Source organism: Nelumbo nucifera, chromosome 4 (genome assembly GCF_055504915.1).
Source record: "Nelumbo nucifera cultivar China Antique chromosome 4, China Antique-T2T, whole genome shotgun sequence".
Taxonomy (NCBI): domain Eukaryota; kingdom Viridiplantae; phylum Streptophyta; class Magnoliopsida; order Proteales; family Nelumbonaceae; genus Nelumbo; species Nelumbo nucifera.
The window spans coordinates 6973735-7116629 of record NC_142652.1 but is presented as its reverse complement, the minus strand read 5'-3'; the positions used below and the strand labels follow the sequence as shown (position 1 = coordinate 7116629).

General features: G+C 39.5%; 8 protein-coding genes and 1 pseudogene across 20 annotated transcripts; 4 read left to right on the top strand and 5 right to left on the bottom strand.

Moving 5' to 3' along the window:
* Positions 1–2171, bottom strand: part of LOC148791990 (NF-X1-type zinc finger protein NFXL1 pseudogene) — a 9034-nt pseudogene extending 6863 nt beyond the window's left edge.
* A 19349-nt stretch (positions 2172–21520) lies between these two features.
* On the top strand, positions 21521–41086 carry LOC104591600 (B3 domain-containing protein Os01g0905400-like). 2 transcript variants are annotated; one of them, XM_010250501.3, is made up of 6 exons: positions 21521–21931; positions 35440–36466; positions 36629–36748; positions 36980–37039; positions 37178–37356; positions 40663–41086. In XM_010250501.3, exons 1-6 carry the CDS (start codon positions 21800–21802, stop codon positions 40912–40914), a joined length of 1770 nt encoding a protein of 589 aa, XP_010248803.1. In that variant the 5' UTR covers positions 21521–21799; the 3' UTR covers positions 40915–41086. The 2 variants fall into 2 exon arrangements, with proteins under 2 accessions (XP_010248803.1, XP_010248804.1); XM_010250502.3 differs by having other exon boundaries at positions 37178–37384.
* Positions 41087–43418: 2332 nt separating this feature from the next.
* Positions 43419–44341, top strand: LOC104591601 (histone-lysine N-methyltransferase trithorax-like protein). The gene has a single exon (XM_010250503.3). It carries the CDS (start codon positions 43584–43586, stop codon positions 44178–44180), a length of 597 nt encoding a protein of 198 aa, XP_010248805.1. The 5' UTR covers positions 43419–43583; the 3' UTR covers positions 44181–44341.
* Positions 44342–49275: 4934 nt separating this feature from the next.
* AZG2 (Xanthine/uracil permease family protein) lies at positions 49276–51382 on the bottom strand. The gene is made up of 2 exons (XM_010250504.3): positions 51224–51382; positions 49276–51146 (listed from the first exon to the last, which is right to left on the bottom strand). Exon 2 carries the CDS (start codon positions 51087–51089, stop codon positions 49389–49391), a length of 1701 nt encoding a protein of 566 aa, XP_010248806.1. The 5' UTR covers positions 51090–51146; positions 51224–51382; the 3' UTR covers positions 49276–49388.
* A 15126-nt stretch (positions 51383–66508) lies between these two features.
* LOC104591603 (E3 ubiquitin-protein ligase AIRP2-like) lies at positions 66509–69461 on the top strand. Of its 4 annotated transcripts, none has more exons than XM_010250505.3 (5): positions 66509–66874; positions 67548–67710; positions 68265–68331; positions 68475–68709; positions 68813–69460. In XM_010250505.3, the coding sequence occupies exons 1-5, from the start codon at positions 66792–66794 to the stop codon at positions 69018–69020; spliced, it is 756 nt and encodes a 251-aa protein (XP_010248807.1). In that variant the 5' UTR covers positions 66509–66791; the 3' UTR covers positions 69021–69460. The 4 variants fall into 4 exon arrangements, with proteins under 4 accessions (XP_010248807.1, XP_088760514.1, XP_088760516.1 ...); XM_088904388.1 differs by lacking the exon at positions 66509–66874 and adding an exon at positions 66974–66999 and having other exon boundaries at positions 68813–69461; XM_088904390.1 differs by lacking the exon at positions 66509–66874 and adding an exon at positions 67055–67358.
* A 10029-nt stretch (positions 69462–79490) lies between these two features.
* On the top strand, positions 79491–86101 carry LOC104591604 (two-component response regulator ORR26-like). Of its 3 annotated transcripts, none has more exons than XM_010250506.3 (5): positions 79493–80037; positions 82011–82163; positions 82272–82652; positions 82829–82905; positions 84860–86101. In XM_010250506.3, exons 1-5 carry the CDS (start codon positions 79911–79913, stop codon positions 85901–85903), a joined length of 1782 nt encoding a protein of 593 aa, XP_010248808.1. In that variant the 5' UTR covers positions 79493–79910; the 3' UTR covers positions 85904–86101. The 3 variants fall into 3 exon arrangements, with proteins under 3 accessions (XP_010248810.1, XP_010248808.1, XP_088760498.1); XM_088904372.1 differs by lacking the exon at positions 79493–80037 and adding an exon at positions 80145–80232; XM_010250508.3 differs by lacking the exon at positions 82011–82163 and having other exon boundaries at positions 79491–80037.
* A 545-nt stretch (positions 86102–86646) lies between these two features.
* LOC104591605 (protein WVD2-like 7) lies at positions 86647–92548 on the bottom strand. Of its 5 annotated transcripts, none has more exons than XM_088904373.1 (9): positions 92077–92548; positions 91060–91647; positions 90596–90976; positions 90446–90504; positions 90232–90306; positions 89436–89538; positions 89281–89319; positions 87739–87849; positions 86647–87320 (listed from the first exon to the last, which is right to left on the bottom strand). In XM_088904373.1, exons 1-9 carry the CDS (start codon positions 92146–92148, stop codon positions 87105–87107), a joined length of 1644 nt encoding a protein of 547 aa, XP_088760499.1. In that variant the 5' UTR covers positions 92149–92548; the 3' UTR covers positions 86647–87104. The 5 variants fall into 5 exon arrangements, with proteins under 5 accessions (XP_088760499.1, XP_088760500.1, XP_010248811.1 ...); XM_088904374.1 differs by having other exon boundaries at positions 90596–90967; XM_010250509.3 differs by having other exon boundaries at positions 91063–91647.
* Positions 92549–95431: 2883 nt separating this feature from the next.
* LOC104591606 (Galactose oxidase/kelch repeat superfamily protein) lies at positions 95432–129552 on the bottom strand. Its single transcript, XM_010250513.3, has 20 exons — positions 129362–129552; positions 128937–129023; positions 128734–128802; positions 128508–128640; positions 128355–128401; positions 128140–128226; positions 121591–121652; positions 121300–121342; positions 121114–121194; positions 117847–117963; positions 117016–117121; positions 108005–108068; positions 103595–103637; positions 102956–103204; positions 102706–102867; positions 101413–101538; positions 100846–100998; positions 100031–100117; positions 96202–96270; positions 95432–96063 (listed from the first exon to the last, which is right to left on the bottom strand). Exons 1-20 carry the CDS (start codon positions 129491–129493, stop codon positions 95959–95961), a joined length of 2022 nt encoding a protein of 673 aa, XP_010248815.1. The 5' UTR covers positions 129494–129552; the 3' UTR covers positions 95432–95958.
* A 2376-nt stretch (positions 129553–131928) lies between these two features.
* Positions 131929–140017, bottom strand: LOC104591607 (peptidyl serine alpha-galactosyltransferase-like). 3 transcript variants are annotated; one of them, XM_088886633.1, is made up of 8 exons: positions 139345–140017; positions 137720–137890; positions 137036–137279; positions 136832–136936; positions 135418–135893; positions 133542–133706; positions 133155–133398; positions 131929–133042 (listed from the first exon to the last, which is right to left on the bottom strand). In XM_088886633.1, the coding sequence occupies exons 1-8, from the start codon at positions 139674–139676 to the stop codon at positions 132359–132361; spliced, it is 2421 nt and encodes an 806-aa protein (XP_088742759.1). In that variant the 5' UTR covers positions 139677–140017; the 3' UTR covers positions 131929–132358. The 3 variants fall into 3 exon arrangements, with proteins under 3 accessions (XP_088742759.1, XP_010248816.1, XP_088742760.1); XM_010250514.2 differs by having other exon boundaries at positions 136736–136936; positions 139345–140006; XM_088886634.1 differs by lacking the exon at positions 139345–140017 and adding an exon at positions 138643–139281 and having other exon boundaries at positions 136736–136936.
* Between the last annotated feature and the right edge of the window lie 2878 nt (positions 140018–142895).

Genomic DNA, 142895 nt, shown 5'->3' with positions numbered 1-142895 from the left:
TCAATTGTTCTATAGCATTCAACAGTACGAGAAGACAATCCACAACGGCATTTTTGGTTGACAAGAACCAAACAAGGTGCACAATCCCCAACATGGCAAACATCCTTACAGTTGTGAACTCCACGAGGAAGGAGTTTACCACATGTTTGCGAACAGGTCAGAATAGGGTCCAAACAACTCTGTCTTTCCTTGTGTAACTTTGTTTTACCACAGCAGCAGGTCTTAATCCTCCACGGCATTAACTCACAATCCCCACATGGGCTAGGATGACAAATCTCTCGCATACGTGATTTCCACAGGCAAGCTTCTTTTGGCAATAGGAGTTACATGAAAAAACACCGTCGTTTGCTGATACTTCACCCTTCACAGCCATCTCTCCGCAAAGAACAACTTCCGTGCTTTTCCTGCAGAAGCATGACGCATTGGTGAGAACCTGACAAGGATCACATAGCCCCGTGTGGCTAATCCTTCCGCACCGATGACGCCCACATTCAAGTAGCTTATTGCAGTTTTGTCCGCAAGAAAGAACATTTTTCTTAACGAAGCATCTTGTGGTGATTGTTTTTTTTTTTCCGCAAGCACACAGGCGCGGGCGAGCAAAAGCTTTACAAGGAAGGCATGGACTGTTATGGGCCCGAGCGTAGGATTGCGTCACGGGTCGTTCCACAGCAGGAACCCCTGATCTTCCCTTGCCTTTGGTCTTACGCACTGACCCTATTTTGCCTATCTAGTGGGTGATTTGTCCAAGAGACCACCCGAACTCTCCCTTGGGGTGATTTGTCCAAGAGACCACCCAAACTCTCCTCACTCTTTTCTTGGCTGAAAAACTGAATAATGTTTTATTTCAATTCGTAGCTCCTTAAATAGGAGATTACAGAAGGAAATTCCTAATTAAACTCAAACTCCAATTTGAACTCAAACTCCTAATTACCTATTCCTAATGGTAACTCACTCTTACTTAAGATAAGGATAAAGATAAGATTAGATAAAGATAAGGGATAAGGTAAGGTGGTGGCGAGTTGGCATATTCAGATAAGGATGGGCCCACCCCTATGAGCTGTTGCGTGGGCCCCGCCCTGCTGCTGCTACCGGGTGCATGCGCGCGGCTCATGGTGCCCTGCCGCGCGTGCGGGCACGCGGTGTTGCTGCAGCGCAGTGCGTGCGCGCGACTCATGGTATCGCTGCCTTGCGGCGCCGGCGTGTGCGCGGTGCGTGCTGCCGTGCAGTGCGCACTGCTGCCTGGCGGTGCGTGTCGCACGCCATGGTGCCGCTGCCGTGTGGTGTCGGCGTGTGCGTGCAGCGCCCTGTCGGGCGGTATGTGCCGCGTGCTGCCAGCCTGCTATGCGGCGCTGCCGGGCGGTGCGTGCCGCTAGGCGGCCCGCTGTGTGTGCTGCTGCCTATGGCTGTGCCGCCGTGCGTTGCCGGGTGGTGTGTTCATAACATGGACCCGGGTGGCACTGCAAGACACAAACATGGGGGCAGCGATCGTCGTTCATATCGCTATTGCTTCTTTCTCTAGAGGCTTCCCACACGGCTCTCCGCATGAACGGGGTGTCAAATATAAATCATATGGAAGATCAGGGTGCTTCCCACAAAAGCAAACGTATCGAATCTGTTTAGAGTTGAGGAGCTGTACAGATTGGCAACCAGGGCACCGCCAATTTGAGCCTTGATTCTTCTCCACGGACAAATCAATAGAAGTCGGTGCTCGAGCCCATTTCTTGATACAGTTGAGATGGAAAATGGAGTAACAACAGGAACAGGACCATATTGGAGTGGACCTCCGGAGTCCGGACCATATCGTAACAGATCATGCATTCGACAGTCCCCTTGGTGAGCTTGTCTTGAATTTCCTGCACATGCTGCGGCATATTCAATCCCTTGGGCGCGTGATTCTCCGCTTCCCTCCGCGGATGAGAAGGCCGGGCAACATAGCTTCTCTGAATGAAATCACCTCTATGCCGACTCTCTGGCGGGGCAGAACTATAATTCGAGTCTCCGCCATTGCCATTAGGGTTTGAATTAAAACTCGACGGAGGGTTCACAACGGTAGCAGTAGATGCCCTTGGAACCCACTCTTGGCGAGTAGTACGAGCATGAATTCGGGATCCGTCCCTTCGATCAGTGCGGGGTTGAAAGCTCGTACTCGTAAACGGACTGAAACCCTGGGTTCAACCCCCACAAGTTTCTTGTCGATGTGAATTGAATCAACTGGAATATGAATAAAATCAAATCCAACTCAAACACAGAAAGGGATGCCCAAATATCCCTAGCCTTGATCCCTTCTCGACTGTTCAATACAAACCAATAAAACAAAGAAACTACTCAACGGTTAGATTCAGTTTCGAAACTAAAGAATCCAAAACGAATTGAATTGAAATTATAACATAGAAGAGTTGATGAATTAAATTACCTGAACCTGAGAGAGAGAAAAAAAAAAATCTCTTTGGGTTGGGTCTTTGACAGAGAACAAAAAGAGTATGTGCTTTTAAATGGCATACGAGAGACAACGACGGTGAAGGTTGAAATGTTGAATTCCTTTTTTTTTAATTTATTTATTGTTATTTGTTTTATTGATATTAATATTGATCTTGTATTTATCGTCTGGTTGCTTGGGCAACACAGACGATTTGTTCTTTCTTCGTGGTCTAGTAAGAGCGAGCGTGGCGCTGGCACATCGCGCAACGAACGAAACGTCCAATAGTCAAAGCTGTGGCAAACCGGCAACTGCTTCATAAGGAAGCATACCTCGAGATGGTGGGTGAATGAGCCCAATAGTAATAATACTCGAGCTTGGGCCTAAAATTGAGCTCGTTTGGCTAAACGAGCATGAACCTATTAGTTTGTATGGTTCAACCCATGGTTTTTAAAACGGGACTGGATGGTTGGACCGGGACCGATCATTCCGTTTTACTTCAGAACCATTATTTTGCCAAAAACCATTGATTTGGTTAGCAAATCATTGATTTGGGCATTTGAACCGTTTGACGGTTTGGCCGTTTTTTATTTTTTATTTTTTTGTTAGAATGAGCCATCCATTCAATTTGAACGATTGGACCGTTTGGCACAGGAACTGGACCCTTGATCAGTTCATTGTTTGGTTCGGTTTTAAAAACCTTGGTTCAACCTGCATTAGTTGCATACAAATAATGTGAAGAAATAAGAATCTCCTCAACTAGAGGGGACTTTTTTCTTTTTGTACCAAAGCTTTCACCCATTCAAAATCAAGGGTGATCATGGGCCAGGCCAGGCTTTGCACTTATGATAAGGGCTATAGCTTAGGCTCGGGCTCGGCCCGGGGTTCCGGGCTTGTAACATAAGCCCTAGCCCAGGCCGGATTGGGTCGGGCCTGATTCCGGGTCAATGTCTTTCATATATAAAGCATTACATATTTATAATATTTTATATTAAATGACATAACATGCATATAAATTTTTACTTTATATATTATATAATATAAAATATTACATATAATATAAATTATACATGTCATGTTATAATATTTATATATAAAATATATAATATAATGTAAAATAACATGTATACATTATACACAAAATGTGTAAGTTTAAATATATATGGGTCGGGCCGGGCCGGGCCAGGCTTGAAGTATTAAGCCCAAGCCCAGAATTTCGAGGGCAGGTCGGGCTGAAATGATCACCCCTACTCAAAATGCTTGATCCTATCAATAACATTCATAGGGTTAGGGCTATTGTTTTCAGAAAAAAAAAAGGGCCTATTTGTTTTACAACAATAGAAATCCGGAATAAGAATCACATTTTCATTCTTGGAAGAATGCATTCTCCATGTGAATCAAAAAGACCTTATTTCTTTCTCTCCAAATTATATTTATGGAAAAGTAAATTGTTTATTACTTCATAACTCGCTTTGCCACTCCGTCACTATCTCAACATTGTTTATTTAGATCCAATTTGCGTCTAATCTTATTTATTTGGTGAGACATATAGCTCTATCAAAAGCACAATGTCCTGAGCTGGCACAACTCATGTATTGTATATAGGTTTCAGTTCCCAGGTTGAATGGTTCGATCGTCCAATCTGAATGAATGATCCATTCTATAAAAAACAATCAAAAACTGTTGTTTGGATTGAAGGTTTTACGGTTTGACTATCTAGGATAATAATTTGTTGATCAAATCAATGGTTTTTAACTAAAAGACAATTTTAGAGTGAAACAGAATCGGTCAAGTGACCAATTCCCGATTTTTTCAATCAAATCATCCAATCCAGTCCAATTTTAAAAACATTAACTGTATTCATCCTTCAAAAGTTGGAAATCATCTTTTGGTTGTCACACCACCCCACACCCCCCAACCCCCAAAAAGAAAGTGTTGAATTCTATAGGAACTTTTAACTTCCATTTCCATATCATTAACTTCATAGTAGATGATGATGGATGGTTGATGGTTCTCCTATATTCAGATTTAACAGTGTAGACCCCGTGTTATTGCCCTTTCTGGCCTTCTATAGAAGAGTGTTTTGTGCATTAAAACTTGGGTGTATTGTAAAATGTGTTGAATAGAATCTCACTCAAATAACTATCGCAACCTTGGGACATTCCATGAGTCAACGATTCACCTTTTTGTTTGAAACATTTACACTGCAGGTGTCTGGTTTTAAGTTTTAACACATGAACGCCACCCCGCCCTCATCATGGGAACCCAAAGTTTCTCCATCATAAATACATAATACATAATACCCTCTTCCCCACATTTGTTTCCACCATGTGGAGTAATAACGTCGGGATTTCATATATAATACCTTTGATAGTTTTAGCCCACCAAGCTTCACTGTCAGCCATTGGTCTCTAAATTTGTTTTTTTTTTTTTTAAAGTAAGTTCAGTTTGAAATGAGTATAAATGCAAACATATATGAAATGTAAAACCTTATATTTTATATTATTTTATTTGTATTTATACTGTACATTTGTAAACTGAGCCTTATTCATTTCATACACTCTTCTCAAAGTATGGACAAGATTTCTCTCATTCTTCCATGCCCACGGATTGTATCGTCCATGCCTCCCTATTGCACTATTACTTGCACCACCACTTTAATCATTGTGGCTCCCCCAACTTGTGAAAGTAATTTCAAGGTTTTCATATTTTGTTTTATAAAGGCTCTATAGCAGCCTTCAACTTTCCAATTCCTATCTTTTCTCCTTTATCTTTCAAAGATAGGGGTGGATTCAAGTCGATCCAAGCCGAATAGTATTAGGTTCGAGCTCGGCTCGAGACTATTCTACAAGAATCGAGTTCGAGTTCAAACTCGGTTTTATCCAAAACCTTGAGTTCGAGCTCGGCTTGAGTCAAGATTCATAAGTTCGAGCTCGGTTCGGCTCGACTTGTTTTATATTTTATTATAAAAATATTTAGAAAAAATATTTTATAAAAATAAAAATTATATATAATTTTTTATTTTATATTTAAAAAATTAAGAACTATAATAATTATTATATATATTAAATATCAAATGTATATATATATATATATTCGAGTCGGCTCGCGAGCCTCACGAGCCAAGTTCTAGTAGGCTCAAGCTTGGCTCATTTAACAATCGAGCCACTAAATTGGGCTCGAGCTCGGCTGAAACCGAGCTGAGCTGAGCTTTTCACGAGCCAAACTCGAAAAACTCGTGAAAAACTCAGCTCGTTGCCACTCCTATTCAAAGACAAATGCCTAGATGATGGTGATATAGAAGCTCTGGCCCGTGACTGCCCTTCAACTCCCCTATTACTTTGTAACTAGTTGGAACATGATCATTGTTGTATCAAATTTATAAATCAGAGAGTAAGGACTAAAATATTTATAGAGCGTATTGTATCCGTATTGATGTATCTAGTTACATACAAATACATTGATACAAAGGTCTTTTGCATGATTTAAAGTTTTAGAGATGTGGACATCAATCCATTAATGATTATACAAAGGAGTAAAAAAGAGAAAAAAAGGACATTAGTGACATCGATACATATTGATGCCCATTTTTGGATATTAGGTGCATTGATATTTTTTTAAGAAAATCTCTTAACATTGTATATGTTTGGCATCGATGCTACAGATATAATACCCTTTTCTTAGAAAACGGTACTGCTGATGTGTGGGTTGGAAGCATTATTTTATGGGAAAACGGTGTCTTTTTTTTTTATTTGAAAAAGTTGCTGTCAGGTAGACGTTTCCTAGAGCAACAACAACACCTTCTGTTTGATACCAATGTTGTACCAGTGCTTCATATCTGTTTTCAACACTAGTACCCATTATAAGAAGTCCACGCCACTGTCACATCATGTCCTCGTTAGTAGCAACAAATTCTAATATGAGAAAACGTGAAATTTGGTATTGCTCCAAACCATGCCATCTCAATTTCCAAGGTGTGGCTTGGAGCACCATTTTTTATAGAAAAACGGTTCTAAACATATTGACGCTTCTTGGAACACCATTTTTTTTTCTTGATGTGACGCTGATGTGTCACCATTTTTTGAAGCAACGACATCGATGCCAAATAGATGCATTGTTTGCAAGATAGTTGAGTTGGGGGATAAGGAGATTGAGACTGTGATATTTAGTACTATAGCTACTTAGTAAAATAAACGTTTTGCATGAGATTTGTCTTGAAAAAAGATAACAAGTGTTTATTGTTGTTGTTTGACAATTACATGCATTATACCTTATTAGGTGTCACAAAAGTTGAATAATAAATAAACAGATTGGTGTTGATGAAGCATTAAAAATGGTGTTTCCCCCTAATAATTCGCTTTCACATAAACCAAGATAAACATTATTTAATAAATATTTTACTAAATAGCCTTTTTTGGAATAAATGCCTATGTATCGATGATCTAACACCGGTTTTTCAAGTAAACATTGACAAAACCAAACACGATTAATATGATATTACCATGTGTAAAAATTGCCCTAAATGTTTCACTAATGATAGCTATTTGTTTTTAGGGGCCACCAAAAATGTATAGATAAGTTATGTTAAATAAAGATTTCAAAATTATGTTAAATACATCATATGATTTAATTATTTTTCATTGGTACATGTTTCATAAAGTTTACTTATCATGTATACTTAAGTAAATAAAACACAATTGTCACATACCATTTTATCATTAGCTCGTATGTTTTTTCAAAATGCATTTCATCCATTATTTCACCATAGATTTTGCATATGAAGTATTATATATTTATATTAAATATTATGCATTTAATGACATAGAAAAGCTCGGCTTGTGTCCAGCCCATGATCACCACTAGGATTTAACAACTCGTATAGGATGGTCAATCTCAATTGAGCTAAATCAGGCATTTAGGATCACAATTTATCGCATGGTAAAAAATAAAGAAAAAAAGGGTAAATTGAAGATCAATATGGTTCATGTATTTTGGATTAATCTCACCCTTAATTTCAAAATATGTCAATACAAAACTGTCAATTTAGTCTAAAATCATTAATCGATAATAAACGACATTTGTAAGGACATAAATGGCATTTAGGTGTCATCTAATTCTTTTTATGAACTAAATACACAAAAACTGTCAATTTAGTCACTTCGGAGTGGAGTCTTTGTTAGAATATCAGGAGTGGGGTCTTTGTTAGAATATCAAAGAGAATACTCATTAATACTGCACTGCAGAATTAATGCAGGGATTATACAAAAATCACAAAACAATACAAAACCAGTCATAGACCATATAAATCAAAAGCCCGGCTCGGCTCCAGCCCATGATCACCATGGGATTTAACAACTCGGGTAGGACGGGTCAATCTCAACCAGACCTGACCCAGCTCGACCTGCATAGAGGTGTAAATCGGGCCAAGCTATGCTAGGCCCGGCATAGAGGTCCGTGTCGTGCTGGGCCGGGGGTTTGAGGCTCATGGACCGGCACAACATGGCACGAGCTGTTGTGATGCCCCCCCCCCCCCCCAAAAGGGGCCCAACAGCTAGTTTCAACTTTTTTTTTGGGGGGGGGGGTTACAGAAATACCCCCCAAACAGCTATAAACAACCATATTAGGGGGGTATTTGTATATTTTGCTTATGGTGGGTTGAAAAAATGATATAAATGCCCCCCAACAACTATATAACAACCATTTTAGGGGGTTTTTTGGGTAAAGTTATAAATAACTTTACAATAACCAAAATACCCTCTCTCAACAACTAAATAACAACTAGTTTTTTTGGGTATTTTGGGCAATTGAATTATGTTCAATTCCTATAAATAGCCCTATCATCCACCATTCCCATCACACCAATTCAACAATTCTCTCTCTGATTAGCTGATTGTCTAATTCTGCATTCTCCAATTCTCAAGTCTAAACTTTATTGAAGTTTCAACTTTCAACAAGAATAAGGCTTGTTCAACCAGCTCAAATATCTCAATTTGGGAGGCTTGGGCATTGAAAGGTTTCAACCGTTGAAATCAAGTTGGGATTTTGAACCAACAATCTAGGTAAGTCGAATTAGATTAATTTTTATCTTTTTAGAGTTAAAAAAATGTTGGCTCTTCTGAAAACCAATTCCCCAACATGTTCACCATTAATGATATTCAATCGCATCATGATAGTATTAACACTAATGCGATTGATGTCGATGGAAATGGAACTTTCACCCCCAGTACTGATACTAGGAAAAGGAGGGCCACTAAGTTGAGTAACCTTGTTTGTAAAATTTTCAAAGTAGAGGATATTGAGAGGAAGGGGAAAACGACCGTTTGCAAAAATGTAGGAAGAACTTTAGTTATTGTAGCAAGGGTGGTACGGGTCATTTGAATAGACATCTGCTCACACATAAGCGATAAGAAGATGAAGGGAGAGAAACAACGCAAACACAGATTGGGAGGGGGAGTAATTTTGGTACTTTTAAATATTCACAAGAAAAAATAAGACAAGAACTTGCTTAGTATATTGTACATGAAGAACAACCACTTATATTATCTGAAGATCCAAAGCTAGAAAAATGGTTGCATAGTTCTGTAAACCACAATATAAAAAAGTTTCTAAGAATACTATAATAACTTATTTTTTAAAAATTCTTTATTCATAAAAACAAAATTTAATTTATTTGTTAGCAAATCTTAATTCTAAAGTTGTAATTACTTCGGATGTTTGGACATCCAAATTTAATATTAGCTATATTTGTGTTACCGATCATTTCATTGATGAAAATTGGATTTTGAATAAAATAATTTTAAGTTTTACTAGGCTTGAATTGCCACATATTGGCCCAGCTATTGCTGTTAGTATTTTAAATACTTTGCATGCTTATGGAATAGAAAATAAATTAGTTTTGATAATGCCAACAATAATGATTATGCAATAAATATTTTAAAATCTCAATTAAAACCATGCTTAAATGGTAAATTATTTCATATTAGATGTCCATGTTATATCTTAAATTGATGTATTTAAGATGCCTTTAATATTATTTTTACTCATATTTTAAAAATTAAAAATTGTATTATATATATAAAGAGCTTAGGGGTAAGAAAACAATAATTTAAATATTTATGTAAAAATTATAGTTTAAAATATAAACATTTTATATTAGATGTAAAGTGATGAAGGGAAATTTGGCCCGACCTCGCGATCGCCCGACACGTGGCAAAGACAAGCAGCTCAGGACAGTAGAGCGCCCGAAGCGAACATCGGAAACAAGTTCAAGCTCACTACCGAGCCCGAACTCCAGACCGCTGTACTGAGTAAGAGCTCCCTGTTAAGAGCGAGCTCCCTGTTAAGGGTTCGAGCTCCCTAAGTCCGAGCTCCCTACTAGGAGCCCGAGCTCCCTGTTAAGAGCGAAGCTCCCTGTTAAGGGTCCGAGCTCCCTAAGAACCCGAGCTCCCTAAAAGTCCGAGCTCCCTATTAAGAGCGAGCTCCCTACTGAGAACCCGAGCTCCCTACAAGGAGCACGAGCTATACTGGGCCCCAAGCCTCACAAAGCTGACCCGAGCTGGCCCATGGCAGCTCGGAACACTCCAAACCGAACTCAAGACACCTCGCTCGCCACTCCAACACTTCACTCCCGAAACACCAGGCCGACCAAACGTACCCGACACCAAGGACGTCCGTATCCAAGGGCGGCGCGCCTGACTGATTTGGGATCTGACGCCTGACAGCCGCATTTCAAACGGCTTCCTGCTACCGCCACCTGCAACCGTCGTCACTAGCCGCAGAGACGGCTCCGACAAAAGGAACAGTGGCGGTTCTGCCCGGCCAGAGGAAATGACATCCGAACTGGCAGGAGTTCAGAAGTAATCATGCCCGACCTGACGAAAGCCTGGAAGTGAGTGCGCGAGGTGGTTATAAAAGTCTTCTACCCCCCAGGAACGAGGTATGCTAACTTTCGCGCTATCTGGTTTATCTTGCCTTGGAAGAATTCTAACTTGAGCTTCGGAGCCCTTACACCGGGTTCTCCCCGGAGCTTCTCTTCTCCTTCCGTTTCAGGTCCCTGTTACTCAGTTCAGAGGCAAGATCGTTGACAGCTAAGACTGGCCAGATTGTGCATCATCAATTGGCGCCGTCTGTGGGAAAGCTTCAAAAGGCCTCCCTCCAAAACTTTCATACCCTTTTCTTCTTCTCTGAGGAACTCAATACTCATGGCCTCATCCAGCAACGCCGGACGCGGCACAGAGACAAACACCACTGGGGAACAGCCCCAAGTTCCCGTGGTGTGTGTTGGGCAGTTCACCATCCCCCTATCGGTGGATGGAATCCCCAATCTGACTACGCCACAAGCAGTGGCGCCTGTAAGCCTACCTTCCGCAAACATCCCCTTCCCTCTTCCCATCGAGACTACCTTCACTGAACCAACCGCCGTCCCCCTGGCAGCTAGCCAAAATCGGTTGGATGACTTAATGCAGTGCATGCGGGCAATGCAAGCCCAGATGCAGCAGTTCCAGCAACACCAGCTTCACCAGCACCAAGTGTTGCACAACCTCTCCCAATACCACTATCAACAGCAGTTCCCCCAACTAACACCGAACCAACCACTACTTCCACCTCGCCACCCTGCCCCGAAGCCAGTCAAGGCCTCTCCGCAGGATGGGCGTCTCCACCAAGGGAAGGCCTCTAGGCCCCAGAATCCCCCAAACAGCCAGGCCTCATCCCCAGGCCGGAGAGAAAGAAAAGTCATCCCCACCTCGCGGCTCGCAGGCGGATCAGGAACCTCGCCCGCGAGGTCGGCACCTCGGGTCTCCAAACCGGAGTCCCCACTGGTGGAAAACCAATTCGGCGCACTGGCAGCAACGGACTACCAGCACTCCGGGCCCATCGAGCTCGGCAACACGGAGGCCAGCAGCGCCAGCACAAGGCCCACTCAGCAGCGAAGGCACCGTCGAAGTCGACGAACCGCCACCCGCGTCCTATCCGAGCTCAGAGGCAAAGGCGAGACGAGCGCGGACGAGGTAGGAGTCGCCCCAATTCTCTCAGTTCCTTCCCCCCTCGCCTCAGAACTCCTGGCAGTCCCCTTGCCCAGAGATTTCAAGCTCCCGCCCCTAGACAAGTATGACGGGTCCTTCGACCCCAACGACCACGTGGACGCTTTCCAGTCCCAAATGCACCTCGCTAGAGCCAGCAAATCATGCATGTGCGTGGCCTTCACCACCACCCTCAAGGGGGTAGCCCGCACTTGGTACAGGAACCTGGCCCCCGGATCGATAAAGTGTTGGGCTCAGTTCGTGCAGGTCTTCACTGCACACTTTGTCACCAGCAAACGGTGCCCCAGAGCAGAGGAAAGCATCTTCGGGGTAGTCTAGAGGGAAGGAGAACCCATACGGGGCTACATCAAGCGATTCAATGAGGCATGCTTACAGATACCGCGGTTAGACCCCGCGGTGCAGCTCGCCGCAGCAAAAAGAGGGGTGACGCACAAGGAGTTCAAATGGCACATGGTAGCCAACCAGCCCGCGACCGTGGCCGAGTTCCTCAAGCTCGCAGACAAGTTCATGAGAACGGAAGAGGAAATCAACCAGCGAACCGAGGGCGGAAACGAGAAAAGAAAGAAGGACGGCGAGCCCTCTAGCTCGGCCGACCGAAGAAACCCGGCCCGGGACCCAAAACCGAACCAGTCGTTCCGAGCTCCCCTGCCAGTTCGGACGGACTACACGCCCCTGAACATGAGGCAGACCGAGATCCTAATGACAATCAAGGACGCCCCATACGTGAAATGGCCACCTCGCCTAAAGGGAAATCCGAACGAAAGAAACAAGAATTTGTATTGTAGTTTGCATAGGGACCACGGTCACAATTCCGAGCAGTGCAATAACCTCCGAGACGAGATAGAGGGGCTCATCCGTCGTGGATACTTAAGAAACTTTGTACAGTACAACAATAATAGCAATAAAGCGGATCAGCCGGGCGAACACTTAAAGGACGCCCCCGAGACTAGCAGCAGGCCTGCCGAACCGATGCAGCGACAGCCTCCGGCAGAAAGGCCAGTTCGGGGAACCATCCATGTAATTGTGGGAGGTTCGGTGGTAGCGGGATGCACATCAGCGGCAGCCCGGACCTCAGTTCGCGAAGCGGTCCTCGAGGAGCGGAACCCTCCGAAAAGGCCGAAGACCGAGGAGCCGATCCTCTTCATAGAAGACGATGTGCGGGGAGTTCGGTACCCTCACGACGACGCACTTGTCATTAAACTCAGGATCAACGACTTCGAGGTTAGGCGCGTGCTCGTAAATTCAGGCAGCTCGGCGGACATCCTCTTCAAATCGGCGTTTGATCGGCTACAGCTGCCAAGGAGTGAACTAAAACCTGCAAGCACTCCCCTGGTGGGCTTCAGCGGGGAGGAAGTCAGGCCCCTTGGAAAAATAACGGTGCCCGTGGAAGTCGGCACGTGGCCTTGTGCGGTCAGACTCAACCACGACTTCCTGGTGGTCGCGACCCCCTCCCCATACAATGCCATAATAGGACGGCCAATCACGCATGTCCTGCGGGCGGTGGTCTCCACCTACTATTTGGCCATGAAGTTCCCTACGGACTTCGGTGTGGGGGTAGTGGGGGGCGACCAGCTCAAGTCCCACAAGTGCTACGTTGCCGCCCTAAAGGGCAAGTCCAAGCCGGCCGGCGACCTCGATCTGGAGCGGCCTACTGAGCAAGGCGAAGAACGAGCCTCACCAACAAAAGAAACAGTCGCGATCCCGACCTCACCTACGGACCCAGCTCGCGCACTCCAGATTGGTGCTTCTGTCAAAGAACCCCTACGGACCGAACTGGTAAGTTTTTTACTCCAAAATTTAGATATTTTTGCATGGTCCGCGGCCGATATGCCCGGTATTGACCCTAGTCTTATAACTCACAAACTTAACACTGACCCTTTAGTCAGACCCGTTAGACAAAAGAAACGGAACTTAGCCCCGGAGCGCTGGAAAGCGGTCGACGAGGAAGTCGAAAAGCTCCTCGCGGCAGACTTCATAAGGGAAGTCCATTACCCGAGCTGGGTGGCCAACCCTGTGCTGGTGAAAAGGGCGAACAGCAAGTGGCGCATGTGCGTCGACTACACCGACCTGAACCGAGCTTGCCCGAAAGACTGCTTCCCCCTTCCTAGGATCGACTGCCTAGTGGACGCGACCTCGGGACATGAATTGCTAAGCTTCCTGGATGCCTACTCAGGCTATAACCAAATCCGGATGGACCAATCCGACGAGGAAAAAACCAGCTTCATAACCGAGTTCGGTCTATACTGTTACAAGGTCATGCCTTTCGGGTTAAAAAACGCCGGGGCGACCTTCCAAAGACTTGTAAATAGGCTGTTTCGGCCCCTGATCGGCACAAAGATAGAGTGCTTTGTAGACGACATGGTCGTCAAAACACAGTTTTCACAACAATTAATACAAGACTTAGATTCTGTCTTCCAAATCCTACGTCAGTATAACATAAAATTGAACCCCAACAAATGTGTCTTTGGCGTCACCTCGGGCAAGTTCCTGGGCTACGTTGTCAATCGACGCGGCATCGAGGCCAACCCAGACAAAATAAAAGCCATCCTAGATATGAGACCACCTCGGAAAATAAAAGAAGTCCAAAGGCTAAACGGCCGCATACCCTTCTTCAAAGCAATCAAAGGCAAAGGGTTCGAATGGACCCAAGACTGTCAGCTCGCGTTTGACGAGCTAAAAGGCTACCTCGCCAGTGTGCCAACCTTAGCTCGGCCCGAGGAAGGCGAAGTCTTAGAACTGTACGTCTCGGCTAGCGACGAAGTGGTCAGTTCGGTAGTAGTAAAGGAGGCAGATCGGGTCCAACGACCCATATATTATGTTAGTAAAATCTTGCAGGGAGCAGAGACAAGGTACCCGCAGATAGAAAAGCTAGCGTATGCCTTGGTGGTAGCAGCACGGAAACTCCGCTCGTACTTCCAGGCTCACACCGTCTTCGTCCTGACCGACAAACCTCTGAGACAAGTTTTACTCAAACCCGAGGTTTTCGGCCGACTGACGAAGTGGGCCATCGAACTCAGCGAGTACGATCTCCAGTACAAGCCAAGAACTGCCATCAAGGCCCAAGCCTTGGTAGATTTTATCGCAGAATGCACGTTTAGCCTCGAAGCCCCTGAGCCGGTCGAGCCCGAGATCCCTAGTTTGGGCGAACTCGGAGCTCCCAAGCCAAACTAGTCCGAACCCCGTAAAGTAGCAGCCAGTGTGGCATCCCTCCGGGTTAGACCAAGCGCGAACTGGGATGAGGAGCCCTGGATCCTTCACGTAGATGGCTCCTCGAACCAACAAGGCAGCGGGGTTGGAATAGTGCTACGCGGCCCGAGCGGAACAAAACTGGAATACGCACTACGCTTTGAGTTCGCGGCATCCAACAACGAGGCGGAGTATGAGGCACTGATTGCTGGGCTAAACCTAGCGCACGAGGTCGGAGCAAAGCACATGGTTATCTGCAGTGATTCCCAGCTCGTGGTCAACCAAGTTACAGGCGAGTACGAAGCACGCGAGCTCACTATGATTGCGTACTTGGCAAAAGTAAAGGAAGCTTTGCTCAACTTCCAGTCACACTTCATCAAGCAAATCCCGAGGTCAGAGAACGCTGAGGCCGACGCCCTGTCCCGACTGGCTAGCACGAGCCACAACGCCAGGAGAACCGTGTACGTAGAGGACTTACCTTGGCCCAGCATTCTCGGTGGGGCAGAAGAGGTCGCTCCCGTCAGCGAAGCAGAGCCGAGCTGGATCGACCCACTCGTGAGCTTCCTGTTAGACGGAACCCTCCCCGCCGACCGCAACGCAGCCAAGAGGGTGCAGCGCCAGGCAGCCAAATACGTCATGATAGACGAACGGTTGTACTGACGATCCTACACGCTCCCCTATCTGCGATGCTTGCGCTCAGCCGAAGCCGAGCTGGTACTCCGCGACACCCATGAAGGCTTGTGCGGCGGACACCTGGGGGGCAGAGCCCTCGCCCAAAAGGCACTTCGACAAGGATACTACTGGCCAACGATGAAGACAGAGGCAATCGAGCTCGTTAGAAAATGCGGCAAGTGTCAGAAGCACGCCAGCATCCACCATCAGCCCGCCGCCGACCTCAAATACCTCACCAACCCATGGCCCTTCGCCCAATGGGGGATCGACCTCCTGGGGCCATTCCCACCAGCGACAGGCGGAAGAAAATTCCTAGTGGTGGCAGTAGATTATTTCACAAAGTGGATAGAAGCTGAACCCCTGGCAATAGTTACAGCCCGAAACATACAAAACTTCTTTTGGAAGAACATTGTATGTCGCTTCGGGCTACCTCGGGTACTGATCTCCGACAACGGCAAACAGTTCGAAGATATCAAGTTCCAAGAATGGTGCCGAAGTATGGGAATTAGTTAGAACTTCACATCGATCGCACACCCACAGGCAAATGGCCAAACAGAAGTAATGAATAGAGCCATCCTCCGCGGACTGAAAGCGCGATTGGACCGAGCCAAAGGTTTGTGGGCAGACGAACTACCAAGTGTTCTATGGGCACACCGAACCACGGAAAAAACCGCCACAGGTGAGACCCCCTTTAACCTCACATACGGCACCGAGGCAGTAATCCCGGCGGAAATCGAAGTACCTACGTTGCGACTAGAAGCGTACGACGAACAAACAAACGAGGGCGAGTTACACACCAACCTCGACCTACTGGACGAAGTGAGAGACCTCGCACACATCCGAACTGCGGCCTACCAACAAAAGGTAGCTCGGTATTATAACGCGCGAGTAAAAAAGAGGAACTTCCGCGTCGACGACCTGGTTCTCCGTAAGGTCATGGTGCCCGAACCCGGCGTTGGGAAACTTGGACCGAACTGGGAAGGTCCCTACAGAGTAAAGAAAGCTCTCAGTGAGGGAGCATACGAGCTCGGAACCCTAGAAGGAAAACAAGTACCCCGAGCATGGAACGTTGTCAACTTAAGAAGGTACTACCTATAGGCCACCAAGTACCCCGAAGGCATTTCATGTCAGAAAACGAACTGAATGACCGAAATGGTCAGTTCGGCAAAAAATATAGCTCGATGACAGGACAATCAGTACATGAACAAAAAGCCATTTCATTTCAGAATAGATGTGTACATTCAAAAAAAAAATGTGTACATTTCATTTCACAAGCCAGGGGCCACTTCATCATTATTAGAAGCCACTTCGACAACGCCCGAAGGACCTGCCTCCCCCTCGGAGTCCGATTCGGCATCCGCAGCATTAGCCATCTCTTGAGTGATGCGCGAAGTGGCTATGGCACTGGTATCGAGGTCGGGGTACGTATTCCGGATCATCCACCGACTTAGCTTGAAACCCCTCCTGTAGGAGTCTACCATCAGATCATCGAAATCCGGCGAAGCAATGTAATCGCTGACAGCCTTCTTCTTCGCATCTTCGATGCCTTGAGATAATAACTGAGTCCTCTCCCTGATATCCTCCTGAAGATACTCGACCTGGTGCTCCAGGTCCAGCTTTATTTCCGCCACACGCTTCACCACCACTCCCATGGCCTTGGCATCCCTCTGAGACCTTGCCTGCCTAGACCGCGCAAGGCGAGCAGCAGCCTCAGCAGCACGAGCATTCTCCTCGGCAGTCCGAGTAGCCTCCTCGGCAGCTCGCACCTGCCTCGAGCATTTCTCCACCTGGTTCGCCAAGGCGTGAATGGAAGAGTTCACCTATCAAAGGAAAACGGGATCAAAGAAATGAATAAAAGAATAAAAGCCGAACTCTAAAGAAAGGAGCACTTACCACCATGGCATGAGTAACAGCACGGCAGGCCACTTGGTGTAGAGGGAGCTCGGTCCACGTCGCAACTTCCTCGGGAAACATTGCCTCCTTACTCCGTTGAAGAGCATGAACAGGCGACAACACGCTCCTGAAGTCCCCCGGGGCCTCCGAGCCCGACGGCCCAGCTCGCATATGGGCAGACTCGGAATAGGCAGGAGCCCCCGTGTGTGTGGTTTCGGCATAAGGAGCCCCCGCTGGCTCCTGCATAGGAGGAACCATCTTGGGCTTCTCTGCCGGATAATCCGGCACCTCGGGCTCCGCACCCTGGGATGGCTCGGCGTGAGCTCGCTTAGCCACCCGCTTTCTCCTCTTCATGCCCTGGAACAAGTGCCCACCTCGGGTCCCTCGAGAGTCCATCGTACCTGCGAAAAGGAGTTCGGCATCAGTAAGACACGTAAAAGAAGAGCAAGACAGGATCACTAGGGAAAGAACCTACCCGAACTCAGGCCCGCAACAATAAGCTTGGCCTCCGTCAGATACCATTGACAATCCAGCCCAAGCCGCGCCCATTGCCGGAGGCCCTTTGCTGTCTCCTCATCAAGTGTGATGCCAGAATCAGGAGCGGCCATCCCCCAGCCGGTCTGAAACGGCCACCCCAACGCACTTCGCACCCCGAAATAGTCCCGCTTCCACGCCGGGACCTTATTGGGGAGTCCGTGTAAGAGCTTGAAGCCCGAGCGAGGGGACAGGTAGTATGCCCGCCTACGCCCAGGAAGGGGACCCACTTGCTTTTTCAGCATTAAAATGGAAGAGAAAATCTCCAGATCCAGAGGAAAGTTCTCGTCGCAAAATAAAGAGATCGTTCCCACTAAGTTCCTAATAGAGTTCGGGTGAAGCTGACCAACCGTCACACCGAAGTGGTTTAGGACCTCGACAAGAAGAGGGTGGAAGGGCAGTCGCAGCCCCGCGGCGAGCTGTTCCCGAAAAATCATGATCTCATCAGGACCGTGTTCCCAAGGGAAGCTGCCCGTAGGGATAAAGTAATCGTACTCACTGGGCAAGTCGTAGTAGTCTACGAGGGTTTGAAGTTCCTCAGGCGTCATAGTCGAAGGGCCGAACTGATCTACAACCCGGCCACGACGGGAGGTGGACGCCGACCTACCCGAAGCACCTCGGGCTGTAGGCCCGACCCCTTCCTCAGGACCTACATCGGGCTCACTTGAACTACTGGGGGACGCAAACTGGTTCGTAGAACCTACTTCAGACCCGCTTGAACAGTCTGAACCCTCCAAACTAGACATCGGGCAACGGAACGGGATTCCAAAAGCACTCACCCGGGAAGAAGACTGAAGCAGACCCCGAAAGCTCGAACAAGCAAGGAAACCTGGGACGCGAGCTGAAACTTAGGCACGAGCTCAAGATGTACAACAGTAGCAAGGACGGGGGCCCCCCCCGCGCGCTATTTATATCCACAGCAGCCGGAAAGCGACGGCCCAGATCGAAGCCAATCCAACGGCCCACAACCGCGCTAAGCCACACGTCTTCCAAGACCAATCAGCGCACGTCTTTTCGAAATTGACGGAGCGTCGCGCACGTCTTGTCAGAGGACAGGTGTCGGCACGCGTCTTCCCGAAACTGACGGGGTGTCGGCGCACGTCTCCTCGCAATAAAAGCATCTGTAGCGCAACTCCCGAACAACTGCCGTCACAACTCCCAAACGCGCGCCCTTTTTTGAAAATCAAATTAGAGCAAGCGCGCTCGGCACGGACAAAAACCCTCTTGCTACCTTGCAAACTCCCCACGCCAAGACGGGACCGTTGTCGCAGGGAGTGGGGGGCAATTGATGAAGGGAAATTTGGCCCGACCTCGCGATCGCTCGACACATGGCAAAGACAAGCAGCTCGGGACAGTAGAGCGCCCGAAGCGAACATCGGAAACAAGTTCAAGCTCACTACCGAGCCCGAACTCCAGACCGTTGTACTGAGTCCGAGCTCCCTAAGTAAGAACCCGAGCTCCCTAAGTAAGAACCCGAGCTCCCTACTAGGAGCCCGAGCTCCCTGTTAAGAGCAAAGCTCCCTGTTAAGGGTCCGAGCTCCCTAAGAACCCGAGCTCCCTACAAGGAGCACGAGCTATACTGGGCCCCAAGCCTCACAAAGCTGACCCGAGCTGGCCCATGGCAGCTCGGAACACTCCAAACCGAACTCAAGACACCTCGCTCGCCACTCCAACACTTCACTCCCGAAACACCAGGCCGACCAAACGTACCCGACACCAAGGACGTCCGTATCCAAGGGCGGCGCGCCTGACTGATTTGGGATCTGACGCCTGACAGCCGCATTTCAAACGGCTTCCTACTACCGCCACCTGCAACCGTCGTCACTAGCCGCAGAGACGGCTCCGACAAAAGGAACAGTGGCGGTTCTGCCCGGCTAGAGGAAATGACATCCGAACTGGCAGGAGTTCAGAAGTAATCATGCCCGACCTGACGGAAGCCTGGAAGTGAGTGTGCGAGGTGGTTATAAAAGGCTTCTACCCCCCATGAACGAGGTATGCTAACTTTCGCGCTATCTGGTTTATCTTGCCTTGGAAGAATTCTAACTTGAGCTTCGGAGCCCTTACGCCGGGTTCTCCCCGGAGCTTCTCTTCTCCTTCCGTTTCAGGTCCCTGTTACTCAGTTCAGAGGCAAGATCGTTGACAGCTAAGACCGGCCAGATTGTGCATCATCATAAAGCATTGATGGAATTCTACCTATGCTATGTGAGAAAGTTGTATATTTCATAAGAAAATTCTTTCTGATTTTTACAATTTAAAAATGCCTAATGATATGATATTTGAGGAAGACTGGGAATTTATTATCCAACTAGTTATAATTTACCTTATCAATTAATGGCAAATAGTGACTGCAAAATATAGAAATAATCCACAATTTCAATGTATTGTTAAAATTATGGAAAATAAATTTTAAAAATATTGGGAGAACATTTCTCCCATTTATTGTTTAACTATAATATTAGACCCTAGGATTAGGAAAGATGGTTTAGATATTTTACTTTAATCATATTGTGAAAATATGAATATTGATATAGTAAATAAAAAGGAAGAAATTAATAATTTATTATTTGAAATGTAAATATTCCTACAACTTGTTCATCATCATCTTCCTCTTCTGACCTTGGGCCCAGTAGTATAAGAGAAAAAAATATTTAATAAGTAGAATACAAAAATCTACTAGTTATACAACAAGTTCATTTATTGAACTTAATATTTATTTACAAGCAATTTTTTCTAATTCAGGTGAATGATCAAATAATTTTGATATTTTAGCCTAGTGGAGTGAACATTCAAAAAATTATCCGGTTCTCGCCGCCATGACATGTGGTCTACTAACCCCTCCGGTGTCTATAATTCCTAGGATTTTGTTTTAGTGTGCATCTACCTCAAGGATTGGCTAGATGCAGAAGATATATTACAAGACAAGGGAGGGCATGATACTACACCGGATATTTCACCCGAAGCAGATGATGAAAGTCATGAATTTGACTACTTGTATAGAATTTTTTATTTTTTCAAATTATTGTAATTTTTTTTTAAAATTTGTTTAATTGATTTGATATATATTTTTTAATTTTTAACAATGTAATTTTGTATTTTCAATTTGTTACCATATTGTATTTTTTATATTTTATTAATTTATTTCATTTTCATATTTTCATTCATACAAGTATGCAATGATCCAATCATTGTATTTGTAATTTGTACCATTCAAATTTAAATGAAATAAATTTCCTATTTTTCTTTCAATTTGTTAATACATCATTCTTATTTCAATTTGGTTAAGTGTTTTTTTCATTTATGTGTTAGATAACTTAGATTTCTCATTTCTTAAAATTTTAAATAGTTCCCAATTCCCAAAGTTCAAAGAAAAGATATTTTAGTTTTAAAATTTTATTTAGAAAAGAAATCAAAATTTTCAAAAAAAAAAACTAGTGCAGTCCAGTTTGGCCTAGGCCCAAGGCCCGCCCTGTGGCCCAGCCCAATACAGCCCAAACCCACGGCATGACCTGCAGCCCGGCCTGAACCAGGCCCGCAGCACGGCACAGCCCGCCTTTAGCGCGGGCCACCCACGGGCTGTGCCGTACCGACCCGGCACGGCACACTTTACACATCTATACCTGCATCCAGTATCAGAAATTAAGGATCACGATTCATGAATTTACCGGGGAGAAAAAACAAAGAAAAAAAAAAAACTCACGCGGAGATTTGAAATCGCTCACGTGATAGGACTAAAGTCTAAAGAAGCTAGTATTAGAGTTGGAATAGAGAGAAAACCGGCGGAGAAAATTGTGTACGAGGCTACGAGGGAGAAGTGTCGTACCCTTGTCTGACACTGCAAGGACTCCAACTCGACCAATACAAGAGCACTGCGTCTGAGCGACACCCCTTTCCTTTCCGATCTCTTTACGGGCGGGAAGTGCTCGAATGGGAAAGCCAGACTACCCCCCATTCAATGAGCATACGAACGAGCCGTGAGCATTAAATAAGAAACCCTGAATCACAGCGACTGAGACATGGAAGAGGTCTAGAGAGAGAGAGAGAGAAAGAGGGAGAAGATATGGCTTGTAAGATGGAAACATGCAAGGAATGCATCAAAAAATGCTTGTCGCTTCATGGGAAGAGAGATTCATCACCTCTTGCTACTTCCTTTTTCAAAGTCATGGTTGGCGATAAATTCAAAGAAGTATTGGTATAATAAAACCTTTCTTTTTCCTTCCCCCCTTGACCCCTTCACACACACACACACACAAAGCCTTTATCTTATGGTCTCTCGATTTTACATTCTATTTGTTGATTTCATCTTTTTGATCTTGTTCAAGAATGAGATTGTTGGAACTTTTATGAACTCAAGAGATTTTGTCTTGATTGGTCCACTGCACATGTTTACATAGATTTTTTTTTTCTTTTGTTTCCTAACCCTTTAGTTTAACAGTTTGTATCTGCAGTTCTATCTCTGTAGTTTCTGCGTCGATTTTAAGTATTTTAGTGCCCCACTCCGTAGTGATGTTAATGTTTTCTGTTTTGACGTGAGACCTCTGCCAATCCCTGTATCCTTCTGCGTGCCGTGCGTGTGTGCATGCATGTGTGGTTATATAAAGTTTGACACAAATAATTAATAAAAAGAAAAAAACCCTATATTTGAATCATGCGAAGAATTTCCCTTCTTTTGACACCGAGGCAATGTATGGTTAAAATTCTGCTCCAAAGAATCATCATTTGACGAATAAGTTTCAAGTAAAACATCTTTTTTTTTTTTAAACTAATTTCTCTAGCTATGGATAATCAATTTTTAGAATGATTTGTTGGTCCCAAAAATATTTAATTCAAGCGAATTTCACACATCCAAATTTAAAGATAAATCTTAAAATTACAAAATTAAACAGAATTAATTCTTTGAAAGCATGCCAAACGCATCCTAAATCTTTGATTTGCATAATGCATATGCTCAATTGCATTATACCAGGAAGAACCATAGGAAGCATTGGGAATGAAAAAGACGAAGAAATTTGATGAAAAATAGAATTATAATAATTGATGTGTAAAATCTTATTGTTGAAAAACATAGCTTTAAACTGATAAGAACGTGTACTTTTACCACTGCAAATTTCCTATTTATTTATCTTAAACACTCATTGTGATGCAGACATCGGGACATCTTACATTTCAATGTAGAATTGAACTTAGACATTTAGTTTGAAATGAATTAGCAATAACTAATGCAAGCAATTTAACAAACATATATCCATCCATCAAATAAAGAAAACTGTGAAGGATTATTTGTTTGTAAAAAATGAGAATTATGTCCAGTAATCTTACGTCTTTTAACTATCTTGAGCACTTCTTTGGTCAACTAGGTGAATTTTACTAGTAGACTATTCTAGCTTGTGACCGTTTGAACTGATTATAGGCGGAGTAAAAGATTTCTGTTTTGAAAGTTTAAATAGTTTGATTCACCTTTTATACACTCTCATAAGTTGAAGTAATGAAAATGAAGATGGTATCGCTAAAGTATCTAGCAGAGATATAATAATGCAGATTACCATTATTATACTTCTTTTTTTCCCTTAATTATCATTATTTTACTTTATTTTATTTAATATACTAAACATTCAATTATTAAAGTTAAAAGTATATATTCGTGAATACATTGGATAGCTAAACCACTCTTTTATTTGTTTCTCTTTTTGGTGCATTCTGAATAAACCATAAGAGATGGTCTAATATGTGCAATTTTTACATGGTTATTTATTATTTAAATCATATATTTATAGTTACTAAATATATTCTTGTTAATAAATGAATCATCATAACAATCTTAGAAAGAGATGAGTATATGATTTAATATTTATAATAGATACATCAATACTCAACTATTAACACTTTAAACAGGGTAGCAAGATTAAGCCTTCGTGTCATTTCTAATGACTTGAGCTTGGATAACTCGGTAAACTGAACCTGGGAAAGGAACTGTGAGCTTGGCTTGAGCTTGTCCCTGAGAAAGCCCCTTTCGCCCTTTCGCTTGAACTGTTCTCCTCTTAGATTTTCACCTTTCTCTTTTGCCTGAATCAAAATCATCCGGGAAGTTTAACTCCAGTATATGGACAGAAAGGAACAAGTAAATATTTTAGTGGGGAAACACTTTGGAAGACTGTATAAAGAGAAGATAGAAAGATTGATCTTTTCCTGGTATTCTATTCTAAGGAATTTTCTGGACTCAGATTAGAAACTTAGGTAGTTTTTACTCATGGCATCCTTATTAACCCATCCTTCAATCTAAGCCTTGTACATCCATGTATATGTGGTATCATACCATGTATTCTTTTGTGCATAGGCATCAGCCCTTTCTTTTTTCTATTAATGTAAATATATTATCCTTATTAATAAATGATAATTATAAGCATGCTATATATGATAATATCAATAAATAATCTTTTTTTTTCCACTTATTTCTGTTAGTAATCCACAATAATATCTATATTGCTAAAACATAATTAAGGTATAATAATTCATTTGGACAGTAAATACTAATTAGTTACAGGGGAGAAAGAGAGAATGAATGAAAATTGTGTAAGTATTAAATTGTGACTTAAAAATGGTTTTAATGTTTTTTTTTGATGAATGATAATAAATTTATTAATTCAGAAGCAGATTTAGAGTGAGTTCATAAAATGGTTTTAATGTTCTACACAAGTTTTTCGACATCATCAATAGAGATTAACAGTTCATTATGGGAGGTTAAAAAAACAACAAAGAAATAAATTTGTCTTTATTCTTGTAATTCTTTGCCAAAAGAATATCAACCAAGTAAAAGCAAATAATGTAAATTTTCTATGTAACTGCATTGGTATGCAATTCAGGTTTAGGTTCATAAAAGGTGTCTTCTATCTTCTGGAATGTAGAACATTCAGAATTTTTTCTACTTGACCAAATTCAGAAACACCATATAGTTCATGTCTAGTGAAAAATGTTGTTGGCAAAAATTATAGATTTTTGATGTTTAAGGAATATTAAGAGTGACTATAAGATCTAATTGATTCTATTCTCAAATAATGTTATAAACTATCTCGTCAGTATCGTGGGCCATTGGATAATGATGAGAATTTAACAACGGATATGGCAATAAGCAGAGTGGACTGGTGAAACATGATTCATGTAGCTGACCCCATATTGTTGGGATGAGGCTTGGATGATGATGTTGATGATGATATGATAGCGCAAGTTCATTGATTAGGAATAGGTGTGTTTTGAGAGGTGGACTCTTAGGTTGTGATTAGCTGGCTTCTAGATGGTGCTGTGGATTATGGACCTTCCTTCAGATATTTTATGAGGGAAGCTAAAGCAAAGGCTTGCAAAGTTAACATCTCATTCAGATGGATTTTAATGTTATTTAACTCTGGCTGATGGAGTGGTTGGGAGCTGTCAGTTATGGTATAGGCATTTACTCTTGCACATTGTGTTTTCTGCGCTGCCTCACTGCCTTGGAGCATGAGTTTGTACTCTCTCTTCAGATCTTTTGTAAAGTATTTTTTTTTCTTTTTTTTTTTAGTTAAAAAACTGTCTCATGGGTGGGTAGGAGTCCTTTTTAACTGCACTTATTCATTTTATTTCATTTTTTTGGTTTGGTTAAAATTAAGGAGTCTTTTTTTTTTATGTTTTAGAAGCGCTAGGAGTTAGGAACTATACCTATCTATCAAGCAGAGTTGGCTGGCCAGTGGTTGCTGGGGTTAATGAAATTTATTGTATTGGAGTTTCAGTAGTGAATTGTTGGATGTTCCAACATTCTTTGGGGAAAGATAATGGAACTCAGAACATCATCATTTGTTACACAATACATGTAACCTCACTTCAGTGATCAACCTTCTGGTTCAACTGTTTTGTCTTTACATGACAAAAATAAAATAGTCTGGCAAAATTTGATTAGTCCCATACCTCTTAATTTATATCCTACTTGTTTCTTCACTCATGGCTTTTCCCTATATGTATGTGACAGAAAAGTTGCTTGTGTATAGGCTTGCTAAAGCTTCTTTAATGTGATCTAGTTCCTATGTAATAGGAAGCAGTGCATGTTATGGGCCCGAGCGTAGGATCTTGTCACGGGTCGTTCCGCCGTCAGAGCCTCGGACCTTTCCTTGCCCTTGGCCTTGCGTACAGGCCCTATTTTGACTGTCGTGGGGGGTGATTTGTCCAAGAGATCACCGAACTCTCCTTACTTCCTTTCTTGACTGCAAAATTCGATACTTCATTCAGTAATAGCGTCTCCTTAAATAGGAGATTACAAGAGGAGGTTTCCTTGTTGGATTCGGCTAGACTAGTCCTAACGGACTCAAACTCCTACTCCTAATTAAACTACTTGCTTTTAATGGTACTAAAAATCCTTCTAAGAAAAGGGGATAAGATAAGGACGAATGGGATAAGGGATGAGGGAAACATGCGTTCTCTTGACGTTTTTGGATAAGGGTGGGCCCACCCTATGAGCTGTCGTGTGGGCCCCGCTCTGCTGCTGCTGCGTGCGCGCGCTCGTGGTGATGCCGCCGCGTGGTGCGCGCGGTGTTGTGCGTGGTGCCGCTGCCGCGCGGTGCGTGCGCGTAGTGCCGTGCGCGGCTCATGGTACCGCTGCTGTGCGGCGTGTGCGCGCGGTGCCGTGCGTGGCTCATGGTGCCGCCGCTGCGCGGTGCCTACCGTGCGCGTGTTGTTGCCTCAACTGCTGCCGCGTGGTGTGGGTTCTCATAACATCACTCCCCTCCTGGACTACGAGCTTGTCCTCAAGCTCGAGGTTTGGATAAGCGTTGTGGAGGTCGGTCCAGGGGATCCAAGTTGCCTCTGCTGGGGGAAGGTCCTCCCATTCGACCAAAACCTCGAGGGTGCCTTGCTGGACACGGGACCCGACGAGGGCGCGGGGCTGGAGGATAGGTCTGCCGTCCTGCAAAGGGGGTAGGGGAGGTACATGGTCGGGCGGAGTGCCCACGTAAAGCTTTAAGAGGGATACATGGAAGACGTCGTGGATCCTGCTGTGCTCCGGAAGCTCGAGTTGATAAGCTACCTTTCCTATCTTCCTTAAAACCTTGAAAGGCCCGTAGAATTTGGGGGCCAGCTTAGGGGGCCCTCGGCGCCTGAGGGACAGCTGCCTGTATGGTCGGAGTTTCAGCCAAACGTACTGCCCTGGTTCGAAGGTGACTTCGCGGTGCTGCTGATCATAGGCATTTTTCATACGCGTCTGCGCTTGCTGTAAGCGCAAGGAGACCTCGGCCAGGAGGGCGTCGCGAGCTTGCAGGCTGCGGTCCACTTCTTCCAGCCGCGTTGAGCCCGGTTCGTAGGACAGAAGGCGCGGAGGGTCTCGACCATACACCACTCTGAAGGGGGTCATTCCAAGGGAGGAGTGATAAGATGTATTGTAGCAGTATTCAGCCCATGGGAGGTACTCCACCCAGCGCCGCGGCTGGTCTCCCACAAAGCAGCGTAGGTACATCTCAATTGTCTGGTTCACCACCTCTGTTTGGCCGTCTGACTGTGGATGGTAGGCTGAGGAGAAGGAGAGGGCCGTGCCTTGTAATCTAAAGAGCTCCTTCCAGAATGTGCTTGTGAAGATTGGGTCCCGGTCACTGACGATGGACTCGGGGAGTCCATGTAAGCGGAAAATGTGGGTGAAGAACGTATGGGCGACCGAGACTGCGGTATAGGGATGGGATAACGGGAGGAAGTGAGCATATTTGGAGAACCGGTCTACTACCACGAACAGTACTGACTTCCCTCCGACCTTGGGCAGCCCTTCGATGAAATCCATGGCAATATCGGCCCATATCTGTGTTGGGAGGGAGAGGGGTTGGAGCAGGCCTGCGGGGTGCAGATTCTCCCATTTTTGTTGTTGGCACACCGCACAGTTCTGGATAAAGTCCCGTACCGAGGCTCTCATGGCTTGCCAGTGGAAGTCAGTGTGAATGCGATGCAACGTTTTCTGAATGCCCTCGTGAGTCGATTGGTGTATGCTGGCGATGATGGAGGGGATGAGGGGGCAATCGGCTGGTAGGTATATCCTCTTTTTGTAAAATATCAGCCCATCGTGGAAGGCCCAGTTTGGGTTAGCAGACCCTGACTGTATTTGTTGGACTAGGTCGTTCCATTCGGAAGACTGCGGCAGTGCGTTCCGGATGTCTTCTAGCAGGGTGGCTCTTGGTTGGGAGATTGCATGGAGGACCATACTGTCTTCCTCTCGTCGGGATAAGGCATCTGCTGCGCCGTTCAGGGATCCTGCCTTGTAGTCCACTCGGAAGTCAAACCCCAAAAGTTTGCTGACCCAATGTTGCTGTGGAGAGGTGGTCAGCCGTTGTTCCAGCAAGTACTTGAGGCTATAGTGGTCTGTCTTGACGACGAAGGGTCTGCCCCACAAGTACGGCCTCCAGTGTTGTACTGCCTTGGCCAGGCCAATGAGCTCGCGTTCATAGGCGGGTAGTTTGAGATGACGGTCAGCTAGCTTGCGACTGAAAAAGGCTATCGGGTGCCCTTGTTGTTGAAGGATGGCTCCTATGCCCGTGCCAGAAGCGTCACACTCGACTGTGAACTCAAGGTCGAAGTTCGGTAGCTGGAGGACTGGTGTGGAGGAGAGGGCTTCCCTTAGGCCTACGAAGGCTGCCTCGGCTGTGCTATCCCAGTGGAATGCGTTTTTCCTGAGCAGGTTGGTAAGCGGGGCTGCTAGCAGGCCGTAGTTCTGGACGAACTTTCGGTAATACCCTGTTAGTCCTAGGAACCCGCGGAGGGCCTTGGCGGACTGTGGCCGGGGCCAGTCCTTAATGGCCTGCACCTTGGAGCTGTCTACCGATACACCTTGTCCACTGATTACATGTCCAAGGTAAAGGACTTGGTGTTCCCCAAAGGAGCACTTGGATCTTTTAAGGAAGAGTCGGTGTTGCTTAAGGAGCTCGAGCACGATCCTTAGGTGTTGTATATGTTCCACCCACGACTTGCTATAGACCAAGATGTCGTCGAAGAAGACTAGTACATACTTTCGGAGTTGAGAGTGGAAGACTTCATTCATCAAAGCCTGGAATGTGGAAGGGGCGTTGCAGAGGCCGAATGGCATAACTAGGAACTCGAAGTGGCCATGATGCGTCCTAAAGGCTGTCTTCTCTACATCCGCAGAAGACATCTTGACCTGGAAATAGCCCGATCTGAGGTCTAACTTTGAGAAGAACTGTGCGCCGTGGAGTTCGTCCAATAATTCATCTGCGATGGGGATCGGGAACTTATCCTTGATGGTTCGGCTGTTGAGTTCCCTATAGTCTACACAAAATCTCCAAGTTCCCTCCTTTTTGGGTACCAACAGAACTGGGGAGGAAAAAGGGGAGTGGCTGGGCCGAATGATCCCCTGCTGTAGCATGTCTGCGCATTGCTTCTCTAGCTCATCTTTCTGCCGGTGGGGGTAGCGATAGGGTCGCACCACGACCGGGTCTGACCCTACAATTAGAGGGATCCGGTGGTCGCAGGCTCTAGGAGGGGGGAGGCCCTTGGGTTCTTGGAAAACAACTGAGTAATCGGTGAGAAGTCTCTCCACATCCGTGGCGTGCGAATTCTCCCCCTGGAGTGCATGCAATTGTGTCTTGGTCCTTGTCCTGGTTCCCTGCCAGGTAACTGGTTTGCCATCCAAGTGGAAAGTCATAGTCAGGGCAGCGAAGTCCCACAGAATTGGGCCTAAGGTGATCAGCCATTTGACGCCTAGGACGATGTCAAATTCGTCCAAGGACAGTACAAATAAATCTGCCCGGAAGGATTCTTTTCCCACCTGAATTTCGGTGTTCCTGCAGATACCGGGGCTGTGCACTCTTTCCCCATTTGCCACGGCTACCTGTAGTTGTGGCCTGGCTTCCATGGGCAACTCTAGCTCACGGGCCGCCTGATTGCTGATGAAGTTGTGGGTGCTCCCGGAGTCCACCAGAATGCGCACGGGTCTCCTCGTCACTAGAGCCTTTAGCTGCATTGTCTAGGAGGTTCTGATACCCGTGATGGCGTGGAGCGAGATCTCTGGTTCAGTTGGTGACGGCTCTTCCTCATCCTCTTCCGTCTCGTCTACTAGAAGGCAGAACAGTTTCTTGCATCTATGCCCTGCGGAGTATAGATCATCACAGTTGAAACGTTGTCCCTTCGCGCGCCGTTCTGCCATCTCGGCTCGGGACAGGCGCCTGATGGGGGGTGACACCCTGCTGCTCCCTGTCTGTGATACCGGTCTGGAGGGGTAACCCGGGTGGGTCCTCTGTTCTCTGCTGGGCGCAGGGGTAGACACTCCCGCTGGCCTCGACGGTGCCCAAGTCGTGGCTGGCCGTCCAATGCTAGAGGGTCCCTGAGCGAGCTGCATCTTTCGCTCAAAGGTGCGGGTGAGGTTCATTGCTGTAACCAGATTAGGGGGATGCTGCATCTCAACGTCTACCCTTAGGGGCTCTATCAGCCCTGCTGTGAACATGTCCACTTGCTGATCCGGCCTAATTGTGGCTGCTCTGGCAAGCAGGGTTTGGAACTGGCGTTGGTATTCAGCCACGGTTCCCCCTTGCTTGAGATTGATGAGCTCTCCCAGCGGGTTGCTCGTCATTGGGGGTCCAAACCTAAGGAGGCAATAGGACCTGAACTGCTCCCAGCTGAGCCCTGGTTCTTCTTGCTCCACGCGGTAGAACCAAAGTTGTGCCTCTTCCGTAAGGTGGAAGGCTGCCAGGCTGACCTTGTCTCTGTCATCCGTGCGCTGGCTGCGGAAGAACTGCTCGCAGCGGTACAACCATCCTAATGGGTCTCCGGTGCCGTCGTAAGATGGAAATTCAAGCCGGCTGTATTTGGGAACAACTGCAGCCATCGGTGCTGCGGCTTGATGTTCGTTGGCTGATCCTGTCCCATCCGTGCGGCGACTGCTGGTAGAGGCTAGCCCTTCCGAGTTCTTATCTTTGTTGGAGAGGAACGCTTCTAACAGGCGACGTAGCTTGACCTCTCGGACCTCCATACTGGTTTCAGTGAGCCTATGCTCCAGTTCATGGACTCTGCAAGACAGCGGCTCCTGTTCTCCCATGACGGTTGGCTCTGATACCAAGATGTTATGGGCCCGAGCGTAGGATCTTGTCACGGGTCGTTCCGCCGTCAGAGCCTCAGACCTTTCCTTGCCCTTGGCCTTGCGTACAGGCCCTATTTTGACTGTCGTGGGGGGTGATTTGTCCAAGAGATCACCGAACTCTCCTTCCTTTCTTGACTGCAAAATTCGATACTTCATTCAGTAATAGCGTCTCCTTAAATAGGAGATTACAAGAGGAGGTTTCCTTGTTGGATTCGGCTAGACTAGTCCTAATGGACTCAAACTCCTACTCCTAATTAAACTACTTGCTTTTAATGGTACTAAAAATCCTTCTAAGAAAAGGGGATAAGATAAGGACGAATGGGATGAGGGAAACATGCGTTCTCTTGACGTTTTTGGATAAGGGTGGGCCCACCCTATGAGCTGTCGTGTGGGCCCCGCTCTGCTGCTGCTGCGTGCGCGCGGTGTTGTGCGTGGTGCCGCTGCCGCGCGGTGCGTGCGCGCGGTGCCGTGCGCGGCTCATGGTACCGCTGCTGCGCGGCGTGTGCGCGCGGTGCCGCTGCTGTGCGGTGCGCGCGCGCGGTGCCGTGCGTGGCTCATGGTGCCGCCGCTGCGCGGTGCCTACCGTGCGCGTGTTGCTGCCTCAACTGCTGCCGCGTGGTGTGGGTGCTCATAACAGTGCAACTAGAGTTGGGATGTTTATGTGGAGGACAGGGAGGAGGCAAAAATATTTTAGCAAGTTATTTTGGAGAGTTTAGGAAGCTACATGTTAATGCAAGGGGGAAATTGCATGGAACATTTATGGGGAGAGGGATCCAGATTGAGGAAAAAGGAGTCACATGAGGAAAATAAAAGATGAGGTTGCACCACCTGTTGGCCCAATAACAGCTTATGTGATGTAGGATGCACAGATGATTAATTCCAGGAATTCTTTGTTTTGGATCTTTTTTGGTAATACTTTAAAAACAATACATCAACAAAGTTATTCTTTGCCTATTACAGGATTGTGTCTACAACCATTCACATGAAACAATTACATAGGCTGAACTTAATGATCAAGACAACTTGAGACATGTTTTGGTTATATGAAGTGCATACATACTAGCTGCCCCACAAAAGCACCGACATATGCAACTCATTTGGTGGAGGGCAGTCAAGTCAGCTGAGCTGATCTATCCTTTCTTATCACTTGTACATGTTTTGTGTTTAGATTAAGATGTGAATGATATACTGCCTGTGTGGAAAAGATGCTGGATCTGAAATGTTCCTTTCTTTTTTTTTTTTTGTTTAGATACATTTTAGATTTAGTGATTGAGAAAACCTTGGTAGTTCATCATCATCTAACCCTTGTCCTAACTATATGAGGTTTCACCATTCTGTTCTGTTCAGTGCCTTGTACGTTGTTAAATTATGAATGATTGTGCACAAAAAGGCAATTCAGGATCCATGACCATAAGAGTGGCAAAATTCTTAATGCTGGCTGCCAACCTGACACAACCCTCCTCCTTTATCTGGGCTTGGGACTGGTGGTGTAAGAGAAGCTCACACAGGAAATCTTGGTAGTATATCCTATATTTATTTTTCTTTCTTTATATGGGTCCTAGTTTTTATTAATAAATAAGAGAAGGTATGATGCCAGATACACCCAATCAGCAACTAACTAGGTGGCTGAAACAGGCCTAAGCTAGCTGGAAATAGGCCATAGAGCCCTAGCCTTTTAGTTTGAGATATAGTTTTGGTTTGATAAAATAGGCTGAACAGAATTAAAGAGACCTAAGTAATCAATAAAACAAGTGAAAACATGATTGATAAGTGGGTGAAGATTATCTAAAATAGAGCTTATAGGTTTATTTAGTAAATAGTAAAAGTTTGTTAAAAGTGCAGAAAGTGGTCTAGGGGCTTGAAACAATGTGTAACACTTAAACATTCTTTCATATTTAATTAGTAAATCATTTCCTGTTACTGATAAAAAAGGGGGAACTGCAAAAATTTGGTAATAAAAACTAGCACAAGGAAAAAAGGGAAATGGCTGGATAGAAAGAAGAGAATTTAAGAAATGGAGAAGATGATTCAATAATGAAGAAGAAAGTAAGAACAAAAGCAAACCTGAAATAACAACACAGATTCATCGGACTAGTTACCAACAAACAATGAAATACCTGTAGTAAATTAAAGATAAGCCCTAATGTAGTCAGCGGCATTTGGTTCATTAGGAGTCGGCACCTAGAGATGCAGAAGTCAGAACCAAATCATAAAATTGTAGAGAAACACAATGGATCTTCTATGTTCCACAAAATATTTGGTTTTATACTTTACCTTCTCTCAACAAAATAGGTTTTCTAAAACATAGAAGGAACTAAAATTACTTGCAACTGAAAATCTGTTTAACATATCTTGAAGATTTAAAGTAAATTTTGATGATGCACCCATCATTATTCATCATATACCTAGAATTCAATTAAAGATTGTTTGGGATAATCAAATCCAAATCATGTAGGGCCCACTTGACTTAACTGTTAACTGATTGGGCTTTTTGGAACAGGCTGAACTTTTGGTCCTTGGGCAGTTCAATGATTTATTCAAATTTACTGCTGCAACATTTTAAGCCCGTGGAATTGGGTTGGGCTAGGTTCACATGGATTTGTGAAAATTCAATTGGCAATTGCTGGTCCACTGTGATTGCTAAATGAAGGCCCACAAAGAGAAGCATTAGCTTTCATTTCCCTCTTCATAGACTTTGGCCCCACATCACTTTGTTTTTTTTGCTTGTGTGTGGATGGGCCCCACATTACTTTCACAACTTGAAAAAACACTTCGAATTCTTATTCATTATATCTCTTAAGTGAAGTCTTTTATAAAGCTCTAGGTAGGCTAGGGAGCTTATGCTCAGGCTTTCCTTAACACACTCAATTACTTAATGATGAAGAAATTATGATCTTAACAACCTCTTTAAACCAACTAACAACCACAAATTTGATCAAATTTTACAAAAATTACAAAAAACAATGGAGTGCAATTTTATTATAAATAATAATTATGAGAGTTACCATAAGGCAAAAGTTACTATAAATCATGGTTTTCGAACTGCCGTTACTTGGACAGTCAGATCGTTTGGCCCAGGAACTATCCAGGCAACTGGTTCCATTTTACCCCAAGCCCGGTCCCTAGCCAAAAACCATTGAATGGTCAACGACCCGTTGATCTGGGCAGTCGAATCGTCGACCCGTCCGACCTGTTCAATGGTTTTGGCTGTTTTTTTTTTATTTTAATTATTTTTTATTATTTTTAATTTTTGTTGTCAGAACGGGCTGTCTGTTCGAACCGGACAGTTGAACTGTCAACCCGGAAATCAGTGGCTAGAACGGTTCCGGTTCCGGATCGTTTTTTAAAACATTGCTATAGATTGTAAATTTAATTTTTACCAAGGATGTGGCTGCGGACAGAGGAAGCTGGGATGTGGGGGTACAATACTGAGAAGAATAAATCTTGATGGATTACCAGGAATATGGATATGAGGCTACATTGGGTGAAAAGAACTGCAAATTCTATGGCTGATGCACTAGCCAAACAAGGGGTGGGAAGAAATCAATTGTTCTGGGCACAGCTGTAATTATCATTGTACTTGGAGGGGAGAGATAAGAGAGCTTATCTGTCACAAACAAATCACCTCCATGGTCTTTCTTCAACTAAAATGCCCACATGACATGCATTCACTCAAAACTGTTCCAACCAAAACTTGAAGATGAGCTTGTGATGGCTGATAATTTGGTTGACCATGACTTTATTTGGACAGCTGCAAGTGTTAATCAGCTCAGATTAAGGCCAAGTTTGAGAGTGCTTAAAAATAAGTGCTTGTTCGAATAAGCACTTATTTTGGGCCAGTACCACACCAATAAGCACTTATTTGCGCTTGGGAAATAAGCCTGACCACTAGAATAAGCACTTATTTGAGAAGCCCAAATTTTTGGGCTTATTTTTAAGTGCTCATTTCCTTTCTGGCCCGCCACATCATTTTGAAAATACCTATACTACCCCTGTTTAAAATAAGCACTCCCAAACATAGCCTAAGATGGCATGAACATATTAGTAGTGAATGGGTGAGCTCCCCTAAATTTGCATCAATGCTTATTCATTTATTTATTTTTGATCAGTAACAGAAGAAATTATATATATATATATATATAGCCAACCCCATATAGTTGGGACAAGGCATGGATGATGATGATGAACAGAAGAAATTATATAAATTAGACTGTTTGTGAAGGTACAAATTTTCAGTTCCCATTAAGCCATAGCCCTTCACATTTTAGTCTTACAAACTAGCTCAAAACAAATGATCCCTAGAAACCCCCTGTTTAGAAAGTGTATTGACCAATTCATTTGCTGATCTGCTAATCCATCTGAAAGAAGCCTCTACATCTCTTGCCAGTGCCTTGGTTTCCCTCAGAACCTGCCTGAATTTCCAAATCCCTTGACTGTTACATAAATACTGCTAGTTGTGTCCTTGCTCCTTGGATATATCAAAATGCTTTTAAAGACCTGCCTTGTACTCAATTGTGGTAGATGGTGTACATGCCTTATTTTATTTTAGTTCTGAAGTTCTCTTTTGTTAATGTGCTTCTCTGACAATGCTATTCCTTTTTAAATATCATTTGCAGTTCTTACCTCCTAAATTTGTCCGCGAATTAGCATCCCTGGTTGGCAAGAAAACTTGCCTTGAAGACTCAAATGGAGAACGTTGGAAGGTAAATGTATCAACTGTTGATGGTTCATTAGCTTTTCAGCAAGGATGGGATAAATTTGCATCAGACCATTCTCTGCAAGAGGGATATTTTTTGGTGTTCAGTTACATTATTGGCTCACATTTTGTAGTTAAGATATTTGATAAAAGTACATGTGAAAAGTTAAGTTTCTCTGAGAGAACAAATGTGACTACAAATGGAACTACTGGAAAAAGAAAAAGAGCCAAGTCGAAACACCCCTCTGATGGTTTTCCTACAGAAGCCAGAAAATCTGCCCCTACAAATGGCCCATGCAAAATAATTGACCGGGTTTCAATTAATGAGCAGGGGTCAAGTTCTACAGTTATTTCATCTGATATTGAAATAATTGAATGTGATGCTAAAGACATGGAGAAAGTACCAGTGGCCAATGGCAATAAAAGGCCCCAAGATCTTCCAAAAGTAGACTGTGCAGAAGTACCATACTACATGATTGATAGAAATTCAATAACTGAACAAGGAGAAAGCTTCTCTCTTTTTGACCTCTCTAAATTTGAAATGTTAGGGAGTACATCTGATTGTAAGAAAAGTAACAAAATTTCAGTGAATGTTGAGAAAGAAAAATGTCCCTATGGTGATGAGAGATCAGAAATTCCTCCGGCTCCATTGGAGCAAGGTAGAGTGGACAAAAATCCAGTGGCTGATGAAAGCTCAGAAAGACCTCAAACCTTATTGGAGGAAGGCAGATTTCATAATGATCCAGTTGCTGATACAAACAGAGCGGCTCCTTTTGACGGATCTGGTTTCAAAATGTCTGAGGAAAAATGGAATGCTGAAGATATGCCCAGGGTACCACAGATTACAGAATCCTGTTACCAGAATAGCCCTACGCTGCCTCAGACCACGTGCTTAGTGGACCTTGTGGAAAATGAGAGGGGGAATGAGATTTTGAATAGAGCCATCAGTGAGTATTTTCTTTCTGATGAAGGGAACTGTATTTATCATATTTCAAAATCTAAATGTTTCTTATGGTATATAGAAAGCATCTTTTGCTTCTGTAGTTCCATTATCATCACTATATTCTGTATTTGTTCTCTGAACTGATCATCATGTAGTGTTTCATTAGACCAAGGAGCAGGGAAATGCCCAGAGAGAAAATCTCAAGAGGAACATACTCCCTTTGTTGGAATCAGTAGAAGTATTTGTCCGATTACTTGGACTTCTGATCATTCAGTTACTGTAGCAGGTAGAAAGACATTAAGTTGGTTCTTTCTTTTGGTTCCATTTTCTTTTCTGTGCTTCTTAGTAGAGATACTCACAGTTACCTCTTGGTTTTCTTTTTCTGTGCTTCTTAGCGAAGCTGCTGTCTGTCTTGATGTTATTTTATTGTGTGTTTTGTGGTGGTGGTGGTGGTGGGGGGGGGGGATGAATTAAAAATCACTTCACGTATATAATTAAAGAATCTACTCATTTTCAGGGAAGAAGCTGCCAAGGGTGGTTAAAGAAGAGCATGTGGAAATAACTAAAGAAGTTCATGGTTTGTTGTCTTCCTTTTTTTCTAGTTCTATGTCCTTCTATCAAACCTCCTTCCATGTTTTATTATTTTGTATAAATTTCTTGACATTATCTAATTCACATGACCCTGTCTTCTATGTTGAAAACTTTCTACATTCAGCGGCAAAGGAGCCCAAAGTTATTAAAGAGGAATTTGAAGAGAATGCTTATTCCACTTTAAAAGATCAAGTGAAAGTTTGCAAGATGGTGAAAACAGAAATTGTGGATTCAATTGATCTCCCATCACCCAACCTGGGTGATTTCTGCATTCCAGTGTCAACAGTTACACAATCTTGGCTTGTATGACCCTGTCTTTTTTTTTTTCCGTGTAAGTTAATTATTTCATATCAGTGAATGGGCTATGCTGCTAAATACATGTTTTCCATAAAGTTAAAAAAAAAATCAAATGTATGATTTATGAAGCATTTTTGTTTGGTTTTGCATATCATGAATTTTTAATGTTTTTTTTTGATAAATAATCATGATTTTAAATGTTGTATAGTGATAATCTGGTCATCTTTTAGTTTATCTATTATTTGGTATAGGAAAAGTCTTGTAACTGTGAATGTTATTATGTTACCTTAGGCTCAGGTAAATGCTATTACATCCTGTTACCTTGCTCTCTTTATCTATTCTTATTAATTACTTTTTATTCTCTGTTTTTTGTACATATTCTATTCTGTCCAGCTTATAATATTGCTATTTTGGATCCATTTTGGTCTGCTAACCTTTTTCCTACTTCAAGCCCCTAATTTTCTTCTCTCTATGCTTATTACTTAAGACTTTTTTTTTGATAAATTACTTAAGACCAAATCTTCCTGCATGTTTTACATATTTCTCTGTCCTTATCCAGACCCTTAATATATCCTTTTTCCTGTTAAACCATCCTTCTAAACCTACTAGGTCCAACTTTCATCTCGCTATCATCCCTTAACATCACTAGATTTTGTCTCACATTTTAGGGATCCCACACTAATTTTTCTAGCACAGCCCATGTTGCTAATGTAGTTGCTATCCTGCCTCAACTAGCAGCATTTTGTTTCATTCCTTCCCTTTAAAACCTTGAATTCCTTTTGCACCATCTTTTTCTTTTCATAATTGTGATGGAGGCTCTTGGTAGGATTACCCAGTTCTGTTATGAGAATGAGTTATCTTGGGAGGTTCATGGTATGGGTTGAAGAGGTCAACTTTATTACAGTTTGTGAGACATCCTGCTTTCTTTTGCAAGTATTCCTTGAATAAAGATCTCTCTCTCTCTCTCCTCCTCCTCCTCCTCCTCCTCCTCCTCCCCCCCCCTCCACCACCACCACCAAAGATGCACTCTGAAATACACTTGTGAATTGGGGGCAGGCGCATAGCATTGATTGAAGGTATCCTCAGAATTGTAGTGGTATATTGTTTTTTCTTTGTTTTTATGGGTTCTTTTTTTTATTGTCAACAGATCAGAAACAGTTTGATTGAAAAATAAGATGAGAAAAGAAATTACAGCAGAATACAATGTTATCTTTTTGTGGATCAATAACTAGATCGAGAAGATTTTATTAGAACCTGAGATAAAAACAGTGCAAAAGAGAAACTCCCAGACCAGGAGAGCTGAGAGCCTAAGTCAAGAAGACTTTCTCACCCCCGGCAACAAAGCCCCAATGGGTTAAACACAGAATGGATTTTTCCCAATACAAGTATACAAATCTCCATGTTTAATTCCTTCACTAGCTAAAAAGTCTGCTAAGGATTTGGCTGACGTTTGGACCCATCTGAATGAGTTATGATTAGTCTAGGGTTTAGAAGAGCAACAGGCATGAGAGAGGAAGAAGAAAGAGAGAGAGAGAGAAAAGAATAGAGGTCCAGACCTCACATGGTTTCTTTTATCAAGTGGATGAATAGGATAACATGTAGAATTATAACACTGCCCTTATGTGATTAAGTACAGGCGGATCTATGATAATAAGATAAAATCTCAAGTATCTCAAGAATAAGGTGCCCACTAGAGGCTAACGATCTCGCCTCCTTGTTAACATGGGGAAAAACTAAGGCTGCGCTCATGCTCTAGCCTGGTTAGGTCCAATGTGAACTGAAAATCAACTGAGACCATTAACATGTAACCCTCATGTTCTCTAAAGGCACTCCAACTCCTGAAGGTCCTGGTCCTGGTGGAGTAGATATAAAAATTAAGCTTAACTGGGAGGGGGAGAGGTTGATTAATGCTGAAGTGCAACACTCTTAGGGGTACAACTCAGGCTGGTTGGCTCCAGTTGAAGTCAATCCTAACCAACTCAATGTGTACAAGCCTCAGCACTAACTCAACCAGATCCTCAACCCTAACCCAATACAATCATGAGATTGGCTTGGTCAGGTTGGGTTTCAGTTGGAACCTTACCTACCAAATCTGCAAGATGAGATGTTGATCCAAAAAAAAAAAAATCTGCAAGATGAGATTGGTTAGAGCTCCAATATTTAAATTGAACCTCTAGAAGAATCCCCTAAACAAACCCAAAGGATTCTATTTCTTATTCCATTCTGCTTCAAAAGAGAAAAGACAACAAATATATAGGTAGCAGGGTGCCTTGAGTTACTGTTCACTCATGGGGTTGGCTACATGAATCCTGTTTTGCCATTCCGTTAGGTTGAATGGCATATCAATTGTTAAATTATGGGCACTTGAATCATTTCTTACTACTTCAACACATGTCTCTTTGGTCTACCCCTAGCCCTTCTAGCCCCTTCAACTTGCAATGGATAACTTCTTCTTACAGGTGCTGTTAACGGTCTTCTATGCACATGATCAAATCACCAAACCATCCTAGTTTACTTTTTCTCATTTTATCACATATTGGAGCAATGGAGCTACTCCTCGGTTCCTCCAAATGACTTCATTTATGATCCCATCCTTTCTAGTTTTTCCACATCCATTTCAACATACACATTTTTGCCACTCATTTTTGGGCATGTTGTCTGTTGACTGCTCAAGACTCTGCTCCATACAGCGTAGCTGGCCTTACAACTGTTTTATAGAACTTTCCTTTTAATCTAAATGGTATTCACTTATCACATAAAACTCTGGATGCATCCCTCCGTTTTTCCCATGCTGTTCTAATTCTATGGGCAAAATATTCCTCAATAGTAAGTATATCTTGATTTGCAGTCCTATTAAATTTACATATCATACATTCTGGTTTAGTCAATTCATCTATGATTAGTATAAATTGAATTACATCACTATAATTACTAAATTTCCAATGCACACCCAGTTAAGAGAAAAATCACTATTATTTCTGACATATTAACCTGGTCAGTTTGAAACTTTAAACAAACTCTAACAATGACCTAATTAACAGCTTATAATAGTTGGATTCAATGTTTAAACTGTAAAATGACCAAATTAACCAAATGCCCCAAAATTTAGAAAAAAAACAAGAAAAATATAAAATTCCTAGAATCAACTTTAAGACTATTTTGATGCCCACATCAGGATGCCATTAGTGAAAAATCTTGGAAGTGGAGTGGGCATATCTTGTCTTCTCTAGGTTTCTGTTACTTGGTCATGTTGTAACAGTTGCTGTTATACCAATCCATCAGGTTGTCATTACTTTTGCAATGGTTGTACAGGAATTGCCAAGAGAAACACAGCCACTTGCCTACAGAGTGAGGTCAAGAACAGAAAGGAAGATTATATTTCTTCAAGATTCAGCCATGAGAGTGTGGCCTGTCCTTTACCATGAAAGACCTGGATTTAAAGTGTTGGCAAGTGGATGGGAAGCTTTTGCCGAGGCAAACAACATTCAACAAGGAGATGTCTGCGTTTTTGGTCTTAAAAATGAATCAGAAGGTTTGTATCAAGTACGCGTTGCTAAAAAGTAAGACCAAACTGCAATGACAGGAAGGCTTGTCTTGTCAAATATGTATAAATACAGACAAATTTTTAATATCACAGATTTCTTAAAAGATTGATCAGTTATACTGCAAGGTTTTCCTGGAAACACAGGTTTTGTATCTGACTAGAAAATATATGGCTTGGGCTTTTGAAGTCTAATTAGTAAATTGCTTTCCAAGTACAGATTTATTTATTTTTTAAGTTCCACTGGTATTTGTAGAACGTGGACTAACTATGGGGGTGTTTGAAGGCTAAATCTCTCCTTAACACTTTAAGTCTTAGGCTGCATTTGGCATCCTTATTTTAAGGACTTATCTCCTTTTTACAATTAAAAACTCAGTGTTCACAGGGACATTTTAACAGCAAAAAGGAGATGAGTCCTTAAAATAAGGAATGCCAAATGCAGCTTTAGCAGACTGCCATTTGCTGGGTCAGAAATGAACAGTTGAGTTATCTGCAACCATAGGGTGACATTCTTTGGTTGGTAAAGTAGTCCTGGCTGGATATGGGTATAAAAGTGGGGGTTGATGGTTGGGATATTTGTTTCAAAATATTACGTACTTCACTTGGTTGATGTTTCGCTTTCTTATTCATTCCTTTACATACCTTACAGTATTAGGTCTGGGCCGGAGGACCTGTACTGAAGTCTAGATATATCTTGCTAGAGAGGAAAAACCTACTTTATGCTTAAGTTGTGAGACTGTGTTTGGCATAGCTTATCCTTGTTCATTAACTTGTATAAGAGTAGGAGGTTTTGCAAGTTGAGTTAGATGGGTAATAGGCGGGGGTTGTGGTGGTTAAAATCGGTTCCTGAAACCAGTAAATGGATACTTTCTCAGTAATAAATAAATGCTTTTATTTCTGTCTGATGTGGGCTTCTATTAGGTATCGTACATGAGACTGGATCTGCTCCTCACAGAGCGCCTTACATGCACATCCTACCATACATTGAGAACATCTTCCGTATTTTTCAGTTATTATTCACGGGAGATGTTCTCAATGCATCGTGAATGTGCATGTGAGGCGCCCAAGTGTGAGGAGCAGATCCGATCTCACGATGAGGAGAAGAGCGCCTCACACGCACACGATACATACACTAAAATTTCATGCGAACCCTCCTACAAGTGCTGCTTTAAAGTTGTTTCTCTGAATCGCTTCTTTACCTATTACAACAAAAAGTGCAATCCATATTTATTTGTTTTTGTTTTTGTTTTTTCACTTTTATGTGTCGGTCTATTCCAATAATAGATACTGCCTTATGATATTAATTAACCTTCCAAGTTCCAACATATATACTTCCCTTAATTGCCACTGATACATATCATATACTTTAAATCATGATCTAAAGTATATTAAAAAAAAAGAAAGAAAAACTAATGCCCACTAAATCATGATCTCTGTAACTACTATGCATTTTAAGGAGTATAATATCAAACATTCAAAGTAAATAGTGTTATTTGAAACCAGAAGTTTTAAGAATGCATTTTTGGCAAGCATTAAAGCATTGACACGAAACTATTGGTATTGGTGCCATCAGATACACATTGATGCCCGCCCGACTTTGGGTACCAGATTTATCAATATTTTGATCCTTGATTTCTAGTTTCATTTGAAAAAAAAAGGAAAAGAACATATGCTTTTGTAAGAAAGTTATGCTTTTTTTTTTTTTTATGGGTTCGACTATGATATAAAAAAGATTAAAGATATAATATCTGAAAAACAACTGATCAATAAACTAGAATCATAACATGATAGAGAATTAGATGTTATTTATCAAAATTCATAGGTGGGTTTTGATTGGTCAAAACTCTTCTCATATCATATCTTTCCCACATCATAGATTTTCTCTTTTATAGCCCAAACAATTTATTTGAATACCCCTTATGAAATGGGCTTTTCAAACACTACTAGACCTACCAAGATTATGCGCCATTTGGGAGGACTTCTGCGTTTGGGGTGTGTTATGTTAATCAAGCTGCGGTGGTTGAGCACCAGTATTCCAGAGAAGCTACTCAGAGTTTCATATTTGAGCAGTGGCTGTATGAGGCTCGGCTTGCGAGTAAAATCAATCATATTTGAGCACTACATATGATTGATTTTATCAGGGGTGTGGTTCAAGGGTTGCATCGTTGTAACATGTAAAATACTACCATTTGATATGATGATGTAACCATGTAAGTCTTAGACACACACAGACACATACATAAATCAATCTTACTCGCAAGATTATATTTTAGTGAGATTGCTTGAGAGTTGAGGGACTGATCTGGTATGAGAGAAGTCACAACGAAGTATCTGGCTTCAGACTCCACTTCACAACACAAGGAGTCCTATACCCCATGATCTTTCCATCCAAATTAGTCAGTCTACGCTACGGGCTACGGCCCACAGGGCTAAAGTTGACTATACATTTATAATTATTTATAAATAAAATGAGTCATGACTTTACTCCAATTCCATAGCTCAAGTGACTTGCTCCACACGGACATGAACCAAGAGAAAGAAAAGAAAAACAGAACCTTGCTACCCAAGCTTTCCAACTTAATTTCATTTCAGGAGCTAAAAAACCAGGCAGAGCTATAAAGGGAGGGTGAGAGAAAGGAGGCAAAATCTCAGAATTCTGTAATCCATTAGCCTCCAAGACAAAGGTGGGAAGATGAAGAGGGAGGGTCGACAACATGGGATGGTTAGGAGCTACGCCATCTTGCCATCGCCATGGAACCCAAGACCCAATTCCAGAATTGTCAACAAACTCGGTTCACCTCCGACCGCCGGAATTTACACCAGAGTGTCGTCGAAGCCGACCAATCACTCGAAATTCACAGGAAAATGTGGTCGACCCAAGTGTGAGGAGTGTCATATCCACCCTGCTGGCAAGTCGAAGGACAAGGCTAAGGGGACCCAGAAGCTCAGGTCGTCCGACGTGGTGACGAATCATCGATTGGTTGCTTGGAGAGTCGTGGATAAAGGCCAAGGATTGAATTATGCCGGGCTATCTGCAACGGCAATTCTCAGTCATTTGTCCAGCTGCAATGACCTCTGGGACGATGAAGACGAAGAGTACTATGCCGACGACGCTTATAACGATTCTCATGGGTTAGGGGATAGTGATCCGGTCGAAGCAGTTGAGTCGGGAGAAACTGATGAAGTTGTTGATGATGACGACGATGATTGTATGAGTTTTTGTGATGTCGGATTTGTGTTGGAACAGATTGATGGTGATGAAGGTTGGTGCTTAGTGGCCGAGATGTGAATGTTTGACTGAATCCTTGAATTGTCAATTTCAGTAATAATTGAATAGAGAGGGAGGGGATCTGATTATTTGTTTGATCTCAATCTCTCAATCTCTATGTGTGTATGTGTTTCTTGTTCATTGTTGCAAGTTTCTTCTTCCTGGTATCTCGTTTATTGAAAGACGAAGCGTGATCACCCAGCAAGAAATGCGTCAGCTTTTGTGTTTCCTGTGTACGGAATGATGGAAATACGTGGTCAGAATTACATCATTAGTGAAATATTAATGTCCACTAATCAGTAGTTACGATAGATTGGGTTTCTTCTCTTGCTTCATTATTAGACTATTGGTCGAGTACTTGATTGAGTATCACATACATTTGCACGAGAAAGAGGATTAGAGGATAGAGAAATGGAGTGGGTTTGTGGATTTCACGTTTCAGTTAGGTCAAAGGTTGGGTTGGCATTAGGCTGGGCTCATCCTATTCAAGGACTGAAGCATGGGCTAGCCCCAAAATAAAAAGCCCAAGGATTTGGGCTCAAGTCCAATTTATGTAAAATTTTGGGTTGGATTGATTTGGGCTTGGTTAATTGTCTCGCCTAACTAACACCCCTACTCAGGTAATATGGGGGCATTCCCTTGTCTTAACCCAATTCTAAACTCTTTTGTGGCCTTTTTGTTCAAGTGGTGTCCATGGCCATGGGTCGAGTTAACTAGTAAACCTACCATGATTTGTCCCTTATTGGGTCGATTTAGGTTGAGATTACACTGTAATACCTGAAACGTTTGTTAGTTATACCTAAAACATCAAATTTGATGTATCAACTATAAATGTCAATTATCATACTCAAACCTACAATTTTCTAGTTGAAAAACTCTCATATGTGATGTGACATATGTTTCTCAATTTTTAAATATGGTGGATGGATGGTAAGTTTCTTAGTTTTTAAAATAAATGATTAGGGTTTAAGCCTTTTAACTTAATTTTTCTTTAAAATACGTGCATAATAATGTAATATATATGGTAAATAATCATTAATTAGCATAAATAAAGAGGTGAAATTTTGATAATTAAGTAATTTGTGAAAATAAGAGGTCTTGAGTTCAAATCTTCTAACAACATTTTAAAATTTCACTTAGGCTGAGTTTGGAAACGATGCAAATGGAGTGTAAATCCCGGTTCAGGATAAATTTGCACTCCTGTTCACTTTTGCCTGTGTTTGGCAACATTACATTTATGCATTGACAAATGTCAAAGAACACATTTTTCAATGCATATTTACATTGATAATAAGATGTAAAATTACATCAATAAAAAAGAAGTAAATTTGCATTCAAGTGGGCTTTTGATAAAAAAGGCATATGCTTTATTTGAATTCGTATTTGCACCCATTACAGCTAAAAGTCTGGTAGGAAGGTAAATTTGTTAGTGCAAAACTAACCCAACTTTACAATTTATATGGACTGTTTTACACTCTACATATTTGCATTCACACTTATTTGCATCGTTTTCAAACACAGACTTATGTATGAACCCAAACGGTTTCATAAAATTGTGACCGGTTCACTGTTTTTTCAGTTCAACTGGCCGATTAACCAATTTTCAGCAAGTTTTGAGAAAGTCCGGTTATTAGGATGACTGAACCAGTCAGAACCCTGGGTCATGGCTCAACCGGTTCAATTGGCCTATTCGACCCGACAGTCTAAACACTGATTTACAGGCAAATACTCCATTTTATGTAGGCCAACAGTTACTAGACCAAATTTACACTAATTCCAGTCCAGAGAAACAATTATTACTAATTCCAAAGAGAACAATGAATTATCTTATTGTATAAACTAAAATCCAAGCAGAACATTGGACAATTCGTCAATTTCATATTCACAAAATGCCAACATTAGCCAAAAATGAATGCAGTTACGAATCAATTTCAAATTCGTAAAAACTGCTATTCTTTCCATCAAAAGTTCAAAACAATTGAAACCCCTTAGAAGCGAAGGCTCTAACAAACCAACTCAAAAGCGAAAACATCATATAGGAAAGTCGAATTACGTAGTTGATGAAACACAATCAGAAGCATTGCAGTAATGTGTACATGGGACCGTACTGTCCATAGCTTGGCATGATGGCACATGGGGTGTGTCAGGTATGACACGATTGTGTGGGCTATGCTGGGCTAGGGGTTTCGGGTCAGTTGGCTGGCATGGCCAGTAGACTTACAATGGGTTGAGTGTAGCCCGTTTGAGAAAACTAGCCCGACCCCTCAAACGATTAGTTTCAGCTTTTTTAGGGGGTTTTACATAAATACCCCTCAATCAATAGCTATAAGCTTATTAATAGCTATATAGGGGGAGTATTTATATATTTTGGCTTTTGGAGGAAGAAAAGACAATAATACCCCTCCAATAGCTATATGCCTATTTCATATATAACAACTTGTTCTTTTGAGAATTTGAAGGCATTTGGGTAAAGTGATAAATGACTTTATAATGACCAAAATACCCTTCTTAACAACTAAAAAATGATTAGTTTTTAGGGTATTTTGGGCAATTGAATTATTTTCAATTCTTATAAATAACCCTATCCTCCACCAGTCCACCATTCTCATCACACCAATTCAGCAATTCTCATACTCTCTTAGTTTCTCATCTCATACCAGCATATTGTCATACAGACATATATACTTAGGCACTTAGCAATTTAGGAGGCTTTGAGGCTTCAATTGTTGAAATCAAGTTGAGATAAAACCGGTAATCTGAACATCCGGGTAAGTGTAATTAAATTAAGTTTTATTTTTTTTTAAATTTAAAAAATGGCTGGCTCCTCCTCCCGAATCCAATTCCCCAATAGTAAGTTTGCTAGCTCGATTCAGAAAATATTTAAAATAGAGGATTTTGAGGGGAAGGGAAAAAGAGTTATTTGCCAAAAATGTAGGATTGACTTTAGCTTTAGTGGCAAGGGTGGTACTAGCCACTTGGGCAGACATATGCTCTTCTATGAGAAACAAGAAAAAATACATATACTTTAAATATTTCTTGGATGGTGAGAATAAATTACAAGACAAAGGAGGGCATGACACTATTACACTTGATTAAGTAGATGATTAAAGTCAAGGAGTGGGAGTAATTTTTTCAATTTCATTTAAATTATTTGTTATTTTTTCAACAATGTAACTTTTTTATTTTCAATAAGTAATTTTTTATATTTTAAATGAAATAAAGTTCCTATTTTTTTTTTCAATTTGTTGTCCATTTTGATTTTGGTAAGTTTTTTTTTCATTTCTTTGTTAAATTTTTTATTTTTTCAATTTATTCCCAAAGTCCAAACGAAATTTAAGTATTTTAGTTTTACTTAGTGAAAGAAATTAGTCTAGGCCTTTTTGACCCAGTTTGGCCCAGGCCAAGGCTTAGCCTGTAGCCCAACCCAGCATGGCTCAGGCCCATAGCACAGCCTGCAGCCCACTTGGCCAGGCTCGTGGCCCGACCCGGCATGGACCCACATGGACTTGAGCCATGGGCCATGCCGGGCCGACCCCCAACTTATCCTAAGAGAGAGAAACACGGCCTGACTCGGTCCGCATATCGTACACTTCAACATTCGAGGACGACAGATAAAGGAAAAACAAAGTGCGAAAAGAATATATAATGATTTTATGATACCATGAACTCCACACATCCCTGATCAAAGCGTAACTTGCAATAAAATTGAAAACCCCTAAAACGAAATAATTAAGCAGTCTAATGCTGGAATTACTTAACTGATAAAAATGGGAAATAAAAAATAGAAAACCAAAATAACAAAGATAATGAGTTCAAAGTTTACGGGATTTTACAGTATTGAACTCTAGATTAAATATGAATCTGAAATTAGGAAAATGTTTGGATAGAACATAGAAGGTCAAGGTTTGTAAGAAGGCAGGAAACAGATACCTAGAATACTGGGTGTATCTAAGAAAGATACCTAGAAGAGATAACAAAATAAAGGATTTCCATTAAGATGGCTTAGCTATACGTGTGTGTAAGTTCATTCTAAATTGTACTTTTTCGAATCTCTTTACTTTGGTTATCTAACAAATATATTTTTTGTTTGATGGTGTCATTTAATTTGGAGGAAATTCTCAAATCTGTTTGCTTTCCAGCATAGTAATAAGTTAACTTAAGGATGCTCATAATAATGTAGAGCATATTTCAGGATCGATGTTGCTTAGTGATGCCGTATATCAAAGTTCAGTTTTGAAGCAGCAAAATCATTAATTAATGATTTATTTATTTGGTAATGAAGCAACTTTTGTCACTCAAAGACAAAGACAAAGAGGTTTTTAATTTACGCTCCATCTGCTTCTGTGCTTTTGCTTATAATAACAGTGTCTCCTTTTCAGTTCTGTGTCTTGGGTTTCAGTTCCAACAGGAGGCATTCGATACTCCTGATGCCTGGGAGAAAATATGAGATGAAATTCTATGGGTTGGGGTCTTCATCTATTAATTGATCTGGTTGAAATTCTATGGGTTGCGGTACGAATCTATTAATTGATCTGGTTGAATTGATACGTTGGTAGGTCATTTGTATGGATGTGGTAAATGACAGTACTGCCCATTCTGCAATTACAAAGGTGTTTAAGTCAATAAGTTACCACCCAGGATGCATCATTTGTTGATAAGATAAGCAATTGAATGGACTCACGGGGTGGTCCTCTATGTCCACACACGTATGTCTGGTGATTCCCTTTCCCCCATTTCCCCGATCCGGGGATTTGGGGCATTGGGATGGGAAATTTTCATCCCATTGGATTTCCACTAATATATATATGTGTGGACGTATAAATTTATATATAGATAGATACGTACATACACACATGCATCTATATATTAATATTTTTAAAAATATAATTGAATATATTTGAATATTTTTTCATATAATTATAATTCTTAGTTATTTTATTTTTATTTTTTTAAAATAAATAAAAAATAAAAACAAAATGATTAATATTATAAAAATCACAAAAGAGTGGAAATCCCCGAAGATAGGCTCCCATTCCCCACCCACGCCATTCCTAGTTAGGACTGATGAGAGGAAATAAATGTACCGAATTTTTCACATTGGTGGACGTACTGGACGTGAAGACGAAGCATATGGGCATTATATATATTTTAAAGACTAAAGATACATAGAAATAGTTACAAACTTGAAGTTGAAGGCTTGAAGCTACCGATGGAAAATTAAAAGTTGAGTTACAACAAGTCAGCCGATGAATCAGCAGTAGCAGTTGCATTGACTTGATTTCTAATTCCACCTACAACCTTCCTCATGTTCATCAACCATGTTAAAGAGCTCAAAATAAGATCATATAGGCTAAGAGCCACGTAAAGCCCAACCCCACCGATAACCCCATTGGATATAGAATAGGTGAATGGCATGAGCATCATGGTAACAAATGCAGGAGCACCTTCCTTAACCTTCACCCACTCTATGTCTTTGGCCACCCTCATCATCATCACTCCAACCATGATCAGAGAAGGCCCTATGGCCCATGGTGGAACACTTGCCAAAAGAGGCGTGAAGAACAACGACAAGAAGAAGTAGAACCCCACAACCAGAGCTGTTAATCCTGTCCGACCTCCTTCTCTGATCCCTGCCGATGACTCTATGTATGTCGCAATGGGGGATACTCCCAGCGCCGAACCCACAACCGTAGACCCTGCATCAACCATGTATGCCAAGTACTCTCCTTCAAAACTCCCATTCTCATCTATAAATTCCCCAACTTCAGCCACCGAGTACAATGTCCCCGTCGTGGCCAACACATCCACGTAGAGCAACGTAACCAAGGCTACCCAGACCTCACTTCTGTTGAACCCTCTGAAACTTACAGCCCCAGCAGTGCTCTTGATTTTATGGAACTCCACCACCTGCTTGAAATATTTGTAGTTGGTGTCGCCGAGAGTGGTATTAGGAAAATACGTTACGCTGGTGCCCCTAATCCATGAAACCAACGTCACAAACAGGATGCCATAGATCATGCTGCCCCTGATTTCCTTCATCAGCCCGTAGCACGTTACTAGGAAGCCCACAGCGCCGAGCCAGAACGTGGGGCTTTGCATCTTTCCGTTCTCGCACTCGCCTGTGACTGGGTTCGTGCGGGAGCAAGCCGCGAGGGTCACCAAGGTGGAAGAACTCGGTCCCACAAGGCCAACGCCTTGTTGAGACTGCAGGCCGACGAATGCAATGAAAAGGCCGATGCCCGCCGCACAGGCAAGCCGGACTGGCCGAGGGATGAGACGCGCAAGCCTTGCGCGCAAACCAAATGCAGCTATCGCAAGAAAAACACAGCCCTCCACCAACACTATCGCCAGCGCCGTTTGGTATGAGATGGAACCTGATCCATGATACCCCACCAAGTCGTATGCAAAATAGGCATTAACCCCCATACCTGGAGCCAAGGCGAAGGGTAAGTTGGCTAACAGCCCCATAGCGAAGCAAGCAATCATGGAAGACACAGCGGTGGCCACTATGAGGTCGCTTTTGGTTTTTGACAGGCAGTTGTCATAACCCACATTTGCTTTGAGCTTGCAGTCCGGCCCTAGCTTGTGCTGTGTTGTCGATGTCGATGCATTTGCGTTTGCGAGATGTATGTCAATGGTGCAATCAGAGACGGAGCACGTCCCGCCGGAGTCTCCAAGTATGGTGGCATTAACAGTGATGATGTAGGCCATCGTGAGGAAGGTAGCAGTCCCTGCACGCACTTCCTTTGTAAAGCAGCTCTTCCTAGCCTCCAGCTTGAAATATCTTCCTACCCTGCTCTTAGAAACCGCATCATTTAAACCTCCTTCCAATCTTCTCCATGACTGTCGTAGCCTTGTACAAAGCTCACCACCCATCTCTCTCTGTCTCTGGCCCCTATTTGCAGTTGCAGAGCTGCACCCATGACCCATCTCCCAACCTTTATAGGACCAGCAGTTGGAATCTTCTGATGAGCAATTCCTTTTAGACTACAAATTCAGAAATCAAAATGAGAATAGGACGCGTTAGAAGCACGGGATTTTGATCCAATGCAGGTACCCCTTACCTTAGATCAGGATCCACTTAGACTGGAGCGAGCCGTTTGATATCAATCCAACTGCTGACATCATTGAAAGGAACAACCCAGATAACCAGATTGCAGACTTGTTTTAGCAAGGCCTAAAGGCACAGCTTAGAATAAAAAAGAGGGGGGCCTTGTAATCTGCTCTACTAAGATTTCATATATATATATATATATATATATATTTCTCGTTACTTGCAAGATTCCGTTGGCATTTTAAATGCTAAGTGATATTATAACATCAATCTTGATATGGGAATGTGCATTTTATAATAATATGGGCATTATAGTAACCTGATTAATGCATGCGTAGGCAGGTGAAGTATTCAATGTGATTGAAAGTTCAATGGTTCTTTCTTTGATAATAGGGTCTCAGAGGAAGCGAGACATAAAATATGAGGAAAGAACTGAAATGGGTAATAATTAAAAAGAATGGGGCTACATCCCAGGCATTTACTCGGGGTCGGGGAGAGGTAAGGGATTGGCTTGTTTATTGTATTTTCCCCAGAAAGGATTCAAGTTAACCAGATGGGAGGAATGCAATGTACGAATTAAGAAGGCTCTTCTTTTAAGGGTTTCTTCTTCTTTTTTATTTTTTTTTTCTGCATTTGTTTCTCATCATTTATCCCACTATCCCATGGCTACCTAGGCTAAGAAGAAGGTTTCTGTCACACCACAACACTGAGTATATATTATTTGCAATGTGTTAGCTCAGTAATTTCACTCCCTGAGAGTCTGAGACCCGAGTTGTTTGGGTGGCAGCAGGTTCACTGAAATCGAAATGAACGGGTTTATTAATAACCCACATCCACATCCACATCCACATCCACAGGGAGTAGGGACCACCATCCCTCCATATTGGCTTTGACCACATAAGATAAAAGTGTTGGTGTTGCCAAATGCCAATTCAGAGTTTCACTCAAATAAGCAATCTTTATATTGCTAGTTGCTACATGTTCAATGTTCAAATGAGACTTTGTTTATTTCTGATCGCTAGCTATATCTAGTACTCTGGTTTCCACGTACATCCAGCTCTATATCTATATGGTATTACTTAGTACACAATACAATACAGGAACAGGAGAACTGGAGGGGAGGGTGTGGAGAGTGGAGACAGAACAGAGTGCACGTGAGGTCCACCGACCTTAACAAAGAACCTGTAGGGTGTAGAGGTTTGATGCCCCCATATATGCCTTCCCTACTTAAAGCTTCTTTGTATTCTTCTATTGTTCAGCATCTTGGAGGCTGTAAAACGGGGCTTAAAAGCTTGAAGCTGAAGATCGATATTTCTGCCTTTTTGTGCCATGTCGGCATGTAGCAGCGATTACTGTAACTGCAACTTGCCATGTTTTATGTTTTAAGGGGGGGGGGGGGGGGGGGGGGGGGGGGGGGGGGGGGGGGGAGAGAGAGAGAGAGAGAAGTATAGAAGGTGTGTAGCGAACAAGCGGAGGTCTTTTAGGCGCATTCCCAGAGGACTTGCCCGTCTCACAAATCAATCCTAATCCCCCATTTTGGAGATGCAGGAACTTTTGCTTTATTTATTTATTGATATGGGGGGTTACAATGTACAAAACAGGGTAGACCGTCTCATAAGCCCCCCCAGCCCCAACTCTGATGAGAGTGGAATTTGATCCCATGTCTCCTCTACAACCAGCCATAGACCTTATCAAATGAATCGGTTGGAACCATCGTTTTTTGTTATATAATGTTGATATTTACCTTGCTTCACGTTCAGGTCACAAAAGTTAAATTAGAATATTTTAATAATATAATGTCAATATTTATAAATAATGGTTATCTAAATATGATTAATCATTGAGTTAAGGCATTTCAAGGAAGTGAAATAAAGAAAATTTAAAATCTTAATGTCTTTTTCATTTTTTCATCCTTTAATCAGTACTAGTAAGTATGTACGTGATTTGCATGTAGTGGTTCTAGATGATGATAATGATAGTAATAATGTATGTAAAATTTTCTATAAAATTCATATATATATATATTATATTTTTTGTTTTTATTACTAAGTGAATGCAAATTGCAAAGTTTGAATCCGATCACGTAAATACCTCATATTGGGCTGCAAAGTTTTGGGTATCATTAATAGACTTGCCAGCTTGGCTGGACTTTTCTTTTTGTAATATTTTATCTTCTTAGTGTTTTTTTTTTGTTTATTTATCAAAAAAAATGTAAGATTTAAAGAGAGGGTATTCAATGAAGTGAAAAGTAATAGTTCAAAATATATTTTAAACCTCACAACTAAATAGAGATTAAATTCAAAAAAGGATATTTTAGTCAAAAGGAAGTTTTACAATCTTGTGTATTTTTAATAGTAGTGCAAATATAAAATTATAGATGTGTTCAATTTTTTCTATAATTATTTTTTGTTTCTACATGTGTAAAAATAATTCTGTTATGTACACTTATTTTTTGTTTAATATGATAAATATATGATATTATACATGTGCCCAATGTTTTTTTGTAAAGTTTATGTATTTTTTTTTTCAAATTTATGTTTTTATATTTTATTAATTTTTATTATTTAATTATGACATTAAAGGTTGACACATTTGACCCATAAGTTGAACTATTGATCTCTGCCAAATCAAAAAATAATTTCATTTTGGTTAGTTTTAGATTATGTATTTCATTTTCATCATCATTAAAAATAATTATTGTTTATTACACTTTTTCAATTTGATTAATAAAAACATAATAAATGTGGCTAATTTTTTTATACATTTTTACAATATTTTATATTTATTTATATTTAACAATTTATTATTTGACTATAATTTCATGGATTGACTAATTTGACACTAATGGTTGAATTGCTTAGCCATCACTTGGATGAAGAATGATTTTGTTTTTGAGTAAGTTTTAAAATATATGGGTTTATATTGTTAAAATTATTGGGCATAGTCGCATAGATCTAATTAGTAACATTCATTAGCGAAAAAATAACTTAATTATAGGATTTAATAAGAGAGAATGAGAGTTAATACTTTAAATATAAGACTTAATGAGAGGGGATTAAATGAGATTAAAAGCATTAATTGAAATTACATTTTCAACCTCATAATTAGGGATTGACTAAATACACAATGGGCAGTTTAGTCAAGAAAAGTTTCACACCCTCATTCGTACTTTTTATAATAGTATAGATATAGATTTATACAACAGCATGCTATGTGCCCTTATGCTGGTTAGATTAAGGGTGTTAAAGGACCGGTTTTGGACTGGACCCCATCCAAACCAAAATCAATTTGGATGGATTGGATGGACCAACAAGACATTGAATTGGACCAGTCCAGATTTAATGGTTCAAAGTATTTATTAGATTGGATTGAACCTGCTCCATCCGTAATGAATTTATATTGGATTGGGTTGGATTGAGCCAATATGTGGTCCATGGATAGAAGATAAGAGTATAGGTGTCAGCGGACCAGGTTTGAGTTAAAACCAATCTAAATTAAAACCAATTTGAACAGATTGGATGGTCCAAATTGATCCAAAATATTCATTGGATTGGAATGGATCTGATCCATTTGTAATGGACTCACACTGGACTTGATCGGATTGGACCAAATCCAATCCAATTGATATCCAGGTTGGATTAAGCATGGTGCATGGATCCACCTAAGATTGACCTTTTTTGCCCAGTCTCACATTGCCCGACCTGTCCCATCCCCAAAATTGCTGGGCTTGGGCAGACATTTTGTTTTTCTAGGGCGGGCCCAATCTGGACCTGCATTAAGCCTGCCCATAATAGGGGCTGGGCCTGGTCAAAACAAATCCCAGGCCCGACCCATGATCATCCCTAGATACCTTAGACATATATTGTTTAAATATTTATTAAATTCATATTATGTATATTAGCAAGGTTGGCTTGAATGTTAAAGAGTCACAGGAAGTTATTTCAATTCACATGAATCCAATTCACTGAACATCATCTACAAGATTTGATTTGAATCTAAATATACATGAAACAAATTTGAATTTGGGTAATATCCAATTCAATCCATCCGTTTGCAGCCATATAAGTGAGAGCCACTGATCTTTTAACATCTTCAATGTCCATCAAACTAAGTATCATTAACATTGTCATTTAAATTTTTGACAGAAGTGTTAATATGAACGCTTTTCCTTGTTGTATTCAACATCTTCCCAGCTACTTCTATAACAGCTTTTGGACATCTAACTGATTTTTCCATTCACTATTGTTTAGAAATGAAGTGATGATTATTTGTTTTTGTACTTTTTAGAAACACTTTTCTTTCTTCCCTTTATTTTTACTTTCATTTAGGAGCCAATTGGTAAATGTTTTTAGGAAGATCTTTCGGCAGATAGACAAAAGATGTAATGAGTTTTTGGGGTTTTGTTTTTAAAGATTTAGACCGTTTGGCAAGTATCCCAGTCTACCATGATCTACAGAACTGTTAAATGAAAGATTTTAGGTGCAGAAAGATAAGAAGCTTCATTTGAGCTTTTTAGAATATAGGCCTTTTCAGTTTCCCACCTATCATTGCCAAATGGAGAAATACCAAATTTTGGTCTTTCAAACTTTGAAAAGCCTGAAAGACCACAAAAAGACTTGCCAAATACCCCCTTAGTTAATCATTTATCTAATTGGATTTCCAACTTGATGTAGCGCGATCTGGTCACTCCTAGATGGCACTCACGTGGCTCTTGAGAGGTACCTGAAACGAGGAGGAAGAAGAAGAATCCCCGAGGGGCTTGCTTGGCGGGAACACTCCGACGATTAAGTCAATATTCTGTGTGAGAAGCAAAGGGAAGACGATGGCTAAGAGTGCAAATTGCGCTAGTGGTTCGAAGATACCTTGTTCCTTGAGAATAAGCCCCTTATAACAGAATTCCGTCGCATTAGGCCCTCTGACTTCTGACAGGGCAGGTATAACCGCCACTGTCAGTCTACCACAGCCGTTACAGGCATGGCTGAGGTGGCACGTGCGGGGCCGTCGTCGTAGGGTACGTGCCTGTCAGGTGTAAGACACTTTCTAAAGGTGGCTGCCGCGACGATGTCTGACGGGGGACCTGGTTGCTGTCCCCAGATTTGTCGGGTACGGTGGTCGGGCAGGAGATCTTTCGGCGGTACGCTGAACTACCCTTTTGCGAGTTACCCTATGCCGGGCTATCCCATAGGCGGCGAGCTGCTTGTGGCAAGCTATGTCGAGCTGTCTGGCCCGAAGTGTTTTCACCCCGGGGTGCCTAGAGGTGGGTCAGTGAGCTCCCATGGGGGAACGACCCAAAGTCCATCGGAAGGAGTTCGGGTATCGGGAATGGTCAGGGTACCCCGACCTCGGGGCACCCCGAAGTGCCTTAACCCCGGGGAGGAGATGCAGACCGGGCGACCTCTGGCGAGTAGTTTATCCGCCCAGTTGCCGAGCTCAACTCGATGAGACCCTCTTGACCGGTTTCCCTTTCGCAGGTGAACACCGCCATTCGCGCCTTGACCCTTCAATTAAATCGGCACCTGAGGTGGGCTCTGGAGGCTAAGAAGTCATCTCGCGCAGCCCATACTGAGTTGAGGGCAGCTCGCTGTCAGGTCCACCGCCTGGAGAGTGACGCCTCGGCTCAGAAGAGCTTCATCGAGGTGTTAATGGCAGAGAAGGGGGAGCTGGCCCGAGACAAAGATAAGCTGAGGGCTGAGGTAAACGGGCTCAAGGTCGGTCAAGAGCCCTTAGGGCTTGAGGTGAACAGCCTCAAGGCTGAGCGGGATGTCCTGAAGCTCGAGATGCAAGGCCTCAAGGAGGCAAAGGGGAAGCTGGAGCACGAGGTGGAGTACCTCCAAGAGGATATAAGAGAGAAGGCCGCGATCTTCGAGGGTGCTCTCAAGGAGGCCAAGACTCAGGCTGTCATCAACTATGTCAAATCTTCAAGGTTTGACGACGTGATGACCAAGGCCTACCGCAAGGGCTTCAAGCTCAGTCAGGCTAATTAGGAACCTCTACCCCGACCTGGATACGAGCGCCATCACCACCTCACGGATCACTGACGACATCGTACGTCAGTCAAAAGATGATCTAGATTCTGAAGATGAGGGCGCTGAAGATGAAGCAGAGGATGTTGGCCCAATTACTGCTCCCGAGGAGGTCCCTAACAGGGGCAACGAGCTTCCAAAGTAGTTTGCTCCCTGTATTTGTAAACTTAATCCTCTCCCTTTTTCTTTCTTGTAATCAAGACGTTCTTAATGGAATTTCTGTAATGAATCTTCTACAATGAAGAGATTTTTTCTTTTTGTGAAAAGTTTGCGCAATTTATTTTTGTTGAAATGGTTATCTCACCCCAAGCTGTTGACCTATCGAGTTGAACTTTCGAAGTGGGTGTTCCTTAACGGCCATCATGGCCCCGAACTGTTTAGTAGGGGTAGCCTTGTGTACGCCGGGGTGTGGGACATAGTAGGCCGCATGCCCGACCTGTCTGCACCCGAGGTAGGTTGCCGTCTGTTATCTTCAATGGGTCCAACTCTTTTCATGCCATGGTAGGCTATTTGTTGTGAGGTTCGTGCCTGAGCCGCCTGCACCCCAGGCACTGCAAGTACTTGGTTCATGCTGATGGGGCAACTTAGCTTTGTATGCTGCTGAGGTTTCTTCATTAGCTTGGTGTTTCAGCCCTTAGGCTTGAGGAGTGGCTCGTGGCCCACTCTCGGAGTCTGCCCAAGCCATAGAGGCGACTGGGTCCTGTTGTGCCGAAGTCATATTAGCTCGGTATTCTGGCCCTTAGGTTTTGGGAGTGGCTCATGGCCTACTCAATTCTTACAGGTAGTATTGTCTTAGGTTGACAATATTCCATGCCCGAGGTACTTGTTTCCCTTCGAGGGTCTCGAGCTCGTACGTTCCTTACCCGAGCACTCGCTTCACTCGGTAGGGACCTTCCCAGTTGGACCCGAGCTTTCCGGCGCCGGGCTCAAGTACCATAACTTTATGAAGGACCAGGTCACCAACGCGGAGGTTCCGCCTCTTGACCCTGGCGTAATAGTACTGAGATACTCTCTGCTGGTGGGCTGCGGTCCTGATGTACGTGAGGTCCCTTACCTCGTCAAGTAGATCGAGGTTGGTACGTAGCTCATCTTCGTTTGTCTAATCACTGTATGCTTCTAGTCGCAGCGTAGGTTCTTCGATCTCTACGGGGATCACTGCTTCAGTGCCGTAGGTGAGATTGAAGGGTGTTTCTCCCGTGGCGGTCTTCTTCGTGGTCCAGTATGCCCATAGAACACTGGGTAGTTCATCTGCCCACAATCCTTTAGCTCAGTCCAATCGTGTCTTTAATCCGCGGAGGATGGCTCTGTTCGTGACTTTTGCTTGACCGTTTGCTTGAGGGTATGCGACTGAAGTAAAATTCTATCGGATTCCCATGTCTTAGCACCGGTCTTGGAATTTGATGTCCTCGAACTGCTTGTCGTTGTCGAAAATCAATACTCGAGGTAATCCGAAGTGGCACACGATATTCTTCCAAAAGAAGTTTTGAACATTTCGGGTTGTGATAGTCACGAGGGGTTCGGCTTCTACCCACTTGGTAAAGTAGTCCACTACTACTACTAAGAACTTCTTTCCACCCGTTGCTAGTGGGAATGACCCGAGTAAATCGATGCCCCACTGTGCAAAGGGCCACAAGCTGGTGAGATACTTGAGGTCGGCAGCGGGTTGATGGTGAATATTGGCATGTCTCTGGCATTTGTCACATTTTCTAACGAGCTCAATGGCATCTGTCTTCATTGTTGGCCAATAATACCCTTGTCGAAGTGCCTTTTGGGCGAGGGCCCTGCCCCCCAAGTGTCCGCCGCACAGACCCTCATGAGTGTCGCGGAGTACGAGCTCGGCTTCGGTAAGTCGCAAGCAACGCAGGTATGAGAGCGTGTAGGATCTCCGGTATAGTCATTCGTCTATCATGACATATTTGGCTGCCTGGCGCTGCACCCTTCTGGCTGCATTGCGATCTGCAAGGAGGGTCCCATGTAGCAAGAAGCTCGCGAGCGGGTCAATCCAGCTCGGCTCTGCTTGAACGACGGGAGCGACCTCCTCTGCCCCCCCGAGAATGCTAGGCCGAGGCAGGTCCTCTATGTACACGGTTCTCATGGTGATGTCGTTGGTGCTGGCTAACCTGGACAGGGCGTCGGCCTCAACGTTCTCCGACCTAGGGATTTGTCTGATGAAGTGTGACTGGAAGTTGAGCAGGGCCTCTCTGACTTTGGCTAAGTAGAAGACCATGGTCGGCTTGCGAGCTTCGTACTCGCCAGTACCTAGTTGATCACGAGCTGGGAGTCGCTGTAGATAATGATGTGCTTGGCTTTTACTTCTTTGGCTAAGGCTAGTCTAGCTATCAGCGCCTCGTACTCTGCTTCATTGTTAGATGCCATGAACTCGAAGCGTAGCGCGTACTCCAGTTTCGTGTCACTTGGGCCGTGCAGAACTATTCCGGCTCCGCTGCCCTGTTGGTTCGAAGAGCCATCTACATGAAGGATCCAGGGCTCCTCATCTCAGCTCGCGCTTGGCCTAGCTAGGAGAGATGCCACACTAGTTGCTACCTCACGGGGCTCGGACTGAACCGGCCTGGGAGCTTCAGGCTCACCCGAACTGGGGACCTCGTGCTCAACTGGCCTAGGAACTTCAGAGCTGAATGTGCACTCGGCGATGAAATCTGCTAAGGCTTGAGCCTTAATGGTAGTTTGCGGCTTGTACTGGAGGTCGTACTCGCTGAGCTCAACGACCCACTTCGTCAACCGACCAGAGACCTCGGGCTTAAGTAAGACTTGCCTCAGAGGTTTGTCGGTGATGACGATAACAGTATGGGCTTGGAAGTACGGGCGGAGCTTCCGAGCTACAATTACTAGTGCGTATGCTAGCTTTTCTATCTCCGGGTATCTCGTCTCTACTCCTTGCAATACTTTACTAACATAATAGATGGGTCGTTGGACCCGATCTACTTCCTTTATTAGTACCGAACTGACTACTTCGTCGCTCGCCGAGAAGTACAGTTCCAAAACATCGCCCTCCTCGGGCTAGGTTAAGATTGGTACACTAGCAAGGTATTTTTTGAGCTCGTCAAACGCGAGCTGGCAGTCTTGGGTCCACTCGAACCCTTTGCTCTTAATCGCCTTAAAGAATGGCAGACATCGGTTCGCCGATTTGAACATGAAGTGGCTCAGGGCGGCTATGCGGCCATTCAACCTCTGAACCTCCAACTTCCGGGGTGGTCTCATTTCTAAGATGGCCTTAATCTCAGTAAACCGACCCAATCCGACCCGTAAACAGTCCTACTACGGGGCATGCAGGCATACTTAGTATATAGAGACTTTGAGAGAAATGAAGCAAAATGCGTAAACATTTGGTGGTGGATAAGCACCCTGAGCTTCTAGTTTTAAGCTCCAAAGTATAATGAGTTTCCTAGATGCTATCTAAAAAACCAGGGGTGGGGGTATATAGAGGGGTTTGTGCTCTTAGCTTTTCTGTTTATTGCTTTAATTCGTAGTGAGCTTAGTCCATGTTTGGCTTGGCTTTCAGTGTTCTTGCTCTCCGTTTTTCACTGATACCATTTCTGAATATAGGGCCATTATTTGGTGTAATTAAAATCTCTTACCGGCGAGTGTGAAAAATGTGGGTTTGAGCCGAAGAGTGGCCATTTTGGGAAAAAAAATGAAAATAATGTCAAAAGTTAGGACTGTATCCAATATATCCCCAACACCCATAATAATGAGATCAACATTGGATAATGGCCTTTTTAGCCTTTAAAAAGAATGTGGGCTTCTTGTCTCATATTCTCATTGTACTTTGGTAGATAATCCACAAAGTGTATTTAAGTTTTAAATACTCACCCACTTTATAGGACTTGACCAAAAGTGCACTTATGCATTGTTCTTTCTAGGTAGTATATTGGGCCTGCTTTACTCCCATTCGGAATTGTCTTTTTGCGTTCTTACTTTAGCTATTGTTTAGGGCTGCAACTTGGGTGGGCTAAGGACCAAACCAGACCTGAGCCCAGGCCCAGCCCAAGATCAAGACTAACCTTGTGATCTCAAGCCCAACCCGACATAAAATCAAATATTTTCAGGCTTATGTCGGCATGGACTTGGATTGAGGGGGTTTGTTCATTGTTCCATCTTCATGTTATAATAACTATTGTGACATTTGAAAAACAATTGGATTCGGCTTAAATGGATTAAATTGTTCAACTACTATACATATGAGAGATTAAGGTCATGTTTGGGAGTGCTTAAGTTAAAAATAAGTGTTTAAAAACAAGTATTTGTATTTGGTATTCAACTTTTTCAAGTGTTTATTTTTATATTGGGCATCTGGTAGTCCTTTTTTCTAGTAATAAGCATTTAAATAAGTATTTGTGACTATTTTGTCCTTCACTTTCTTTCACATTTTCAAAATATACCCTTTGAAAGCACTTTTAATAAATTAATTTTATAAAAACACTTTTATAAAAGTATTTTTATGAAAAGCATTTTTACCAAAGTACTTTTGCGAAAGTATTTTTTACGAAAACATTTTTATGAATGTACTTTCACAAAAGTGCTTTTATAAGGGTACTTTCTTAAAAGTAAATTTGTAAAAATGCTTTCATAAAAATACTTTTATAAAAATGCTTTCGTAAAAGTACTTTTATAAAAGTGCTTTCATAAAATTCAACTAGGGATAATTTTATAAGTGGTATTTTAAAATTCAACTAGGGATAATTTTGAAAGAAAAAGATTGAATAAGTGCTTATTGTATAAGCACTTAAAAAAAGCTGAAAATTTAGGTTTAAAAAATAAGCCCTTATTTTTAAAATAAGCACCTATTTTTAAATACTCCCAAACATGGCTTAAGGTTTCATATTCTCTTAAATTAGTATTTTAACACTGTAATTTATATCATATTTTTTTACATATAACTTCAATAAAATAAAACTAAGAATAGATTCAGATCAGGCTCGGGCTAGGCAGCCCATCCCCCTATCCCCCAAGTCTGACCCCACCTTCCACCTGGTGGTAATGGTAACGGGATTTGACCCCAGGTCTCTTGTTACAACGAATCAGAAATCCTACCAACTGAACCACTATATATTGGGTTTGAGAGAGTCATTGTTTGAATATTAAAGGATGGAGAATGAAGTTCCTGATTTGTTTTAAGCTTTTTGAACCATAGAAGTGGAATGCTGAAGGTATTTCAAATTTAAAAATGACTTAAATCAATAAGTCCAAAGGTATTTTTCAAGAGTAAATAATCACCCAAACTGAGTAATGGGCCTCAAATAAAAACAATAAAATCACCCTAATACACGTGCTTCCTCATCCTACTTATAAATTAGATGAGCCGGATAGTTATACCAAGCTGGTGTAAGGAATTATTGGAAGCAAGGTTTTTAAAATCGGACCGTATACAAACCATTCTGGGTTTGGTTCCTGAGTTGGATGGTTCAATTGTCTGGTTTGAATGGAGGGCCTGTTCTGGCAAAAAACAAAAAATGGCCAAAAACCATTCATAGGTTAAACTTTTCAATGATTCGATCGTTCGGGCAACAATTTGCTAATCAAATCAATGGTTTTTGGCCAAATAATAATTTTAGAGTAAAACAGAACCAATCATATGACCGATTTCCAGTTTTTCCGATTCAGTTTTAAAAACATTGATTGAAAGTACATGGGGGAACCGACTAAGGTAGAATGACGTGCAAGAGGATAGAGCAAGGTGCAAATAAGACACAACGGCCATTAAAAGTTTGCAATTCTATGGAGAGACCGAATGACCATCTCAACTACTGATGGCTTTATAACTTGTTGCCCGCCACTAAAAATATGATTGGAAATTGAAGTATAACTAGAAATGGCATCTCCTCTACTTTAGGCTATGTTTGGTTTGAAGGAAAAAGTAGGAAAAGGAAGAAAAACGTAGGAAAACCTTTACAAATCTTATATAGGTTTCTTTATTTTTCCCTTTCTTTCCCTATATTTTCCATCAAACCAAACATAGCCGTAGGGTAGAATAATGAAAAAACATAGTTAGCATATGAAACAATCCCACCGGTTATCACTTTTTCAGAGGGAGGAAATTGGATTTGGAAACTTTCTTTCATAACACAAAAGTTTTGACCAAGAGTAGTAAACCTAAAAAGAAAGTAAAACTTATTGTGAAGAATTTAAAAGGGAGTGCCCAAAAACAGGAGATAGTTTTTCCCAAGAAAAGAAACCAAGGCGACCCGGAAAGGGAATTGCTTTTCCCCCTGCGTGGCAGGATGTTTTGTAGAAAAATAGAAAAATATATAAGACATGCTTATGATATTATATACTCTTATATTAAATAAAAATAAATATCATAAATGAGAGTTATTTATTTTTATTAAATATAAATACAAGAGAAAAACGATAATTAATGTATGACCCATAACCTCTGATTGGGTTAAATTGTTCAACTGACCAGATCATCAAATCATGGATCGAATCAACAATTTTTATTTTTATTTTTTTAACAAATAAATGGTTCAGGAACAAATGGACTCAAAACCTGGCCGTGTGCAAGTCAACCACTTTGCAGATTGAAAACATTGCTCAAAACTAAATTGCTTGAGATTCTTATGCATTATTTGAAAGGGCACGAATTGGAGATAATAAAAAATAATTTAAGTGCTCATAATTTAATGATAATAGATATGATATTTTGAATAAATGGATTAAGATTTTACCTAGTTGTAGCGGAGCTTAGATGTTGATGAATCCAATTAAGCTCTAATTAACATATTGGTGCATATCATATGATACATATCCCATTGAAATGCTGCTTACAGCCAAGGGGTTAGGGTGGGGGTGGGGTTGGGGTTGGGGAGTCCAGATCTCCTGAGAAAACACCTAGGGTGTTGGAACGTGTTTTTGTTGGCAGAAGATCATTGAGGGTGTGTCTATGTTTGAACTTTTTTAAGGGTAGAAAGGAAACTTCATTCAAATCACAAGAGAGAACAGTTACAACATCCAAGACTCAAAGAGAAAACAAAGAACCAGATCAAACACAGCTGAAAACCAAATCAATTAGAAACCTCCCCCATGGCCATCAGCCAACATAGACTCAAACGACCGAAGGGGGCAGACAATGTTTAAACATAAAAATCCCTCTTAACTCCTAGAACATCAGTCTGAAAAAATTAAGAAATAAAACTGTATTACCCTCAAGGCTGCGATTGTTTTCAGTGTAAATATTTTTTGATGTAAAAGTATATCGACAGAGTTCAATACTGATTGATTTAAATGGATGAACTATTGTAGAGAGAAAAGGCATGATTACCGGTGCAAATATTTACATCAATTTTATTGATGTTGTCTTTACATTGATTATTGATGTAAAACTCTACCTCGAGTGGAGTATTCAAAACAAACGTCAACAAATAGGGGTGTCAATGGTATTCGAAAATATGATTTCAAATTCGAGATTTGACACAATCAATTCGGATAATTCTAATATTTAATCAATTGATTTCAGATATCTTATTCATATCGAATAGTTAATCGGATTCAAATTCATATATGACCTGGTTCGTCGAATTCGATCGATTATTTAATTCTTATATATAATATACAAAATATTTAAATATTATATATACTTTATATATAATAATTAAATTATATAAATAAAGTATTTATTAATTACCAAAATAATTAATTGGTCGAATTTGAATCGAATTGAATATTTGAATATTAATTTTCAATATCCCTCAAATATCAAATCGAATTTTTTAATCAGATTCCAATTCGTATATTGCCTGAATCAATTCAAATTCGATCAATTTACACCTCTATCAACAAATATGGACCAGGGATAGAATTTTACACCGGTCTATATTTACACCAAAAACAAATGCAGCCTAAAAAGTGCGTGAAACATCAATTTTTACTTATCATACTTTGAAGTTTTAATCATGATTCAACCAACTGATGATGGGTCAATTGATAAGTTGTGTGGCTAGTTGTAGCGGAGACTTTGGAATCAAATCTGTTGCCCCCAAGGTTGGGGGTTGAAATGGGCATGGGCTGCCACTTGAGGCAAAATAAATAAGTGAAGATGAAGAAGATGAACGGACCATGGCTCTGATAGTCAATTCTATCTGCTGACCATTGACCAGTCTCTGATCTCCGCGTTAGAAAACTTCAGTGATATGAATGAGGGTCAAATGGGAAATCCAGGATACGTTTGCTTACAGTCTTATGATATAACTTTTGAAGAGTCTATTAATGTTAAAGCGTATTACTACAGCAACTAGCGCCATGGCCGGGGGGTCAGTGGGCCCTCAAACTCGTTTATTCATCTCCCTTTCTTGGACTTTTTTTTTTTTATAATAATAACTAGGAAAATTAAGAGCAATACCTTCTTGTTAACCTGTTTGGGACAATCGTCAAGTAGGTGATATACCAATTCAATCATCTATTCCATTTTAGAATCGGTTACTAGACGGATACTCTCGATTTATGCTAATGTAGCAATATACTTATAAATCTCTTCATCTTCTTCATCTTTTTAGCCACCTGGCAATATAAATCTAATAATGCTGATTTCCAATTAGGCAATCTTTTAAACGGCATTGTCTTGGGTAAGTGGCTCAGTTGGTAAGGTCGCCGGGTGGTCGTAGCGGAGACCTTGTGGGATCAAATCCCGCATTCGCATGATGGGGCACCCCATTTCCATGGCACCAAAAAAAAAAAAAATTCAAGCCATATTTCCCCTGTTCATCCGCTGTTCAAGAGTCAAGCAGGCCCCTTCCATGTGCTCAGCTCCCTTTTGAGTTCTGACCTTTTCCTTTTAGAACACTTTGAGACGAAAAATTATCATATATACAGCTTTTAGTGGTTTGGTAGCATTTAGGAAGAAAAATATAAGATAGCGATGTAGACGTTTTTATTTTTTATTTTTTTGATAAGTAAGATGGTGATTGATGTAGACCAGGAGAGAAAATACACGATGACTGATAATTTTGGTGGTTTGGTATATTTAAAAAAGAGGAGAAATGCACGAGGACTGATGAATTAATGGTGCCTTGCTTTTATATCTGATGAACGGGTTGGATATGTCTCTGCAACTGCATGTCAGAACTCAGAAATAGGGTAGGTGGGAAGCCGACTGCTCCTTTATTTTATACTGTAGATTCCTGGAATGGTCCCCGCATATTGGAAATTTGGAATTCAATCCACTGTAGCAATATATATATATATATATATATTTAAGGTGGTTACAGAGATCAATGGAATTTAATATGTTTATCTCTAATGAGGGAAAGATACCAGTAGAGAATAGAGAATACCAGGGAGAGAATAATAAGGACAACTAGACATGGAAGGAAGGAAATATATGTGTGAGAAGGAATGGAAGGAATCCTTTTCCTTGCTTGGACTGGGGAAAGGTCTCAATCCTAAGCAAACGTCTCTCTCTCTCTCTTGTCAGCCTTTTTAAAAGTATCTCTCTGGCCTTCCCGTCCAAAATTCTCATTCCAACAGAACACCCAAAAGCCTTCTTTTGTTCGTTCGCCTTTAGTCTTTCCTTTTCTCTCTTTCTTCCCATAAGGAAAGGAGATGTGGCAGAGGCAACTCGACAAATCTTCTTACAAAGAATCTGTCAAGGCTCTTGAAGCTGATATACAACATGCCAATAGACTGTACGTTCTCATCACTTTCTTTATTTGTTGTTTTACACTTCTCTGTGCAGTTCTCCTTCTTGTCCAGAAACTGAAAAATAGTGTAGACCCCATTTGTCCCCCCTCTCAATTAGAATGCGAAAGAAGTAAGCAGCTAATTTGTTGTGTGGTTTGGTTGAATTTCGTTCTAATTTGGTTCATTTGGGCGTAATACCAAGATGAAATTCCTATTCACCCATTGGCAGATTTCAAATTACGTACCATGTTCACCCATTGGCATCCTTAGTTGAAATTCCTGTTCTAAAAACTCGAGAGATTGAAATAAAAACCCGTTATATTGGGAATCCCAAGACCTCATAGTAGGAAACGTCGTAAAATTAGATTGTATTATAGTTCAATTGCAATCCTTTCCTTCTTTTTCCATGGACTCCTGGCTCCAAAACTCGGGAAAGAAAAAACCCATTTGCATTCTACTATCTCTATCGTGAAGGAACAGCGACTTCTGGTTTTGCCGCTCTTGCAGAATTTTTAGTTGCTCTGTTCGTTTAGTATCTTTTTAGTATTGTTATTTCGTTTGGTATCCATCTAGATGGAGTTAATTCTTTAAATCATCTCAGCTTAATACCAATTGTTTGGGGTCGGAGATGGGATCGACTGAAATTTGAATTTGGCTTTTGGATTGTTGCATTTGCAGGGCCGCTGCTCTTCCAAGAGACTACGGTGGAGGATATTTTCAGATGAGACTGTCTTACAGTCCCTTCGCGCCTTTCTTTCTTCTTCTAATTGAATGGATGGATTTTAGTTGTACAGATACTCTGCCGAGTTATTTAGGTCTTCTCCACATAATTATATACAAGGTCAGTTGGGTTTTCTTCCTGTTAGGTTAGGCTGTGTTTGGCCTGGCTTATTAAAAGAGGTGTTTTTTTTTTCTTCTTTTCTCTAGAATCATCAATGGTTTTGTGGGAACAGGCCCAATATTAAACAATTGGAAATGCATTCTGAGACAAGTAGGGGCTGACCTGTTTCCAGGAAACACCTTTGTGCATTTCTGCTGCTACAAAAGTTGATGCAAAGCTAAGCAAAAGACAACCTTTTGGTTCTTGTCTCATGAAATATTGGAGAAGTCATAGGGTTAATGTTTTGGATTTGGTTAATATTTATCATCTGTTCTTTCAGGCTGTGTTTAGATTCAGGGATTCTGAAAATGAAACAGGATTATGCCCTCACCCAAATTAGTCCACCCAATCCAAACACAAGATTATTATTGAACAGCCAAATTAAGCTGAGTTAACTGCAGTCTTGTCCTCTGGAAATATGAAATCATGAAGTTTATATCATAGGTTCAACTATTGTTTAGTTTCTTTTTATTTGTTGCTGAACAACCAAATTAAGCATTTTTAGGATTGTGCAGGCATATGTAGATGGGATGAAAACCACATCTTCACATGAAAGGAAAGCTAATCTCAGGGAATTCTATGGTTTGTACAGACTTGTGACCCTCCAAAATAAAAAAGAAAATGAAAAAAAAAAAAGATTTTTTGCTGCTTCCCCATATGTCAAATTTCCTGGTTTCTACTTTTTATCTTCTATACCCATAACTCGTTTTTGAAAATGTTTGCAGCTGTTATTTATCCTTCTCTTCGGCAACTAGTAGGTGAGTTATCTGAATTGGAAAATAAGAATGGGAGGAGTCAATTCCCGGAGGTTTTGAGCAGGAAGAGGGTGGAAGGGACGAGGAAGATTTCTGTTGAGGATGCAGAAAGAGAAGATGAATGTGAGATTTGTATGGAACCTTGCACCAGGATGGTGCTGCCCAACTGCGGCCACTCCATGTGTATCAGCTGCTTCCATGACTGGTAACCGCAGAGCCCGAATTTATTGTCCAATCAAACAGAGTTCCCATAACCAAACCTGCACTAAAAAGATTTTCTGTTCTTATTTTGTTCAAATCAATAACAGGAACATGCGATCTCAATCCTGCCCCTTTTGCCGTGGTAGCTTAAAGAGAGTAAATTCAAATGATTTGTGGGTGCTGACCAGTAGCAGTGATGTCATTGACACTGCAACTCTTGCAGAGGAGAACCTGAAACGTTTCTATCTTTATATGAATACCTTGCCTCTTTTGATGCCTGACACCCTTTTTTTCGTATATGATCATATGATTTGATCTGTACAGAAGTCATGATGCTTAGAGTTGAGAAAAATCCGACCACCCTTTGTACATAGTCTGCCATGGTGAAGTCTGATGCTCATCCTTGTTCATCATGGAAAGGAAATCAGAAAACTGTAGAGTGCAACATATTGAAATTGTATATAATTTAACTGACTTGCTGTGGATCAGCAACTTCCTGGATTTAGGGTTGGGTGATTACCGAGGATCAAGATCAAGTAGGCTGGCTTCTGAATTTATGCGAGGATACTTTTTCGTCCATTCTCTGCTTTCTAGAAGACCATGGTGGTAAATATACTTCTCTTGATGTAAGAAAGTGCTTGCCTATATCTTGCCAATATTATGTTGATTGAGATTCTTTGTAGAAACATTTATGGTGTTGTGTACATTGTCTGAAAAAAGTTGTTTCTCCCATAATTTCCATCTTGAGATCATGGTTTTAAAAACCGGACCGGTTGACCTGGGAATCGGTCAGGCAACTGGTTCTGTTTCACCCTAAAACCGTTTTTGAGCAAAAAATCGTTGATTTGATCAGTGGCTCATTGACCCGATTGGTTGAACCATCGATCCATCAATTCAGACAATAGTTTTTTTATCTTTTTTTTTTTTAATTTTAATTATTTATTTTTTAAAATCAAAATGGGCCATTCATTCAAAACAGTCGAATCTTTTAATCTAGGAATCGATAGCCAAAACGGTTCCATGTCCAATCTGATTTTTAGAACCTTGCTTGAGACTGCTCGTTATGGATGAATTCTCTACAATGCTTGGGAGAAGCATTAACATTAAGTAGTAGTAATTGATTAATTGATCAACCTCGACCGTGGATATATAAATTGGGGGAAGGGTTAAGCATGTAGGAGATTTTCTTGGAAAACATAACACAAACACAAAAGATTTTGCTTGGATGATCCATCCGTATAGAGTAAAAAAAAAGAAAAAAAAAACGAAGAGAAAGGAAGCTCCTACCTTTTGCAGGTTCTATACTCCCATTAACTCAAGAAAGTTGTCTTAGAATATCATATTATCAAGAGAAACATTAGAAATAGGCATTGTTAAACCTTTGATTAGAACAATGAAATGGATTATCCCAATTTAGGAAGGAGATGAATTGTGTCCTCATGATTTATAAGGCTAATTACTTAAATATACCTATGGTTTTACTAAACTAGTTAAATATATCATACTTTTCAAAATTTCTTGGCCCCCGTTTAGGTGTGTTTATTGGAAAATTAACTCCTAATAAGTGCTTATGAGTGGTGATAGGTATTTTAAAAATCATATGGTGAGTCAAGACAGGCCAGAAATGCAATAGCATTTCAAAATAAGCTGAAATTTTTTATTTCTTCAAAACGGGTTTATTATTTGAAATAAGCACTTATTGGCTTTTTTTTTCCCAAAACACATAAGTGCTTATTAAGTATGGTCCTGACCTAAAATAGGTGCTTATAAGTAAACATTCACTAAGTTTCCCAACCCAAATGGGGCGAAAGAAAAAGATAAAGATGTATTTGACTATTCATTAAGGACCCGTTTGGTTTGCGGGAATAGGGGTCTGGAATCGGAATGGGTTATTCTGATTTTAACTGTTTGATTGGGCGGAATTGGAATCCCATTCCCATTCCCATTCCTGCTGGAATGATATTCCCTGCTGCTGATTTTAATTACCATTTTCATTCCTGTCTGAACCAAACAGATTATGGGAATGGACCATTCCGATTCTGATTCTGATTCCAATTCCAACTGCAAACTAAACGGACCCTAAATTTTATAAACATGCCCTTTATTGGATAACAAGGGCCTCACTTAGATTTCAGTAAAGGTATAAATCCGGCCGTGTTACCCATGGCCTGGCACGATGGCTCATGGGCCATGTTGCGGCATGACCCATATATATTTATATATAATATATAATATACAATATATTTATTATACTATTTTATTTAATTATTGTATATATAAACAATTGTATACATAAAAAATAATATAAAATATAAAATTTATTTTTTTTTATTTTTTAAATAAATAGCTTTAGCATGGTCCACAGCCCGGCCTAATCTAAAATTTGGCCCACAAACCAGCTCGGCTGTGGCATGGCACGAGCCCGCACAGGCTTGGGAGTGCTTATTTGGGCTGGGACCATAACATGTCCCCCCTCTTCTTTCAAAACATGTCCCCCCTCTTCGTTTAACTGATTTGGTTTCTCCGTGCAAAACCTTTAACTAATTGCTTTCAAAGCATTAGCTCCATTAGCGATTGCCTTCCTTGACAGCTGAAACAGTGAAAACTAAATGAATACAATATTGAACCCAAGGCTGTGTTTGGTTGCAATGTAAATACAAATACGCACACTGCATATTTACCCTCTTTTCAGTTCATGAATGCAAATACTGTTTAGATTTTAAACCGTTTTTGCACTCATCTTGTTTGTTTGAAATTGGTGCTAAGTGTAGGCCCCATCATTAAATGCTCCAACTACCTTTTGCTCCAATGCCTTAACTTTGGTTAAAAAGTCTATTATCAAAAGAATACAAAATTGTATAAAAAAAATAGGTACAGTAATGCTCTATTTTCACAGTACAACAATGTGAGAAAATACATTTTTTATTTTTTACATGTCAAACAAATGCTCACAAATGCGAACCGTAGTATATAAATACCCCGATTTGGCATTTGTATTGCAAACAAACGGAGCTTTGGCTCAATTTGGAAAGAGTACAAATACAAATATGTATAGTGCAAATGCATATAAAATATAAGGATTTACACTCTACACATTTGTATTTGTACTCCATCCAAACTAAGCCTAAGAGATTAAATTGCTAATGAATTTACTAACATGGTGTTTGGAAGCGTGAGCGCTTTTTGGGACCAATTTTCAAGAAAAATGCCCATGCTTCCAAGATCCGTTTTTCACAAAAAAACGCTTCTGCCAAGTAAACAGTGAGCAACACTATGTTGTTTGGTAAGGTGATTTTCATCACTGTTTTTCATGTATGTGCTGACAGGTAAGCACCACATAGGATACACATTAGTCAACCGTTAGGGGAAACAGTTCATCGATGCATGAAACGCCAAATTTAGTGTTTCATGTATTAGTGGGGTCCTGATTTTCAAGGCATGCCCGATTTTTTTAATAATCAGCTGAACTAAACAATGAGATATATGGGCATTTGTTGAAACACCTATGTGGATCTGACGTGGCACCGTTTTTTTGAAAAACGGCCACAGTTCCAAACATCCCCTAAGATTAATAGTTTGGAGTTGGGTATTTGTGGGCAACTTGTTACTGGCATAACAAATGAGCATGCAGGTCTTTCCAACAGCTCCATCTCCATAATGAATTTGAAGCACTCATTCTCTCAACTTACTACAACTAGAACTAAAACAGTCTCCAACAATTTGGAAATTGGAACTTAGAAAGCTTCTTCTCTCTCTATATATTCCAATATAAAAGTTGAAATCATGAGGGAGGAAGAAAGTAGAAGATTGGGTTTGAGAGAATATTGTGTATACTTTATTGGTTTTATTTTAAAATTTTGAATAATAATGAATGGCAAATTAGATATTTCATTATTTCTATCAATGCTTATTGTCATAAAACTTGACATACTTAAAGGTATTTTACAAAGTTATAGTCCATTTTCATAACTAAACGATAGTTTAAGTAATTTATTCAAAAAATTAGAAATTACATAAAAAAGAAGAAAAAGAAGAGGAAGACACAAGAGAGAAAAGAAAAAAAAAGTAGAGAAGATGAGGGGTAAAATTGAAATCATGAAAAAAAAAAACTTAATGGTATAAATAGCCCCAAACGTTTTCTTTAACAGGTGGTTGTGTTATGTGGGGCCATCTTATTATCCAAGGGTATATATAAGTATTTTGGTCAAAGTATATTTAAGTAATTAATCCTTACAATTATCTAATTGGGTCTCTCCGGCTTCAAAATTCTCATATATGCACAGTTCACACTGCCCTTAGGCCCAAACCCAATGCACTGGGAATTCTTACCCATTAAAAGTAAATGAAAAAAAAATAAAATAAAATAATACGACTCCATTCAGAAAAAAGCCTTTGTATTGAAATTTTTACCCCAAAGTATACAAGGCTAGAATAATATTAGATTCTGTTGGTTTTTTGGTAGGTTATTTATACAGGTAAATGCACTTACTCGGGTATGTGTTTCTCAAGAAAGACTTATTGGGTAAGTGCATTTACCCATGCTCTGTTATTTTCCTTATAAATAAGGCAATGATCATTTTAATCATAAAAATCCATTATTAAAAGAGGCATTTTAGTCTCATTCAAGTGTTGGCAATTTTTCCCTCATGTGGGAAAGTTATTTATCCACCTAGGAGATGGGTATCACTTACTCGGGTAAATAGTATCTAAGAAAATAAATTTAGGAGAATGATTATTCAGTCCATCGTCAGAATTTTTAACCCCATTGTACAATTGAGGTAGATGCCAGCTTGAAATTGATGTCAATACACGGGTGGGTATTGATGTTTAGGGTGGGGGTATTTGATATTTTGAATTGTTGTTTGTTTATGATGGAATTTGGAATTCTTAATGGTCCGAATAAACTTTTTCTAATCCTTACATAAATCTGAAAAAAAAAAAACATGGGTTTTTTAGTCAATGAAACTTGGGATGAAATCCTACTTTTAATAGAAACTTGTTATCACATCAGCACCCCACAGGGCGCATCTTAACGTGCATTAGAAATATCTCTCATATTTGTCACTGGGAAATATTCCCGGTACACGACTTGAATGTGCTATGGGGTGCGCTCTATGGGTGCAGATGCGAACTCTTTGCCTTGGATGGGGACCTTGGGATCTTCTAGTTGCACCCTGTTGGCTGAAGTAATCAATCATAAATGAATATGCCAATGTGTACATGGAACCCACTCGTCCAACACTGGCGCTTAATTGTCACTTGTGATTGGTTATACTTCCCATAATATACAGTGGTTTGAGAAACAATCCGGACTTGGGGGTGTTATTGGTTTGGCCATTTAGGGGATGGGCCACCCCCATTGAGGCTACCCACTTAAAAAAAAAAAAAAGTTCTGAAATGACAGTCTCCGTAGTCCACCAAAGGACAAGAAGGGTGTCCACTAGTGAAAAAAAAGATTGATGTGATTAATTGAGGGGAAAAAAGATCAAATTTTGCTCCAATAATGGGACCAATGTCTTGATATATGGTTGGACCACCGGTTGACCTATCAGTCAACCAAAATTCTAGGTGCATTTCACCATTAAACCTCTCATCTTGAACAGTTGAACTGATGAATAGGTTGTAGGTGAGCTGTTTTTATTTATCCAATCATTAATAAAAATGATTCTTATCTAATACTTTTTTTATTTAATATGATTATATTTTCTTGTATTTTTAATTTTATTTATTTTTATAAGTTTACTATTTGATGAATCAATCTGTTTGACTCTAAGGCTATATTTGATTTGAAGAAAAAGGTAAGAAAAGGAAGGGAAAGATATCAAAACTTATACAAGGTTTGTAAATGTTTCCTTCCCTTTTCTTTCATTTCTCTATTTTTTCCTTCAAACTAAACATAACCTAATGGTTGAATCATTTATCCACCACCTAAATAAAAAATGGTAGTTCTATTTTCAAGATTGTTTAGAAAAAACACTATAGGCTCATTCATTTTTCGATAAATAAGGATTAATCAATAGGAAAATTGACCAACTTTCCCTAATTCATTTTTCGATAAGTGGGGTTGATCAATAGTCCCTAATTCATTTTTTGACAAGTGTAGGTCCCATGAAAATTTAACTTTCTCCCAAATAACGTTTTTTGACAATTTACCCCAAAAAAATCTTACTCATCTCTTGAAGTGAATAAGTTAGTTTCCCTCTGGGAAAGCTGCCAAAATTAAAGGGATAAAAAAGCGCATTTAACAAGTTTTTTGAAACACAAAGGTTTAAGAGTAAATATGACAATAGAAAAAAATTTGTGCAAGTAAATTTCAATAGAAAAAAAATATATAAATAAATACATTTACCTGAAAAATATTTACCCAAATAAGTAACTTAACAAAAAACCAACAGACTATTAAAAAATTGATGAAGAACTTTCCTTTTACTACCCTTTTATTTAGATTTTGAGGGCTATCTTATCTTTGTGCTAAGAAGAATGAAGGAAACCTTTTGCCTTTGCAGATTTTCTTGCTCATTCCTCTTCTCTTTCCACAGGATTTATCTTCTCTAAGCTCTAACTACCCCACTTCACAGAAGTTCTTCCTCATCGTCAATATTATACCAATCGGCGTGTTGCTTCTAAATTCTTTTCGTTTTACATAGAAATATTCTCTTCTTTTTCTTCTTCGTCTCTAACCGCTTACTTTACAAGCAACAATTGTTCGTATCTGCCTATTAGATACTCTCCTTTTGTCCACCAGGTTTAACTACTCCCATAAATTTTAATAGCAGGACAATCATCGATTTTAGTTTACCTTTTCACATTAACCAGAAAGCTTTATTACATAATTTGATCACATTGATTCTTCTAAAAATATCTCAAAAGCTTGACATTCAAGGAGTCAACACAATCACCGAAAAAAATGTAGTCAATGTATTCTCAAGGTTTTCTTGATTCAACTTAATAAGATAAATTATGGAGATACCAGGCTCCTCATCACCACCATCCGAGTAATAAAAAATTTGAAAAAACAAAAAGAAATAAACCTTAGATTTATCAGTCACGTGCACATCATGTGCTTTCTTGGGCGTGTTAGAAAATTGTTTATATTTTGTCTATATGATTAGGGGTATTCATAAAAAACCGAACCGAAAAACCCATCAACTGATTAATCGATTGATTCGGTTCGATTTTAATTTGAAACATTACAAAAACTGAAGGAACCAGTTCAATTTTAAATATATGTCCACGGTTCGGTTAAACCCCCTCTAGTACATTTTAACAATTGTTAAATGCATGATTTTTAAAATCAGACCGAACTGGACTGCTGGATCGAAAAAACCAAGAATAAGTCAGGTAATCAGTTCCCTAAAATCGATTTTTGGCAAAAAAAAATAAAACCGTCGATTTGATCAGCGATTTGTTGACCTGGGTGGTCAAACTATCGACCTGAACAACGATTTTTTATCCTTCTTTATTATTTTTTTTAAAGTCAGCCATTCAAACTAAACGATTGGACCATTTGACCCGGGAAGTGGTCCCCAGAACGGTTCCCTATCCGGTCTGGTTTTAAAAACCTTGGTTAAATGTAACCGAAACCATCAAATAGACCAGCCATGCACGAACCAACCAGTAAACCTTCATCCGGTTGAGTATCACAAAATTAAACCAGAAATAAATCATTGATTTTTCCAACGTTTAGCAACAGCTGGCCCAGTTGAGCTTTTCGGTCGGGTTGGACATGACTCATTATGTGGGTCCACCGTCCACATGCTGTCGTCCAGGTTCTAAAGCCTTGAAATGAAGGTAGTTTGTGTTTGTCATCACTTCACTCCACGCCCATTCATTTATAGGAGGGTTTGGGTGAAAGGCCAATATTGTTCCACCATTTAGGACACTGTGTAACAACAGAAAATTAGCAAAAAGCAAAGCCATTCCCACGTGAAGAAGTAGAGGAAGGAGCATAAACAAGAATAATTAACACTCTAATTGAAAGCAACTTTCCACTTTAAATAAAAAGCTGGATGAATTCATCCTCAGAATTTCCCTGTCCCAATCATGCTTCCCTCCCTTTAAGTAAATTATTTCATTTTAATTAACAAAAGAAACGGATAGTGGGCATTTCCTTTTAGGGCCATTCTCATTCGTTGCTCAATCGCTTTAGGAAGAGCTTCCCATTATCATTACCTCTCGCTAAAATCCTGTGCCTTGGCTCATGAGACCTCAGAAAGGCACAAGGACCAAATTATTCTAATGGTTAAGGGATCATGGATCATCACAGTATCACACCCTTTAGTTAATTCGCCTAGAAGATCATTGTTTTGTGGATATCGAATACCTTTTAGCCTGGAGTTAGGTTTAAAATGGGAATGGGATCACTCTGGTCTCTGTATTTGGGGTGTAATCCATTTCAAGTTTTCTATATTTTCCATACTTCTATTGTTGTCTTGTCAACTACTCAACTCCTTGGCCCTTGCCAGCACTCCAGCAGACCGGGTCAGGCCAGTGCCAATCGACCAAGGCCTGAATCTGAGGAGCGTGCGGTCCATGTCCTTCCTGCCCGAACAACAAGCCTTTGCCCTTTGGCCGTAGTGCGCCCCCGCCATGGAATTATCTTCGTTTGACTCCAAATGAAAGTAAGTAGACGTGATGTGCTTCCTTTGAGATTCACATATGAATAGTGTATGAACAGAATCTCACATTTGAAAAGAATGAGAGGTATATAAGAGTGGCCCATAACCCAATATCTCCCCTCGCAACAGCTCTTAAGGGAACGACAGTTCTATAGCCAATTTAATTCATTTGTTGGGTATATTAGTTGAAAAAATCGAATAAGGTAATATTCAAATTCGATTAAATATTTAAATATTTATTTGATTTTATTTTATTTTGACCAATAATTATTTTAGATAATTAATAAATATTTTATTTATTTAAAATATATAAAGTATTTATATAATTTAATTGTTATATATAAATTATATAAAGCATTTAAATATTTTATATATTATATATAAAAATTAAATAATCGATCAAATTCGACTAAATTATGTCAAATTTCAAATTTAAAAATTGGACTTTTAAATACCGTTGCTAACGGATTATTTAAACTCTGGCCGGTTTGTTTTAGAGGCTTTGGCATTGTTCATTTTCTCTAAAAGCTTTCAATTAAAAGCTTTAACGGGATCTCACTCAAGTTATCTTCCACAGTGAAGATTTCCTTTTTTTTTTTCAATCACAAAAAGAACTAGCTAGAAATTGTTAGGTTGTGTCCAGTAGTTTATCAAAAACAAAGTGCGCTCAGATAACCACCTGGTTTTTTTTGCTCACTTTCTTATCAAATCAAACCTTTCAATCGCTCTGCAAGTTTCTAGTTCTTTAAAAAGTGGGAATTTCAGCTTTCAAGTAGACATCAATAATAAATATACGGGTCTCGGTCAGACTGGCCGCCAGCCCAGGTTAGGCTTGTGCTGAAAACCAAACTTAGCTCCCCGTATCAGATTCTGGCCTACCCCAAGATAAAGCCTGGATTTAAAGCCCACCAACCATTTAGCCTGGACTCTTCTACAATTCTATTCGTCCCTACTCTCATGCTAGAAAGAGTCGCCTACTTCTATTTTTATATGGAGCTACTTGGGTCACCCTGGAATGAGTACTTAGTCCTTGCAGGAGATTCTACTTCCACAAGTCTAATACTTAAATCAGACCGCTGTTGTGTTGACAAGCATTTTGATAACCACAAGTCTACAACACCATTGTTTTCTTCTCTTTGCTTTCATCTTAAACACATTTCAGAGTTTGAGATTTCCATGAATTAATTCCTGGAATTTTTTATGCATTAATCTGTTGTCACCATGAGCTAGGCTACACCAGAAAGAACATTTGATGATCCTTCATGAAGAAGACTCGGCTGCTATACAGAAGAGAGACCTAATAAAATGAAGTTGGAAACTTTAATAGATAAACAGGAATCTCCTTATTGCATGCATGCCAAGAAGAAAAAAATTAAAAAAAAGGGAAAGTAAAAGATCTTTCTTGAGCCATTGGACTGCTATTGCCTACAGGAGCTAATATAGTGTAACAACATATCTGAAATAAAATATAAAAGCATAGCTTTCTGATCAAGTACATAGATGCTTTAAATTATGAAAGAATGGGTATCCAACAGCTCATGGTTTCCATGGTTCATACTTCCACTTGAATTATTTTTATAGTTTTTTTGAATAACATTCCCTCCCCCTACAAAGTAGAGAGTACATTCCATTTGTTTTTATAAGAACTTTCAACCATGAAATGCCCATTCCCTCTACACAGTAGCCTCTGGGCATGACTAGAAAAAATCCAAGAGGCTCATTTGATACACACCCTGATTCACTGTTCTTTGAATTATTGTTGTTCATTGCTTGACCCCTACTATAAACATTTTGAGCTAGAAAGTAGGGCAAGGATAAGATAATGAAGCAATCACACTTAACAGTTTGGATTAAAGCCCTTTGATTAAACCTCCCATTAGAGATTTGATCATTATCTAATGCTAAAAATGTCATGAACTGCCTAAGAAAAAAACCACTTGCCTTCAGAGCATATATATCCATATTATGAACAATTTTGCACGATATTTACAGTACAACAACACCAAATCTTAACATAGTTTTGAGTATAATCAATTCAAGGTAGAAATATGTTTAATCATGTTAAAAGGAGGATTGGACCAAAAAGGCAAGAGGGCACTTCTCCATCATTTTGACAAATATTAAAATGTGTGTGTGTGTGTTGGGGAGGGGGGGGGGGGGGTATGTGATAATAATTGTGATGATCTCTGCATTCAAACTTGCTTTCATCCATATTTTTTTAAGATTCTTCTCTCCACTTCCAAAGTTAGCTAAGCACTTGAGAATATTAAAATATTTCAGGAAGAAAGTTAAAAATAAGCAAAATGGAGCCTCAGGGACCGTTAACCAGCCGGCGCCAATATTCGTTATTCCACTTAAAAGTTAGAACTTTCCCACTCTTCCAGACTGCAAACTAATACACAAATGCTCATTTTTTGAACACAACTCCTCTCTCTCTCTCTCTCTCTCTCTCTCTCTTGTCCCTATATCAGACACTGCTAGCGAAAATATAATCCCCTTTTTTCTACCCCCTTCCTTTCTCTGTGACTGTGAGAAAGTACCGAGCTTTGGGATCGATAGACTGATCGGTCTATCACCGCTTCCTCCGATGGAAAATGGTTTTGCTTCTCCTCGAGGTGATGCCTTTCCAGCCGGGCTTCGTGTTCTCGTCGTCGATGATGATCCAACTTGGCTCAAAATTCTCGAAAAGATGCTTAAAAAGTGTTCTTACGAAGGTAATTTACACAAGAAGTATCAGTCCCTGTTTTTTGTATGTTGTATGTTGCCGACCAAAAGTTGTGTAACTTGTCTTCTATTTCTGAGTGATGTCTTTTATTTCTATTCCATAGTTAGGTTCTTTTGTACACTAGATCTGGGAACACGGTACGAGCAAATTATGTGACCTTTTGTTGCTGAAGATTATTTCCAAGGTGGGGTTATCTGATGTTGCTGCCTGTTAGAGTAAAACTTCTAAAAGCATTCATGGCTTAGGATTTCAAGTTCTGTAACTTGTCTCCTCTAGAACGCGATGTCTTTTATTGAACAGAGATGCAACTTGAAATGAATGAACTGTTACAGGATTAAACGTTTAGGCAGCATTCATGTTTGTTTATTTGTGTGTAAGATGGTAATCATTTTGACATCTAGAAAACTTTGTGGAGGATAACAAGAAACGGAAAGTATGCTTAAATTAGTTCCAAGAAAGGATATTAAAAGAATTTTATGGTTGTGGTAAGGAGCATATTAGTCGGGGTAAATCATGCTTAATTCGCTCCAAGGATATGAAATTGTTCTTTCTTGTCTTTGTGCAGTTGTTTTGTTAATTGTCAATGTAATCAGATAAATTTTCGTTCTATTTCAGAGATTCTTGAAAAAACCTAAGATATTTCACTTAATTATTACACGAGCAAGATGTAGCATCATATAGCATAGGACATAAAAGAACTAGCAGAACTTGTGAGCTGTAAATTTCCCATGGTGGAACCTTAGTATTACATAATTTTGTATTACTACTCTAAGTAGGAAACTAGGAATGATTTACCTGACTAGAGCCTGTCAAATTTTAGGAAAAGGTGGAATTTCAAGCCATCTCTAGTGAGTTTCCTTCCCCTTGTTGACACCATTCATATTAACCAGGATTTCTGACTAGGGAGCAGTTTCTGGTTTGAGCTAAGTTTGCCTATAGCTTCTATGGTGGTCTGAATTTGAGAGGCTTGTTAATTACCAGGTGCAAGATTTTTGTCATTTAAGTTGTGAATGATGTAAATGTGATTGTTCCAGTTCTCAAGCATTCATTTGCTAATTCCCTGTTCAGAAAACAGTAAATTTGTTGGGAGTGCAAAGTTACAAGCCTACAAATACTTGAGTCTCATGTTGTAACACAAAGAAGTAGGCAAAGTGTAATTGTGAGGTTGATGCCTAGGATCTAAATGACTGCCAACTCTTATAATGTTCTTGCTGAACAGATGAGCATAACTAAGGAAAGATCAATAAGTGATCAATTCCCTCTGTACTTTCATACATGTATCTAAGTTCCCTTGTCCTTTTCACTTTAACAAAAGAAATTCTAGTAAAATTGCTTGTTAAACTAGTGAATGGAAAAGCATAGTTGAAACCTGACCACAACTCTTAGCTAAAGTCATTATTCATTCTTTTGCAAGCATCATGGTGGCATCACAGAGGGACACTTTAAAGGGTACTTTCGCATAAGTTAATTGGATGAACATTTCGAGGATGAGTGCTACAAGGATTTGGGAGAGTCCAGTTTAAGAGTTTCGTTTTGGAGGCATTAAATAAAAAAAAAAAAAAGTGAAAAAACACCAGTTACTTCTAAGTCATGGGAAGAATCTAGGGTAACTGTTATAAAAATTCTCAACCATTCAGGAATGGAATAAGAATGGGAAATGTATTTTTAAAAATGAATTCTGAGAAGTTGCAACTGTCGCAATTTAATTTTGATGTGGAATGATAAATATCCTGGAAAATATGATGGCAATTGTGTCCTCGATCCAAGTAGGGTGGATTTGCTTTTTTTCCCTCAGGACATGAATATTTCTTAGAGAAATATATCCAATTTATTAGTAGGATACCTTTTTATTTTTCTTTTTTTTTTCAAAATACTTGCATGTTGTGCTCCCTTCCTCACCATCATCACAACAATGTGCTTCTATGACATTTTTGCAATATTTGTTGCTTTTGCCTGCTGCAGTGACCACATGTGGTTTAGCAAGAGATGCACTAGACATGCTTCGTGAAAGAAAAGATAGATTTGACATTGTAATTAATGATGTTAATATGCCTGATATGGATGGTTTCAAGCTTCTTGAACATGTTGGACTCGAGATGGATCTACCTGTTATCAGTCAGTTCTCTTTCTTGCAGGGTGCTTTCTTTTCTTTTCTTTTGACTATATTATCTTATCAAATTAAGCCTTAATTTGTGACTATACATATTCTATGAATCTGTACAGTGATGTCCGTTGATGGGGAAACAAGCAGGGTGATGAAAGGGGTTCAACATGGAGCATGTGATTATCTACTTAAGCCTGTACGCATGAAAGAACTTCGAAATATATGGCAACATGTTTTTAGAAAGAAAATTCATGAGGTGAGAGAAATTGAAAACCATGATGATGTTCAATTAATAAGAGGTGGATCAGAAGAATTTGAAGATGGACAGTTACTAAGTGGAGGCGATTTGACTTCACCAAAGAAAAGGAAAGATACGGAAAATAAAGAGCATGAGGACCAAGAATTCAATGATCCTTCTGCTGTGAAGAAGGCTAGAGTAGTTTGGTCTGTGGATCTTCATCAGAAATTTGTTGATGCCGTAGATCAGATAGGATTTGATAGTAAGTTCTATCAAGGCTTTCTTTCAAAATTATAATTTAATAGAAATGAATGATATGGAGCGGTTTGGTCAATTTCATTTCAGAACTAATGATATTTTGCTTCTGATATGTTTATTACTCCAGCAGTCATCCTACAATGCCTATGCAGATATATGATGTATAGTTTCTTTTGGCAGAAGTTGGACCCAAGAAAATACTAGACTTGATGAAGGTTCCTTGGTTGACCAGAGAAAATGTTGCTAGCCACCTACAGGTATATATTTCTCAATAAATCTTCTCCCAGGAATGGCATTTAAGGTGTCCTGAGCCATGCTTAAATTATGAGCAGTCTGTTAATATAGCTGCCAAGCAATCTTGTGGTTTCAATAATCTTAACCATTGTTTTTTTTTTTTGAAATAGTAGAAATTCTTCTGATTCTCCATTTGGTCTTTTAGATTCTGTTCCATCCTTGCTATTAAAATTTCTGAGCATACTAGAAGAACTTGCTGTCTCGTATTTTTGTGTTCCCTATCTAATAATATAGCTTATAATTGCTTATCCTTTTCTGCAGAAGTTATGAATTTTCCTTTTAGCTTCAAGATTGAAATTTACTGTCTATAAATAAGCTCCCTATGTTTCCATCGACTATGCCTTCATTTAGCCTGATATGGTAAATGTAAGAGTGAGAAGCACATGCTTCCAATAAAAATTAACCTTTCAATGATTTCAACAAGGATATTCCATGCTAAATCCTAAGTATACCTCTATTTTATTCTGTATGACCACGAAATATATTATTATGAACTATACACAAGAGATATATTGTAGAAATATCACTAACTGATTTTAGTTAGGATTCATGGGAAGGGGTTCTCATTTGCTCATAAGCAAATTTGTCAGGTGATATATCAATCATTTGAACTTTGTCTAAAGAATTCTCTTCAGCCTCAGTTTTCCATATCCTTCATGATGGAAACAAGGAGGCTCATCAGTTGGTCAGGACATGGCCTTTCCCTCTCTCACTCCTTCATGTGGACTATAATTCCTTCTTCTTTCTTGCAATCTATCATTGACTCTGATATGTAACCCAGGTTTTCTGTCGAATGATGCTTAGCTTTGTCCTTCAAAAAAGAAGAAAAAAAACCTTTGCCTAAAGATTGTTATATCCTACCAAGCATGAGGTCATTATGTAAAAACCTAACCTAGGAAGCAATAGTTAATAACTGATGATACTTTGGCTTAATCTACGAACTGTTTTTCAGAGAAGTGCTTATAATTTGCTTACAAGCTACATGCTGACAAGAGGGCATGGAGCCCACGCTAAGTTAAAAGATAGATGTAATGGAAACAAAGAACACAACAAAATAAAAATTAAAAAGAAAATCATTCCAGCATGGTAGTATTCTTCCATTTGTTCCAAGGTTCAAAATATTGATACGTCGGTAGTGGCATATCGGGCAGTATCAATAGCTTTTTTATTTTTTTTAGTTTTTTTTTCTAATCTGGTTCAGAGGGGCCGGTTTAAGGTCCACCCTCTGAACCGGTCGAGAACCCAAAACACCTCCCTGTAGGGGCATATTGGGAAGTCCCCGTTATGATACGTATCAGACGATACGGCCCGATACGTATCGATACTTTGAACCTTGATTCGTCCAAACCTATAAGTGTCAACCACGTAGATGGTTCATCATAAGAAAATTGCAATTGCAAGACTGGATAACAAACACTAGTCAACACTCCACATGATATCTTTATGTAGACTGTATGCTATTTTGGTTTCAGAAACCTCGTGGCAATCAATAATGTTTTCTTTTGAGTGATAGTGTCAATAATTAGGGAAAATCTATGGTATGGGAAGAGTTTTGACCAATCAAAACCCACCCATGAATTTTGATAAATAACACCTTATTGGCTACCACGTTTATGATTCCAATTGACTGATCAGAGGATTTTCAGATATCATATCTTTTCCATATCATAATCGGACCCCAATAATTAATAATGGCATCATAGTGATATAGTATAACTATCAGAGGTTGAGCATATTCGTTTTATTTTTGAATCTGGCATAATATATTTATTTTCTTTATTATTCTCATCAGACACAAATATCATAGCTTTATCTAGGAAAAATTGGGAACAAGTAGTGGGAAATTTGCACGCCTAATATCCTAGATTCTTGCATATAAGGGGAAATCTGACTTTGAAAAACATATTTGTTGTGCAGAAATACCGTCTATACTTGAGTAGGTTGCAAAAACAAAACCAACCAAAAAGTTCTTTTTGTGGGACAAAACAGTCAGATTTCACTTCAAAAGATCCTACTGGAAGCTTTGGCATTCAGAACTCGATTATAATGCGCCAAAACAGTGCAGGCAACAGCAGTTTTGGATATTGCGGCAATAAAATTCTTGTCCAAGATGTGGGCTCAGAAATCTATGAAAGTGACTTGAAAGGTGTCATTTCTTTCTTACCAGTCACAGAACCTAAGAAAGCTTTGGCTGCTGATGCTTCTATTCTTCAGAAGTCTAGTAATGGTTCTGGAATAGGCCCAACTCATTCTTTTGGGTCACTGGGGCCAGATGTCAAGTATAACATTCAATCACCAAACTGTTGGAATGGAGAGATTCCAGTGATGCAGTTTGCACAACCAAAACAAGAACAGGACCCGTATCGGGTTCTGGAGGATAGCTATGCACCTCTGCCACCATCGGGTGGTCCACGGGATCAAATCCAAGCTAATGGCCTACAACCAGCTCTATCTATTAATCCCAGAACTTCTGTTACAGAAAACAGTAAAGCCATCACTACTGAAATTGAGCCCTTGTGTACTGAATACGGAAGCAACCATGCTGGAGATATATCTCGAAAGAGACAGAGAATTGACTCGTTTTCTGTTGGAGGTGATACAGATGTAGCAAATGCCCGAGCCTTTGGCTACATGTCCACCAGTAATGGGTCACCACCTATGAAAAATCATAGCTTTGATCAGATTTACATAAATAACTGGGATTCTCCCCAACCAAATATAATTCCAGAAGGTGGATCAATTTTGATATCTCCCCACGAAGACTTGGAAATCCATTCACTTCAAGGATATGGTTACACTGAGAACGTTGGCTTCAACAACACGGAGTTTTTGACCTTTGAACATCCAGTTCCAATTACTGAGCCCTCAAATCACTTGATTGATGGATTGAGGTTTAATTATGATTATCCTTGTGACTCAATGGAGTACCCCTTAATAGACCGAAGCCTGTTCATAGCATGACTCCACTGTAGTGGAGTTTATCCTTAAAGATAAAAGTCACAGAGATCTTCTTCCAGGTTAGTCCGTCTTCAAGCAAAGTGCTTGTACTGGATGTAATAGGATGTGCCAAGGCAATTATTATTGACTGCATTTGGACAGGGATGCCAAAATTTGTACAATAGATGGAAGCAGTATAATCTTTACCTATGGTAAACAACAGATAATTATATCAGATGTGCTGCTTCAACTGCAAGTTTTGAAAGATGAAAGCAATTTTTGTTTTGATGATGTGCTTATTTTCATGCACACACTGACGCAAATGTGCGCCCACACACACAGAGTATAACCAACATAGGCCCGCTGTAGATTCTGTTGAATTTTAGTTTTTTACAGGAGCAATGCTAGTGAATGGCCTCATCATTCATGGAGCCTTTAAATCTCAAATGAGCAAAACATAAATACTGTCTATTTACAAACTCCATGAGGAGCATTTGCCTTTTTGCCAATAAAGGGTTCAGGTTTCCCATGTTAGTTCTAAGTTCTAACATCACAAGGTTGTGGAAGGCTCTCTTAATATATAATTCCTGATGACGAACATATCCTATGCTTTATACCCATTTTTGGTCTGGGCTCGGTGGAGTTGCTTCCCAAATTAAGCAATATTATTATGTCTACAAAGTACAAACTATTAAAATAATGAACCTTTTATCTGATTTCAAGAAAAAAAAAGGTATTCACATTTTGATGCTGACCCATTTCTTCTATATGTACTTGTAAAGCACTCAAAGACATTTTGAGATTGGAATTATTTATAGGTAACAAGCCAAATACATGATATCTCTGAGCTTTCTTTTAGTTCATCTCAAGAACACCATGAGTCTTGACCCAAAAAAAAATTCTAATATAATACATTCCATTAAGAAACAAATAGAAAGGAAGAGCCAAGACAAAACTCACTTCAAATTGATGGAGAAAGCAACTAATATAGATTTTGAATTTCCATTGGTAACCTCCACCATGATAATAATCCACTCTGGCAGCTACTGTATTGAACTTAAATCTCCTAAACAGTAGCTTAACAAATGTTACCATTAGAGATTAACGCTCTTCAATTGTGCTCCTTTTTTATGGATCTCTTCTATGGTGCTTTTCTGCTCACCACAAATCAATAATGCTCTTCTTGTCCCAAATCAATCAATGCATCAAAACTTCCTCTTACTAGTCAATGCTGGATATTTGGAGAAGCATTCTCATGGGTATTCTTCTTAGGTAGTGAACTAACAGAACGAGCTAGGGATCGGGTGCTCTTTCCCTTAAAGTAATTGGTGTTATCATTCTTGACTGGAGGCCTTCGAGGAGGGATAGAACTCATCTCCTGGACTGCATCAGAGTTTGGCTTCCTTCCAAGCTTTGGTGATCGAGGGCGTGTCAACGGAATCTGGAATGCATAGTTGATAGTAACAAAATGACAATTTTTGGATTAGCATGTAAGCAGGTCTAAAAATTAAGATTGCCGTAAGATGTAATATTTTCATTGAGGATCAACTTAAAGCTTTCAAGGAGAAGACATCTATGGACACCCAAAGATGAAGTAAAAAACTACACATGTACACAGATATCAACACGGAGCAAGCATGGCAAAGCACATTTACTTGACAGAGTAAGAACTAAGATGCACAACTTAGACTTAGAGAATGAACTTTGTCAAACCTGATAACTCTCTTCCAAATGGCAACAAAAACACTCAACTGAAATCCTTTCTCAAAGTATCTACTATAGTTGTAGACATACTTAAAAGGCAAGATGATTATTAATTAACAAGGCCAGGTAGTATGTTGTAAGATAGACAGAGATACCTTCTTTATCTGACACTTTGGTAGTTCTGTCTCCCGACGAAAATCTGGCATTGGTTTGGCCTTGAAGCTGAGGCTCTGGTGCAGCTTTCTAAGTTCTGTTTCAGCTTTTTCCTGTAAAAAAAGAACGAAATTAGTTTCTCTGAATTAGGTTGCAGGTATGAATGACATTGATACGTTAAAGAAGAAAGAAAGAAAGATAGATCTAGATAATCATATATGATTCGACCAAGTTACCAAACCATAAAGAAACTTCGGAAAACTCAGATCAGCAAGGCACTTTTAAAACATGTAGGAAGGCTCAGTGACTCAACCAAGTTACCAGAAAGCTGCATTTCATTTATTCCAGCTAAGGCTGCAACTTGGGCTAGGTTGGCCCAAACCCAACCCGAAAAGGTTGGGTCGGGTCGGGTTGATGCTCGGGTTAGGGTTGAAATTCATGAACCCGACTTTACTTCGAGTTGGGTTAGGGTTGCCTTAGGCAACCCGACCCAACTCAAACCCGACTCTATAGTACATGTCATATATAAATATATGTTATATGTAATATATAACATACATTGATTTGTTTAGATGCATGATATTTGTATAGCCCCCACCACATAATATATAAATATATGTTATATGTCATGTATTTCTTTTTAGATAATCACTTCACTCAATCCTAATCAGAAAGACTAAAACCTTAATAACATTATTTTATGTTTTTTGAAAATTTTATCTTCATCTTCTCTCTCTGTTGTTTGCCGCTCATAAAAGATCTATCATAAGTCATAACTCATAATAAACTATAGTCATTTCTAACACTTGTTTTTCTGAATTTTGTACCAAAAGAACAAAAAAAAAAAAACGTCAACAAACAAATACTAATGAAACATAGGGTTAACATATATATGTAATGAAAGTTGAGTTAAGATCTAAAATCGAGAAATTCTATGAAGTTTTAAGGGATGGAAAGAAGGTTGGGTTGGGTTAGGGTTGAAGGAATTTAGTTAGGGTTAGGGTTGGGTTGGTCGGGTTGGGTTAGGGTTGGGGGTTTAGAACATAGGGTTGGGCTAGGGTTGGCCTCAACCCAACCTACCCGGCCCGACTTGCAGCCCTAATTCCAGCTATGATACCCAGACACCATATTTTGGCATAGACACTGATACAGGAAATGGGGATATGACTCTCCATTTCCCAAAATCACAGAAATGAATAATTATGTCATGGTCATGCATCTATATTTAGTTTTTACAGCCCAAGTATCATTTCTGAAAATTTGTCTTATAATGTGTAAAGATTAGTATGTTTTGTTAAAAACACATCATATTACATATTTTAAAAGTGTTAATGCTAAGAGTATATCTAGAAGTTCAAAGGTAGTATCTGGTGTCGTATTGGGTATGAATCACATCCATCACCAGAACTCTAGATAAGTAAAGGTATCCAGGCAAATGTCAAGCAACAAAGTGTAGGCAGCCCCAAGCCAACCATTATCAAAGCTAATATTAAGTCTTGCCAAGCAGAGGGGAAAAAACACTTGGATCTTGTTTGAAGCTGCACCTTTTGTGCCTCATTGGCATTGAATCTCTCCTCCAACTTCTGAGAAACCAAATTATCAGGAAGTAAGAAAGCAAAATTAAACAAATGTATCTAAAACAATTTTATTACATTTAATGCAATAATCAATTAAAAAGAGCTAATGAATTAGGCCTTGCCTCCTTCCTTTTTGCAGCTCTTTCATCACTCCTTAAGGTAAAAGGAGAAGATACAATTGAGGGCCGTCTTATGTTCCCAGAGGCCCTCAAAGATTTTGAATGGCTGCCAAGCAAATAGTTGCCAGAGTAATCAGAAATGTTATTAAGGAAATGCAATATAATCATAGTAATAAGTCATTTTTTTCTACTTTTCTTTTTTGTGTTTTTTTTTCTTCCTTTCATTTGTCTTTTTTTTCTTTTTTTCTTTTTTTCTTTTTTTTTTTTGGGGGGGGGGGGGGGGGGGGGTAGTGGGACCAACCTAGGCATCCTCTTAGGCCACATCCACCTAGTTGGACACTCACAAATCTGATTTTTTGCGATGTATTAGAATATGCACAATAATATGACAAAATCCCAGAGAAGCTCTATAACAGATGGTTATCATCATCTAATTGGACATGGTTTCATTTAGAAAACCTCTTCCGTGCATCCCATCCTGCCACATGAAGGGAAGCAAAGCAAGAGGAGGGGGTTGAGTGCGTGTGTTCGTGTGCACGCTAAAATGCAAACTAAACATTCTTATCTGCAATAAATTATTCATGTTTCCTAGCATGTAAAATAATATTTTTTACTTGAAAATTTATCCTGCAACATCATTATGTCAAGGCATTAACTTTCTATGGAGGTAAAGCAAATGGGGTTTTCATTTTTTTTGGGATTAACGTAGTCCCATGCAGATACGCAGGTCATTTCTGGAGTTATATTACTCTGGCTTAGACAAACAAGAACAATGTGATAGTGTGATAGAAGAACTTACCCAACAGGGAGGGATTCTGTAAGTGCGTTAGCTTTTCTGGCTGTAGAGACAATATGATCTATTGCTCTTTTACTCCTGTAAATATAAACAATCAAGATTAACATTAAAGTAATAAATTTCTTAATCCGTTAATCATGTATTGCAATTGGCATTGGCACAACTTGAGAAACTATCTTTTGGAGGCATACTTACAGAATTGTGTGAAATGTAATACCTTTTATTTTCTAATTCAGAGGTTGTTGAAGAAACTTTTGGTAGCCCATTTGTAGAAGCCTGTGGTTTGAAAAGAAGCTATTAGTGTGCATGACAACTTTTGACTACAAAATATATATAAATGCATTGAAAGTGAGTTTGGAATAAGCACCCTAGTTGGAGTACTTAGAGGAACTGAGCGGTGTTTAGCTGTTTTTGATGAATTTCCTGTCAATCTTGAATTTCCTATCATTTGGGGAACTGGAGAAGACTTTTTAATTTCACCGGCAGGAGATGGGGCCAAATTGATTGACATATGAAGTGATTTTGGAGTTGATCGCTTCTTATCTACCAAGTCTCTTGCAGAGTTCTTACTGTTTGGAGTGGTGCTAATCTCCTTTCTTGAATGCACAGGAGTTATATATTTCAAAGGGGGAGATGGAACCTTAGATGCTTTACTGATAAATGATGATTTTGAGGAAGAAAAACTGGGTTTCTTCTTGGTTTCTGAAGATAATGTCTGCTGACTAACGGTGGAAATCTCCTGGAACATCTAAGAGAAATGAGTTGTTGCAACAAAATCTAGATCATAGTGTTAAGAAAAATAATCACGAAAGGAAAGCGAATAAACACTACTACCTCTACAGGTGACTTGTCCACTTGAATGGTTTTACTAGTCTCTACCTCAGTGATTTCATTGTGGTTGACAGCATCTCCAAGTTTATTTGTTGAACTGACAACCATCTGATTCTCCTCAACAGCCTGGTCTTCTATTACTTTATCTACTAGTTCCTCGTTAGAAGTTTCCAGCTCACCTCTTTCAACAATAGAATTGCATCCATTTGGATCAATGGTGGAATCTTTGTCACTATTGGGACCGTCAACTTCCTGTGGCTCATCATGGGCCATATGGCTATTAGATCTTGCCAGTTCTGTATCCAGAGCCGCAATTTGTTGATTTCCATCCTCAGTATCTGGTTGGGGAATGTTGTTAGCTGTAGCATTTGCCTGCTCAAGCAATGCGGTTTCCTTCTTGGCAGCGATTCTCTTATAACGGGCTTCAAAATACGCCCTCTTCTGAGCTACGGAACCAGGCTTAGAGTATTTCTCCACCTCTTCTAAGTACCGGTTGTGAGAGAACGATGACCATTTCTCCCAATCCAAGGACTCTGACATGAACCTTCCGAACGAGATTGATTCTCCAAGCGCATATATGGGGTTCCCCTGTAAACATAGAACATTTCACTGGTTCACGGAAAAGCATGCATTGCCAGCTGCAAATAAGATCAACCTCGAAAAAAATACATGTACCGAACAAAGTCCCGACGATCATGGTGTTTTGTGGGAAAAGTAAAGAAGCAAGAGACGCTGGTACTATTTATTTAAGCTTTCAAGTTAAAGAGATAATAAAAAATGCAGAGACTAAACATGAGATGACGCACGGAGCACAAATGCAAAGCATACTCATCAATGAAAAATCAAAAACTTCAGTAAATCAAGAAACCACTCAACAGAACCGTGAAAGTTAAACCAAAGAGAAATGGGTCTTTGAAGAAGGTGGTTTGTTATAACGATAACCCACGAGGAACCCATTAACAAAAACTTGAAAATGCAAAAAGAAATGAAATGGGTCTCTTAGCCCCTGGCTGTTACCTGTTTGGCTTCATTGGAAGAGGTGTTAGTCGCGTGAGAGAAGGATTGCATGAGACAAGCTGATTCCCCCATGGTTTAGCAGAATGGAATTCAGAATCTTTGTGTAAACTCTTCTCCTTCTCTTCTTCTTCTTCTTCTTCTTCTTCTTCTTCTCTGCTCTTCCTTGGAAAGTAATGACCCTAAAGAACACTCACTTTAATTTGAATCGCAAGTTATGGGTCCATGTTGTTGCCAGGGTAGACCAGGAAGTGGAAGGATATTCGGACGACTTCGGGAAGAGAGAGAGAGAATGGTGAGAAGTGCAAAAAAAGAAAAGAAAAACCCTCTTGGCTCTTGTGGGGGCGTTCATTGGTCATTGGTGTTAATATCACTGAAATTTGAGAGCACACCTGGTAGGATTGAAAACTGAAAAGCTCTCCATCTCCAATATTTGGTTTCATTCATGCTTGGTTGGTATAGCCGTATAGGTCCCACCATTCCATCCATGCGAATGCGAATGCGAATGCGAATGCGATGAAGTTAACGTCTATCTTTTGCTAGTTTTGCTTTACGCATTCAAAATCGAGGGAGACAGAGACGACAAATGGAGACAGTAGACATCATCTGATCATCTCTCTCTTCTTCGATATAAAATAATAAAATATAGCTGGGGCTGGCTAATTTGAATTCGAAAAGATAACGAAATTACAAGAATAGGTCTTTAAAAAGCATAAGCATGCTCTGATTATGGATTTTTATAACGTTAGTAATAGTAAATAGTAATAGAATGTAAGCTAATCAGACGGACGAAAGAAAGAGAAAAGTAAATCCAGCCAAAATAAGTATAAGGTTAATTTTGTAATTTTATTTTCTTTTGAAAAAACAAAATAACAAAACTGTCCTTTACCTCTTTCCATTTTCCAATGTAGAGATCAACCGAGTCATAATACCAATTGTGACCCATTAAAATGATTTAATTTTTAAATTTAAAACCCTGGTTTCCTCTTTCCACGTGTTCTGCACGTGATACCCATTAGTACCAAGTACCAGGTTCTTAATGGTGAAAAGCAAAACCGAAAAAGGAGGAGAGCTTTGTTTTCATCAAAAGATAAAAGATTCGAGTGTGAAGCGATGAAACCCAACGTTTTAAAAAACGACCCAGAAACGAACCGTTCTGGCCACTGGTTTATGGGTCGATAGTTCGATCATCCGGTTTGAATGGATGGCTCGTTCTGACAGAAAAATTAAAAAAATAAAAAGCAGTCAAAACTGTTGAACGGGTTGACGGTTTAATTGCTTGGGTCAACAGTTTGTTGACTTTTCAACGATTTTTGACCAAATACTAGATTTGGGATAAAATAGAACCGGTTGCTTGGATGGTTTCTGGGCCAAACGGTCTGACCATCTGAATCAACAGCGGTTCCAAAGTGTTGATGAAGCCAAGGTTGGATTCAGTCCTCCCAAAACCGTGCCTCACACCCTCTTCACAGAATCACAGCCACTTGCAATTATGTATGAGGAATATCTCCCTGATTATAGGTTTTTATTTATAGGGAGATATTTGCAATTCACAAATGCAAGTGACCGTAAAAACAGTGTGAATATGGTCCTACATAACTGAGTTTATGTTTAGGAGTGTTTAAAAATAAGTGCTTATTTAAAATAAATATTTATTTAAGGAGAGATTATATCATTAAGCATTTATTGGTATTTGTTAAATAATTCCGAAATAAGTATTTATTTTAAAAATAAAGACATTTTTTAAACTCAAATTTCCAATTGTTTTAGGTGCTTATATAATAAATACTTATTCAAATTTTTCTCCCAAAATTGTCGGAATAAATTTAATTTTTGCCTTCTGTGATGGCCCAACGAGCTTAATTGATGAATCCATTTAGAGATCTGACGGCTCCTTCTTTTTCGTTTTTTTTTTATTTAGATTTGAACTTTTTCCTTGTATAAAAAGGCAACCAAAATTACTTCTGGACTCCGGTTATAAACCGTTGGAACCATCATTATCAAATATTCAAATATGAATGAAACAACAACGATAATGAACCATCATTATCGTTTAGAGAGAGAGAGGGAGAGAAGTGAGAAGGGGCATCTATCGTCTATGTTTGTTGGGATGGAGATGGAGCAGATGGTGGTAGGGATGTGGAAAACTGAACCACCAGTTAGTTGCAACATCAGCGTTAACAGAATGCTGCTGCTCAACAGTTGGACACCGGACAATACAATAATGGACACACACACACCCCTTTTCTTGTTATTTCTCTCTCGTTTGCAGTTGCTGTACGTTTTTCGAGTTTACTACACGTGAATTGCACGTGACTGACAAATTTAATAGACCGAATAGCATTGATACCACCTGTTTTGTGCTAAGAATGTAAACATCCAAACCGGGAATCAAAATATTCTGGGGCCCCCATGCATTGTAATTCATTCCATCCTTCAATCCTTCATCCATCCAAGCCATTTGGGAGGACAGGACTCTCTCATGAAAGGCTCCTGATTTTGCAAGGTGGGCCTGGCACAAAATAGCCGAGAATTTAATGTTTGGTGAAAACTGAAAAATCTAGAAAGCCCAAATGTATTTTCATTGAGCCAAGAAATTGCCTTTCTGATGAAACTGATTTTAGTAGCTTCCTCAAAGCCTCTCAATAAAAGCAGTTCAATCAAAGCTGAAGCGAGGCTTTACACTTTACAGACTGCAATCCGAACTGTAAAGTGTAAATTCCTCTGTTCAAAATAACTTAAACGAACGAACAAAAAAAATAAAACTAAAATTCTGCAATTGCATCTATCTACTTGCGTTGCTTGTCGATTCGCCCACTCCATTCATTCCAGCCTCCACAGCTTGACCCGTTGCGCAGCAACTGGATGGGCAAGTACCACCCGTCGACCGAACATAAAACAGGCATCGTGTGATCACTAAGGCTATGTTTGGATTGCTAGAAAGAGAAAGAGAGAGAGAGAGGAGGAAAAAAAAGAAAGTTGAGGAAAATTTCTTAGGAAATTTCACAAAAATCCTCAACTTTTTTGCTTCTGTTATTTTCTATCAAATCAAACACAGCTTTAGGAAATAAAAAGCTAAGTAAAAGAAAACGATATAATGACTAATCTTAATTTTTCCCCACAATTATCAATTAGAATTGTTGCATCCTACCAAATAACACAACTAATTTATAAATAATAATCCAACAATTAAAATGCTTTTTTTGAGACGTTACCGTCCAGGGCTTATCATCTAGAAGGGTCCCAACCTCCAAACAATCAATTAACTACCAGTTAATGGACTAATCAGACCTGAATAACATACAATAATTTGGTAAAGGGAGGATTCCGTACTCAAAATTCAATCCTACTCGGGGAGTGGTCAGTGTGCCTCAAACACTTTCTCTGCTATCTGTTTTTCATTTGACAAAATAATAATAATAATAACACATTATTATTGTCTGCTATGTACCATACCAGCAACCCTTCAAACGCAGCTCAGCAGTCCGTATGGCGTTGTTCTGTTAAATACAAGCTCAAAGTTTACAGTGAACATACTGCTTTAAGGTTTTGACTAATGAAAAGCTCTGCAAAAAATACTTGTTTTGTCTAGCCATCTAACTCCACAGGGCCAATTCCTGCACCTCATGTGTTGCTAGTGGTTTGATCCTGATACATATTCGTTTTTCATTTAATGCAGCTCTGACTTGCATTGCCTAATAGAAAAATATTGCAATGGATGAAGGTCATGATCAGATATATTGCCAGCCATGATACTCCATGCAACAGACAGTTCATATGATGCCACTTTCTCTTGGAGCCTATGGGAGAAGAATAATGGCACAGTCCCCAATACAATCCCCAACTGTGCAGAACAAGGCTGTGTAAGAGTCCATTCCTTAGGAGCTACCTTTGTCCAGTTTGATGCTTGTTTTTCTTGTTGCCTCTCTTTCTGGAACTAGTCTCCCCTGCTTCTTCTTCAGCCTTCTGTTCTGCCTCTAATATGGACAACTGCAGTTTTGTATATATAAAGAATAATAGCACATTATCAGCCCGAGGGTGGAGGAGGTAAGGAATGAATTCCATTAACATACATGGCATTTCGGCAGAAGCCTTCAGTGCCATTACAAGATTTAAGTGGAGGATCACCTCATCAAGGATCGGTTTGAGCTCCCTGTATCGAGCTTCAGCAAGATCAAATCCATCTTTACGAAGCTCCTAAAATTTCCAACATAATCAAAATCAGTGCCATGGTGTGTGCACAGAAAACAGTTGTTAAAAAGATCCTTTTTTTATGAGAAAAAGTTGCAAAGGTCAAATCCATATGCTGTAACATCTACAATTATCATCTTTTCCTATATACTTAAAACATGATGCCAATGGAAAAGCAAATATTCGATGGCCTTTTCCAGGATGCTTTCCTTGTTCACTTTTGAACAGCAAGGATGTGATTAAATTCTGTTGTATAGTAACAAAATTTGGGAGTTGGTACATGCATCCTTGCTCAATATTAATCCTGTCAAAATACATTAAGTGTTTTGCACCATAAACACAGATTGCACAAAAAAAGAACTTACATGTCTAAATGCACATCAACCCAGTGGCTTATATTCTTACCAAAACATTGACAAATAACAGATGCTCTTCCACTGATACTTTCATTGTTTATGGTTATAGAGCATAATTTGTTAATAGAATTTTTAGTGCATCAATTGAACACTTTTACATATCTAGATGGTCCCAACTGCTCTACTGATTCGTTTTATAGGTCATATCATTTATCCACAGCTGGAGAAACAGCAGTATGATGCCTATATTTAAGAAAAAAGGTGATATACAATGTTGTAATAATTATTGGGGAATTAAACTTATGAACCACACTATGAAACTTTGGAAAGAACAATTGAACAAAGATTACAACTTGAAACGTGTATTAGATAACTAATTTGGCTTTATAACAGGGAAATCAACCATGGAAGTTATATTTCTTTTGAGAAGATTCTTAGAAAACTTCAGAGAGAAGAAGAAAGATCTTCATATGTTGCCTATTGATCTAAAAAAGGCATATGATAGAGTACCTAGAGAGATAATATGGTGGGTCTTAGAAAAGAAAGGTTCAAAATAGATATATAGACCTAATTAAGGATATGTATGAGGGGGCAACAACCAATGTCAAAACAACAGAGAGAGAATTCAGATTTTATAGTTTCTATGGGTCTTCACCAAGGTTCAGCGCTTAACCCTTATCTTTTAGCACTGATCATAGATGAATTGACCAAACATATTCAAGAGAAAGTTCTATGGTGCATGTTTGCAGATGACATTGTTTTAATTGATGGAACTAATTAAGGATTAAATGCAAAAAGTAACCTTATGGATAAATGCCTTATAAACAGGAGGCTTTAAAATAAGTTGGACTAAAGCAGAATATATGACATGTAAATTTAGTAATAATAGGAGTTTGAATCAAGATCAAGGCTAAAAATGTCAATGTCGATGGAAATGTCACTTACCAAAGTATAGGACATATGTCCGAAATGTCAAGGGGAAATATTGTAAAAATTAGAGACATTGTGAAAATATTATGAAATATGTGGAAATATGCAAAGATATTTTGTAAAATGATAAAAGAAGCATGAATACATATTTCTAGACTATTATCTTATTATGAAATATGTGGAAATGCATTTTGATGTTTTTACAAGGTTATCTGATATTTTCTTTTCTTATTTTTAATTCTGATTTATTATAAATTCTAATATATTTATTTCACACTAGTAAATAGAAATACATTTATTCTGATTTTTTAAATATTAAAGTTATAATACATTATGTTTTATTATAAATTTAATAAACTGATTCTCCTTTTTGTAGTATTAAGATTATGATAAATTCTGATTTCTTATAAAACTTAATGAATTTATTATGATTTTTAGTACTAAATTTATAATAAATTATGATTTAGTATAAAATTTATTATGATTTTTTATATTAAATGTAGAATATGATTTATTATAAAATTTAATAAATATTTTAAAACATACTAACTGTTAATATTTTATTACTTGAAAAATATTTTATGTTTTATATTATAAAGTAATTAATTTATTCTTTTGTTTTTATATTTTGTTAATTCTTTTTTATAAATATTTTGTTTGAAATATTAAATAGAAATTATTTTGGTGATCCTCGACATCAATATATGTCGGGCGACATTTGAAACCATGATCAAGATACACTTAGGATTGGAGACCAAGAGATAACTCAATGTGACCATTTCTGGTACCTTAGTTCAATAATTCATAACAACAGAGAGATTGAGGAGAATGTCACCCAAAGAATTAGAGCAGGATGGGCAAAATGGAGGGGTGCATCTAGGCTTTTATGTGATAAGTGAATACCACTTAGGTTAAAAGGAAAATTCTACAAAACAGTTGTAAGGCCAGCTATGTTGTATGGAGCAAAGAGTTGGGTAGTCAAGAAACATGTCGAGAAAATGAATGTGGTAGAAATGCAAATGCTAAGATGGATGAGTGGAAAAAACTAGAAAAGATAGGATTAGAAATGAAGTTATTTGTGGAACCTAGGAGTAGCTCCAATAGGTGATAAGATGCATAGAAGAGCACCAACTACACCAGTTAGAAGCAATGTTTTAAAATGCGGAGGCGTGACGCGAGGCGTTCCACTACCTAGAGGCGTGAGGCATAGTTCATAATGCAAGAGGCATAAGCCTCCTTAAGAAGAGGGGGGTTAGGAGGAGGATGAAGAGTAAGGGGGGATCTCATTTTTTTCTTTCCCCTTATCTTTTCTTCCCTTCCCTTTCCTTTTCTTTTCTTTCCTTTTCTCTTTTTTTCTTCTCTTTCTTTTTCTTTCCTTTCCTTTCCATTTTTTTTCTGTCTTTTTATATAAGATGTGCATGAGGCGCATGAGGCATAGCCGCCTCATGAAAAAAGCGCAAGAAGTGATTTTGTTACATATTGAAGGGGCTAAAAGAGCTCAGGGTAGACCAAAAAGGCCATGGGTAGAAGTAGTAGGAAATGATGCTTTAAATAGAATGGATTGGCAAAACAACATTCATGTAGACCCCATATTGTTGTGAGAAGGCATGGATGATTTATTCACAACAGACAAAATAATATTGTATTATGTCAAAACCAACCTATCCAAAGTTAATGAAGTCATCTATCTCAAGTCATTATCTTTTACTCATTTGTTCTTTCAAGCCTATTTAATGAAATGGAAAACAAAGTACCAAACATAACAAGTCATGGAAACCTTCTTCCACGCCCCCCCCCCAAACCCCAGATTCTCTTCTAAGTTAATTGTTTAATAGTAATAATGCTTTTTGATTTCATACATGATAGGTTAAAAGCATTTCATATATATGTCTCTACTTAAAAAAGAGTTTCCGTTGGTAATGTTTTGAAATAAAATTATTTAAAAGCCGAAGAATCACAAACAATGATTAGTGAAGATTTTACAAGAATTTCTATTAAAGTATTTCATTTGCTTCTCTTCCACAAAAGCTCCACTTTCCCAAAAAATATCCTAATTTTTTTACCTATTTCTTCTGATGATTGACTGAAGCTCTGATCAAAAACATAGACCTTGATCCTATTTCCTGTTCAACAAGTATAGCAGCTCTATTGTTCTAATGAAGAGAGCCTATGATAAGCTTTTTGGGAAATTTTCAAAGGAACAATTTCAATGAAACTTTTCCATTTCTTATTTTTACTATGTTCAACTATGTATTCCCCCCATCCGTAGAATACATTGATTGTACAGAAATGGCCATAATAGAATTTCTGCTATTAGTAATGGTACAAGTAATTAAATAAAATAATCATCTTAATTATCATGTTTATAACTTGATAATGAAAACAATCAATCACTTAATAACTTTATGAATTACAGTACTGAAAATATGAATGAGAAATAAGACAGTGCATTGGAAATATTTCCAAAAGGGAGAACTGACCTTTCCAGTGTGCTGAGTGTGCTCATGTGCAGCCATTTGCCAGTACAAATTTGTTCGTTTATAGAAATCCCTCAAAGATTCTCCAGGCTTGACAAATGTTTCATATAAACAATTAATAGGTGAGGTAAATGGATGAAAATACAATAAGAAATATAGTTCCAAAGCTACATTTACGCAGAATTCGCAAAATGAAGCTAAACAAAAGGAGAAGGATGGGTCCTTTAAACCTTATTTTGTATTTCTTACCATTCTAAATGCCTTCTTTTGACATTCCATAAAACAAAGACTTCAAAGACCACCAATGAAGTAATAAGACAGTATATGAAATGTCTTATTTGGCATGGCTATGCATGACTGGGTTTATATATCTAAAAGAATGCAGTTGCTAACAAGTAACATAAGTACATTTCAGAGTTGTGACATAAGAAATATAGGCCTCGCTTGGCATGTCTTTCCGCGCAGGCGGTCAGCTTTTTAGAAGCCCGGCAGCTCGCTTTTTGGTCTTTCTTGGTTGGGGGAAGATCTTTCCGCCAAAAGACCACACCCCAAAAAGACACGAGAAGCTTGACTTGAGCTTATTTCGGGAAGCTAGAAATGGAACTTCTCGCCTTTTTTCATCTCATCTTCGCACGGAAAGACGCCTCCAACCAAACGATCTTTGGGCTGCCAAGATTGTTATGTAAAAGCTCACTACGCCTTTTGGCTGTCAGATCTTCCGGAAGATCTTTCAAAAAAGATTTGCCAAACAGCACCATAATAAGGCAATTATACACCCAACCAAACACAATTTCCTACAAAGTGGTAAAGAGGAATACCATGGGAGTTCTCTGTGAATCAGAAAGGCCAAGACTAGCCCTGATCTGCTCTATCCTTCCCCGTTTCTCCTTCCTACGCAGATTCTTTTTCTCACCCTTCAAAATAGCAACTGCATCTCCCATTTCAAGTGATTTTGCATCATCTTTTCCAGTCTTTTCAAGCATGACAGGAAAAAAGAACAAAAAAAATAAATTGAGAACTGACACATTAAAGATAAAACTCACTTCAAATAACTAAAATAGATAAACCATGCAGAAATATCTCTAAGTTTGCCTGATGGCGTAATCTTAAAGAGTATGCTTATATGACCAAAGAATAAAGTGTAAAAAGGAAAATTCAAGTCCTAGAGGTGCATCAGAGAAACTGTTGGTGCAAGATTCAAGAAAAGTAAAGGAATAGAAAAAGAGAACAAAAAAATAGCTAAGTCGGCCCCTTTAATCGTTCTTGTATTTAACCCCACATGCAGGAAAGATTTACTCATAATAAGCATAATAAACATGGAACCTATCTAACATACGCAGAGTGCAAAGAGAATCATAAATGTGTATTGGAAGTAAGGGAGGCACCTCCTCTTCATCATCACCATCATCTGTCTCATCACTGTTGCTTCCACAATCACTTTCTTCATCTTCACTTTCATCCTCATCTTCATCTTCATCTTCTGAAAGTTCTAACCACTCAGATTCAGATGCCTGAAACAATAAACAATAAAATCACAAAAATCACCATAAATACCACTACCCTCACTAGGTCAGTTTAACAGCAGCTTGCATTTGTGGCAATGACAGAAAGAGGTAAGTTAAAATGGAAATAATAGATTTACACATGTAGCTCAACTTGTAACCCCTACTTACAAAACCAGATTCATAGCAATAATATTAAATATAAGCTCCAAAAACCAAGAAGGATGAATGAAAAGACCACTAAAAATTTAAAAGCATATCTATAAAAGATACCTTTTTTATCAATAACCAGCCCTTCTATTAATTAATTTAAGGGGGAAAGTACCCGATACAACCCTTAATTTGAGAGAAAAAAGTTTTTATCTCCAATTTCTAGCCATTTATCAATACAATGTTATAAAATTTCCCAAAAAGATTGGTCTCTCCCAGTCTCCCTACCCTTTGTTTTGCAAGTGAACCAGCCCATGCTATTTGCATCTCTTTGAAGCCACTGCACCATCCTTTAAAGCAATTCTATGAACAGAATTGCCTGGAATGTGATGTCAATTTAGAGCTTTGAAAAAGATGTTACAAATCAACCCATCTTTTAAAATTTTCCATTTTAAATATGCAATTGCCTGGAATAGAATGACTGATTCAATATCCTTTAAAGAGATTTACAAGCTTTTCTTGTCAAGGAGTATGCAAAAGTAAATAAAGGAAAAACTAATACCCTTTTTTTCTCAAAAAGAAGTACAATAAAAGCATTGTAACTGTCTTGATCTATCTATTTTTCTTTTTATACTTTAACCACAAGCATTGTAACAATCTTAAATACATTTTAACCCATCCTCCAGTGTTTTCTAGGCAAATACCAGAACAGAGAGCTGAAGGAAATTGAAATATAAAAACAACCTGGGAACACTCAAAGATACTAGAAGAGAAAAAGTCCTTTACCTCCTTGGCCCCAAGGTAGATATCCACAAGATCAGTTGATCACCCATTTAACTTAACTACTACATCACTAGAGCTTGATGCAGGTGAAAGGGTTTCCTAACTGGATGAGGCCATTATCAAGAATCACTTGTGCAAACTATTGGAGATATTATGTTCATTCCAGTCCAACAGTCAAACGCAGATTTGCCTCTGAACAATTTTCAAAAGGAAAAATATAAATACAGAAGAACTGTAACAAACCGGTATGATGCACTTCCACTCATCAAGTTTGCTGAGATTAAGAGTGTAAAGATCATCAAGTGTAACTTCTCGATCTCTAACCTCCATCATGCCCCCATAAAGGTATAATGTATCTTTTCCAACAACCATGCAAGAATTTATACGACCACAAGGCTTCACCACCTAAAAGATGTGATAGATTAAAAAATCAATAATTGAAGAGCAGGGAAATGAATGGCAATGAGATTACTTGGCATCCACTATAACAAACCTCAGGTGGAATGCTTGTTTGTGGATCAGTATCACATGCCAAAGGCTTTGAATTAGATACACTGGTACAACCACCAACAGTAACCTTCCTTGTTATATGATGAGATATTTCATCAATATCATTTTCCATGTCAACTTCTTCTTCATAAGTATCCAAGTTCACATTGCTTCCAATTGTTTCAGGATCCTCCATATCAACCTGACTATTCTCATTGAGACCATTACATTGTTGATCTGAATTTTTCTTCACCTATAAATCCAATTCAACAAGAACCAGAGAAGTATGGAATTACTATAAGAGTGCTGGCCCTCAATGAATTTCAGATCAGAAAATTATTTGCCTAATACAAAATACAAAAGCCACAGTGACTTCAACACAATGCAAAGCATCTGAATATAGCTAGAGAATGTTTTCACCTACTCAGCTCTTTCAACCTACCCGGAGCAGATCAAACAAAATATTGAAATAATGCTTAGTGGCAAAGAATTACATCACTTGAACAAAAGCACGTAAAATATTAAAAAAACCAGATAACACTATAAGAAAATAAGTCACCATGTTTGCAGGTGCTACTAATACAGATATTTATGTCCAACTAGACACTACGTGCTTGCATCTTGAATGTATCCATAGAAGTACCTTAGATTTAGTTGATTTCCCCTTGCGTAGTTCCAGCGGGTACCTAAAACAAAATAGAAATTAAAATTTTAAAATGGAAGTAACAGAATTAAAAATGTAAAGCCTTTTTTTCTGCAGTTAAAGCATTGGCAGAACAATAACATGTAGAGAAGTTTCATCCTTAATGCCCTTGCTTCTTGTCTTCCCATTTTGGTCATATTTCTTATAAGAAAGTATATGGAAGTAATTATCCATAAATACTTTGATGCATGAGCTATTAAGCCCATGGTGCCTCTTTAACATTTTCTTTAATATGGATGCTTGAGAGACTTGCAAGCATCTCTCTGCAGATAACTTGAAGATACTCACATTTCTTCTTTTTTTTTTTTTTTGATGAATGATAATAAATTTATTAATTCAGAAGCTGATTTAGAGTGAATTCATACATCCCAGGAGAGGCACGAGCTGCAGCCCCTCCTTGAATCTTACAAGTAAACTAGGAAAGAAAAACAGGAATCACAGTTGAGCCCAAAACAATTCTTCCCTATTTACCCCTTGCTTGGCTAACACATCTGACAAAGTATTTGCTGATCTCCCCACCCACTGTACAATGACCAACATATTCCTTGTCAACCAACTGAATTTCTTCATTTCATTCTTGTAGCGCCACATAGCCTCTTCGGGATTTTTCAACCAATCCACCACCACTTTGGAATCCCCTTCGATTATTAGGTGTTGTACCCCCAGCTGGTTTGCAAATTGCACCCCTTGTACAGCAGCTAATAGCTCTGCCCTGATGGAGTCCCCAATTCTTAAGGGACCTAAGTAGAGCAACAAAATCTCTCCCTTCTCATTTCTCAAAGCACCCCCCATTCCAGATAATCCTGGATTACCCGTGCTACTTCCATCAAAGTTCAACTTCAGTGAGCCTTCAGATGGAGGAAACCAGCTTGTAATTGATTTGTCCTTTAGGGGTGAACACCTCGCTACTGCTGGCCAATTTCTCCAAAGGTCATTAAAGGAGAATTGATGAAAGATTTCCAAAGTCTTCAACCAAGGTATTGCCCTATTCAGCACAAAGTCTTTCAATTCCCGACTGCTCCTTTCCTTTTCTTGAAAAATTCTACCATTCCTTTCTTCCCAAAGAGTCCAAATCAAGGCAGCGTGAGCGCATCTCCACATAATTCTCCTTATTTTTGTAGGCCAAAAAAAAGTAGAATGGTTGAAGAGCATGTGAACTTCTGCTGGTAGACTCCAACTACTCTCAAACAACGAAAGTAGCCAAGCCCAAAGGTCTACAGAAAAGGGACAAGATATTAATAGGTGGTAACAATCCTCACCTTGAGCTCTATAGAGGATACAGCAATTAGGAGAAATACAGAGGAAAGGTCTTCTCTTTTGTAGGTTATCTAGAGTGTTTACTTTCCCATGGAATACTTCCCAACAAAACGCCAATAATCTTTGGGGGAACTAGCCTGCACAAAATTTCGTTTGACGGAAAGGGTTGTTGAGTAGAAAGTTGAGAGATGGAGTTGAAGAAAGAAGCACAAGTGAAGGTTCCATTGGGTCTAGGAGTCCACACCCTCTTATCTGACTTGGAGGGATCCAAACAAACCTGATTAAGACAACCAAGCAAGACAGAAAGAGATTCAATTTCATCATCCCTTAATCCTCTACAAAACCCAAGATCCCAAGTAGGATCTAAGGGTGTTCCCAAACGTGAGACAAATTTTGAGACCACCTCTTTTTTATACAAAGAAACAGAAAATAGCAAAGGGAACAGGTCCTTTAAAGGTGTGTCACCTACCCAAATATCCTCCCAAAAACGAACAGCGTTGCCAGAACAAACTTCATACCTGATAAAATTGAGGAATTGAGGAAGGGTGTTGTGAATGGCCTTCCAAGGTGCTACTAGGTTAGCCTGCCTTGATACACTAGCATCCCATCCATTCTCTGACCTCCCATGAATGCTTCCCACCACCTCATGCCACGACTCTCTCTTTCCAATGGCCATCACCACAACCATTTCCCTAACAAAGCTTGATTTTTTCCAGTCACCCTCCCAAGTCCCAAACCCCCCCTCTTCTTTACTTCTGCACACAATTTCCCAATTAACCAAATGATCCTTTTTTTCTTGTCACGGCTCCCATAGGAAATCTCTCATCAACTTCTCCAGTTTCCTAGCTTCCCTAACTGGTATCATAAATACAGACAAAAGATAGGTAGGTAAGTTAGCCAAGGTAGCTCTTATTAAGGTAATTCTCCCTCATAAAGAGATAATTCCTCTTCCATGAGTCTAATCTCTTCTCAAACTTTTCTATCACTGGGGTCCAAAATCTGCTCTCCCTAGGATTTGCCCCTAAAGGAAGCCCTAAGTATGACATAGGCCAAGCAGAGATGGAACACTCAAGACACTCCGCAATAGCCTTGACCTCCCCTACCTCCAAATTTATACCCGCCATGCAACTCTTTTCCAAATTTATTTTCAAATTAGAAATACTTTCAAAACCTTTTATTAGCTCCTTTAGATTTGCTATCTTTTCGCTAAAACCTCTTTCACAAAAGATCATTAGGTCATCTGCAAACTGAAGGTGGGTGGCGGGGACTTGGTGTCTCCCTATTCTCCAACCCCTAATGGCATCTTCATTGTCAGCCTTAGTAATGATTCTACTAATCACATCAGCTACCAAGGTAAAAAGGAAGGGTGAGAGTGGATCCCCTTGCCTAACACCCCTACAAGATGGAAAAAAGTCCCTCACCATACCATTTACCAGAATAGAGTAGTGATAAGTACTGATACACCCAAATATCCAACTATACAACTTGTCCCCAAATCCATAGTTTCGCATCACCTCTAATAAAAACTCCCAGTCCACCAAGTCATAGGCTTTTCAAGATCCAATTTACAAATGAAACCTCTCTTCCTAGACCTTTTCATTTCCTCCATACACTCATTCACAATAAAGATTAGATTTGTTATTTGTCGCCCTTGAATGAAATCCCCCTAGGTTTCACTAATGATAGAAGGGAGAACTATTTTGATCCTCAATGAAAGCACTTTAGCCAGAATTTTATAGATGCTTGTCACCAAACTAATAGGCCTATAATCTTTTGGGCGGTTGGCATCAGTCTTCTTAGGTATCAAGGACAAAAAAGTGACATTGATTCCAGGGCTTATTACATGATTGTCTGCAAATTCCTTAAAGACTTCAACTAAATCCTCTTTCAACACCTCCCAACAGTCTTGATAAAAACCCATTGTAAAGCCATCTGGACCTGGAGACTTGGATCTATCCATTAGAAAGACAACTTTCTTAATCCCTTCTTCCTCGAAATCCCTTTCCAGCCACCTTGCCATTCTGTCCACAATTCTTGGCCATTCCACCCCTTCCACGACTGCTCTCTCACTCAAAGGTCTTCTATAAATCGATTTGAAGTGGCCCACAAATTTCCTGGCAATGTCATCTTGGTTGGTAATCACCTCCTCTCCTATCTCTAGCTTGGTCACAAGATTCTTTCTTCGTCTCCCATTTGCCAAATCATGGAAAAATCTAGTGTTCCCATCGCCTTCCTTAATCCACTTGTGTCTAGATTTTTGTCTCCAACTGATTTCTTCCCTCGGTAACACCTCTTCCAAATCCTTCTTCAATTGTCCCCTTAACACTTTGTCCTCCTCGATCAACCCATTTTGAGATTCCTTTACATCCAAGTTTTCTATTCGAGAGATTAGGCACAATTTTTGCTCCTCAATTCTACCAAAATGATCTCTATTCCACTCTATTGTTTTGGCTCTCAACTTCATTCATCCTGGACAGAAATTGAATTTCTTGCTGGAGTCATAGACTCACGGGGGGGGGGGGGGGGGCTACTTTGTAATAAGATGCAAGTTCCCAAAGGGGAACAGGTTAAGTAGCTATGATGCCAGACTAATAATTTTGCAGATAATATAGAAGTAACATTATTACTGATCAAAAAAATAATAGAAGTGACATTACCTTTCAAAAAAAAAAAGTTATGCTTGAATTGAATACAATCATCTCCATTATTTATCAAAAAAAAAAAAGATTTCTAATCTAGCACATTTCTCCTTCTGAATTTTTTCGTCTTGTACTTCTTTGGCATTAAAAATCCCATGTACAAAAAAGGGACTCTATTTCTTAATAGAGTTCGACTATGATACCAAAAAAGAATCATACCTAAAAAACTGATAACCAATCAACCAATATCATCCAATTGGTAACCAATCATCTGATATTCATTCAAATTCATGATAGGTTTTTGATTGGTTAAAGTTTTTCAGGTATCATACCTTTCCAGTATCATAGAAATTGTCTTCTTTATAATATTCTTCTGATATGTTGCCAATAAAAGATTAACATTCAATACACTTCCAAAATGACTAATGAATAAATAAGAATAGTTGGAACACACCATCGATGACTGTCTAACTGAAAACCATAAAGCTCATTCAAGAATAAACTCATCATCACATCACCTGCATGACAAAATATGAAGACACTATCAGAAAATGAAAAGACAAACTCAGGAGTAAGATGTTTGTGTAAAGAGTCAGATTAACTCTGGTCTGAAGCGATGAGGCCAGAAAAAGACACTAGTAGGTGATAGAAAAGTTGCATAAATGATTTTTTTTAATTGAAAAAAGATATAAGGTATTACAAAAACCAAGAATTAAAAGATAGATAAAAGAAACTGACAACAGGGTGCCATGCAGTGAGGAACTGTGTCAACATAATCAAACACTCCAAAACAGCTAACTGCAATACACTATAACCCAAAACAAGATATCAAACAACACAGAATGGAAAGGCACCTCTCTTTCCCCTAAGTTTGGGTGCTCTTCATGAAGTTTCACTAGACTGACCATCTGCAGGCAGCAGAATGGAAAGGCACCTTTGCCTCCTTATCCTCCACTCGGTGTTTTAAAAGCACAAGGTGCAAAAATAGCGAATGGGGCTTTTTGTGCTCAATGTGCAAGGCAAGGCATGCACCTTTTTAAAGCAAGGCACAAAATTTTTAAAATTTTCAAGAAAATGCACAAAATGCACTAAATTCAAAAATTTGCAAAAAAAAAACAAAAATGATATTAAAAATAATATCAATTAAAAATGCATGCATAAATTTTAAACTAAATGTTTTAAAAAGCCTATTATCTCAAATTAAAATAAATAAACATAACATATAAAACAAATCCATAGTGAAAATGTAAAAGTAAAATTAAACATAACATATAAAACATATTCAATCATTCAACAATTCAAGCACACAAAACTTTCAATCTCTTCATTTCTTTCCTAATCACGTTACTCTAATTCTATGAGCCACTTTGTACTGAACCCCTTGAGGCAAGTCCAAACAATTCCAAGACAGGGTCTTAAATTCTTAATCCATACTTATAAAATTGGTTTTATAAACTTGTTACAGTTCAGTGTCTTTTAAAAAATGTCTTGTATTAGGAAGAATGAATGAACAATATTAGCAAAAATGGGGCCCACCACCATGATTAAAAAAGCATAAAAAGTGCAAAACTTAACTATGGTGCTTGCCCAGGTTAAGGCACAAGGCACACCAAGTGCACCAAGTGTACACTTTTTTAAAGGGGCTGTATTTGGGCCTAAGCAAGGCGCAGGCCTTGAAATGTGTCTTGCCTGTGCGCCTAGGCACACCTTTTAAATCCGCCTCCGCTACTGTGAATATGTTTCAGAATAGATCAGAGAGGGCACTATTATCACACCAACCATCCAACCAAAATTGAATCCTTTCATACAATTGACATCAAGTTTTTTTAGCAGATTCTTTTACCAAATCCAGAGTCACAACAAATCTTTTATGATGTCAAGGAGACATTGCCTAGTGGTTTTTGTTATCTTGCAGAAAAAATAAGGTATAGAGGTTGCATGATCAGACATGAAGAATAACAACAACAAAATTTCATCTGTTGTCTTATAGGACCATTATTTTGATATTGAAAATGTGAAATGACATTATGCCCCAAGGTCCAGCTATCCAGAGAAATGAGTTAATTGAAAATACACACTTTGCCCAATAAAATCACCAAAAGATACCAAATGTAGTTTGGCTTTTATTGTTGCGGCAAGGAGCAAGAAACCATGAGCAAGGAAAACATTGCCCAATTATGGTTCCTCAGAGACAAAAGAACTCTAAATCAAGAGTTGTGTAGGGGAATGCCAACACAAACAATAGTCAGAATACGAAGGACTCAAGCATATATAAAGTTAAAGTGGTATTGACCAGTAAAAGTTGGAAAATAAGCAGTAATTTTCAACCATGTACAGATTTAGTTCCATATATTATGTTTTGGATCACTGTATAGTCTTTTTGGATAAATGGTATGCATTAAATTAATATTACTATAAATACCTCTGTAGAGCTTTCTGGGATGCTTTGATCTTTTTTTTATGAATGAAAATAATTTATTAAATCAGAACATAAGGCAATACAGGAAACCCATGAAGAGGCACGAGCTGTTACCTCTTCTAACAAAGTATTACATCAATTAAGAACCGGATAAGCAGAAATAAACAGAAATAAAATTACATTGCAGCCCAAAACAAATGATCCCTTGAAACCCCTTGCTTAGCTAGTCCATCCGCTAAGAAATTTGCTGATCTTTCTACCCAAAGAGAGGTGACTGTCATATTTCTTGTGAGCCAATTGACTTTCCTCAATAAATCTCTATATCGCCACATAGCTGAAGCTGGCTTTGTCAACCATCCCACAACAATTTTAGAGTCTCCTTCAACTATCAAGTGTTGAACTCCTAACTGTTCAGCAATCTGGATACCTTGTACAGCCGCTAAGATCTCTGCTCTATTTGAGTCTCCTATTCCCACAGGGCCTGAAAACAAAGCTAGGATGTTGCTCTCTCTATCTCTCAGCACCCCTCCTATCCCCGAAGGGCCTGGGTTTCCTTGGCTACTACCATCAAAATTCAGCTTTGCCCAACCTTCTGGCTGAGGCTTCCACACTGCAGCTGCCTTGTCCCTCCTCGTATGACTAGTGGCTACCACCTTCCAGTTACTCCAAATGTCATCAAAGGAAAACATATGAAAGAAGTCCAAAGTTCTTAGCCAATGAATGGCTCTAGTCAATATACAATCCTCAACAGTTTGTAAGCTTCTTTCCTTTTCTTTGAACACCCTAGCATTCCTTTCTTCCCAAATTGTCCACAAGGCTGCTGCTCTAATACATCTCCACATCGTTTTTCCTTTTTTTGTGGGCCATACAAAACAAGAAGGATCGAACAGCTGACTTAATTCTGAGGACAGATTCCACCTGCATCAAAACAAAGAAAAGATCCAACTCCAAATAGCACTAGAAAAAGAACAAGATAGAAATAAGTGGGAGCAATCCTCACCACTAGCCCTGCAAAGTACACACCAGTTAGGGGACAAGCACATGAAAGGCCTTTTCTTCTGCAAGCAATCCAGAGTATTGATCTTTCTATAAAACACCTCCCAGCAGAAATATTATAATTTTAGGAGGAACGGGTCTGAACCAAATCTCCTTAGCAGGGAAAACCAACTGTCCCATGGAAGGGCAAAGGAACTTAAAAAAGGAAGCACAAGTGAAAAAACCTTTTGGATGAGGAGACCCAAGTCTCACATCCGAGCGAAGAGGGTCCAAAAAGACATTGCCAAGAAGAGACAACAATTCTGAAGCACTACTAAGTTCAACATCCCTCAAAATCTCTCCTAAAACCAAAGTCCCAGCTTAAGGAAGAGGGTGAAGTAATAGAAGGAAGAAAATGAGAAACAGTTTTTTCCTTGTAAAGGGAAAGGGAATAGAGAGCCGGGAATTTGTCCTTAAGGGCAACGGTACCCACCCAAGTATTTTCCCAAAATAAAACAAATTCACCAGAGTTGACATCATACCTGACCAAGTTGAGAAACTGAGGGAGGACACTCTGAATTGCTTTCCAAGGAGATGCCAACGTAGCTTGACGTGATACACCCACATCCCAACCATTTTCCCATCTACCATGTATACTAGCTATCACTTCATGCCACAATCTCTCCCTTTCTCTAGGCCACCTCCACAACCACTTCCCAAAGAGAGCTTTATTCCTTTGAGCTAACCTTCCTACTCCCAGTCCACCCTCCTCTTTACTCCTACAAACTATTTCCCGATTGATTAGATGATCTTTCTTTTCCTCCCCAGGCTCCCACAGAAAAGATCTCATTATCCTCTCCAACTTCTTAGCTTCCCTAATAGGAATCCTAAAGATAGAGAGAAAATAAACCGGTAAATTTGCTAGGGTAGCTCTCAATAAAGTCACTCGACCCCCTATGGAAATGTAGTTCTTTTTCCAAGAAGCTAATATCCTCTCAAACTTTTCCAGAATTGGGGTCCAAAATCTACTCTCCTTTAGGTTAGCCCCTAGAGGGAGACCTAGATACTGCAAGGGCCAAGAAGAAATGGGACAACCTAAACAATCCGCCACATACTGCAAAGTCCTCACATTTAGATTAACCCCTACCACACAACTCTTATCCAAGTTTATCTTCAAATTGGAGACATTCTCAAAGTGTTGTAACAATGCTTTGAGATTTCTCACTTCCCACCTATCACCCCCTTCACAAAAAATTATGATATCACTGGCAAACTGCAGGTGGGTTACCCGGACATTGTTCCTTCCAATCCTCCAGCCTCTAACTTCCTCTTCCCTATCTGCTTTAGAGATTAATCTACTGAAGACATCTGCAACTAGGGTTAAAAGAAAAGGGGAGAGAGGGTCACCTTGTCTAAGGCCTCTACAAGCTGGGAAAAAGTCTTTCACCACCCCATTAATCAAAACGGAGTAATGGCAGGAACTAATACAGCCTTTACCCAATTGCACCATCTAGCTCCAAACCCACAACACCCTAGGACCTCTAGTAAAAAACTCCAATCCACAAGATCATAAACCTTCTCCAAATCTAGTTTACAAACGAAACCTTGGGTTCCTGACTTTCTCATGTCCTCCACGCACTCATTTGCTATTGGGATCTGATCCATTATTTGCCTTCCCTGCACGAAAGCACCTTGTTCTTGACTGATGATGGAGGGTAGTACTACTCGGATTCTCAATGACAACACTTTAGCGAGGATTTTATAGATGCTTGTCACTAGACTGATTGGCCTGTAGTCCTTAGGGTTCTTTGCATCTACCTTCTTTGGGATTAGGGCAAGGAAAGTAGCATTGACTCCAGGGCTCACCGTTTTTTTATCTGCAAATTCCCGAAACACCCCAACAAGGTCTTCTTTGACCACATCCCAACAATCCTGATAGAAAGCCATTGTAAAGCCATCTGGACCAGGTGCTTTGGATCTATCCATTGAAAACACCGCCTATCTGATCTCTTCTTCACTAAAATCCCTTTCTAACCAGTTTGCTTGTTCTTCAGACAATCTAGTCCACTCCAAGTCTTCCAAGGTTGGCCTATTATTCAACAGTTTCCCTTAGATTGATTTGAAATGATCCACAAAACATCTGGTTATCTCATCTTGATTTGTGAGTTCCTCCCCATTCACCTCTAACTTAGCCACAAAATTTTTTCTTCTCCTCCCATTAGCCAATGCATGGAAAAATTTAGTATTTCCATCGCCTTCCTTAATCCATTTATGTCGCGACTTTTGCCTCCACGAGATTTCCTTTCTCAAAAGGACCTCTTCCAAGTCCTTCTTTAGATTTCCTCTCAAAACCCGTTCTTGCTCACTCATCATCCTTTGAGCTTCCTTGGAATCAAGTTCCTCAATCTTGTACATCAAGTCAATTTTTTGCTCCTCTATCCTTCCAAAGTGTTCCCTATTCCACTCCTTAATTTTGGATCTCAACCTTTTTAATTTTTTGTGGAATCTTACTCCCTTCCAATTCACTCCTCTTAATTCTTCTCTCCACCATTCCCTAATCAAGTGCACAAAATACGGATGAGTTAACCACATATTCTCAAATCTAAAAGGCCGAGGACCAGAAGTTAAGGTTTCAGGACTTAGCTACATAAGGCAATGATCAGAGGTGACTCTGGGTAAGGCTCTAGCCATCAAGTTTGTCCAATGGTTCTCCCACTCTTCAGTAAAGAGGAATCTATCTAATTTCGAGCAAAGGGGGTTTTCTTGGAAATTTGACCATGTAAAATTGGCTTGTAAGAGGGGTAACTCCTTTAGACCACAGTTATTAATGAAATCATTGAACTTCCTCATGCTGGTTGTAATTGTCCTTTGGGGGTTATTAGATTCGGTACAAAACCTAATTACATTAAAGTCCCCTCCAAGACACCAAGGACCCTCCCACAGACCTCGTATGGCATACAACTCTTCCCACATCTCATTCCTCTCTCTATACGAGTTTGGCCCATAGACATTGGTTATGACCCAGGTGAAGCCATCCCCCACATTCCTAACCTTTAAGGACACAGAAAATCTTCCTATTAGCTCCTCCACTGATTCTACAGCATCCTCCCTCCATAAGGTTACTAGACCTCCAAAGGCTCCATAGGACGGCACCAAAGTCCAACAAATTCCTCTTGATCTCCATACACTTCTGATCCATCTTCTATCCAATTCTGCCAGCTTGATTTCCTGCATCAAGACTATGTCCGGTTTCTCTCTCCTTAACAAATCTTTAATTGCCCTTCTCTTTCTTTCACTTCCCAAGCCTCTCACATTCCAGCTAATGATCTTCATCAAGCACTTTTTCAAAAAAAACCCTTCTCAAAGACTCCACCTTACAGCAAAGTTTTTCTTCTTTCCCCTCTCCCACTAAATTCAATATCACCCTCAATATCTGAAATCAATCTCTCCACTTCAGATCTCTTTTTCTTTGTTCTCCTATTGTTACCCTTAGTCTTCCTCATTAAGGCACTAGCTTCATTTATCCCCCCCCCACCAGATTAGAGCTCCTGTAATAGTCCTTTTCTTGAAAAGTTGTTACTCTCTCCCTTTGATCTAATTTCTCCTCCCTCTCTTTATACTCCAACAACGCGCAGATTCTCTCCCAAATTCTCTCTAGTTCCTCCTTCTGTCCCTCTTCCACTGCCATCTCACCTTCTCTCAGTTTGCACTCAGCTGCCAGTCTCTCTTCTCATCCCCCCCACTGGAACTTCCGCTCGGGATGCTGGTGTATCTGTTTCAAGCACAGAAGGCACATTAGTAACCAAAACCGAATGGACAACAGTACCTGTAATGTTTGGGACTGAGGGGACGACTTCCAAGGGAGAGGGATTCTCGTAAGGAGATGGGCCTAAAGCTGTTCCCTATGACTGAGCTTGCGTGAGAGAGTTTACACTGTGAATCAAAACCCTGTCTGCTTTAATAGGTGAAAGACTTCCATTTCTGTCCTTCTAGTGTTACGTTGCAGGTTGGAGCGTGAGAAGAGTTTCCTACCAACATCATATCCTACTCTTCCTGCACTAATGGATTGACTTCCTTTGCAGGTACAAGCGGCACCTGAACCGTAGCCTTAGGCAACTGATCTTTAACCTTCACGACGTCTTCCTCGAACTTTGGTGCCTCGTCTTCTTCCTTGTTCTCTTGAAAAAGTACCTCTGTTCCCAGACTATCTTCATCAAACACATTTCTTGAGCTGCTTAGGTCGATACTCCCTAAACTTAGTGCGTCGTCTGAATCAATGGCACTGAAATCTTCCTCCTCAGAATGAGAAAACAACTCCAGCCTCTCTAAATCCCTTTGTCTGATACACCTAGGGTTTCTTTTTTCCGGCGACACCGTGTTCGTCTTCTCCGGCGCGACCCATCGTAGTGAGTTCCCAGGTACAGGGAGATTCAAAAACTGCTGGTTTCGGCCTGTGGAGCTCAACGAAGATGATGATAGATGGTTCGTCTTCTCCAGCGCGACATACTTGTGAAGCACGTCTCCGATTTTCCTTCTTCAGCAAAGCTTTTGAATTTCCAAAAGCTTGCTCTCCCTTTTTTGTGTAAGTGTCTAACCCTTGCAGATCTACCAATCCCCTTCTGCCACGTAATGCTTCTTCCTCAACCTCCCCATCTTCCTCCCTTCGAGCTTCCCTCCACATTCCACCTTCAATGGAGGAAGCCAACCAGACCTCCATGAAGGCTCCTTCCACTCTCAAGTTTACCTTCCTGGGAATTTCCTCCGGCTTTACTCCATTTAATAATATAGCTGCAGACCTGAGGTCTCCCCAAAAGGCACCGGCCAGTCTTGCTCCGCACAGTACTGCAATGGCTTCTGCAACTTCAACCTTCCAAAGATGGAAAGGTAGCCCAACCACACGCACTGTTACTCCATCCATTATCATGGATTCCTTCAAGTTTGACAAGGGAGACCATCTGAATATATTCACAGATCCCAGTTTATCTTGCAGACATACAGCCTCAAGATTTGGCTTGTTATCCAAAGGATCAAGTACCGCTTTGTGCTCATTAAACGGGGTTAATACATATGTAGTCTTCATCTTCAGCTGTTTTGTCACCAAATCAGCAATCTCCTCCCAGCTTCTCCCTGGTCTGTCAACTTCAACAATCAGTTTGTTCGCCCAATCTCCTTTTTCCTCCGATACCAGTATGGCCACTCTATTTCCATCCTGCACCAAGGTAGGAACCATTCGGTTAGGGGGTTCAGGATTCACTACTGTTTTCGAGTGAACCTTTTTTTCCACCTGATCCAAACCTTTCTCCTTTTCCATTTTCGTTCTTGATAGAAACTCTCTCAAGACTTTGACGATTTCAGTCCACCCTTGGCTCTTTCTTCCTTCTGGTACACAGACCATTTGCTTCCTATTGTTACCAAAATGCTCTGTAAGTGCTATGAAACAACCCTTATGATTTTTCCTGCATTCCACCTCATACCTCCATCCCATCTCTGTTATGAATTCTTTCCAACATCTCTCATTTCCCTTTGCAGTTGCTGCATCTACAAAGTTTAAGAACCATTCTACCATGTTTAGTCCTACCAACAACACCGTAGCCAGCTTAGCTTCCCTGATTTTCAAGCTAGTCTGCCCGCTAATTTGTAGTTCCTCCAGTAGAAAGTTCATTGCCTCCACCTTGAGATACTTCCTCCACCGGTTGGCTTCCACAAACTTCTTCTCCTCCATCGGTTCTCCCCCACTTGTCTCACAGATGCATTACTTAGCTAGCTTGCCATTGTTTGTTACCAGTAGCCATAGTGGTAATGTTGGCAGATCCCTTTGATCATTTTTTGATGACAATGAAAACAGTGAGGAGCACAGTTTACAACTAAGATGCTCTAAAAGAACATGAGAGGATTTATTATCAGCATGGCATATGAAGAAAAAAGAAATTAAGATAATGCCATTATAGAAGGGAACTGTAAAATAACAAGCATAGCTATCTACCGCGGCCAATATGGTTGGAATAAAAAATAAAAAGCACATAATAAATCCACATAAAAGGCAACAAAGGATATGGTAAAGGAAAACTAACCTTCAACTTCCATATCTACTACACCTCCAAAAAGCAATGCTCGCTTTTTATGTACACACATTGAAAATCCAGCACGAGGTCCAGGTGGCATCCCACCTTTCTTTACCTATAGTGGGTTCATAATATAAGAAATCTCCTGAAACTAAGTGTTGTATCTAGAGTTCACAACAGGAAATTTGTGGAAAAATACAACATTTCAAAATTGTCTTTTAGAAATCATTAATTTAAGCTTGTGGAAGATTAGGTAAAACTATGAATATGATACAAGTTTGCACTATGCAAATTGTGGCGATGCATGGTTTTATTAAAAAGATAGGATTAAGCTTGAACTGACTTAACTTGTGTACTGCTATGTAGATAATGCATTATAACTTGCATAAAGATAAGATCCAGTTTCTTTAAAATGTTTACATTTAACATATATTGATAATTTACCTGTATCAGAAAAGGAAAAACAGAAAATTTGCAATATAATTATTTCCATATTTCATTGTAAGTTATCTTTGCCAAAGTCAAATTTTACATAGAAACAAGTTTTTGATTCATACAGGAAAATTATCATATAAAAACTTGTGCATGTGCATTCATGTTTCAGTGTGAATGTATGTTGTGTAAGAGAGAGAAAGAGAAAGAGAGAGAGAGAGAGAATAGCGCAATAACACAGAACATTTAACATTCAAAAACCTTTATACTCAAGGCAAATTAAACATACAGGAGCAAGTATTAAAACAGAAAGGATGCTCGTTTGCCTTTTTTAGTACATGGGCCATTGTGTAATGGGATGAGATGGAAAAAAGAGAAAGTAAAAGAAAGGGGAAAAAAGATAAGAACCTTGTTCCACTCCCATGTCCTTGGATCAAGGGACCACATATCTGAATGAACATTTCCTTTCTCAGAGCTGCTCTTATCAGATGCACTTTCTTTGGAATAGCCACCATATAGAAATATCTGCAACACCAGAAAACATCCTGTAAAGATGTATCATGTATGACTATATTGAGTTTGTGCGAGGAGAAACAGCAAGTCAGCAACTACTAATACATACAAGGGAAACACAGCAATATATGATGGGGAGAGAGAGAGAGAGAGAGAATGCTAGCAATTCCCAACCATATTGAGATAAAACACCATCAGCTCTCCAACTGATCAGATTAGACAGTTGAAGCTAGCAATTCCAAACCAAACAGTTTCAGATTTTTTGCTGGCCCCACTAGAAATAGCGTCAATGGCACGGATAGATGTACAAAATGTGGCAATCCAAAATTATTGGACACTTCAGTGGTGCATTGCAGGTGGTCATCTCCTCTTGAAGAATGACCAGTACTCAGTTTTAAAGGGCCAAAGATATTGATATTATTGGTGGCATGGAGATTAATAAGAGAACAGAGGGCAAGATATTTCACTAGACGGTAGTTGAGTTGGAAGGCTTCTTGTGACCTACTTTTCCTTATAGATTACAATATGTGAATTTTATTAATATGGTTAAAAGAATGGTTTATGTACAAAAATGTCAAAGCATCCCCTTGATAGTCTGGTATCGACTATCTCCTAGGGTTGGTAGTTTTTGTTGGGAAGCCTATCTGGAAAGAATCAACACCAGTGATCTACTCCAAAAGAAGAGACCCAATACTTGTTTGTCACCTCAGTGGTGTGTTCTTTGTAAAGCGGATGGGGAGACTGGTTTTCACCTACTGGTGTCTTTGGAATCCCCCATCAGACTTGCAGGGCCTTTTTTCCCCCTTCTTTTTTCAGGTGGCAGATAAAAAGGGGAAGGACAATGTGGAGAGGACTAAGGGCTGCAGTATGTTGGACACTTTGGGAAGAAAGAACTCTAGGATATTCTCAGAAGCTCAGAGAGGAGCAGTAGATTTGAGGGCTATCATACATATTAGGGCGGTACAGTGGCTGAAATCTTTGGAGTTTTTCACAGATTACACTGTGGATGACATGTTGAGGAAGTGGGGTGAAATTGCAATTTGCACACAGACCAAGTCAGTAATGAGTGTGGCTTGGACCCCTCCACCTGGTGGATTCGTGAAACTAAACTTTGATGGGTGTAGTAGGGGAAATCCGGGACAATCGGGGATTTGGGGTGTTTTTAAGGATGAAAATGGGGTCATTTCTGCCATGTTCTCTGGCCCAATTGGAGTGGGTGACTCCCTTAGAGCTGAGATAATTGCAGTTATGGAAGGAGTCCAGGAAGCTAAGGAGTTGAACATCAGGAAACTCATAATTGAAGGGGATTCAGAGGTGGTAATAGGGTGGTTGATTAAATATCACAATGGCTTATGGAAGTACAATAATGAGAGGAGGAAATTCAAGTGGCTGGTGCGGGTGATGGAAGTTAAGACACGTTGGGTTAAAAGATCGGCTAATTCCCTAGTTGACGGTTTAGCTAAACAAGGGGCAGAAAGGGATTCACTGTTTTGGGCTAAGCTGTAACTATAGTGTTTTTTCTTTCTTTTTTTCCTTTTCTTGAGGTTCTTTGCTGCTCTTGGAAGATAAGTGTGTTTGTCTTCCTCTTGTAAATCTTCTATTGATGATTTAATAAAAGTGTTATTGATCAAAAAAAAAGATAGTCTGGTATCGACCACCAAGCCCACTCTCTAGAAATTACAATTATGCCCCAACAGTCCCCATAATAGCTTATCCCTATTAACCCTTCTTTTAATAGTGCATCTGCCAAGGTGTTTATTGATCTATATACCTATGAGAAGTTGATTCCAATTTCTCTCCCCAAAGATGTATCCCCATCATGTTCCTAAATTGTAAAAAGGGCAGCCCAGTGCACAAGGCTCCCACCAATGCAGAGTATGGGGAGGGACAGATGTACGCAACCTTACCCCTACACATACAGAGAGGCTCTTTCCAAGATTCTAAAATGTGACAGCCCACTACAACTCTAGAATCTCCTTCAACAATCAAAAAATTAATCTGTAGAGATTTTACCAGTCTCAGTCCTTGCTCCACTGCAAACAATTCAGCCCTTGTGTTATTTCAATATCTTATAAGCCATGTAGCCATAATAGATCTATGGAAATTTCTAAAGACCCCTCCAGTACCTAAAGCACCTGGAACCGCAAGGAGATTGTGGAGTTGTTTATTGACTGTATTAATAGTAAGGAGGAAACCTTGTTAGACATGGCAGGCACTTTATTACAAATGCTAAAGCTTTCCCATCCAGAGTGAAGATCTCATACACATGGATCAGAAGACTGGCAAATGAATTTGCTAAGAGTTTAGCCAGGACTGCAGATGAGAGGAGAAATCTGTATTTATGGAGCATCTATTCCTTAGAAAATGAGTATGGATCTGCTATATGTATAATATCTGATTTGTCAGGATAGTCTTAACTTAGACTGGGTTTTGAACCTCATGTTTTTGTACTTGTTTATATACCATCATTCTCTTTCCTTGTGAATAATGAAGAATTTAGTTGTTGATCAGGAAAAAAATTGGAAGACCAAAATCACCCAATAATAGAAATCCTCTCCGCCTTGCTTTCCAATTCCCCACAAAAAAGTGTGGAACAATGACAAATAAGGCAGCAAATTTTAGGTAATAAAAATAAGCACAATGCCATTTGACTAGCTTAAAATAAAAATATCCCAAGCTTATTATAACATGTTGCAATGCAAACTTCATAATCCAAGTATTGCTACTATGATAAAGTTAGGGTTTGTTCGTTTGCTCTAAAGTCTGACATCTGAAAGTGCAATAATTATATTAAGAGGTATATCGGTATTGGTGAACTTTTCTTTCCTCTGTACTCTAAATGCAGAGAATGTTGTTTTGAACTCTGAATTCTGAAAATTATCAAATATCCATTTTGATCCATATATGAGAGTTTTTGTCTGTCTTTTTGGAGGTATCATTGGAAAACAAAAAGTTGTATGGTTACACTTTAAGAGATAAGAGGAAACGAACAACCATTTTTCTCTTAAAGTTAAAAGATTCCTCTTAGAGACAAGAGTTAAGAGGAAACGAACAAGCCCTTAGTGCCCCCAGTGCTAATACCAAGATCTTGTAAAGTGATCAAGACCAAAGTCAATATTGTTACTATAATAGCCATAATAAATTACTTTAAGATTAACTTACCTCATCTTGGAAAACAAAAAACTGGAAACCACTCCTAGTACTTGGCCACATGCATCCTGGCCGGGGTTTTATTTCTTGCCACTGGAATGTACACCATTGATTAGTGTTAGTAATAACACCAAAAGCTAGACTTGATCAGGGAAGCAAATGATGTAACCTACATCCATGATAACCAAGGGTATTCACCTTGAACTGATCCAAATCAAATACATGCAAATCATTAAAATATCTGCATAAATAGAGGAATAGAGCTTCATTAATTTTTAAATGAAAAGGAGAAACCCATAATTCAAATTTTTTTATTGAATGAATAATAAAACTGTGAAAAAGAAATGAAATTGAGCTTATTTAGCATACACTTATAAAATGACTGCTTCAGCAATCAATTTTAGCTGTCTGAAGACAGTAACATAAAACAAAAATTGTATAAATTAGATCTTTATTGAACTTGATGTTTGAAAAGAACCAAATAACAACCTCACTTCTCTAAGTGTGTCATAGAAGCCCCCAAAAATAACAATTTTATGCTTGTATAATACCTGTAACATGTAAAAAATAAAATAAAACATAAGAACAGTCAACTAGGAGACATTATTGCTAACAAGAATGTGGCAAACATCTTAAACTTAAACTATTGCAATAGTCAAAAACAAATTGAAAGATAGATGTGATAGAAAAAATCAATCTCCAATACCAATGATTTTATGATTCAAAGTAGCTAAGAACTAGAACCTTGAGGTCACAATCAAATATTTATAACCAAAACTCAAGAAAGGTCAGAAAGATTAATAATAAAATCAAAAAAATCAAGTGACAGCAAAACATCTAGATGGATTTTAACCAGGTATATGAAACCAATGCACCAATGCTACTTTTGTTGCACTAATTCAGAAGATGAAGGAGGCCAAGGAAGTTAGAGACTCCTAAATTTATCAGTTAAGGAGCCTATACAAGATCATTAAAAAGATATCGGCTCTAAGGCTAAACAAAGTTATGAAAGGTCATGTACTCCTTACAAGAGGCCTTTATAAAAAGGTGTCAAATCCTGGACAGTCTTCTGGTGGCTAGAGAATACATTAACTCTAGTAGGAGATCAAAGCATCCTGGACAGTCTGCCAGTGCGAGCTTGTCTTACACTGACAGTCCCAAGCCCAGAGAAGGAGAGTTTTGTCAGGTTGGCAGCAAGCATTAAAACTTTTGCCAGACTTTTATGGTTATGGATCCCCTACCTAGGTAACACCCAAATTTAATGGTTGCAACTGGGGTGTGAGAATCTAACCATAGCCCAACCAACACCAACCCGCCCTTTCTTCTTTCTATATATATATCAAACCAAATCTATTCTGCTCCACTGTAAATTGCAGAGCCAAGTACTCTCTCTTCATTTTTTAAGCATCACTTCTTCCTATTGAGAAACATGATTTGGCATTCTAAAGAACCAGTCAAAATAGATACCTAAAACAAATATGAAGCATGAGAACTGTTAAAAGCTGTTAATTCTCTAAGTATAGTACCGTAGGGGTACTATTGTAAATTTCTTCTTTTATTTTTATATCCTGTCGCCCTAGTATATATACAAAAAGCTGGCGCCACCAGCAGAACTTTTGGCTCTCAGATCTCTCTTCTCTCTTCTTCTCTCTCTCTCTTCTCACTTCCTCTCTTCTTCTCTCCTGCATAACATGATATCAGAGCGGGACTATCAAATCTGAAAGGAGAGATCGAGTGAACAGTTTCCTTCGCACCAGATTTCCAGATCTTCCACCCTCATCTACTGTTCGGCTGATTGAAGATCAAGGTTTTCTCATGCACTGAAGTAACCTCTCTCCTTCTCTTTTTTTTTCTGGTCGTGTGCCAGGGCAGAACCTGTACTAGGTCTGCTGGTTGGATGTGAAGTGATCAGCACCTCTTTCCTTCCCTTTTTGTGGGGTCGACTGACCCCTGTATAAACTGTAGGTCGTAAAGACCTTTTGTGTGCTGCGATAGCAGCTTTTATGGTGCACTGAAGGTCAAAGAGTGACCTGTACTTGCTATAACAGCATTTCTGTTGATGCATAGGTCAAGAGATGACCTGTATGCACTGTGACAGCACCTGTGTTTGATTCTGTAGGTCAAGGGATGACCTGTTAGTGCTGTAACAGCACCTATGTTTTACAGAAATGGGTTGTGTTTCCGAAGAAAAAAGGGGGTTCCTTTCTCCCTTGGTGCTAGACCTTTTTCTTTAAGGTTTTGTGCCCACTTTAAGAGTTTCTTGAATCTGTAATCATGAGCGGTGAAGATTCTGCTACATCCAGTGTTTCCTCAATGCAGAATGGAATGAGTGGGGGTGTGGACCTATCCTTTCCCATGGCTATTATTCCTCTCGATGGCTTAAATTATTTAGAGTGGTCAAGAGGGATCAAGTTGTACATCACTGTAAGGGGAAAGATAGGTTATATAAATGGGAGAATCAAAGAACCCAATTCTGTGAGTGCTGAATATGACAGATGGAACCAGGAAAACAGCATGGTCATGTCCCGGCTTTTAGTGTCTATGCAACCTCAAATAAGAAAGAATTTTATGTGGGCTGAAATGGCAAATGAGATTTGGGAACAAGCAAAATCAACCTATTCTGAACTGTGTCACTATGAAAAAATTTACCAGTTACAGGCAGAATCGTCCACTTGTAAACCGGGGGAGAGGTGTCTGTCTGTGTACTATTCAGACTTGACCTCTGTCTGGAAGGAGTTAAATCATTATCAAAGTGTGGACTAGAAGTGTGATGAAGATGCAAAATTGTACAAAAAACTTGTTTCCCAGAAAAGAGTGTTTGCTCTAGTACATGGCTTGAATCCTGCATATGAATCTATCAGAGTCCAGATCCTAGGTAGCAAGAATCTTCCATCCGTCCAGGAAGTTTATGCTCTAGTACAATCAGAAGAAAGTAGAAGAAATTTGATGAACAATTTTGGAGGGGATGTAGTCGTGTTGGTAGCAAAAGGGAGTGTTACTACAAGTGGGGGAAATACCTTTAAGAAGGGGGATTTTCAAAAAAATGTGGATGACAAAGACAAACTGTGGTGTACTCAATGCCAGAAACCCTGACACGCCCAAAATACATATTGGGATCTTCATGGGAAGCCGAAATGGGCTCAAGATTTGAGTAAGAAGCAAGGTTCAGATCTAAATAAAAAGTTAGGACAGCAAGGTACAAGAAAGCGCACTATGGCAAATATGGCTACTCAGGAGAATCAGCCCCCCATTACTACTGTGACTCAGACGCACGCCTCTGGATCTGACCCAAGGGAGGATATTATTAATTCCTTCCGTGACCATTTAGAGCTCTATGGTAGATCAATTCGTCAGATGGATGCTCCTCCCTCAACTTCATTTGTGTCTACATCAGGTAACTCTACCACAGCTTTCTATGTAGCATCTCATACCCCTGACACTCGTTGGATCATTGATTCTGGAGCGTCTAAACACATGACTGGTAAGTCTTTTTACTTTCAAACCTATCACCTCCTTTCTGGAAGAGACAAGGTGAGACTAGCTGATGTATCATACTCTACCATAGCTGGTCAAGTAACCATTTCTCTCCCCTTTGGCCTTACCCTGTCTAATGTTTTACATGTCCCGAAATTTTCCATTAATTTGTTCTCTGTTAGTAGTATTACTAATTCCTTAAACTGCTCAGTGACATTTTTCCCTTCTTGCTGTGTGATCCAGGATCTTGCCTCGAGGAAGACGATTGGTAGAGGATGTATGGTGGATGGGCTTTACATGCTGGAGAATAAAACTGGTCTTCAAGTCACAAAGTCTAAGAATCAGTCTTGTAAGAGTCAAGTCTATTTATGGCATAGTCGTCATGGTCATTTATTTTTCAGTCTTTAAAAATTGTGTTTCTAGAGTTGTTTAAGTCAATATCAATGTCAGAATTTACTTGTCAAACATGTCAATTGAGTAAGCAGTGTAAAACTCATTTCTTTTCAAAGAATAATAAATCTGAATTTCCTTTCCACATTGTTCATTCTGATGTTTGGGGCCCTGTTACTTTATCATCTGAGAGTGGCTACAAGTATTTTATTATCATTATCGATGATTACTCCAGATATACATGGGTATATCCCATCCGAGCCAGGGATGAAGTACCAAAAATTATCCAAGATTTTCAGCGGATGATCTTCACCCAATTTCAAACTAAAATCCAAATTTTTCAATCGGATCATGCCAAAGAATATTTTCATAGTGATCTTACGGAGTTTTTTGCTTCACGTGGTTCACTTCACCGTAACTCTTGTGCCCGAACACCACAACAAATGGTGTTGCTGAAAAAAAGAACCGACACCTTCTTGAAGTGGCCCAAGGGTTACTAATTCATATGAATGTCCCGAAACATTTTTGGCTTGAGGTTGTCCTTTGTGCTACCTATCTCATCAACCATATGCCCTCTCGTTGGTTAGAGTGCAAAGCCCCACATCAGCTTCTTTTTCCTAAGGCTCCCCTTCTTTCTATTCCTCCTCGTGTGTTTGGTTGTCGTTGTTTTGTTCAAAATATGTCACCCACTCGTGGAAAATTAGATCCTCGTGTTATTCCTTGCATCTTCTTAAGGTACTCTTTCACTCAGAAAGGATCCCGGTGCTTTGATCATGTTTCTCGGAAATCTTATGTTTCTATGGATGTCTCCTTCTTTGAGAGTGAGCCTTTCTTCCCTGTTTCTCCTCAGGGGAGTGTAAGAATGAGAAGAAACTGGTTCAGCTCCCCCCTCTTCCTAATCCTCCTCCCTTTTATGTCTTCTTTCGTCGTCACAAAGGCCAACCATGTTCAAGAGTTGTGGGGCACCTAGAAGCTATACCACCAATGCCATCAGACTCTCTGAGGTCGGATCATACCCATTCAGGTACCTTGGTTCCTGTTAATGTTCCTGACCCTATTGCTATTGATACTTCTATTGCTAATGACCTTAACCTTCCTATCGCTCACCAGAAAGGTGTTAGATCTTGCACCACTAAACACCCCATTTCCGACTTTGTTTCCTATGAAAACATTTCACCCTCCTTTCAGGCCTTTTTCTCTTCAATTGACAGTGTTCATATCCCTAAGAATGTGGCAGAAGCTCTTTCTGTACCTGAATGGACAAATGCTATGAAGGAAGAAATTAATGCGTTACATAAAAATGGCACATGGGAACTAGTAGATCTTCCTAAGGGGAATGATCCAATTGGATGTAAATGGGTTTTCATAGTTAAACACAGGGTTGATGGCGATATGGAGCGATATAAAGCTCGTTTAATGGCAAAGGGGTTTACACAAGTGTATGGAGTAGATTATGCAAAAACTTTTGCACCTATTGCTAAGATGAACTCCATTAGAGTCCTTTTCTCCCTAGCTATTAATCTTGACTGGGATCTTCATTAGCTTGACATCAAGAATGCCTTTTCTGAATGGTGACCTTGAAGAGGAAGTATACATGGTACAACCCCCTGGTTTTCAGGCTCAAGGTAATGAACAGAAAGTGTGCAGGTTAAAGAAATCATTATATGGGCTAAAGCAATCACCAAGAGCCTAGTTCAGCAAGTTCCATGTAACAGTACATCAAGGAGGATACAAGCAGTTTCAATCTGATCACACATTGTTTGTGAAAAGTGGGGAAGGGAAAATTGTAACACTGATAGTATATGTTGATGGCATAGTTATCAGAGGTGATTGGAAGGATGAAATTCAAAAGTTGAAGAATTTTCTTACTACCCAATTTGAAGTGAATGATCTAGGTCCTCTAAGGTACTTCATTGGGATTGAAGTGGCCCACTCACAAAAAGGCATCTTCATTTCCCAAAGAAAGTATGTCCTAGATCTACTCTAGGATATAGGAAAATTGGGAGTGAAGCCAGTTGATTCCCCTATTGATCCTAACCACAAACTAGGTGACTGTCAAGGTGAACCCATCAAGGATGTGAAACAGTTTCAAAGACTTGTAGGAAGATTGTTACATTTTTCTATGACTCGACCAAACATAGCTTATGCAGTGGGTGTTCTTGGCCAGTTCATGCATGCCCCTAAGACTACCCATCTTGAAGCAGTAGAAAGAGTTCTCAGATATATTAAGAAGTTTCCAAGTGCAGGCTTGTTTCAAAAGCATGGACATTTGAAAGTTGAAGTGTATACTAATGCAGATTGGGCAGGACCCCTAAATGACAGAAAGTCAACTAGTGGCTATCGTACCTTTATAGAAGGTAATCTAGTTAACTGGAGAAGCAAAAAGCAAAATGTTGTAGTTAGATCTAGTGCTGAAGATGAATATCAGGCAATGTCTCATGGAGTGGCTGAAATTATGTGGCTAAAAAATTTGTTGAATGAGTTGGGTTTTCCAATTGACGAACCTATGACCCTATTCTGTGATAACAAAGCAGCCATAAACATTGCTGCTAATCCAATGCCGCATGATAGAACTAAACACATCGAAGTCGACAAACACTTTATCAGAGAAAAGGTCGTCACAGGGGAAGTGTGTACTCTTTATGTTAGCTCTGAAGATCAACTTGCAGATATCTTTACAAAAGGGTTACACCACTCACGGCATCATGATTTATGTGACAAGTTGGGCATGATTGACATCTATGTCCCAACTTGAGGAGTGTTAAAAGCTGTTAATTCTCTAAGTATAGTATTGCAGGGGTACTATTGTAAATTTCTTCTTTTATTTTTTATATCCTGTCGCCCTAGTATATATACAAAAAGCTGGCGTCGCCAACAGAAATTTTGGCTCTCAGATCTCTCTTCTCTCTTCTTCTCTCTCTCTTCTCTCTTCCTCTCTTCTTCTCTCCTGCATAACAAGAACTATTCAACATAATATCATAGAAGCTTCTACGAAATATAGATTTTTCAAGAAAAGTGACAAAGTTGTACATGAAAAGGGATAAGACTAAAGAATTTCCTTGCAAGATAGAGATAACTATAGTTAGTTGAAAGGATTTCATGCAACCATACAAATGTCTGCGTCAATCTAGTTCACTTTAAAATAAACCAGAAAACCATGCAGCATCAACTTACCATACGATGACCTGAACGCGGACTTGGACACCCTTTTAAATTTATCTGTTCCCACTGATTTGTTTTCAGGTCTAACATCCAAAAGTCCTGTAGCAAGAGCAGTCAAAATAAATATTACATCCTTAAGCATAATGTACAAATAGGCTGACAAGTAAAAATCTAAGTTTAGAAACTTAGAATTGTACAACAGGGTATTCAGTAAAGGAAACCATTACCTTGTAATGATGGAATCGCTCTTGATTTGGGGATGTGAACTCACCACCTAAAACATAAACAGAGGAAGAAACAAGCACACTCTCATGATTAAAAGAAATCAACTCTGATATCATAGCAAGTACAATTATCAAATCAATATTCTGTTTATTTACCAAAGAGATAGAGATAGTTCTTCCAGGCAACTGCCTGGTGTGCACTACGAGGCGGTGGGCTACTGGGGCTTGATATCAACTTCCACTCTTGCTTTTCAACGTCATAACGATAAAGATCACCATATACAAATGTCTGCAACAACACAATTCACCGAAAATGAGCAAATAAAACTATGCAGCATCAATGCCAAGAGAATAATGGTAAATAAGAAATCATCATTCTAACCTTATTACCGTTGTAGAATTCACCTCCATATAAGATCAATTCCGTCTCTTTCAAGGGATTAATGTTCAGCTATAGAGTTAGAGTTCACGACCACAAAATAATGCTTCCATGTGAGTAAGTGAGTGAGGAGTGAAGTGGGGAAAGGAGAATCCTTGAGGCCATTTATAACATAAATAAATTGAATATACTGGTAAGGTCCTTACAGAACAGTTTGATCGAGGGGATGGTGCCGGAACATTTTCCTCCACGTGAACTTCCTTCTTCTTAGCTTCCTCTCTTTGTATACTCAACTACCCAATACAAAAATTACAGTCAAAACTTATTGATTCTACAGAACTACATCAACTCCCTCTCAAGCATCTATCTAAATGTAAGAATCACTATATCTAGACGAAATTTTAAACTTTATCGCTCAAGCAAGTTGGAAACGAAGTCATCCATCGGTTTGAGAACTCGAAATGACTTATTGCCAAAAAAATTCCATTCAAGGGGAACTGGGGAAGGAATGAAAGTGAAACTTAAATTCAGATTTTATGAACTTTAAATGAATTAAGCAACTGATCTAAATACTACAGTAAAAAAATATATACGTAGTTGAAATAGTGGTTCTCTTTTTTCTCGGCTGTACCAGAATAGCATCAATGTCGTCTTCCGGGGAAAGCTTTTTAGACTCTCTTCGAGCTCTCTTTTCTTCTGCTTTCGCTGTTTTTCTCTCTGTTTTCTCTTTGCCTTTCCCGGGCTTCTTGGTTTTCTTCCCCATTTTCGTTTTCGCTGCTCGAACTATCGACGACGAACAGGAAGAAGATCAGACCTTTTATAGCTACAAGTCTATAACACCGTGGCTGCCGAGGGGTTTTTTTGGGAGGGTGCTTAGTTGAGATGTGAATGGGGGTTGCAAAAACGGATCGAGTAGAAATGGATACGGATACAGGAGGTCCATATTGATTCAAGTACACATGAATCAAATTCGGATCATTCTTAATGGAATTGAACTCACACAATCGGATACCATTTGCAGTCTTACAGATCTGAATCGAAACGAATGTCCTGGGTTTGAACTGGGACCAGCGTTGGTCTAATTCTTTGTTCGTCCATCCGGGCCACGATCTTCCCTGCTGATTTACGGATCTTTAATGTAGTAGTGAGGTTTTTTAATTTTTATGCAGAAAGGAAGAAAGTATAAGGCTTTTGACTGAGGCTGCAAATTGGGTTGCCCCGGGCTCTGGTTAGGGTTCAGGGTCCATTAAAATTTTAACAAAATTCCCAACACACCCGATCCGAATTGTATAACAAACAAACCCAAATTTAAGCTGGTATAATGATATTCAATTGGACTGGATCCGAGATTGTTGGATAAAAATACAATACTAAAATCCAGGGCCATGATCGGATTGGGTTCGGACCTGATGAAGCCAATCTTGACACGATGATCAAATACCTAAGTCCGAAATCTGATACGAAATTCGACTGGGTGCAGTAGGTCACGGATATTTCTATTTCATTTTCAGGTTTTCAAATATAATATGGGTATGATTCACCATATTTAAAAAGTTAATATGAAGAGAAAAGAAAAAAAAATCTCTTTGTATGCATAAATTAAAAAAAGTTAAAAATTACTTTGATTCTTGATAAAGAACATTACTAAAACCTAGGATCATGGTTGCACGAATCCGAATATGATACGAACTTGTACATGATCTGAACGAATTTGAATCGTAATTCGATGTAGTGACATTTGACCCGGTTATTAAATGGATCAAGATTTTAAAATCAAAAGTCTATTTGCAAAGAAATAATGCAAATACAAAATAATCATATTGGACTCTCTCCCTCTGGTGTGCACAATGCATACTCTTACATTACAGAGGAGGGGATTAGGTTACAGGTCTTACATTTTAGATCTGAATATGGCTTAATTGTACCTTCAGAAAATGTTGACAACCCAAAGTAGTAGAGTAAATAATCCAAGTTTGGATCTACCTCACAGAGCGCACCTCACACCACCCTCACAGTGCATCGTAGCCGTGCATTGAGAACATCTCCCATACATGAGGCGTACTCTGTAAGGAGAAGATGCACATCGTAGCTGTGCATTGAGAACATCTCCCATACATGAGGCACACTCTGCGAGAAGAAGATCCAATCTCAAATAATCCATGAACTCTATTAACGGGTCTAGTCATAAAAGTAACCAATGTTGAAACAAATTGTGGAATCTAATCTGCAATTATAGTTAGAACTTTTTCCTCCTCACTTCAGTTTGGAAGGGAAGAGTACAAATACAAATGTGTATGGTGTGTGTAAATTAGACCTGTTCATGGGCCGGGCATCAGGCTGAACTTTACATCGTCTCAGGCTCAGGATTGGGATTCGGGCATCTATTAGAATTTTGACAAAAGCTAAGCCCAAACCTAGCCATGAACAGGTCTATTGCAAATACAATATTTTCAATAAAATATACAAGGATTGGATTTGCACTGTAAATATTTGTATTTACACTCTTTCCAAACCGAGCCTAAAATACAGATTATGTTAAAACTGATAACAAGGCATCTCATTCCCCAGCTAGAACAGCCATTACTCAAACTTATAGTACTTTTGTATACATCAGGCTCAGGCTGAAAGCCTCTCACCTGGCTTGTCTCTTTCCTTAGAGGGATCGATGGTTTTTTTCTCACTCTATTAATTTTTGGCAAAAGAAATAAATAAAGAATACTGTAATGATATAAATAATAGCCATAGGACAAGTTACATTTACCACAAATGTTACCTCTTTTTTGTTGTTGTTACTAGTTACTAAGACTACTACTTTTTGTTTCATTTTCTGTGCCTTGGATCTTTCAATAAATTTTCACTGCCACCAGTCTGTCGAGAAGTCTCATGGATGAATCAGTAGTCCATACTTCCTTATTGGTTGACACGATCATGCGCTTTTCCTTGCTCACATTGTGATCCTAGATTTGGCTCACCAAGCAACCAAGCCAGAAGTAATTCCTTCTTGAAAGAGAGGAGGAAAAAAGGCAAATTCACAAGCTCCTCGCAATGCTAATTTGTGTTTTTGTACTTAAAAGCACCCTCTTCCAAATATTTACATCCCACAGTGTTTTAAGCGCTGGTAATGTCAAAGCGGTGTGTATGTTGTTAAATTAGTAGACTATCAAAGAAACAGTAAAACCAAAACACTGGGCAATCATGTCAGAGTAGAAAAGAGAGAAGCTCCAATTATTGAAAAAGATATCAAGCTTATATAATTTATTCTACAGGATGCAATTGAATCTGTGAATGTATCTGGTAAACGTCAACATATAAATTCCAAGTTGATTGAATTTGATATCATACATTCTCAAAAAATGGGATTGAGCATAAAATAAACAGGAAGCCAACTTTCAGCAATAGAACCTCCTCATACCAGGTGTTGATGGAACCTGTAACTTCTGCTGAAACAAGAAAGAACCTTTTTTTTCCACACAGATGGAGAGATTTTGCTCAAAAATGTCTTTACCCTTCCTCAACTCTGTTTGCTTCGTTTCCGTGAAAGGTTCAAGTTTCTCTTGATTGCTTCCTTTTGTGGAAAATCAGATATCACCTAAGCATTTCTCTCCCTGGTTCAATTTTCTGAGATATGTCAAGGCTTTGATATCACTTCAGCATTAAAAAGATGCCTATCATGCCCATTTGCATCCAACAGTCCAGAATATGATGCTCTTCTCTTGTTTCTGTAAATTCTACTCTTTGTTCCTTCCCCTTTTCGGCCAGACAGAACCAATGACATGACTGCCAAAAATCCCAAGACAGAGAAAGCCCATATACCAACCATCCAAAACCTCAAAGACCTAAAAACCCATTCAGTTGCTGCAGGTATAAATGACATTTGTGAAGTAGTAGTCATTGGATCAGGGCTACCTCTTATATAATCTGATTTTCCAACAAATTTGGCAGCTTTCCTTAACATAGATTCCTTTGTGGTTTCCCAGTTTGAGGTGGTTTTGATAGTGGAATTGCGGCAATTCCTCCTCTCATGATGCAAATAGAGAGCATCATTTAGTGTCTTTGCACATTCAATGCTCAGTTGGTCACGCTTCAGAATGTCTTCATCAGTTGAATCAAGTGTTGCAGGGTCAGGTGGATCTGGAAACTTAGCCCAACATGTACTGACCAAGTCAACATTCCTCCAATTGGCTTTATCAAAGCTCCATTTACCCACCCTAAATTCCAGTCCATAGTGGAACACTCTATAATTTACACCAGGTTCGGGAACATAACCCGGATAAATCAATATCTCATGGTTTATGATATGCCTTAGTTTTAACTGCATATCGGATAGAATGCAAATGAAATTATTGAAGATTAGAATCAGATATGGAAATATGATTTAGATTCAAATGGTGGACAAGCAGAAAATGCATTATGCAAGAACATACCTCTGCTGCACCAAAGGAGTAACCATACATCTCACTAATCCACCCAGATTCATAAATATCCCCAGTGATATCTTTTGCATAATGTTCTTTGTCAACCCGGACCTCCTCAGTTTTATGCAGCCAAAGAAGTGCAAATTTACGCAGGTCATCTATATGCATGATAATTACACCACCAACTTTGTCACAAGCATCAGGATGGCAGGTGTGGAGTTTGGCAAGCTCATTGTCGCATCCAATGAGATAGCTAGCATGCATAAACTAAAGTAAGAGACAAACTACTACTATTAAGAATCATATTCAGACAAGGGCATAGACACACCAAAAAGAAAAGGAACAAAACAAATACATATATGCACCCCAATGCATAAAAGATTGTTCTTTTCTTACTCGTATGGGGTTGAAACTGGATGGCCACGTGCTGCTTTGAACTCCCATGGCGTAATAGGGCCCCTCATTATCATGTCAGCATCCAAAATAACTATGAATTCTGCATCTATTTCTGCGTGATTTAGCCAATGAAGGACTGCTGCTGGCTTGTTGATTGCTGGGTACCTGACATGTCACAAAGAGAAACAAGGTTTTATTTCCTTCTTAGTATTCAACTTTTTTTATTTGTTTCTGTTGATATCATAATTCTCCCCCTTTAATATGTGCATCTGTTCGCATCTATATGTGTGGGTGGTAGGCCAACTGCAATTAAAATAAGAGAGGTCAAAGATGTTTTATTGTTTATTGATAAATCATGACCTCATAGTTGCAGCAGGAAGCATTGAAGAAGTGAGATATGAACCTACTAATTCAGACAAAAAAAAAATATTAATGATAGAACTAATCAGGCCCCTTTCCTTTTTCTTGTTCAAAAAGCAACAGGTTACTATCTTGATCATACTTTACAATATTCAGACAACCCCATCAAGTAGATGGGACACATGAAAAAGCTCTAAATATACAATGGTAAATCCCACCTACAAAAGGAAATCAAAAACTAGAAGCATAACTTTTGTGGATAATATGAAGAAAATAAGTTTTTGACAATGGAAAGAAAATAACAGCATTGCCTACCTAAAACATCCATCTTTAAACATGAAAAGGAAAGGGAAAATGACTGATCAAATGATAGGACTACTTAGTAAAACACATCGAAGTTTGGAAAATACCAACATTTTAGGCCCTGTTTGGTGGTACTATTGAAAGTACTTTTCATACTTTCAAAAGTATTGAAGTACAAAAAGTACCGAAACACGTTTATTTGGGGTGTTTTTCACTTTTAAAAAACACGAAAAGCACAAAGTCATCTGTTGATAATTCATGCTTTTTGACCCTCTGACATACTTTATACTTTCTAAAACGTGTGCATCAACCACACGTGTGATACTTATACACCCCACCACATAGTAGCATATATGAATACCACGTGGAAACATAGGCACATTAATGTATTCAATGACACATGGCATGCCATGTGGCATTCATCTCTCTCTCTCTCTCTCTCTCTCTCCATATATATATATATATATATGACAACTGTATGCCACGCGGAATGTAATACCATTGACTTACCTTTGAATGCCACATGGCATGCATATATGATGCCTACAACCACCTGGGTGAGCAAACATGTTCACAAACAAAGTACCTTGTAAATTAATAAGTTTTGTCTCAGTTTAGATGATCAATTAGTGAAAGCATGGAATCCTACAACCACCAAAATAGTTTCAAAATGGGAAAAAAAGGCATGAATCCTAGATATGAACATGGACATGGACACAGATAGGAAAATGGGGATATAACTATCCATTTCCTAAAATCCTGGACATGGATAAAAGTACTTGTATCTCATGTGATATGCTTATATCATACATATATCTAGTTTTTGAAGCTAAGTTCACTTTTTCAAGACTTGTGTCTTTGCCAAATTTAATTAAATTTGTAACATATTCAGATATTTTTATAGTAAAACATACCATTTTACATATTTTTAAAATGTAAATGCTATAAAATACATATAGAAGTATTCATGCATTATCCAGTATCATATCCAACACTTGCATGCTAGGCATGTATAGGTATCCAGGTATCAAAGGAAAAAAGTTTCAGGTCAGTGACTTTCATATGCCAACTTTCCTTTCCTTTTTCACCACCAACATACCCAATGGCTGCTGGAAGCGATAGATGTCCACTTCATATTGATCTTGAGTTTTACAATAAATGTTTTACCAACTGAAAAAGAAGGAACCGAAAAGAATGTGGAAATTTTGGTTACCAATCGCCTGTCAATGGATGACGGCTCATTGATGGAACATAATGTGTAGGAGCTAGATCATGGCCTTTATATCGCTTCAAGTCTTCTTCTGTACAGCTGAGAAGTCGAGTGAGGTTTCCAGGCTGGCCACTCAAATGGAAACTGTGAACAAGTCCTACAGTCTGCCAATCAAAATAAGGGGAACATTCAGTGGAGAAAATGGTATGGATTTTTGGATACATCATTTCTGATTCACCAGAACCCTGCTGTTGTTCCTCAGTTTTGACAGTTTGCAAAGTCTCATGAGTTAAAAATCTTGGTCTGGTTAATTCAGAAAAACTCTTGCTCTTTAAAAAGCTCAAATATTTTGACCACTTTGGCTTAGGGCACCCCCTTGATGCATGGTGTAATAAAAGGCCCTCATTCAACGTGTTGATACATTCTATGCTCAAAAATAGTCCTCGCCTTTTGTTTGGATTGGCTTCCATTGCTTGAACCTGCAGAAAGGGAAAAACTATCTGGAATTATGCCATATTAAAACCCCGCATACAATTCCACATATAACTTTTGTATTTAGAAAGGAAAAAAAAAACAGAATATCTATAAATAGATAGATCATTTGAGCTGATGCACTTCAATAGCACTGTGGGATGTTTACATAATTCTTGGTTCTTACACATTTGGCATCCAAATAACAAGTGGTGCACCTACTTGGAGGATTGTTAAATGCAGTTATGTCAATGGGTTAAGATTGATACAGCATACAGGTTTGCCTCAACCCTATCCCAGACCTAAGGCACCTGCTACAGAGCTTGACTGAACCCATCTTAATGAAGTAGAATTACTGAACCTGCCCTGACTCTATAGGGTCTCAACCAATACTGACTTCCCCCAGCCCATGAACAGTAGTCATGTTCTTGGTGAGGGCTATATTTTACAAGATTCTACAATGTCACTATGTCACCTGTTAAAAAACTTGATGAATTTTCATTGTACATCTGTACCTTTTAGAAATTTACAAGAATACCCTTCTACATACAGGGGCACAACAACCTAACACGTCAGGGCTAGAAAAATCCAAGCCTAATGTGGGTTAACTTCATTTAATTTGAATCCACCTCCAAACCCAATTAAGGCAGTCCCAAACCCAATCTGATAGGGTAGGATCAAGGCAGATTTAACATTTAACCTGACCCCCCTTGATATCCTTAGCTAAATGTGTGGATTGTTTCACTACCACTTGCCTTTAGGTCAGTGCAGCGCAGAACAGACTCTTGGCATATTTCTTGTATTAGCAAGCATTTTTAATTATCTTTTCTGTGTTTTTTCTTACACACACCTCTCTTGGGTAAGGAGGCTCAGGGAAGAGCTTGCCACAGTCATAAACAATGCCATCCTCATGATGCTCCATTTTACTGAAAGACCAATTCCCAACCTTAAATGGCAATCCATAATGCATGAGAAGGGACTCAACACCCTCCCGTGGGATGTAGCCAGGGTAAATCATCAAGTTGTCATTAATTTTGTGCCGAAGCCCCACCTGATAAACCAGCAACATAGACAAAAGTAAATAACTGAGCAAATATTAGTGGCTGGAAAATCATAATTCTGCAAATTGAAGAACATGAAATCCACTCACTTCTGCAGCACCAAATGAGTATCCATACATCTCACTGATCCAGCCCTTGCCATAAATATCACCAGTTATGTTGGTTGCCCAGTGGGCTCTGTCCTCTCGTACTTCTTCTGTCTTTGAAAGCCACATAGGTGCCAATGCCCTAAGGTCATCAATGTGCATTGCTAGAAGGCCACCAACCTTGTCACAAAGTTTTGGGTGCTTTGTGTGCAATTTGGCAAGAATATTGTCACATCCAACCAAGTACCTGAATAAAATGGTTTATAGAATAATGACATATATTGGCTGCAAAAAGTTACACATGTAGCATTTGTAGCAAAAAAAAAAGTTCTACATGTAGCACAAAAAAGGTACTATAAAGCAGGTGTCGTCAGGGATCAGTTTGTTTGGGCATTTCCAGGGTCAGGGTTCAATCTGTAATTCTAATTATAATAGTTATGTTTTTATGTTTCCTTTTTGTAGCTGACTTTGTATTCATTTTGGACCTGATGCCTTAACCTTATTCAATCTGTAAGTCTAATTATAAATGGATAAGAGTCGCTTCTGAATTGAGAATGTTTTAGGTTGGTACTGGAATTGAAGTCATTGAACATATCATCTTGCAGCTGCATGTGATAACTAAGAAGCAAATAAAAAGAAGAATTACATGCATAGCCCCAGTAGCTTGACAAAAGTGAATTTTAGTACCCGTAATATGCAGCAACAGGCTTGCCTTTCTCAGCACCAAGTTCCCAAGGTATAATTGGACCCCGGATAATCATGTCTGCATCCAAAATTACAACCCAGTCGACATTTTGTGCATCTTTACTATGTTTAAGCCAATGGACAATTCCTGCTGGCTTATTAATTGCAGGGTACCTGCAAAAAAAAAAGGCCTTTACTTTTTTTTTCCTCCTTTTGCAAGGGAACTGGTCACAAAATAATCTTAACTAGAAGCATAAGCAAAACATAGAAAGATCTTCACTAAGGAGTCACATATGGTGAGAAATCATTGTAAGCTGACAAATTCTTGATCAACATATAAAAATCATAAGTAGATTACAGGTCAAGAAATAATAGAAAACTAAAATGGAATTACTTTGATGTTTAACAAGATTAAGCAGCCTTATCCAATTCCTTCAGATAAATCTCAATGAGAAGAACTCTAGTTCAACATATAAATGCATAAACAGATATTAGAAAATAAATAAAAGAAATGAAAAATGGCATTAATTTGATATGTAAAAAGATACTGAGCAACCCATCCAATTTCTTCAAATAAATCCCAATGAGAAGAATATTACAACAATGCAAACTAACAGAAACCCATTATATGCGAACACAAAAAATGAGCCAGTAAAGGGAGGGAAAAAAAAGAGAGAGAGAGAGAGAGAAGAAGCAAGAAGAGGAAAACAATAACACACATCAAGGAAATGGCAAGAATAACTCACCAAAAATGAAAAGAAACTTAGAAACAATTTAACCCAAAATGATAAGAAGTGAAACACAACTGGAAACTTGTAAAGACCTGATGGTGTGGGTCTGAGCCTGAGTTTGGTTTCTTGTTTCAATTAAGATAAATCTACTAGAAGGACATTGTTGTAAGTAGCGATTTGCTCCTTTTCTTTTACCTGTAGGAAATAGTTGGAGTTATTTGGCAAGAGGTCAAGTAGCCAATGTATTAATTTCTCGCAAATGCATACAGAAGCTTTGACAAGCTATGTTTCACTAGCCTTTCTATTTGTGTTCTTTGTAAGCAGTTTGCCTACTTCAGTAGGAAGGCCTGCACCACCCTGGCATTCCTTCAAGTCTTCTAGATAGATAACTGGATGCTATTTAATTGGTAATTTAGTTTCAGGTTGATTTGCTACGTGACAAAAAAAAAGGTTATATAACATCAATATATAAAAAATATAAAAACAAAAAAGGGAATGAATGAATGAAAGAAGTATCAACCAGGAGCGAAAAACAAATACCACTGCTAACCCACCAAATCAAACTAAAATATGTACAGAAAGTAAACTACAAAAGAAAAAGAAACCCCTGTCGTAATAACGAAGTCATTTAGAAATCATAAAAATGGCATGCAATAAAAGCAAACCAATCAGCAGAGCTAGGAAGATGATCCAATCCAACAACCAAAAACCCATTTTTCCTGCATCTCAAGTACTGGAAAACTAAATGTGATCTAGCAATAGCAATAACCAGCATCAACTATAATGTTTTGAATAAATAATGCAGAACAAACTAAAATAAAAAACAGAATTAGAAACACAACCTCGAGTTAGACAGCTTAAACAATAAAAAACAAAAAAGGAAAGTTTAGTAGATACCAGTCTCCAGTCTTTGGGTGCCTGCTCATGGAGGGTACCTCGAAAGTTGGAGCAAGGTCCATCCCTTTATAATGCTTCTTCTCCTCCTCAGTACAACTTAGGAGCCTTGTTAAGGGACCGGGTTGACGGGCCTTATTGAAACTATGAACGAGGCCCACCGTCTGCCAGTCGAAGTAGTTCTGACATTCCACCGAGAACAAGGTGTGGATCCTCCATGGCGCCTCCTGAGCTGTTGATTCAACACCGAGCACGCCGGTACTGAGCAAGCCCATCAACAGTGCCAAAAGCAGAAATCCAGCCATTAGAGCCTGTTTCATGGTGTAACTACGCATGCATTTTATTGCAGAGATCTGAATTTCATGTCTCGGGAAAGAAAGTCAAAAGAAGGTTGTGGGGAGAAAGATGAGACGAAAGCTTATTTTGGGTCGAACGTCAACTCGAATTAATGTTCTTTTTATTAATGAGAAGGTGGGGAGAACAGGTGTTTTAAATTATTTCCGATCTTTCTTTGCAAAAAAAAAAAATTCCGATCAGTTTTTTTTTTTTTCAATTTTGCAGACTGAGAGAGTCTTTCGACTGAGATGGGTTGAAGAGGCTCTCTGCTTGTTCCTACTTACCTCCTGGGACGGTGACGGTGATTCGTGGAGTTTTTTCTCTTCAGTGAGAGTCTAGACACTGTCTGTGTTTAGTGTTTACACGCTCGAAGGTGCGTTCCTATTGGAGATCCACCAACAGATTCCTTTGTTTATTTTACTTGTTTCAGTGTGAAGTGTATACAAAAAATATATTCGTATATCTCTGTAATCTGCACTCAATCAAGCATCATTCAAAGCAAGCCGCCGTGTCGATCTCAAGTTTGGAAATAGTGACTTCCACTTGGTTGAACACCTCCATGTTTTTCCACGTACATCGAATCAAAATTTGGCATGGACCATCTTAACCGTTCGATCAGATGACCGTTTTTAGATGGTTATAGCTACATGAAGATTATGCAAAAAAAGAAAAGAAATTCTCAAGGCTTGGACCGGGAAGAGTGCAGTATAAAATACAAATAGAAATATGTAGAATTTAATTTTTTATATTTTTTTCTGTTCAGTGCAAAAGTTTGTATTTTGTATACAAACATGTATTATTTGTATACATGAATGAATTTTGTAATGGATACAAATATGATTTTTTTTATAAAATATAAATATGAATCCCAGTATTGAAATATATCTTTCGAAGGTTGATCAATTTTGAGTTAGATAGAAACTTTGCTCTCAAATATACCTTCAAATTTGTTAAAAAAAAATGTCACCTTGAATGCATAAATGCATTCTTATTAAATATCAGTAGCAGATCCTAATATCACTTTGACTTTGCCACCCTCCAGATGACAAGGTCATGTCAATCCATTGGACCGTAAAAAGGTTGAAGCACTTTAATATTATGTAATAGATGCAGAGTATAAATATCGCCTTTTGGGGAGATGGAAATGCTCCCAAGACTGCGAATAAGTCAATACAGTTGCGCGAGATGTTCCCAGTGTGCGGCAGTGGCCCTCGAGATAATATCGGGAGTGTTGTGTTGGTCCCTACCCCATTTTGGAGAGGTTAGAGACACGGATACAGGAAATGGGATTTGATTCTCACAAAACAGTATTTAAACTTTTTTGCATATCATTTTTTAAACAACTGTTTTCTTTTTCTATAAAAATTATCTAAAGTCCCTCTATTTCTCTCTCTCAATAACTTAAACAATATCTTTTCTCAAAATTTCTATTAAATTACTTCTCCACTTTCTCCTAAATTATCTTTAATTACTATTTACCTACTAAATTATCTCTAATTCCTATTTATCTCCTAAATTTTCTCTAATTCTTATTTATCCTCTCCCCTGTTTTTTATCTATATCTTTCTAAAAAAAAGTTTGAATTAAACATTTTAAAAATATTTTAATATTTTAATAAAATTATATAATAATATTAAAAACACAAAAAATAATTAAAATATATTTAATAATATTTATATTATTAATAATTTTATATTTTTACAAAATTCAACACAGAATTATGTACTGACAATATAAATTATGACTTTCTGGATTGTTCAATTTAAATGTTATTCAAGCAAAAAAATAACATTGAAAAATAAAATAATATTTAAATATTTTCAATACCAAAATATTAAATAAAATATTATTTATATTACAAATAAATATTTCAATACCACTACAAGAGTGGAAGTCTTGTGAGTTCTAAATATGCCATAATCAAATGACAGAACAATGTTTGGTTTATGGATCTTCACATTGTCGTAGATTGACCAAAAGCTTGAAATGCTCAATTTGTCTAGCAAAACAAGCGTTCCCATCCAATAATAGTTTGTTCTCTCCGTTTTCTATCAAACCTTTTTATATTGGTGTTGAGGAAATACAGTTGAGACAAAATTTGTTAGATTTTAAATGTTAGAACTTAAAACAATTAAGACCCCCGACTCAATTGCCGGTTTACACTTGTTGCCTATTGATTCCATGTTGTCGGAGCTCGGTGAAACAGAGAAATCGTCGCGGCTAGTGGTATATAGAAAGGAAGAATGAAAATGAGAAGAATGTATGTTTACGGCCGATTGATTCTTGTCGCCAATTTACTCCATGCCGTTGGACTCACTAAAATAGCCGCCCGGTGAGGGTGGCCTCTTGCTCTTGAGCTAGGGCTCGGGTGAAAATGGAACTGGGAAAAGAGAATTCAAAAGAGGGTGATGTATACGCCTCCTATTGGAGGGTTCACATGCCCCATGAACCAAATGGACCACTGAATCCAAATTCTCAACGAGGACACCAATCAATGGATCAACGAGGACATTGAGATGAAAGAAGACTACTCCATCCAAATTCAGCCTAAAGCTCAATTGGGGAAGAGTGTAAATACAAATATATCCAATATGTATATAAAATAATACAAAATATAAAACTTTGCACTTTACATATTTATACTTCTAAAATGAGCCAAAATGGACATAACCCTCCGTTCGGGAAGAATGCAAATCGAAGGTTAAAAAATATGATCTACGAATTCGTTACTAAAACTCGATGACCCTCTGAAAATGGAGACATAGTATAAAACCAGTGGACTTAGTGGGTGGCTTGGTGGACCTCATGTGCACACTTCTGTATAATAATAATAAATGTTGTATGACTTACTACGTTTAAGTTCAAAATATCATTGAGGACGTATGGTAGTACCGTAGTGGTAATGAACAATACCGACATAAGTCAATTAATTAATTTTTATATGTCATAAACGATATTTGTTGTGAGAATGAACTATAATATGGATTTATCAATGATCTGTTAAACTTGTTGATCTAATAATAGTTTATGTTTTTTTTTTAATTTTTAGTAAAAACCAAAAATTATAAAATCAACTTATTTTATATGTCATATATGATTTTCATGGTAATAAAGAATTATGAAATGAATCTATCCAACTCATTGATCGAACAACAATTTGAGGTGACTTGTAATGAATTTTTAATGGATTGGAAGTTTTTTTAGTAATGGATTGGAAG

What these genes read in the sequence shown, in the direction of transcription:
- LOC104591600 (XM_010250501.3), top strand. Translation starts at nt 21,800, where the DNA reads ATGGCTTGTAAGATGGAAACATGCAAGGAATGCATCAAAAAATGCTTG. An exon ending in ATAAATTCAAAGAAGTATTG is followed by an intron (nt 21,932 to 35,439) that starts GTATAATAAAAC and finishes TATCATTTGCAG; the next exon opens with TTCTTACCTCCTAAATTTGT. An exon ending in GATTTTGAATAGAGCCATCA is followed by an intron (nt 36,467 to 36,628) that starts GTGAGTATTTTC and finishes GTGTTTCATTAG; the next exon opens with ACCAAGGAGCAGGGAAATGC.
- LOC104591601 (XM_010250503.3), top strand. Translation starts at nt 43,584, where the DNA reads ATGAAGAGGGAGGGTCGACAACATGGGATGGTTAGGAGCTACGCCATC.
- AZG2 (XM_010250504.3), bottom strand. Translation starts at nt 51,089, where the DNA reads ATGGGTCATGGGTGCAGCTCTGCAACTGCAAATAGGGGCCAGAGACAG.
- LOC104591603 (XM_010250505.3), top strand. Translation starts at nt 66,792, where the DNA reads ATGTGGCAGAGGCAACTCGACAAATCTTCTTACAAAGAATCTGTCAAG. An exon ending in TCCACATAATTATATACAAG is followed by an intron (nt 67,711 to 68,264) that starts GTCAGTTGGGTT and finishes AGGATTGTGCAG; the next exon opens with GCATATGTAGATGGGATGAA. An exon ending in ATCAGCTGCTTCCATGACTG is followed by an intron (nt 68,710 to 68,812) that starts GTAACCGCAGAG and finishes AATCAATAACAG; the next exon opens with GAACATGCGATCTCAATCCT.
- LOC104591604 (XM_010250506.3), top strand. Translation starts at nt 79,911, where the DNA reads ATGGAAAATGGTTTTGCTTCTCCTCGAGGTGATGCCTTTCCAGCCGGG. An exon ending in TAAAAAGTGTTCTTACGAAG is followed by an intron (nt 80,038 to 82,010) that starts GTAATTTACACA and finishes TGCCTGCTGCAG; the next exon opens with TGACCACATGTGGTTTAGCA. An exon ending in ATGTTGCTAGCCACCTACAG is followed by an intron (nt 82,906 to 84,859) that starts GTATATATTTCT and finishes TTTGTTGTGCAG; the next exon opens with AAATACCGTCTATACTTGAG.
- LOC104591605 (XM_088904373.1), bottom strand. Translation starts at nt 92,148, where the DNA reads ATGGGGGAATCAGCTTGTCTCATGCAATCCTTCTCTCACGCGACTAAC. An exon ending in CTTCCAATGAAGCCAAACAG is followed by an intron (nt 91,648 to 92,076) that starts GTAACAGCCAGG and finishes CTATGTTTACAG; the next exon opens with GGGAACCCCATATATGCGCT. An exon ending in TCTGAATTAGAAAATAAAAG is followed by an intron (nt 90,307 to 90,445) that starts GTATTACATTTC and finishes TTATATTTACAG; the next exon opens with GAGTAAAAGAGCAATAGATC.
- LOC104591606 (XM_010250513.3), bottom strand. Translation starts at nt 129,493, where the DNA reads ATGGGGAAGAAAACCAAGAAGCCCGGGAAAGGCAAAGAGAAAACAGAG. An exon ending in AAACAAGCATTCCACCTGAG is followed by an intron (nt 102,868 to 102,955) that starts GTTTGTTATAGT and finishes CACATCTTTTAG; the next exon opens with GTGGTGAAGCCTTGTGGTCG. An exon ending in ATGGTGATGATGAAGAGGAG is followed by an intron (nt 100,999 to 101,412) that starts GTGCCTCCCTTA and finishes ATGCTTGAAAAG; the next exon opens with ACTGGAAAAGATGATGCAAA.
- LOC104591607 (XM_010250514.2), bottom strand. Translation starts at nt 139,676, where the DNA reads ATGCGTAGTTACACCATGAAACAGGCTCTAATGGCTGGATTTCTGCTT. An exon ending in CACCCAAAGACTGGAGACTG is followed by an intron (nt 137,891 to 139,344) that starts GTATCTACTAAA and finishes TTTTTTTTGCAG; the next exon opens with GTACCCTGCAATTAATAAGC. An exon ending in CCTGTTGCTGCATATTACGG is followed by an intron (nt 137,280 to 137,719) that starts GTACTAAAATTC and finishes CATTTTATTCAG; the next exon opens with GTACTTGGTTGGATGTGACA.